The 141,758-nt window shown below is 51.7% G+C and overlaps 1 protein-coding gene across 2 annotated transcripts; it reads left to right on the top strand.

Annotated features, from left to right (window-relative positions):
- The first annotated feature begins 31,975 nt into the window (after window positions 1-31,975).
- On the top strand, window positions 31,976-118,255 carry NKD1 (NKD inhibitor of WNT signaling pathway 1). 2 transcript variants are annotated; one of them, XM_082606389.1, is made up of 10 exons: window positions 31,976-32,152; window positions 32,275-32,307; window positions 32,989-33,122; window positions 88,589-88,655; window positions 103,481-103,587; window positions 107,292-107,387; window positions 113,459-113,606; window positions 114,121-114,205; window positions 115,539-115,666; window positions 116,696-118,255. In XM_082606389.1, the coding sequence occupies exons 1-10, from the start codon at window positions 32,128-32,130 to the stop codon at window positions 117,286-117,288; spliced, it is 1,416 nt and encodes a 471-aa protein (XP_082462515.1). In that variant the 5' UTR covers window positions 31,976-32,127; the 3' UTR covers window positions 117,289-118,255. The 2 variants fall into 2 exon arrangements, with proteins under 2 accessions (XP_082462515.1, XP_082462516.1); XM_082606390.1 differs by lacking the exon at window positions 32,275-32,307.
- The last annotated feature ends 23,503 nt before the right edge of the window (window positions 118,256-141,758 follow it).

The following is a 141,758-nucleotide window of genomic DNA, read 5'->3' as shown; positions in this document are numbered from 1 at the left end:
GGGTGCTAGAGTGCTGAAGGAGAGGAGGAGGGTGCTGGAGGGACAAGCAGGTGCTGGAGCCTTCCTTCTTCCCATCATGCTCTCCTAACGGGACCCCAGCCCTGGAGGAGCACCCCCCTCAGCTGGGGACTTTCAGAGCACACGTCCCAAGGAATTCTGGAAGAAGCAGTGGTGCTGGGAAGGCAGGGCAAGCTGGAGGGTCTGTTCCCTTCTTCCGTCCCTCCATCCGGGGCTCCTAGGGGGACTCCTGCTGTGAACTAACCCCACTGACCGCCAGAACATGGCTTTTATGCTCAGGAAGACCATCTAGAAAACGACTCTACCTCTGGAAATGTTCTCATGGCCCCGTCTACCTCACGCCCCTTTCTAGAACACCGCAGAGACCCTCACCCCCAGTGGTTCCGCCTTTTCCTTGCTTGTCACCTTCTCTCTTACTCCCTGCCCCTTCTCGCCCGGCCTCAGCGCCCTTCTGCTGCTCCCAGGTTGTCACTCTGCTGGTCTGCCTTGGTTTTGGCACTTTCAAACAACCTGCTATGTATGGGATGTTAGAAGATGACCACTGGGACAAAGCTGTTTGTCACTGAAAAAAAAAAGAGAGAGAAAGAGAGAGAAATGATGGGGATGGGGTGGGGTTAAGGGGACTCAGAATCTTTGAGCAAGAAGAATGCTAGACAAATGGGAAAACCGAGGTCCACAGAGAGGACAGAACCCGTGTCTCCTAGTCTGGCTCTGAACTGCAGGCCTTCATCTAGGGTTTGAATTCCCCACAGCCAAATAAGGCCAGTGAGGGCAGTATACTGAATTCTTCATAAAGCCTTTTATTCTGAGTCTGTCCTTCCTATTTTTGGTGTTTCAATGTCCCTTCTTTTATGAAATCCTGGTGATAATGAATAACTGCCGATTTCCCTTTTCAATGGACTTGCTTGGCATAAGATTTAAATGAAAAAATTGGCAAGATCAAATTGATAAGCCAAATTTGGGGGAAATCTGACCGTTGCCCAACAGCCAATGTCTGCGAACATATGCCTCCCAGCACTCTGAGGAAACGCAGACCAGCATTTGCTGAATTCCTCTCCTGACGGGGAGCTCCCTATCTCCCCTGCAATGTGGTTCCGAGGAGCCCAGGCTTAGGGAAGCCCAGGATCACAGCTCTCACTGGCCCAGACCCGGGCCTGCGGGGGCACCCAGAGCCCCACTGTGGGAGGGACTTCACAGTTGAGCCCCAGTCACTCTGATTCCCAAGGCCTTACATCACTGTGGGTCAGAAAAAGAAAGGCTGGATTTTTCCAGCTCATTCAGTGATTAGGAAGGATGTTTCACTTTCTTTGCTGTGTTTTACTATTGTCTGAATTTTACAAGGAGCGGAATATCTTTTACCGCCACCTCCGATAAATCATCTCTATATTGATAAAACGTAAGCCCGTAAACCTTTGCTCTCCAATTTTAAAAGTAATAATTGCTCGTGGCACTGAGCTGGAACACCCAGGGAAGGATGATGAGAATGACTCCCCCCGCCCTCCTCCCACAGGAGAAAATGGCCAGGAGTTTGGGTCTCCCCTTTCCATCCTTAGGACCACTTAGAAATGGAGGACACAATTGGCTGTTCTGTGGATGGTCGTGCAGGGCAGGTAGCAAACACCTTTGCTCTGGGAGGACCCTGGTGCCGAGATTAAATTTGCTCCCTCTGGGGGCTCCCCTCTCTCTTCTGCTCGTCCACCGACCTCCCCAGACACCGATGTCAATGCGGCAGGGAGCTCTCCTGCTAAATATTTGTGGAACTGAATAAAGAAGCAGCAGAGAAGAGTGAGCCCCGTGAGGTGCGCAGCCACTCCCGGCCCCCAGGAGGACTCTGAAGGACTTTGACAGACAGGGGTTTGTTTCTTCACGTTGTTTAGCTCAAAACAGAGCTAAGACTCCTAATCGTCTCAAATGACCTGAAATGGTTTCCCAAGCAACCTGGGCAGACCCTGGGGGGTCCAGAGGGCATTCAGGGGCCCTGGGCCTCTGGGGCTGGAGGCCTGCCTGCCCCTGCTCGGCCTGACACAGATTCCAGAAGGGCGGCAGATGCCTGGTGCTGAAGGGCTGGGGGAGGCGGGGTGAGACTGTGTGCTCCTTGGTGTGGGGAAGGGCTAGGCGGGGAGCAGGGGCTCCAGCCTGGGCCCAGGGCATTGTCTGCAGGGGCAGGCAGGAGGAAGTGGCCTGGGGTAGCTGGGGACAGCGATGAGCCAGAAGAATGGGGTCATTCTTCCAGAAAGCTGAATGCTCAGAGCTGGGGTAACTCCCAGGGGTGGGGGGTCCCGGCTACCATTTGCACCGGGCAGGGCAGGCTGGGGGTCAGCGCCAAAGCATGGCTGGGGGTGTCCTGCTGGAGCGGCCGGTCCCGGAGTGGAGGGGGAGCTGGTGCTGGCACCCCACATTGCTCTGGGACCTGGGAGGCCTTGCAGTGGTCAACAGGGTGGGGAAGCTGAGCCCCAGGGAGGAGCAAGGACTCTCCTCATCTCCCTTATGAGTTACTGGCAGAGCTGGGACGTTAAGCCTGGAGACGCTGGAGATCTGGGTTTGAATCCCAGGTTGGTGGCTTATGAGGTGTGTGTGTGAGCCATGGGGCCTCAACTTTTCTTTCTGCAAAACGGAGATAATTACAGTCCCCCAAGGAGCCGATGCAGGACGCAGGGCTAAGGTGTGCAAGAGAACTTCCTTGCGTGCTCTTTATAACTGACTCCGAAGCCTAGTCTCCACACTCCTGCTTGTCCTCAACGGCCCCTCACAAACACTCTTTCCTCCTCCCATCTCCTCCGTTCAGCTTTTCTTGGGGACACTGGTTCTTCCCCTGTTCTCAGTGGAGGACTGGCTTTTCTCACCTCCCTACTCACCTCCTTTCAAATTGTATGGCTGGGACAGAAGCCCTTCTTCCAGTTCTGGGCAGGGCTGATCAGCTAGGGTGAGAAGCAGAGTGACTTCCCAGGGACCGAGGTGACTTGTCACCTGGGTTAATGGCTGCTGAGAGTGGGGGAGTCTCGCAAGGAAATCAGCATCTCTGTGCACCAACCATGTGCCTGCCACAATAGGGTCATTTAAGCCTCACAAAAGCCCTGTGATGTTCATGGTATGTATCCCCATTTTACAGATGAGGAAACTGAGGTCTGATTTGCCAGAATCACTTTCCTTTGGATGTTTTGCATCTATTTAGCCTGAGTCCTCCAGGCCTGGTACTGGCACTCTGTCCTGTTTCTCACTTTGACTGGGCAGGGCCTGAGTGCCCTCTTACTGGCCAGAACTGACACTAGGCCGGTTCAACACCAGTTATTGGTGAGAGAGACAGAATTGGCATGATGGATTTAGACTGGTCAAGATTCGTCCTGAAGATAAAGTCCAGACACCCTCTAAAATCCATTACCTTAGACCTCTACCTTGAGGAAGAAGAGGGAATTCTAGTAACAAGCAATCAAATGTGTCTCCCTCATATATGTATCTATCTATCTCAGACAGACAGACAGACACACACACATTTGTTTGTTTGATTCATTTTTCTTTTTTTTTTTTTTTTGCTGTACGCGGGCCTCTCACTGCTGTGGCCTCTCCCGTTGCGGAGCACAGGCTCCGGACACACAGGCTCCGCGGCCATGGCTCGCGGGCCCAGCCGCTCCGCGGCATGTGGGATCTTCCGGGATCGGGGCACGAACCCGTGTCCCCTGCATCGGCAGGCGGACTCTCAACCACTGCGCCACCAGGGAAGCCCTGTTTGATTCATTTTTAAAGCACCTATTTAAAAATTCTGATTCTGGTGCCCCCCCGCCCCCCCTGAGATTCTACTTAATTGGCTGGGTCTCACCTGGGCTTCAGGTTGACTAGCAGCTGCCCAGAGATTCCAACATGCAGCTGGGTTGAGGATAGAACATAAGACACCTGGGCTGGTTCGCATCCCCACTATTATGACAGCCAATACTCAGTATTATTTTCACCTTTGCCAATGCAGTGGATGAAAAACAGTACCTCCCTGCTGTTTTAATGGGCATTTCTCTGGTTACTTCTGAGGATGGGCATCCTGGTGTCTCCCCCACCCCATGATTTTCTCCCCACACCCTTGCCCATCTCATCCCTCCCAGAGCCAGAGCCCTTCCATATTCCTGTCTCACTGGGTCTCCTGGGGTCCCTGGGGGACAGGCAGCAAGGGGTGTGGGTCCATTTCCCATTTTAGAGAGGTGGACCTAAAACCCCAAGAAGGACCAAAGGTCACACAGGGGATAAGAGGCAGAGGTGCGTTCACACCAGCGTCTTCACACTTAGGTCCACCTCTGTTTTCAAGACGCTGATAGTTTCCAAAAATTTTTACGTAAGGAAGGAATTCTTTTTTGACATCTTACGTGTAACCCTAAGTAAAAACCAGAGAAAAGGGCCGTCACTGGGGAGCATGGTTTAAAGTCTTGCCTCTCTGTCACTCTGCTCCTTGAGGGCAGGGGCTGGGTCTTCCATGGCCCTCCTTCTGTTCTCCATGACGCCCAGGACAGGCCATGGGCTGGATGTTACTCGTGGTGCTGCTTTGTTTGGCCCACAGAGTGATTTTTATTTTATTTGTCATGTTTTATTAAGGTATATTGTCTTATAAGGTATAATTTTATTATACAATTTACATATAGTAAAATTCATATGGTATATAGTTCTGTGAATTTTGATAAACTACCACCATAAGCAACACATAGATCATCTCCATCACTCCCCAAAATCCCCCGCATGCCCATTTTAGTCTATTCCTGCCCCATTCCCAACCCCTGGCTACCACTGATATGTTTTCTGTCCCTATACAGTTTTGTCTTTTCCAAAATGTCATGGAAATGGAATCCTACATTAGGAATCTGTTGAGTCAGAGCTCTTTCACTTGGCAGAATGCGTATGAGATTCAGCAATTTTGTTGCACGTGTAGGTGGGTCATTCCTTTTATTGCTGATTAGTATACCACAGTTTGTTTATCCATTACCCAGTTGAGGGAACATTTGGATCGTTTCCAGTTTGGGCGATTACAAATAAAGCTGTTATAAACATACACTTACAGAGTTTTGTATGAACATAAATTTTTATATCTCCTGGGCAATACCTAGGAGTGGGATGTCTGGGTTGCATAGTAAGAATATGTTTAACTTTATAAAAAACTGCCAAATTGTTTCCAGTGTAGTGGCACCACTTTGCATTCCCATCAGCAATGTTAAGATTTCTAGTTGCTCCACATATTTGTCAGCACTTGGTATTGTCAGTTTTTTTATTTAGCCATTATAGTGGGTGCATAGAGTTATCTTATTGTGGTTTTAATTTGTATTTCCCAAATGACTAATGATGTAGAACATCTTTTCACATGCTTATTTACCATCTGTATATCTTCTTTGGTGAAGTGTTCAGATCTTTTGTTTAATTTATTTTTAATTAGATTTTGAGAGTAATTTATATACTTGGGTATGATATAAAGTGTTTTTAAAAATCAAAATTTGTTTATAATATTTAAAAAGATTTCAAGAGATTTCATGTAAAAGTTGGATTTCCGGTTTAATAAAAAATTGGAAGATCTGGCAAGGTTGAGCCCTGTATTCCATGAGACAATAGTGGCTGAGGCTGGGTAGTGCCTGCACCTTTACATGGGCTGCATCCTTCAGTCTCCTGCCTCTTTTACTTGCCAGCCTGGTTTCTCTAGGTATTTGAGTTTGAGACCCTCTGAATAACATGGTCTTTTGTTTGACCTGTGATGTGTTGGCCACATAGACAGCGCCCCCTAGGGCTGAGTTCAGGTTTTGCACTGTTTTTCTTCTCATCTTCCCAATCACCCCTTGCCTGGGACAGAATCCCCCAAACCCACTTATTCAGATGACCACAAGACCCCTCCTCTTGCCCCCTGGCTCCCTGATGTTCCCCACTTGGTCACCATGTTTTGCCATTCAGGTGGTAGTTTATGTGCATGGCGCCCTCTGGAGTTGTGCAGTGCATGACCCACACTGCCATACATGATAGCCAAGTCCTTTGTGCCCACCTAGCCCAAGACTCAGGTGTTTATTGTTTGCTCACCAGGTGGGAGGATGCTATGCAGCTGAGACTAGAGCCTGAAGTTGTCTCAAGACAGTCCCACTTTCTTGGGTTTTGGTTTTAAACTTATTAATTCACTGTAACGATTGTACTGGACCAGTGGTTCTCAAACTTTAGCATCCATTAGCATCACTGGGAAGCCTTGCCGAAATGCAAATTGCTGATCTCCACTCCCAGAGAGTCTGATTCAGCAGGACTTGGAGGGGCCCAAGAATTTGCATTTCTATCAAATTTGCAGGTGATGTAGATGCTGCTGGCCTAGGACCACACTTTGAGAACAATTGTCCTAGATCATTCCAGAGTGAAGGAGTGGGAGGACAGTGATTCTGAGTGGGGGAGGTTGATTTGGGGAGAGGAGGTGATAAGAGGAAACTTAAATTCCCTGAGGGAGGAAAGGGCTGTGTGGAATTCTCAGATCCTTAAAGTAACAGGACAGAACCTGGGGCCAGGGGTATGGTAGCCCCTCCGAAGGAAATGGCCACAGCTTGGGCTGCTGGACTGAGAGACTCCAGATCTTAGCCAAGATCCCATGCCCAGGTGTGGCTGGAGGCATCCGAGCTGCAGCCTCTGAGGGAGTCTTTGGGGTTGTCCAGCTCTGCCTTGGGATGGGGACTGATCAATAGTGACCAGGGACAATTTCTAGTCAGGCTGCTGGGAGGGTGCTTGGATTCATGTTTAATTTGATTTTAGAAGAATAAAATAAGAACTTTTTTTTACACATCTAAGATCATGGAGTAAAATTCACACCTGCTTTAGATGATTTAGTTGTAAGCACCTCTGTCTCCACGATTGTAGGGTTTTGCTACCGATAAATAATTCTGTCTTTCCTGAGCATATGCAGAAACTGATGATGGAAAGACATCAGCGGACAATAAAAATTAATTTGTGGATACTCTGCAAAGTGGAATAGTCAATAGTTGGTTGAAATTACTGCTTGTTCTCCTCGTCACTAAAGATTTCTAATGTAATATAACAATGATGATAAAAGCTCTGGCCAGGTGCTGGGGCTCTGCTGCACAGGTCCTATGTACAAGGATCTCCAATTACATTATTTATTTTGAATCTCCGAAAAGCCCCATGAGGTAGGAATTTATTTCTCCCGCCTTATAAATAGGAGAAACTAAGGTTAATAACCTGTCTAAAAGCACACGGCCAGGGGCAAAGGCAGGATTAAAACCCAGCTCTGTCTTACTCTGTTTACCTGGGGGATTATATGGCTGTAAGGACAGATAATCTCTCAAATCACCTTAAATATAAAGTGATGCTCCGCAGGAAGGATACAGGGTGATGTCAAAGGGCAAGGGGCGGGTGAGGCTGCAAGACCTGTACACAGAAACTAGAGGATCCTCCCTCGGCTCTCTGGGGCCATCTGGGCTCAGCATCTGTTTCTTTCTGCACATCAGCTTCATCCTTCTTTCCTTTCGGACATTTCATCATCTTGCTTGCCTGTGGTCCAGTTTTGGTCACCTCAGCACAGCTTTTCACAGCTGGACTCCACTCTCCTTTCCCCAGGAGGAAGGAACTGATTGGTCCAGCGTGGGTCAGGTGTCCACTTCTGGCCCAATTGGCTGTTGCAAGGGAGGGCATAGTTGGGGGGAGATAAGCAAGGCTGTGGGTGCCTTGGGGGTAGGGAGGTCCAGTCCTGGGTGGAAAGGCTGTCCTCTGAGCAGGCAGCCCCCATGTTTTATAGGAGAACCAGAGGCTCTGAGAAGTAACCACGCAGCTCATGGTGAACCCAGAACAGAACCACCCAGACAGGCTGACCTGGGTCTAACCCTTGTACCCACTGGGTAACCTTGGGCATGTCCTTGAGTCTCCAAATACTCAGTTTTCTCAGTTGTGAAATGTAGAAACTATAACTCAGCTCATACGATTGTCGTGAAGAGTAGATGATGTCTACTCAGCTCCTTGCACAATAATACACCCCAAGTGCTAACCTCAAGCTTCCCTACATTACAGGAAGACACTTTCATTGTGCTTTTCTCTTCCAAAATAGTTATATTGGCCATAATATCAAAATAAGAGAGGACAAATAAGTGTTAATTCCCTTTGTCTTGTAATTTCTACTTCTCAACTCTATCACTACCCTCTGTGTGACCTCAGGCCAGTTATGTGAATGTCACGGGGCCTCAGTTTTCCCATCTGTAAAATGGGCACAACCATTTCCCCACTACACCCTACCACCTCCACAGACAGGGCTTAGGTTCTGCTGGGCCCAGGGATACAAAAGCAGTAACTTCAGGGGAAACAGTAGTTTAAAGCAACAGTTTTAAATTAAAAAGTCACCTGAAATGCCCCATGGATGTCGCTAGGATGAGGGAAAAACCTTTAGAAAGCTGGTTAGCTCACTCCCTCTTCAGAGGCCCAGTATTGCCAGGTATTCTGATCTTTAAAAGAAAGGAAATAGAAGGGAACTACTCTATTTCTTTAAGAAATATTTAAGCATCTGCTATATTAAAATTTAAAAACATATCTGAATTAAATATTTAAATAAAAAAATCACCATGGGGGTCAAATAAGACCTTCCCGGGGGGCTGCCAGTTGGAAAGCCCTCCTCGGAGGCAGGCAGGGAGGTTTGGGGTCTTATTCTGAAGGCCGTCCCCCACTCAAGCTCTGGTCCAAGCCTCTGGCCAGGCTACAGCAACCCCTCCCCAGACCCCCTCCCCGCCTGGTGCCAGGGGTGACTTCAGCTGGAAGACAAAGGGGCCTTCATGTTCAAAGGCCGGCAAGACGGTTCATCCGTCCTCCACAAACAAACAGGGCGGCTTTGATCTGGGCGGGGGTGGAAGCAGCAGCTCCAATTAGGAGATCAGCCCGTGACTGGGCTAAAGAACGTTTGTAATAAAGTAAAAGAGCTAAGTGGCGGCAATGCAGGGTAAGAGAACAATGGTGTCACTCGGGGTTCTCCCTGAGCCGTCCCATTTGAAGTGGATTAACCGACTGGTACAGGACAGGACAAGGGGCCAGTGCCCAGAGCCCGGCCCGGGACTCCGCCTCACCCCCAGTCAGGGTGGGGTGGACCCTCCTGGGTGCATACGGAAGGGCACCCAGAGGAATCTATTTTCTGAAGCATGTCCCTCCTCTCCTTTGCAGACACTGCCCCTTCCACCCAAGTGACTGCCTTCCTTCCGTCAAAGCGTGGGAGTCCAGACCTTCCCTGGTGACCTTCCTGTAGGGAAGACACCTCTGCTGTCCCAGCCTTGTCCCCCTCACCTGCTGTGGGTTGCTTCGCTCTGTGGGGCCTGACCCATGGAGTTTGGTTCTGCGTTACAGCAGGACTCGGGCTATTTCCTGCTAGAAACGTTTGTTCCTTGAGGGCAGGAACCCTCACAAACTGGAGATAGCCATTCTTCCTCAGCATTGGCATCCACCGTACTCATTACGGAGGAAGGTGCACAGGAACGGCTTTGAGTTCAGGCTGATGGGTTGGTAGGTAAGCTTACACAGACGGAGGCACATGGGTGGTATCTCCAACGTGGCAACTGTTTTACATTCATCATCAGGGCTGCTGCAGACGGTTGTTCAGATTGTGCACTGCACAATCCTAGGGATGTCATTTACAATCTAGGGATTGCCTGTTCCCATCATTCCATTTTTCTTCATGATAATGCTGCAAAGCAGTCATTTTGATTCTCAAATGAGGGAGCTGAGGCTTAGAGGGGTTGAATGGTATCCCCCAAGCAGGATGACTGAGTTGGGAATGTGGGTCCTCCAGACCCTTGAAGTCCTTATGTTACCACATCAGGATACGACACTGAAGATGACAGCCTGGAATAGGTATTTATTTAGTAGACACTATTCTAGGGCTCTATGCATAAGAACCCACTGAATCCTTACACATCCTGATGAAATGGTTACGATGATTATCATCTTCATTTTATATATAAATGAGGAAGCTGAGGCAGGGGGTGGACTTGAAATAACTTGGACATTTAGCAAACAGAGTTGCAGGTATTTGAACTCAAGGAGCTGGACCGTCAAAGTCTTTTTTTTTTTTTTTTTTTTTTTTTTTTTTTGCGGTACGCGGTCCTCTCACTGTTGTGGCCTCTCGCGTTGCAGAGCACAGGCTCCGGACACGCAGGCTCAGCGGCCATGGCTCACGGTCCCAGCCGCTCTGCGGCATGTGGGATCTTCCCAGACCGGGGCACGAACCCATGTCCCCTGCATCGGCAGGCAGACTCTCAACCACTGGGCCACCAGGGAAGCCCCGTCAAAGCCTTTGATGTTACCCACTCCACCATCTTGTCATCATTACTACCTTGCGTCTGGCTACTTGGTCTGATTTTCTGGTCTTGGTTTTTTCCCCCTTTTAAATTGGTAATTCCATTCACCTGAGAAAGCCTTAGGGAGACTATTTCTTCTTTCCTAGACCAGGTTTCTCCCCTCCATGTGGGCAGGGACCCCTGGGCAGGAACTTCCTGGGGTGAGGGATCTTCCTCCTTCTTGGCACCCAAGCCATGCAGCGTGCCTCTCCCTGCTCTGTCCTCTCCCCCTCCCTCCCTGAAAGAAGGTCCTACTTCTGGGGAAAATGCCCAAGAACAGCCTGGATTTATCTAGAGTATACAAAATAGAAGGCGTTCCTTTCCTTGACACGGAATTCCTTTAGCTTTTATTTTATTGTTTCAGTTTCTAATTATTAACTTCAACTAATTTGGTATGACTTGATATCCACTGCATAACCAGTGAGTAGATGTCATGGGGATATTAACCTTGTTCCTGTTTCCTCCGTGACATGGAAAACAACTCTTTAAGAGTTTAAGGCAGTTGTCTCCCATCCTCCTGGTGGTGGAGGAGGGAGAGGGCTCCAGGGAGGCAGTTCTGGAGTTGTGACTCTAATCTAGCTCTTGAAACAGAGATTTTTGAGCCTGTGTGGTCAAGCCAGTTTCTCTCTGAGCAAGCATAAGCAAATCCAGGAGGTCACTCTGGAGGCAGCTTCCGAAAGACACACATGTGTGTTTTTCTTCACATTGGTCACAGACTTTTAAAATCCATGAAATTTTGAGTTAGGTTCACAAAGTCATACCTCTGCCTACTTGCACGCTGGCCACGTTGCTGAGCGTAAATCCAAGCAGACTCAAAGCACAGTGAAGAGGGTCTCTGCCCTTTCCAGGATTCTGGGTGCATAAGGCTCCTTTGCTGGCAAATTCCACCTGGCATTCCCACCCACATTAGGGAGGGCAATCTGCCTTACTCAGTCCCCCCTGATTCAGATGTTAATCTCATGCAGAAAGTTCCACACAGACACACCCAAGCTAGTGTGTAACCAAATGTCTGCACACCCTGGAGCCCCATCAAGTTGACACATACAGTTCACCATCACCACTGCCCAGAGAAGCCAACTCTTTAGAAAAGAGATGGACATTTGTCCCTGTGCTCGCTGCCTTGACATTGCTGACGGAAAGGTTTGTGCACAGGGAAAGACTTGAGCCACTCTGTGTGCCACTGTGGGGACTTTTGAGGGTCAATCCAATTTCACCATCCACTCATGAGACCTTAGCACCCCCTAAACTGTACCCCCGCCCCCCTGGTTGTTGTGCTTTCCCCATCCCACCCCTCAGGCCTGCAAGTGTTCCCCCTTACCCTCACATCCAATCCCAGAGCCTCGATGCTGGGTGGTCCCAGCCGCCTCTACCTCCTGGTTGACACCCCACTCCCCTCTTGCCTCCCAGAGGCCTCCTTCTCCCTAAACCTCCCCGGGCTGCTTGGGCGGCCTTCAAAATGCCCTTCATCCACTCGTAGACCAGTGTGGTTATTGGAACTGGCAGGGCCTTTAGGGATGGTGTATCTTCTCCGATCCTTCTCTCCTTCCTTACAGCTGGGAAGCTGAGGCCCGGGGAGGGGAAAAGACTTGCTTAGGGTGGCTGCCCTGATCCCTGGGCCATGGTCTTCCTGTGTGTTCCCAGGAGGCCAATGGGGGAGCAGTGAGGAGAGGGCTGTGGGCCTGATGGGGAGAGAGGATGTAAGTAACGTGATTAGGGGTGGAGGTGGTGGAGGACTGGGGAGTATGTGAGTGTGAGGTGGAGGTACGTGACACATACATGTGCCGTGTGCACGAGTCGGTATGTGAGTCCGTGCAACTAATACAAAGTGACAGTGGATGCTGGATGGTGGGGTGGGGGTGGGGAAGGGAGATGGGCAAGGGCCAAGCAGTGTCAGCTAGTTAACAACTTAAACTGATTCTCTAGGAGGCTCATGATGGGATTGAGATCTTCACCCCCTCCAGATACAACCCACTTCCACACATGCCTCACTGGGGGCTTCCAGGGGGGCTATTCTGCTCCCAGATCTCCCGGGAGGGATGGGGTGGGTGTAAAAGCTTACCTGGGGTCCTCCTGCCAGTTGGTGCCTGTCTGGAGGCCACCCCAGGGTCCAGCCCCATTGAACCATGCTTAGCTCTGCCCCTGCTAGCACTCAGCCCTCTGGGGTGTAATTTCTCTCATCTGTACAAGAAGGGGTGTGTCAGGCTGGAGGCGGTTTCTAAACACCCGTCTTCTAGGCCAACATCTGCCCCCTGGCCTTGGCACAACCAGAAAAGTAAGGACAGTGCAGTGAGCTGTTCAGAAATCTAAATGCATGGAGTTGAATGGGCTATCCTTTCTTCTGAGATGACGTCCTTCTTCTTTCTGATATTCAAATGCCCTTTTAAAAATCAAATGATAGAAGCTATGAGTGTGTGTGTGTGTGTGTGTGTGTGTGTGTGAGCGCAGGCATGCACATGTGTATGCTTACGGAAAAAGCCAGTGAAAGTGAATGGTGAAAGTCAGTGCGTATCAAAGTGTGGTCTCAGAATGCCTGGGTCCCTGTCAGGGAGTCTACAAGGTCAGAACTATTTTCATAATAAGACTGAGATGCTATTTGCCCTTTTAACTGGGTGGACATTTGCACCGACTGTGCAAGAGCAAGGGTGGGTAAGCCTCCTGGCGCTGGAGCATGAATCAGGCTGTGATGCAGTCCTGGTAAAACAAACACACAAACAGAAGAAACCAGAAAAAGAGACAGTCATCATGTTAGACTGTCCTTGAAGCAGGAGAATTGATTGATTTGTTAATTTCTTGACCTTTGAGTACAAGCTATTTTCATGTTCTGTGTGACCAAATGCATAAAGCATTTCTCCTGCTGAAGTACAGTAGTTGTCTTGAAAAGAAGTACTTGGGCAATGGTTTGAATTGTGAGCTGATCTAACTGAACACCATTTTTACTTGGGAAAAAACGACTAAGAGAGAAATTATGGTTATTTGGACTTGAGTATTGGAGACATTTTCCCAAAAAGGGATGAAACGTGCCTGTCACTTCAAGGGAAAAAATGGACAGTGTTTGTTGTCAGCGACGTAATTCAAGCTTTCAAGATAACGGATGCCTGGACCAGAGTGGGTAGGCAATACATGCTAGCCTTCCCTCTTCCCTGCCCCCAGTTCTCTCCTTCTTTTCCTCTCTTTTTGGTGGGGAGTAGCTCCTGGGCCATGTCTGGCAAAGTGTCTGAGGATTTGGTATGAACTGGAAGAGGAGCTGTCAGTTAGGGCACAGGTACGCGGCTGTAAGAACAGCGCCCCCATATATGGCAACTTAAACTAGGTAGAAGGTTATTTCTCTCAGGTAAAACTCAAGTTAGGAGGTGGTCTGGGAGTGGAGGACAATTGCTCTCCATGAAGTGGGTCAGGGGCCTAAGCAACTTCCATCTTGTTCTCTGCTCATCCCCATGGCTGAAGCCGGATCTCTACCCCATGTCTATGTTCCAACCTGCAAAAAGAGGGAAGGACAAGGGCAAACACACATCCCCTCTGCTAGTGTGCTGCTCACACAGGGCCATGCTTAGCTGCAAGGGAGGTGGGAAAATGGTGTCTGGAGCTGTGCGGCCACTCTCTTACTAAAGCAAGTAAGGGAGAGTGGATACTGGAGTAGAGATAACTCTTTCGGCTACAATGGGAGTGGTGTAGGATCAAGAGAGAAGAATGTGGGAAGAGCAAGAATGTGGCACGTATAGGCTCTCGGACACAAAGAGATTCTGAGGTGAAAGCCCAGAGAGGCCCATGTAGACTCAGCACACTGGCATTCCTAAGTCTCCTTACCTTGTCAGGCCCTTCACATGATCTAGGCCAGGTGCATTCATGTTTGCCCCAAACATCTGAACCTGTTGGATTTAGAAGAGACCTCAGAGATACCCCCCATCCTATAAAAGGGGAGCTGAGCCCCAGAGGGGGAAGACTCTTGCCCAGTGACTCACAGCAAGTCCAGGGTGTCACTAGAACCAACTGTCCTCCTCCTGGCCCATGGCTTTCCTGCTGAGCCACTCAGTTCTCTCTGCTCCCTCCTGGACACATCAGGTGACTCCCTACCTGAGCTGACCACCTGATTCCTTGTTCTGTGTTACCTTGCAAAGCACTGACATACTTTAAATAGGAAAGGAATAAAGCAAACCTGTAGCACACAATCAAAAAGAACAAGCAGAGAGATGTAGCTGAAGAAAGGTCATCCACGGAAGGGGTTTTCCCATCCTGTTTCTCACATCTCTCAAGATCTGCTTGGCTGCAAAAATTTCACTCATACTTGCTTACATAACGAAGGGGCATTTATTGGCTTGTATACTTACCAATTCCATATATATATATATATATATATTTTTTTTTTTTTTCAGTATGCGGGCCTCTCACTGCTGAGGCCTCTCCCGTTGCGGAGCACAGGCTCTGGACGCGCAGGCTCAGTGGCCATGGCTCACGGGCCCAGCCGCTCTGCGGCATGTGGGATCCTCCCGGATCGGGGCACGAACCCGTGTCCCCTGCATTGGCAGGCGGACTCTCAACCACTGCACCACCAGGGAAGCCCCCAATTCCATATTTTAATGGAAATTAAATTAGGTCACTTTCAACACCCCACTCCTGGTACCAACTTCTATGTCACTCCATGTGTCTTGTTGACAAAATGGAACAATGGGCTCTGGCTAACCTGAGCCTTTTGGGGACTTTTATCGGAATAATCTTGGGGTATTCTCAGAGGATTGAACATGGGGCTGAACAGCTGGATCTGGAAGTTCTATCTCAGAGAATGTCAGCAACAGGAGTGTCTGTCACCTGATGTTTCTTCTGCAGCCAACTTCCACCCCTGAGTTCAAGGGCCAGGTCTGGGGAAAGGAATTCTGATTGTATGCCCAACTCTATCTGATTCCAGAAAAAGATGGGGTGAAGAGGGGGAGCTATGCCTGACAGACAAAAGCAATCACCATCACAGCTTCCATCTCCCATAGATGTGCCCTGTTATCCATGTTTGTTTAATGGATTGGTTATGGCTTTTTTTCTCAAGTTTAACTTATAGATATGTGTCTAGACCCTACTGATGGCATCTTTCTAATGGAAGGCAGTACATATAGCAGTTAGAAAACCTTGCTCAACACTTATTAACTATACAACCTTGGGCAAGTTACTTAACTTCTCTGAGACTCAATTTCTTCATCTTTAAAATGGGGACAAAGATTCCTTGCAAGGTAGTTGAGATAGTTAAAAGATAATTCATGAGATCTTGAAGTAGAGTGAGCATTCAATAAATGACAGCTGCTTTTCATTGTTTTAATCTCCCTCTCTCTCTTCTCTCTTAGGTCGGGTTCCCAGAAGCAGATTTCAAAAGAAGGAAATGTGTAGGGGGTTAGGCAGGTGAGGCCAGGAAGGGAGGGTATCAGGGCACAGATACCCAAGCCAGGACGTATTATCTAGCAAAGATGTGGTATCAAACAAAGTCCTCCAGAAGGTAATTTGGGCCCACTCCCACAGAGGAGATCTGTAGTCATATGAGCTGCGTGAGCTGGGGTAGTGATACTCCCAGACTGATGGACATTGGCTGAGGTCTCTGGTTGCCTCTGGGTCAGAACTCGCCCACCCTGTGGCTCCAGGACTCTCCTCTTGGAGCTGCCGATTTGCAAAGCCCTTCCAAGTAGGAGGCTCCCTGTGCTCAGCTCAAAAGCTAGCAGTACTCGTTTGAAATCCCAGCCTGAGGAATTAAGGATTTAGACCCAGAGGTCTATTGCACTGTGGCATTTCACTAGCAAGCCCTGGGCTGGGCCAGGCTGCATACGTATATTAGCCCAAGCTCAAATCGTTCCTGCTTGCTCACATGTTGAGGGTTTAGAGGCAGTTGGGGCTTTCACAGTTGGCAAAAGGCTCCCTTGCTCAGGCATTCTCCCAGTACTTCCTCAGCACCCACCAGGCACCAGGCACCGGCCTCAGTGCCCGGGAAGACCTCAGGCCTCACAAGGTCACAGATGACTTCAGGTCCTGCCCAACATCAGAACAGAAGGACAGATCAAGCGGGTTGGGATGCTGAGGAAAGATGCCACTTCCCACCTGGGGCTTAGGGAAGGCCTCAGGCAAGGGTGGCTTCTGAGATAGGCTTGAAAGTATCTGAACTTACTGAACTGGGAAAAGGCAATCAAAAATGCCTGATTTGGGCTTCCCTGGTGGCGCAGTGGTTGAGAGTCCGCCTGCTGATGCAGGGGACACGGGTTCGTGCCCCGGTCCGGGAAGATCCCACATGCCGTAGAGTGGCTGGGCCCGTGAGCCATGGCCACTGAGCCTGCGCGTCCAGAGCCTGTGCTCTGCAACGGGAGAGGCCACAGCAGTGAGAGGCCTGCATACCACAAAAAAACAAAAAAAAAACCTTATTTAGCCCATGGCCTAGAAGTTATATCTTTCAATATTTATTTGAGAAACATTCATATGGCACTTACTGTATGCTAGAAAAATTCAAGAGCTTTGCAAATGTGAATTCATATCTTATTTGCAGGGAGTGTGGAGGTTCAGGGGATGTTTGTGTGGATTTGGATGCCTAGAACCTGACCTTGTCCTCTTTAGGAGTCCCACCTGTTCTTTCTCTAGTAGCATCTAGGGTGTGGCTGCACCAGTGGGGTGCTTCCCTCTCCAAAGAAGCAGGAGAGTCAAACATTCCCCCCCTGCAAGCAGTGGCTTAAAGAACTAGTGCCCAGAGTCCAGGTAACCAGTGGTGCTCCCATTTTGACTATGCCTCTTCTGGCCTTGGCCCAAGCTGCCTGATTTTCTTGCTTTCTGCCCATTTTCTCAATCTGATTTTACAGGTACCTCTGAGTCCCTTTACTGTTAGGGTTCATCAGGGTTGGATTCCGTTTTGGCACCCAGAGTCTTGACTGGTTCAGAAGAGGAAGCGGGGAGATGAGACCAGAGAGATAACTGGGAGTCAGACCAAGGAAGGTCTTGAATACCAGGCTAAACATTTGTGACTTTATCCTTCTGGCCAGTGGTTCTTAACCAGGGGTGTACTTCAGAATCACCTGATGTATTAGTTAGCTATTACTGCAATAATGCTGTGTAACAAGTGACCCCTGAGGCATACAACAACAAAGATTTATTTTTCTCACTACAGGTCGGCAAATCAGCTGGGGTGACTCTGATGAACTTGACTAGAATTCGCTGAGCTTGAGTCCACACTGGGGGTTGGATTCAGCTCTGTTCCGTATGTCTCTCATTTGGGGACCCAGGCGGAAAGGGTAGCAGCTATCTGGGGCATACTCTTTCATGGGGAATGGCAGGAGTGCAAGAGGGAGGAGTGGAAGTATGCAGTGCCTCTCAAGGCCTTGTCTTGGAACTGGCACAGTGTTGCTTCTGTCCATATTCAATTGGGCAAAATAAAAAACATGGTCAAGTCCACTGGTGTGGGAGCATTCCCTCTGCTCACTGGGACTCATGGTACAGGTAGGCAAGGAAGAATCATTGGCAAATAATTTAATCTACCGCACCAGGGGTGTTTTTTCACCATCTGATACCCTGATTCCAAGCCTGTGAATGAAATATCTGTATTTTGATAAAGATGCCCTGGTAATTCTGACGTGCACTCCCAAGGGCTAAGTACTATTGTTATGGCCGGTGAAAAGCCGTTGAAGGCTTCTGAGCATAAGAATGACACCCTCAGTCCTGGGTCTGGAAAATAGCCTTGGGAAATAGATGGGTGTGGAGGCTGGGAGATCAGGTAGTTAGCAAATAATTCCAACAGGAAAGATGAAAGCTTGATGCTGTTATTCAGGTACTTATTGCTGTGAAACAAACCACCAGAAAACTCAGTGACTTAAAACAACCATTTTATTACCTCTTGTGGTTTTGAGGGTTGAACGGGCTCAGTGGGGTAGCTCTTCTGCTCATGTGACGTCGACGGGCACTGCTGCCGTCTGGGGACTCTTTCATGCTAGACGTCCAAGATGGCACCCTCCCATGGCTGGCAGTTGTTGCTGGCTGTCCGCTCGAAGCTGAGCTGGTGCTGCTGACTTGCAGAGATACATGACCTCTCCATATGGCTTGGGCTTCCAGCGTTGCAAATGGGTTCTGAGAGGGAATGTTCCAGAAGTGAGCATTCCAAGTGGGAGAAAACAAAAGCTGCCTGTCCTCTTAAAGTCTAGGCCCAGCACTTGCAAGCCTCACTTCTCCCACACTCCATTGGTTCAAGAGTCACAGGGTCAGCCCAGACTCAAGGAGGAAAATAAACACCTCTGTTCCATAGGGAGAGCGACAAATCATGTGTGGCCATCTTTAGTCAGTCACACCCGGACAGTGGCAGTGTGGAGGGAGGGGATGCAGATCTAAGGGAGATTTCAAAAGAATGGACAACAGGAGCTAGCACCCCATTGGTCATGGAAGGAAGACTTGGGATGCCCAGAAATCCTGGCAATGGGGATTTATTGGGGTCGCCACTTCAAACCCTAGGGCCAGCCTAGGGAACAATCCCTTTCTCGTGTATTAAGTGTGTCCCCTGGGAAGGAAAGGTGATTGGCACTTTTACCCAGGCCAATTACAATCATTCCAGTGGCATCAGATAGATTAGCCAGGCTCCTCATAGAGCAGTAAATGAAGAGGCCCCAGGAGAGGTAAGTTTGGATAACAAAAACGTAGGAAAGGAAAAATACTGGATGCTCCTGGGAGAAGAGGGTTGCAGAAACCAGACTAAGATGTAGTGTGAGCAGGTCAGGAAGAGGGACAGAGACTGGCCTCTGATTATTCTGAAAAATAAATTTCTTGCCTATATCATCAGAGACTGAATTATTTGCCCTCAAGGGTGGCACCTGGCTTCCTCCCAGTGGTGTCAGTTGACCCAGGTGATCAGTCTTGATGGCAACGTCCACTTCATCATTTTCCTCCATCTTTGGAGGCCCATGCTCATCTGGAGAGGGAGGGCTCATGGTTCTACTCCACAGGAGAGAATCCAAAAATCCTCTTTCTCAACATCAAGACCAGGTCTCAGAGGGCAGCCCTGGGTCATGTATGATATATATTTTTCTATCCCTTTTTCACTAAAGTATTTTTTTCCCCTCTGGTTCCCTCACCAAACCATCTTTCCTTTAGACCTGAGGATTCTGGTCTCCAAGTCACCTGTTTCAAGGTCAAGGACAGCTGCTAACCTGCTCCTCAATTTGCTCGGTCTCTCATTCCTGTGTCTCTACTGTCTTCCCTCTTGCTTTCCCAGGGGTCAATTTCAAGAGGTTGAGTTCACCCATTTAAAAACATTTCCAAAGATCAAGCTTGGCTCTGGATGCAGCTGGACTAGCCCAGACAGGCAGCCAACTAAGTTGGGGAAACGTGAGTGCCTGTGCATGGTCAATCTTTCTCTTCTTTCTGAAGAAAGAAAGGGATTAGATGTGAGGAAAACTATGGAGGCAGAAGTTCCTAGACTGAGTCCCTGGGCCACCACTTACAGATCATGTGACCTTGGGCAAGTTATTTCATAGATTTGAGACTCACCTTCCCCATCCATAAAGTGAGGATAATACCTCTTTGACAGGCCCTGAGTTCATGTATTGGAAGGGTGGAGTTCTGAGGACATTCTGACTTCCTCAGGTAAGATAATGTCCCCTTTTCCCCCTTCCTTTAGGGGACTTGCTCCTTCTCATCCACTATTGTCATTGAGATGGGGCTGCCTATCAACTCCATCTGGCCAAGAAGTTGGCCATCGGACGCAAGTTGGACCCACCAAACTCCTCTAGTGATTGGTCCAGGAACATGTACATGACCCAAGCTAGACCAATCAGGGTCCTTCCCCAGGATTTTTCTCATCTGAGCGGGGGGAGAATCATTCTTTTTTTTACTCTCAACCCAAGGTTGTCAGGTTCTAAATTGAAGCTGCCCATGATCTGTCCTCCCAGAACCTGGGTTATGTGAACCCATAAAGTTCCTTTTTGCTTGGATTAGTTTTAGTGCGTTTCTGTCCCTGTCACTTACAACCAAAAAGTCCTAAAGAAAACATTATTTTTTGGTGTTCTTATAATAATAATGATGAGATCCCTTTTACCGCATGTCTGCTATTTACCAGGCTCTGTGCTAAGCCTTCCCATACCTTAGCTCATGATTCATCTCCATCGATGCTATTGTGTGCTCATCTCCCAAGGTTGGGTTTGTCTCAGCACTGCCTAGAGCACCCAGCATGGTGCCTGTCCTGCACTGGGTGTAGGGCAGCCTAATGACAGCCCCCTCAGTGGATCACCTTGAACTTAGCATCCAGTGTATGGTGGATGGGGTGGTCAGTGCAGACAGTCTGTCACCCCACGGGTTCCACAGGCTACATGGAGTTGGTCCTCTGGCCAGGGGTTGGTTTGGGACTTATCTTCAGAGGGTAGCCACTTAAACATGGGATGGATCCCCATTCTTGCTCATCCTGTGAGCCCCAGCCTCGGCACTTCCTTTCTGATTAGTATGTTAACAGCTGGCCCCAGAATTCCATCTGGGGGCTGTGAGAGTTGGGGATAAGTAAGTGTGTTATTAAGTCACTTGGGTTGAAGGAACAAACTCCCCAGGGCTCCAGCTGGGGACTAAGACAGGAGAAGGACTGCTGGTTTATAGAGGAAGAGGTGACATCCAGGCTGGGCCGGAGTGGGGAGAGCAGTGAGTGGAGCAGCAGCGAGAGGACAGAGGCAGGAGGCCACCTGTGTGTCTGAGGATCTGGCCAGAGGCTGGAGCTCGAGGAGGCCTGGGCCGATGAGAGGGAGAATGGGCATCCCAACACTTGCTTCCGACATGCCGGCACATACTGCTAATTTTTAAGAACACAAAAGCTGGCATTTTTCTTGGCATTTAAAATTTTTTGAAATCTGAATGATTTTCATCTGAAGTTAGAGATATTCAGAATATTACATGTGCATTAAAATGTTGACTTGTATAAAGGGGGCACTGGGTTTGAGAAGGACTACAGCTCTCCTCTGTTCAAATCTCTTTCAAGATATTTTATTGTGGGCTTCCCTGGTGATGCAGTGGTTGAGAGTCCGTCTGCCGATGCAGGGGACACAGGTTCGTGCCCCAGTCCGGGAAGATCCCACATGCCGCGGAGCGGCTGGGCCCGTGAGCCATGGCCGCTGAGCCTGTGCGTCCAGAGCCTGTGCTCCGCAATGGGAGAGGACACAACAGTGAGAGGCCCGCGTACCGCAAAAAAAAAAAAGAGATTTTATTGCTGTTTAGCTCCCATTCTCCGGGATTTTAGTGAGGCCGAGGAGCTTTTTAAAGGTTTACTAGTCCTCTGCATGTTCCCTGAACCATTTGGGCCCCTGAGAGCATCTCCTACAAAGAGGGAGGTTAAGGGTTTAGGGGAGGAACAGGGAGCAGAGGGTGAGGGGTTTCTGGGCCCAATTTTCAGCCTTTCCCTCCTCTCTCCTTTTCTTTCTGAGGCCAGTGGCCTGACCTGCCAACCTTGGATAATGGGTTTTGGCCAGCCCTCCTCCCTAGCGTCCTCCCTGGAGAAATCCAAGGCAATGGATGGAGGAGCCTCAGCCGTCGCCCCAGCCCCCCTGCTCAGGGGAAGAGCACCTCAGGATGGAGGGCAGCTGACACGGCGGGCCCACTCCCACTCCACCCTGTCTGGGGGCTCCGTCACATGACTCCTCTGTTGCAAACGTGAAAGGTCAGCTGTGCTGTGCAGCCCAGTGAATTCCTTGGAAAGAGTTGGTCTGATGCCTGATGGGAGCAGGAACCATGGGATGCTTTTATGGAGGAGGGGGGCATGGCCCCTCCGGAGCATGGTCCCGGTGGTGGAAGGTCACAGAGGTGATGATGATGACAACAGTTAGGCAACATTAATGATGGCTGATGCTTACCGAGAACCCACCCTGAGCCAGGTGCCGTCTGCCATTTTTTTTTTTTTTTTTTTTTTTTTTTTTTTTTTTTTTGCTGTACGCGGGCCTCTCACTGCTGTGGCCTCTCCCGTTGCGGAGCACAGGCTCCGGACACACAGGCTCCGCGGCCATGGCTCGCGGGCCCAGCCGCTCCGCGGCATGTGGGATCTTCCGGGATCGGGGCACGAACCCGTGTCCCCTGCATCGGCAGGCGGACTCTCAATCACTGCGCCACCAGGGAAGCCCCCCGTCTGCCATTTTATAGATGGAGGAAGTAAGGGTAAGTAGCAGGTCACGGTTACCCACCTGGCAGGTGAAGAAGGCAGAGTTACCTTGTTTAGCCTAGAATCCCTCTCCAGTTGTTTCAGGGATGTTAGAATTACTTCCTAGCTATAACCTCCATTTACAGATGAGAAAACTGAGGGCAAATATTGGAGCCAGGAAGTGCTAATGTTCTGCTTTGCTTCTTTCAGGTACCCATGGAAGGTGGAAAGTCTGGGCAAAGGAGGACATTTTTTCTTCTCCAGGAGCAAGATTTGTGCTGGGAAGAGGTTCTCAGGGGAGGCCCCAGCCTCAGCATTCTTGAGCTTTATATATACTTTGATGAACACTTAATTTGTTGTAATTTGTCTGTTCTACCACAGGCTTGGCATGTACAGTTGCACAGGTTACACACTGCACAACACCAAGAGTTATGTGGCATAAACCTGGGTCATCCATCTTGCAGGTCAGTGTATAGTAGTGGCCACAGGCAAGGGCTCAGCTGGCAGGCAGTGGGGAACCTAGTCTCTGTCACTTTGTTGAGAAGTTCTGTTATTCTTCTTGAGCTCATTTCCTCATCTATAAAGCAGGGATGGTAATCATAGGTCCCTCCTCCCCAGGGGGTTGTAAGGATTCTGTGAGGTAACAAAATGCATACAACCCTTCACACAGAGCCTGGCAATAGTGAGCCCTCAGCACAGCCTAGCTTGCCATACTTCTGTCTGCTTGCCTGGACTTATAGAGTCCTTTCTGATTCGTTCCTGTATCCCCTGCACCCAGCCCAGTCCTGGCACATTGGAGGGACTTGGTACCCATTTGATGAGAGATTGGAGGAATAATGCTGATGGCAGAGAGGATGTTTGGGGGACACTGGGGCAGGAGGTACCACTCTGCCATCATCTCCCCTCTTTTCCCCTTTTGGAGAGAGCCTGGGCCTGGTCTGAATTATTGCCTTCCCCCCATCTTGCCCGTCTCCAATGTACATTTTCTCTGGATGAATTTACCTAAGCAGAAGGTGAAACTGGTGCCCAGGGGCTGGATCCTAGGAGGAACACATGTTTCATGTGTTCCTACACTATGACTTAAAAAATTTTAAGTTAGCTGCCAATATTTTAAAATTTGGAGATTTCACTTAGAAACCTGGATTTGCAGCTACTCCTGAAAAATCAAAAGATCCAGCAACTATGGGCCCTTGGGCTGGCGTTGAGCTGCAGCTGGCCCTTTAAACTAGGCAGATGCCACCAGCTCTACCTGTCCAAACCCCTCTTTTGTGTTTCCTGACCTTCCCCTGGTGTACCCGTGGCCGCTAGCTCTGTGGAGCTCCTGGGCAGTCCCGGTGACCTCTCAGGTCTGCGTTTGGCAAATCATGGCCATGCCAGGGCTTTTGTCCGCGTAACAAGTGTACCTCACCAGACAGACTCAGCAGAGGTTCTCTCCAGATGTGCCAGCCAGCGTGCTGATGCTCACGGCCAAGCCTCCACTGTAACCATCCTGCTGACTTTCTCTTCCTCAGCTCCCTGCGCCCCCCCACCACCCCGCCCCGGCTCCATCCATCCAGCGAGGCTGCTGCATTGTTTTGGGACACAAACATACACACGTTATTAGAACCCCAGATCAAAGGCGGCGTCCCATGGCCTGCCTCTCAATGGTCCCTTTGTGCAGACGGAAGCCAGTGAGAAAGAATCAGAACCCAGGGAGAGAGGGAGGGGCCGAGGAGGGGGGCTCAGTACAAAGATACTTGTCACCCAGAGAGGTCCCCAGACAATGATGTTAAAAGAGACGCCAGGTGGAGGATGTACCCCTGCTCTCTGTTGCAAGATGCAAATGGAGAATTCTCCGTTCTGTGGAGAAGAAAACACTCATCCCAGTGGTTTCAGAGAGATGGGATGATGGTGGCGGGGTGTCTGAGCACCTCTGTCTGCCTTCCTGCCTTGGCTGGGGGTTGGTGTGATGCGGGTAAAAGCTGCTTGGAGCAATAGGAAGGCAGCGACCTTCTCTTGGGCACCGAGTCCGAAGAAACAAAAGTGACGTGGGAGGGGGTTTTGGAGAACTCCGGGAGATGCCGTGGGAGACAGCGTCACCCCTGGCCAGACGGGCCCATTTGCTCAGTCATTCCTGCCTTCGGCGAACATTTCTAAAGCCCCAACTGTGGGCCAGGCCCGCGGTGGTGTGAGGCAGGCGCAGGCATGGCTAACTTGGGGAGGGCAGGGTTCTCTGCTCTAAGCGCCTCATCAGAGACAGCTGGCATCCACCGGTCCCGAGCTGGACTCCCGGAGCGCTTCATGCACGTTGTCTCGTTTATCTCTAGGGCTGGTTTGAACAAAGAACTGCTTTGAGACTTGAGATGCTGAGCCAGGAATCCTGCCTGCTCTGGGGAGTGGGGGTGGGGGTAGGGTGGGGGGGATGGGTTAGGGCTTCAGGGGTGGGGTGAGCAGGTGTGAGAAGGATTTACTGAGCAGGGGGTTCTCTAGGAGGGCAGCCCGTGTACACTGGATGGGGGTCATGAGGTCGCGGAGCCACTGAGATTCCGAGGAGATGGGCAGATTCTTGCCAGTCCGTAAATTTGCTCTGTCCTTGGCCCTCTTCTGTTCTCTGTCTGCACTCATTCTCCTCACTGGATCTCATCCAATGTCAGGCTTTAAATTCCCTCTCGAGGTTTAGGACACCCAGGTGTAGCTCTCCGGCCTGCGGCTTCTGAACTCCAGGCGCACGGATCCAACTGCCTACTTGATCTGGCTGCTTGGATACCCAAAAGGCCTCTCAAAATGACGTGTTCCAACTGAGCCCTGAGCTTCCCTGCTCTGCAGACAGCTCCTCGCACAGGCTTCATCATCTCAGTTAATGGCAGCTTCTTTCTCCCAGTGGCTCAGGCCAATGATTTTGGCAACTTCCTGAACTCTGCTCTTTCTCTCCCACCCCATGCCAGTGTATTAGCTACTTGTTGCCACTAACTTCCAAATGCATTCGACCTCCAACCTCTCACCTCCTCCACTGCCATCACCCTGGTCTAAGCCACCATCATGTCTTGCCGAGGCTGCTGCCATCTCCTCTTGGCTGGTCTCTTGTTTCTACCTGGTCTCCTGCCACCAGCCTCGCATCCACACTCTGCTCTCAACCCAGCAGCCCCTTCACTCCCGGTCACAATCCTCTAATGGCGCCTATCTCACTCCAGTAAAGCTGAAGCCCTTGCCAAGGCCCACAGGGTTCTTATGATCTACGCTTGTCACCTCCCAACCTCATCATCCCCTCCCCCCCACTTTCTCTGCTTCAGAGCCACTGGCCTCCTTGTTCCCAAAATATTCATGGCATGTCCCCACCTCAGGACCTTTGCACTTGCTGCTCCTCCTGCCTGGACCTGCTTTCCCCAGGCGTCCTTATGGTTCCTTTCCTCATTTTCACATTTTTGCTCAGAGGCTACCCTCTGACCCCTACCTAAAATTGCAACCCCTCCCCTGGTGTTTCATTTCCCTCTTTCTTATGTGATGTTTCCCATAGACACACCGTATATTTCACTAACTTATTTTTGTCTGTTTTGTTAACATAACAGCCTAGTGTAAATTAGGCCCTCAACAAATCTTTGTTGAATGACTTAATTAATAAAAGAGAACACCTTTATTTCTCAGGTCCCTCCTCCCTGACGTCTGTCACTCCTTCTCCTGCCCAGTACTGCTACTTACTCAATGAAGAATCAAGTTCTATAACCCTAGTAGCTGCTGAGAAGCCTTCACTTTCTAGAGCCTCGAATGCAGTCTACAGACCAGGAGCTTCATTCTAATCTGGGAAGTTGTTAGAAATGCAGAATCTCAGGTCCCACCCCAGACTGCATTTTAACAGGATCCCAGGGGATTCATATGCATATTAAATTCCAGGAAACCTTCATCTTGGTTCTTTGACCCCAGCCTAAAACAGAGGGACCAAGGGTCTCTCAGGGACCCAAGGTCAGAACAGAACATACAGGCAGAACTAACAAGGCTAGGAGCTGGGAACAGATAGTATCAGGGACCAAGACAGTCTGTGTGTCTGTCTGTCTGTGCATCTCTCTCCACCTGGTTTACTGTCTCTGCCTGTCTCTGACTGCTTCTACTCCTGCTTCTTTCTGTTTGTTCATCAGCCCACATGGACTCCCAAGCAGCTGCTCCAGCCTCTGGGATTATGGAGCCCTTCAGCTTCAGAGACCACCAGCAAACAGACCCCAGGCCCTGGGTCTTGCTCTTCAAATTCTGCAAAAAGATCCTGATTGGTCAGGCTCATGGGTCAGGCATCCAATCAGCCGTGGCCAGGGAATGAAGAGGTCATGTGGTACCAACATGGCAGCAGGGCCACCCTGAAGCTGTGCTCTGGGGGCTGGAAGGAGACGGTCGTGGTGGTGGGGACCGGGGTGGGGGAGGGGAGGCTAAGCTTGAAGGGAAAGCAGGTGAGGCAGGCAAACTGACCATGAGCTTTGTAACAGTGATGCTTTTCCTTCTTGCCTTGAGCTTTGGCCTTAAGAAGCCCCACATGGAGCCTCGTGCATGGGAGGTGTCTGATTGCTCAGAGGCCTGGAGCTGGATGTACGCGTTCTGAGACATGTTAAATGCACATCATAAACACGTGGGTGTACTCCTTCAGGGAGCCTCCCCGCACTGGCTTTGTCCCCAGTGAACTTTCCTTCCTGTCACCCTCTAGGCTAGGTCCCTGGATTTAGTACTTGGAATTTCAGATTAGAAGGCGTCTTAGAAGCCACCTAGTCCAGCATTTTCCAAAGTATGTTCCATGAACATTTGTTTTCACTTGCACCTCTTATAAAGGATTCCCCAGTCCAGTGAGTTTGAAAAACACTCCTTAGGATGCCCTCCTCTTGGAGAATCACAAAGCTTCGCTACTCACTGAAGATTCTGACAAGTCCTGCAGAAAAGGAACCTGTCTCCCTTTGCTAGGCCAGGGCTGCCCAAAGTTTCCTGCGGAGCCCTTTCTTTCACACAATAAGAGCATCTCACAATTCTGGTGTTCACTGGAACCCGTTTCAGCAAATAGTGAATAGTGCTGGACGCTTCCTTCTATTTTGTGGATGTGCAGACTGTGTGCATCTGGGTGATTAGGCCCAGATGGTAACTGAAAAACAAAGCCTTAAAAAGATGGGAGTTTCTTTCTTCCTTTTGTGAAAGAAGTTGGGAAGTAGACAGAGTGGTGCTGTGACTGGAAGGGCTTCTCAGAGGAGCCTGGAGAGGAGCAGAGGGGCAGGGACTGGAGGAGAGCAGGGGCAGGATAAGGCCAGGCTCGCTGTCTCCCTCCTCAGAGGTCACCTGGGAAGCCTGCATTCTGAACTTGCTGAGACACCCTTGACCTGGGACGTGTCGGCGGCACAAAAATTCAATTCACTGAGGCTCAAGTAGTTGTCTCTGGGGAGTCTTTCCTCTAACACCTGAACAGAGTGGCTTGAGGACCCTACCCCTTGTCCTTGGGGAAGCCCAGCCTCCCCCCACCTCATCTCCAAGGACTGATGCTGGGGCTGGCGTTCCTCCCGGCTGCCTCTTGCTCCCATCTTTTCCTGCTGATGAACATGTCCGCTCGGAAGACTGTCTGTGACCCGTTGCCCTATGAAGGGTCTGTGCTGGGCTGACTTTCTGGTTCCTTCCTTCTGTCCTCCGCCACTACCCCAAAGACGTGGTTAGGATTTTGCCAAGGTTTGGAGGGATGAACAAAGCAGAGCAAGTGACAACTGTCAACCACATTTTAGACTTCACTGTCCTGAAAATGAATGGGCTGCCCCTACCTCACTGGATTGCCCCTTCTTAGGCACTTAGATTCGTCACTCGCTTCTCATATTCTTTCCCTTGCTACTCTTTTCTTCCCTTTCCTGATTGCCATCTTGAAAGTTCCTGTGACTTTTTCATGCAGGATAGTTTAACTCTCCTCTTCTCACCCAAACCCGGTTTGGCACTTAGCAATGCCAAAACTCACCAGGGACCTGTGGAATGAAGCAACGCCCGGGACCTAGGGGGAACCGGCAAAACTGGGGCATTCATTATTTCTTCAGTATACCCCAGATCATATTCTTGGGAGCCCTCCCACCCTCTTACCGATCACAACGCGTCACTGGGTAGAGATGGGACTGGGCCGGTTCCTCTCGTTTCATATAGAGCACCTCCTATGGGCAATGCTGGGTACTGCATCTAGAGATGTGAGTCAGACAAGAGCCCACCTCAAGGAGCCCAAACTCTAGGAGGGAAATTTAGCTCCATCCTTAAAAATTAAGGAGCGCCAAGTGGAGAGAGAGAGGAGGGGACCTTGGCTCTTTCAGAGTGGTCAGAGTTCTTCAGATGGGAAGGTCAAGGAGCGCTTCCTCTAGGAAGTGGCATTTGAAGGGGGCCAGAGCAGATGGCTTATCTTGGGGACAAGCGTGGGGCAGCCAACCAGGGTGATTTTTTTTTTTTAAACCTCCCAACTCCACGTCTAACAGATTTCACCTAAACCAGCCTTGCTAAATCTCAAGCCCCATGAAACCCGTTTCTGTTATAATCTCTCTCTTATCTCTTCCTTGCCTTCCTTCCCCATTCTCCTCCCCTACAGGATGGGAAATCTTCAAAGAAAAAGATGTGTCACTGTAAGTATACAGCCCAAGAAGTGGGCCAGATAAATTATTAAAACACATAAAAAGACAGTGAGTTGTGCGGCAGGAAACCAGCAAAGGCCGAATAGCCACCCCAGGTGGACAGTGGGCTGGTGGCCCCTGGGGAGCCCCTCCTCCGAGGCCTGGACAGGCTGAGGTTTTACCACCAGGCCCACCTCTCCTGCGTCTCCCCCCAGGGCCAGGTTGGTGGGGGTGGGCGTGTCACTATTCCAATAGCAGTGAAGTCCCAGGCGCCTGCTGGGCTGGGAAGGGTCAGGCTGAAGGTGGAGGGTGGCCTTTGCATCTGGGCTGGACATTTGGGATTTACTTCCCCCAAGACTTAAAATGGTAACTGCAGAGTTTTAGTTCTTGCTTTTATCTCTTTTTGAACTGTAAAAAGAAATTCCCAAGGGGAAGAGGGGTTACTTTTTTCTCATGCAAGAAGAAAGCCATGACCGGTTTAAGGAAGTAACCAACTTTCTGAGCACTGTGAGAAAGACCGCTCAGAGTTTTGCTTTGATTTAGATGCACCCTGGCGCTGGCGGGGGGTGGGGGTGAGAGAGACAGAGAGCACCCCCCAACCGAATTCCATTTCCTTTGGAGGGGTCTGCAGGAAAGCTCCTACTGGAACTCAGACACACAGAGCCCCCCACCTCCCTCCTACTTCTGATTCCTACCATCCTGCTCTGCTTTTCCATTTTCCTGCAGCTCAGGGGTTCTCACTTTGGCACTATTGACACTTGGGGCTGGATCACTCTTTGTTTTGGGTGGCTGTCCTGTGCATTGTAGGATGTTTAGCAGCAACCCTAGCCTCTACTTGCTAGATGCCTTCAGACATTGCCAAATGTCCCCCAAAGTGCAAAACTGCCCACAGTTGAGAACCACTGGTATAGCTGGTGATGCCTTCTAACTTACCATACTGTTTGCCCGTTCAGTTATGTTTATTGTTTCTTCTCTGTCTTCCTCCCAGTAGAGTGCAAGATCCATGAGAGTGGGGATTGTTTGTTTTGTTCACTGATATATCTTAAGTGCCTAAAACAGTGCTTGGCACACAGCTGGCACTGAATCAGCATTTGTTTCCAGATGGGTGAGTCTCTCTCTAATGGTGGAATGTTAAGTTTGGACAGTGTTGGGACAGCCTGGTGTAGTAAAAACAACATGGGCAATGGAATCAAGGGGCTTGGGTTCAGTTCCTAACCAGGTCATTGCCTAGCTGTGTGACCTTGGGCACGTGACTTCACCTCTCTGAGCCTAGTAGTTCCCTCCTTTGTAGAATAAGTACGAGCCTGCATCAAACAGTGGTTGTAAGAGTTATACATGACTTAGGACAATGGCTGACACACAGTAGGTACTGAATAGAGAACTGCAATATAAAATGGACAATAATAATGTTTTGGGGGGTCCCAGCACTCCTCAAATGAAACCAGCCTGCTATGAGCGTTAATGTACCTGCTTATAAGATTAGCCTTCATTTCCACACAAATGGGTGTGTAGAAAGCAAGTTTGGAGAATGGAAGTAAGACACTGTTGGTTGAAGGGATTTATGACTCTGGAGGCCCACGCAGTTCCCAATATACTTTTGAGACACATAGATGCTCCGGAGTTATGATGTCCAATACAGTAGCCACCAATCACCCATAGCTATTGGTCACTTGCAATGTGGCTCGTCTGTGTTGAGATGTGCTCTAAATGTAAAATACACACCAAATTTCAAACAGTGCAAAACAAAGAATGTACAATATTTCATTATAAGTTGAAATTAAAGCATTTTTGATATATCAAGTTAAAGAAAATATATTAAAATAAGTTTAATGTTTCCTTTTGACTTTTTAAAAAAATGTGGCTACTAGGAAATTTGGAAATTACATATGCTGCTCACATTATCTTCCTTTTCGGCAGTGCCCCTCTAAGGAGTTGGCAAGAAGCGCAGAATTGAGCCTCCATTTTACAGACCATAAAACTGAGGCTCACACAGAGAATTCAGTCCTAGCACAGAGTTTTCTTTTCCCACGCCTAGGCTACCGAGTACCAGGACGAACTTAACAGGCCCGCAGCGTCCCTAGAAGAGCAGGCGTTCTCTCTGAGAACCACAAAGGTGGAGTGGAACCCCTTGATGTCGCCCTCCCCTCCGCAGAGACCTCCCCAGACAAAACAAACAAGCCCTTGGTCTGGCGAACTGCAGCGGGGAGCGGAAACCAAGGAAGATCAAAGACCCAGCGGTTACCCCCTTCCGGGCTGCACAGCTGGCAGCGCGCCCCGACCCCCGGCGGGCACCCACGGGCCCCGGGATGCGGGGACAGCGATTGGCTGGCAACTCGTGGCTTTCGGACACTTGTAGCCGCCGGGAGTTGGCTGGGTCCACAGCTGGCCGGAGGCGCAGTGGGGGCTTCTCCTGCACAACCAAAATCAAAACGTCGAGAGTCGGAGGAGAAGGTGGGCGGGCACGGGGCGGATAATAAGCGAACACTTTCTGCAAAAGTCCGATCGTGCAACGGAAGGGGCAACGCTGTGGGCGCTCCAAGCAGCGTCTCTTCTCCGACCTCAGTTTCATCACCTGTAAAGTGGAGCCGCTGAGTCCTCCTGTCCGCTGCCAGGAAAAATAGAGCGGAGGGAACGCACAGCCCCGTGAGCCAGAGGAGCGGTTATTGTAGAGCGGGCAGGACCCAACAGGGTGTCTGTTCCAATACTCCTCCTGGCCAGAGCTCCTCTGCCTCCCATCACCGTCCCCAGCCCCCGGCCCGGGTCAGAGACCGCAGCCTGGAGCGGGGGCGCTGTGTCCAGCCCTGCAGCGCCTCTCCACGCCCCGCCCCCAGCCTGCCGGCTCCGCCCCCAGCCTTCTCCCTCCGCGGCCCGCCTCGCCTTTGATGCGCCGCGCCCGGCCAATGGGCGCGCGGGGAGGCGCAGGCTGCGGCGGCGGGCTAGGGGTTCGGCGCGCCCGGGCGTCAGTCCGGCCGCGGCGACGGCGGCAGGATCGTGTCGCGGCGACTCTTCACGATCCGCTCGGCTTCGGGGCTGTTTCAGGAGGAGGAGAGCGAGGCGCGGCGCGGCGAGCCGCAGGGCCCGCGGGCCGGGCGCATGGCTTAGGGACGCCCCCTCCCGCAGCGCCCCCAGCATGGGGAAACTTCACTCCAAGCCGGGTCAGTGTCCCCGCCCGCGTGCCGGCCCCCTGGTCCCCGCCGCCCTCGCCTCCGCGATTGCTAACTCTCTGCCTCTCCTTTCTTTCCGGCTCCCGCCGCCGCCGCGCGCGATGTGCCTGCAGCCGCCGTGTGCAAGCGCAGGGAGAGCCCGGAAGGTAGGGGCGCGCGGGGCACGGACCGGGGCGGATAGACTGGGAAGCACCGCGGACGGCGGCGGAATGGCCTAGCCCGCGGATCTTATTACCAGGGCCACCCCCACCCGCTACTCCAGTCACCAGTCCCACAAACCCTCTCCTTGGAGCAGACTTTGTGTCCCCTCCTCTGTCCATCCTACCCGCTCCCCGCTATCCTGTGCTCTCTCTTCTGACTCTCAACCCCTCCTGTTGCGGTACCCCGACCCCGCACTCACTGCACCCCTTTTTCAGGCTCCTAAGCCCCTTCTCCAAGAGCCTGCGCCCTCTCTTTCTGGCCCTCAGCCCCCCCTCCCGAGATCTTGGCTCCTGCGCCCCCTCTCCCGACGCTCAGTTCCCCTCTTCCCCTCACCCCGTGTTCATCCCTCCCCTCCTCAGTCCTGGCCTCTGGCGCTCGCTCTTCTGATCCCCAGACGCGTCTTCCTGGGGTCCTGCTTCCCCCTTGGCTCCGCTCTCGATCCCCGCTCTTGGGGCTTCGCTGAACTCCCTTCTCCTGACTACCTGCGTCCTTCTCTCGGATTGTGCGCGGCTCCCAACACCCTCCGGGTCCCTGCTGCCCCTGCCTCGCCCACTCTCTCTCTCCTCTCTCGGGTAACTTTCAGCCTAGGGGCCAGACTCAGGGGCTTCGTGTCGTCCCCGCCTCAGGTGACAGCTTCGCTGCGAGCGCCGCCTGGGCTCGGAAAGGCATTGAGGAGTGGATCGGGAGGCAGCGCTGCCCGGGTGGCAGCTCCGGATCCCGACAGCTGCGGGCGGCTGGCACCGTTGGCAGAGGAACGCGGGTACGATCCCCACCTACGTCCCTTTCAACCTCAGAGATGCGTCTCCATACCTACCCCCCGACCCCCAACTTTTAGCACCCTCTCGGTGCAGCTTCTAAGTCCAGAAATCCCTTCTCAGCTGCCCCTGACCCACCAATATGACCCTGTACACCCCCTGCCTTGGGGAACCTTATTGGTGACACAGGTGGCAGTCTCCTGTTCGGTTGGGGGCAGAGGGCTGCCGGGGCGGAAATGTCCTAGGTGATGTGGTGGTGCAGGTCCAGTTGATGGGGAAGCTTGTCTGCGCTGGAAGGATCCGGGGGCCTGCTCTGACTTCTACCTTGTTTCTCTGGCCAGCATTCAAAGGTGGATTTGGAGTTGGGGCTAGGGAAGTGGGAAGGCATCTGGGGGTGTCTGGGTGGAAGGCAGGACTGTGCTGGCCTCCGAATGTGTTCCAAGTGTGTGACATTCATCAGTACCATCTGCCCTTCAGCCCCAGTAGAGCCGGCTGTGATCTGCTGGCGGGCAGAACTTGGGGGGTACTGAGATCTGGGAGACCCCTTGGCTTGGCCCACAAGGAGAGAGAGAGGGCCTCATTCTGCTGTAGCCTAGGCCTACCCATAGCCTTCCCCCAGTGGGTCCCTGAGGTTAGAGTTTTTCCTAGGGGAGCAGTAGATGTGACAGGGGAGTGAGTGAGTCCAGCCTCAGCTCCTGGCCTGGCACTGGTGTTCACAGATGTCCTATGGGCTCCAGAACTCTGCACAGGGCTTTCAGATGGTCTGCGTGGAACTCGAGCAAGCCAAGGATCAAAGGATGAATCAACTTTTTGATGTGACATTTAATTTTTTTTTTTTAACTTAGAGGAGAACAGACTGAGTCTAAGGTCTGGTTAGTTCTTTGGTCTTGTCCACGGGCTGGGGAGGGGCCAGTGGACTTTTCAGATGTGTGTGTGTGTGTGTGTGTGTGTGTGTGTGTGTGTGTATTTGGTGGTGGGACCTGGACTGGGTGCAGCCAGTTGGAGGAGGTGAGCCTGTGGATAAAGTTGACTCTTGTGCACGTATGAAATAACCCCTGCATCTGGAAGAAGCTCCCATCTCCTCCTCCACTGCCACTGCTGAGCTGGGGGCCTTCTCTTCATCTGTTGGCTGGGTTAGAATTGGAGCTGCTGTCCCCTGGGAAAGGCCGAAACTGGGTGGGCGGGGGCACTGCAGTTGGGGCCCTTTAAAAACAGAACTACAAACTTCCCTTTCTTCCCCCACCATTTCTAGTTTTTGATCTCCTTATTTATTTAAAGCCCAATGAAAATGATCCGATTTAGCCATATGAACAAATGCATTTGCAGCTGAAGACAGAGGCCAACTGAGTGGATTTCCATTAATCAAGTTTTGGGTTTTTTCAGCCTGTTTATTTTTACAAAGTATTCCTGCAGAATGACATTTATTTGCAGTCCCCCCTGCTTTTTTTTTTTTTTCTTTCCTAAACTGCCAGGCCGCTTGCTCCATGCTTTAGGGGAAACTTGAAATACAGCGAGGGCTTACTTCAATTGACTTTTATCTTCAAAGCCATAACAAATGTTACCCGCATGTTTTTGGTAGGTCTCCTTGGCATCCAGTCCTGGAGGATGGGAGGGAGGAGGAAGGAAGGAGAGGAAAACAAAAGTCTGTCGTTTTTAATTAAATAGTAGTGTTCCCAGCAAGAGGAATGTGAGCCAGTAAAAGTTGCCATTGGGGGAAATGAGGGAGGGTAGGGAGGGGGCCCCAGCTTAAGACTGTGGCTTTGGTAAAGTCACGGAATTTTGTTGCCTGGTTTCTTCCCCCAGCTGAGGACAGCATGGGATGGTGTTTGCCCCCTCCTTTCCCAGCCCCCTCTCTCAGAGAAATGCTGAGGGGTCATTAGTGTTTGTTCAAAGCACTTTTGAAGATGTGAGACACAGAGTCATCAGCATGACATATGTTGGGCGGTGGAGCGTGGGACCTGCCATCCAAGATATTAAGGGAAGGGAATCTCTGCTGCCTTGAGAGTTGTGCTTGGTGACTGGGACCTGGATGCCTGGGTTCCCACCACCACTGGCCTCGCTCCTGAGCCTGCAGAGGTGGCGATGGCCCAGGGAGAAGTGAGGGTGAGCCCAGGGTGTGGGGCTGCACTGTGGAGGCCTGTGAGGTGATTTCATGTGGTACCTGGAGGAATATTTCTTATCTTAATAGTTACTTTTTTTTTACCAGAAAAAAATAAATAACTGGGACATAAAACCCTTGAATTCGCACATATTATTGCTTAGGAGGAAGCTAAGTGGAAAGAGATAGTCTAAAGTCAATTCTGAGAAAAATATTAAGTACAACTGGTCAAAACTGTGAATGAGAACGGAATGCCCCAAATTTGGGAAATGTTGAGATATTAAACAGGATAGCAGTAGGCAACCCTCGGTTCTGTTTAATTTCTGTGATTTCCAGTGGCACGGAAAGGGTGGCTCCAGGTTCTTCCATTATCTCATCAGGATGTAGGAGGGCGTGGGCTCCAAAGTGTGCTGAGTTCTAAGGGCTGGCAGAGGTCCCCTCACCAGCCCCAGACCTGTCCTGGGGTTGGCCTCTGTGTCCACTTGGTCACCCGGCCTTTCACCAAAATGGCGGGGAGCACATTCGTGGCTCATCCAACCAGCATTTTCACTGCAACAATAACTACTATTTATTAAGCGCCTGTGTGTGTCAAGCACTTTGCTTACATTATCTTAATCCTCCTCATAACCCTGTAAAGTTGCCAGCCGGCTGGTGTGGACTCTGGTTTTCTCCCATTCTGGAGTACTTTCTAGGACAGTGGAAGCCATGTGTGGTAAAGTTCCACACCAGAACATCTGCCTGGAGGGGGTCGCACTTATTCATTCCTGAGAGGTGGCACCCTGGCCGGCTGCCGAGTACTTTGGGATGAGGCAGGTTGTGGGGCAGGCAGAAGCATGAGGGGCCCCTGCTTGCCCTCTTCCTCTCTGAGGGAGCCTGAGTAGCTTAGTAAATGTTTAAGTTGGGTCTGAGTTTCATGCAAGATCCTGGGATATGAGAGGGTGACCTCACCGGCAATTAACCCATGCCTGCCCTCCCAAATACAAAACTAAATGAGGTCAGTCTCGGCCACAATAGCTTGTCACCTTGTATAAGCCACTTTACCTTTGTCTACCTTACTTAGCTCATCTGCAAAATGGGTGTAATAACATGCTCATCCCTGGCAGGGTTCTGGCAGATAACTCTTCACTGAAAGTAGAACGTGGGGAGAAAGGTACTGGCAGGGTCCTGAGGCCCTGGGAGAGGTGGAGATGGGGGCCCATATTATGAAACCAGAGGCTCCCCCTCCCCCATACTCTGTAGCCTCACTTGGAGGGACACAGGCTAGGGCTTTTGCCCTTTCAGTGGGTACATGCTGAACTTCAAGGGAATATGAGCTTGGAAGAGAAAAATAATGAGAAATGTGAGCTGTACAAGTACTGCAGAAGATGACTGATATGTGAACAATTTGTATGCCAGACAACAATGTGCTAAACAATTAGAAATTAAAATAAGCATAATAATCGCAGAGATAAAGGGTGATATTAGAAACATGAAGCAGCAACAGGCAGTTACAAGAGAAAACCAACTGGAAATGTTGGCTCTGGAAAATATAATGGATGAAATTAACAAGTTTAGTAGATGGATGGAGTAGCGTAATGGACGCAGACATGTTGAGAGGAGAACACTCAGAGAAGCAGAATCTGCGTGTCTGTGTACGCTCTCCTGCAGCGTGTGCACACGTGTGCATATATGAATGTGTACAACTGGATTTAAGGCCATCCCCTCCCCCACCCCCCAGTTTGGTCCTTTTGTTCTTTTATGGCAGAGCCGCCTGAAGAAACAGGCTGAGAGCTTCGGTGCAGGCAAGTCTGCCTCTGGATCAAAGGTGGCTGCCAGGCAGTTTGGTAATTTGATTAGGGGGCACCTAGTGCATTTTGATGTTTGGGGAAGATTGGGAGGGTGCAGGCCCTGTTGGAGCCCGTGGGGATGTATGGAGCTGGGTGATGAGATTGGAGGCTGGCCCAGCTGCTGCCTGAGTGCCGGATTCCAGGGGAATTACCCTTGAATGATACCAGTTGGCACAATTAAAAGGCCCCATGTCTTCACCATATGGAAAGTGTTAGGCCTCCTTACGTGGTTTCAAAGCTATGTGCCGGGAGGTGGACTTGACATTTGAGGTAAAGCATAAATTAAATATTTGGTGTTTCAGAATTAAAAGATGATTTGCTTTGAGGCTAGTGGAGGCGTTTGGACCTCCTCTCACTGGCTTCTTTGAGTTCTCCGCGGAGGGTGCCCTCTGCTCCTGGCACCCAGGCCAGCTTCATAGCCCCACCTGGCATCTTTCTGGACCCCTGGGGAATGGGAAGGAGAGCTGGGGCAAGCTGGAGCTGGGCAGAGTGCCAGGTGGGGCTTCTGGTTTCTGGTAGGTCTGGATCCCTCAGGAAGGTGGGAGGTGGGCAAGGGTGTCATTCTGGGTACGTTAATGCCTCTCTGTGATGGGGTCTCTGGTAGAGGTTTCGAGGAGTGCCTTATCCTCCCTTCGAAGCTTTTCTTCTTTGAGAAGGACACTGGTCCCCCGAGTCAGGCTGTGTGTGTGTTGTGTCCCTCAAACTCAGGAACAGACCCTCTACATTCATATCTTGTACAAACTGTCACAAACTCAGGGGGAAGCTAAACCAGGAGACAACCTCGGCATGTCCCACAAGCTCCTAGCCTTGGGGAATGTTCCATCCCCTCACCCAGTGGGAGTGTCAGAAGTGAGGAGAGAAGGTGGGTGATACACAGACAGAGTGAATTCCTCCTCATAACAGGAAGCTTGGGCTCCTGGGCTCAGGGACCATATTGTCCCTTTGAGGGCTTAAAGCAGCAAGGCTGAGCTGTCAGCAATGGAAGAATCACTTTCTGAGGAGTCCGTCTTCCTTGTGGCAGCCCTGGGGCACATGGTGGGCTCTCATGATATATTTGCTGGATGAATGAATGAATGAATGAATGGAGATAGATTAAGTCACCATCCCTGCCTCTTCCTCCCCCAGGTTCTCTTCCCCAGCCAGGTGGAGCTGGAAGTAGGACTAAAGGGAAGAGTGAAATTAGGCCTTTTCTTTCAGACACTCAGCTATTAATTAATTATGATCAATAATGAATTGTTATTAATTATGGATTCCCTAGCTGTGCCGGGTGTTGGGGCTACAGTGGCAAATCACAGAGCTGTGGTGCCTGTCCTCCTGTAGCTTCCAGTCTAATAAAGGAGACAAAGAATAAGCATGGCCACAGGCACACTGGCAGACAGTAACACTCATGAGAAGCTGAGGCAGTGAGGAAGAAAGTGTGGGAAGAGGGGATGGGTCTGTGCAGTGGGAGCTGGGGGAGACGCCTTGCTCGCTAGTGTCCATGGACAATGCGTGGTGCTTGGGTTGGGCCCTTGAGAAGGGACTGTGGGCTCCAAGTGGCTCTGCAGCCTGTAGGGTCTGGAACTCTCTCTGGTGCTCATTCTTTCTGCAAAGCCCCCCATGTTAGTGGCTCTTGGCACGTCGTGTGAGCTACCTTCCCCTCTGGACAGGTGGGTGGGGCGGAGCCAGGCGGGCAGCCACCAGCGCACTCTGTAGAGCTGATTCGCATGCAGCATCCTGCACAGGGACTTGGGGCATTACTCCAGCTGTTTGGGTGGAGGGGCGGCCCCTGCTGCCCTGCGGGGGAGGAGGGTCAGAAGCCCAGCCATGGTGGGATTGGCAGAGGGAGGCACCCCAAGAGCCAGGGGGCAAGAGGCAGTGACAAGCCAATCCCAGAGAGAGCCCATCCTGCCCCAGAACTGCTGTGAGCCTGTGCCTGAGGGAGGAGGGTCTCCTGCCTCAGTTTACCAGATGTGTCTGAGGAAGGGGCATGCAGCCTGACTCTCTGGGCAAGAGGCGGGGGCCCACGAAGAGATCTGCAGGCACGGGGGAGTCAGGGACCCCTCAGTCCTCCTTGCTCGGGGGGTTCTCGCAGCCTCACTCACTGGCTGTAGGTTCACAACTTTGGAATTTTTAGGTCGCTCGTTGGATTCCAAAGCAGGCACTTCCGGCTGCCTCCCTGACTTACCGCTCTCTTTTCTACTCACGCATGTTCTTTTTGTGGCTTTTGTCTCTCACAGACATTCTTTCTCTTCCTCTCGCTCTCTCTCCCCCCTCCCTTCCCCACCCCCTCCCAGAGGAAGGAAAAAATTCAGACTCTCACAAACAAAATATCTGCCATTCCATCCGAGGGAGAACTGAGGCAGAAGCCCAGAATATCCTGGAAGAAACGCCAGAGAGAGCTGAAGGCCTCAGTTGTTTAATCTGGAAGGCAGTCTTTGATGTCACCGTGCTCCGTTTATCCTGGGAAGCTGCCTGCTTCTTTATGGCTGGCTTCAGACTCTGTGCATGAAAAATGGCCGAGTCCCTTCACGAGCCGGAGGGAAAGCCTGATCCCTCCCCAGAGGGCAGGCCTGGTGTTGCTGCCGCTCCTGCCAAGCCCAGGTGGGCTGGAGAACCTTTTCCAAACAAGCATTTCCAGAGACATAAGTAATTCTTTGATAACTTCCCGGGAAAGCAGAGGAGGCTCTTTATCCATGTGGGTACCCGTCACGGGGCTTCGCGAGGGAAGCCTCAGGTCCCTCCACTGAAGTCATCCTTAACCCCAGAAGGGCGGCACACAGGAGCTCTCACCAGACGGCTCTGCCCTCCGGGGTGCGTCCTGGATGTGTGTTTGTTTAGAGGGCTCCGAGGAATTGCTCTGGGCTTCACTTTCCTTACTTGTTGAGCCATATGGGCTGCGGTTTGTGTGTGGCTGACGCCTTTCAGAGGATCCCAGGGTAGTGGGTGGGCTTCACAGTGGTGTGGCATCAGCTGAAGGATCCCCCCACCCCTTCTCTGGGCCTCGGATCTTCTGGCTGAGAAGTAGGATAAAATCATTTATTATAACTTAGGAACTATGTATTAAATGCATTCTATTCAAGTCATTCATGCATCTGTGCAATAGAAATTGAGTACTTACTTTAGGCCAGGTATACATTTGCTCTGTCAGTAGAGCATGGTCCTGGTTTTCATGGACCTTACGCTCTAGTAGGAAAAGATAAGTATTTTTAAAAACACATTACACAACCTAAGCTGTGATTTATGCCTCAAAGGAGAAGTGCTGGGTGCTTTGAGAACATTTAATAGGAATCAGACCTAATCTGGGTGGCTGTTCATTCTGCAGATATTTGAGCATGGGTAGGATGTTGTAGAAACTACGAGGAATAGAACATAGTTCCTGCCTCATAGAACTTGGAGTTGAGTGGAACTAAACTTTCATCTTTGCCTCTCATCTATTTTTCTTATCTTATTGCATTGGTTAGAATCTCCTCAACTGATTAATAACTATTAAGTATGATGTTCATTGTTTATCTAGTTAAGAAAGCTTTCTTCATCTCCTGGATTGCTAGGATTTTTAAAACCAGGAATAGTGATTGAATTTTATCAAATGCTGTTGGGGTGTTGATGGAGCTGGTGATTCTTTGCTAATATAATGTATGATTTGTATGCATGATTTACATAACTAGATTTCCTAGTGTTCAACTTTCTTTGCACTCCTAAATTAAATCCCTCTTTGCCATGATAGACTGCTGCTTTAAATGTTGCTGTATTTGATTGGCTAATATTTTACTTTGCATTGATATTCGTGTTTGATTGACTCATGGTTTGGGAAGGTAGCTCTTGAATAATGAAGACAATGTTCAGGGAATGTTAAGAGGATGCTCTGGAGGCTCTAGAGCAGGAAGTACCAACTGGTCCAGGGTCAGAGGTAGTCTCAGAGGAGCTGTGATTTAAGGCCAAAGGTGCATGGGGGGAGGGGTGATGGTGAGCAAGGCAAGGGGAGAGGACATGTAACAGCCATGAGTGTTTGCCGGACCGACGGGCCACATGTGAGAAAGCCCTATAGAGAGGAGGGTGGTTCATTTGAGATGCTGGTTGAAGTTCAGTTGGCTGAAGAGAGGTCACAGCCTGGACCCGTGGCCTTCTCAGCCATGTTATGGAGAGTGGTCTTTGTCCAGAGGGGAGACAAGTGTGTGAAGAGCCTGTGTGAGGGGCCAGCAGGAAAGAGGTGAGCCCTGTGATCTGGGGGGAGAAGGAATGTGGGGATGGGCTCTCCCTTGTAAAAATACTTTGGAGGATAAAGTGGAATCAAGTGACTGTATTCTGTGGGCTCAGTGAGAGATTCTGGAAGGTCTGCATTGGTCCAGGCACAGTGCTTGGTTCTCGAGCGTCACCCAGGGGACTCTTGAGGAGGCCATAAGCAGGTGAAGGACCAGGAGAAGTAGATTACGACATCAGGCGGTGTAGGGTGGTGCTTAAAGAACGAGAACTTTGGAGCCCAGTGTCTTGGGTTCAGATCCTGCTGCACCACTTTCTAACTGTGTGACCTTGGGCATTGTGTCAAACCTCTGTCAGCCAGGGGTCTAGTGGGAAACAGATGCACTCCAGAGAGTTTATATGAAAGTAGCTTCCAGAGGTATGGGCAGGGTTCAGGGATACTTTATGGGGCGTTGAGGTACCCAGGGACTGATGGTCCCTGGCAACAGTGGGAAGCTGTTACCACCCCTAGGGCAGAAAGGGCCAGGGGAGGAAATGTTGGATATTTTGGATTGGATCCCTGTAGGAACCACAGCTGACGATGGGTGGAGACCGGGCAGAGGCTATAAAGATGGAGGATTAACCACAGTCAGAGACATGGTACAGAAGTAGTGAGGGAGTGGAGAAGAAATACCCTAACTCTCATCTCCTCGCATCCTCCCGTTTCCTGCCGGGGCTTCGCATTGGCTGAATTCAGAAGCCAGAGGCCAGAAAGCTCCAGTGAATTGGTCCACAGGGTCAGCTTCCTGGAGGCACAGGGCAGTACAGAGAGGGTGGGGAATGGATGGGGGTGGGGATGGCAATAGAATAATAAACTCTGCTTGTGTTTCCTCATCTGTAAAGCAGGGATGATAATAGTACCTGCATCACAGGGCAATTGTGAGGACTCAAACTGTAAAACAGTTGTAATGTCAGGCACACCGTAAGTGCTCAACACAAGTTCGTTCTTACAGTTATAAGACCAGGAAGAGACACAGGGTTATGGAGATTCAGGGAGGTGTTTTTGAAGGAGGTGGCATGTCAGTATGGCTCCAAGGACGGTAAGACTGGGACCAGGGGTCAGAATCTAAAGGCCAGAGAAGTCATATTCATGAACGCAGCAGGCTGGGAGGGAGACACCTGGGAGGTGAGGGGACTAGGGTGCCCTGGGGAGCACATGTCCTGAGCCAAGAGAACAGTGTCCCTCAGCCCCAGCCAATTGTTGTCATGTGGGAATGTGGCCCTGGTATTGCCACATCTTCTGATCGTTAAGAGAATCCAGCCATCTGGATTTTTATGTGAAATTTTTCTAATTTAAAAAATTATCATCAACTACATAAAAATTTTCAAAAACACTTTTTTGGGTGGACCCAGATAGCTGGATTTGGCCTGGCTTGTGATTGTTGATTTAGACCTACAAGGTTTTGGTGGGGTATGAATATGTTAGTGATAATAGTACATACAAGGGATTATTAAAAGTGCCTAATGCTTTACATGCATTCTTTACATGTATTATTCCCCTGTGTACAGGTGAGGAGACCAGCTCAGCAAGTTAAGTCCTGAGCCCAGCCAAGGGAGAGCGGATTCAGGCTGCCTCCAAGGCAGAGGGTAGAGACCAAGCCAAGGCTGGGTGCTGGGGAGTCATGGATAATATGTTTCAGTTGCCGGGGAACAGGATGGGAGGGCAGGTGGGGTAAGTACAGTATAGATGTGGTTTGGGCCACTTTATACTGAGGCCCAGCGTGTGCATGTAGTAGGCGTCAGGAGTGTGTTTAGAGCTTTCAGAATCAGACTTCTTGGGTCCAATTTCCAGCTGCACCTCTCCCCAGCCGAGTGGCCTTGGGCCATGTGACGGCTCATTGCTGATCCTCAGCTTTCACATCTGGTGGAATGGGTAGTCATGGTTCCTTCCTCATGGAGTTGTTCAAGGATTGAAATGAGTTCACGCTGGAAACCAGGGAGAATAAAGCAAACGTCACCCCTCCTCTTGCAGCTTTCTCGTGTGGTTAACTGATGATCACCCAGATGTGCGCTAAATGTGATGAAGGGAAAGAACAGGACGTGGTGAGAGAGAATGAGGAGAGTTCTACTTTGCACTGGGGAGTTAAGTTGTTGAGACCCAAAGGATAAATAGCCAGGTGATGGAAGGTTTAGTAAAAACATCTCAAAGGGTTTGGGAAGTGCAAAGGCCAGGAGGCACGACTGGCAAATAGAGAGTCTTCAACCCACTTCTGGGTGTCTGGCTTAGGACAGAATCCAGTCCCTGAGATGTTCAGGCAGAAATACGCGGTCCAGCACCGGGGGTGGGTAGCTCTTGGGGGTTGCGGGACGTGATGCTATATATTGCAACCTGTTTTGGTTCTTTGTCCACCTGCTGCAAATCTTCTTCCACAGTTTTATTTTTATCGATGTCCGATCACTCCAGCGTCTCTCCTTTCTGGCTGGATGGGAGGTTGGGGAGAACCTCCTGGTCCCACGAAGTAGTGTCAGCCGGGAGCTGATTGGCTGGTCTGCCACGTGCTGCCCAAGCCCCTGGACTTGAGCTTGAGTACAGAGCTGGGGCCCTGGAGAGGGTAGGGCAGAGCATAAAAGTCCCTGTCAGCAGGATGGGCCTGGCCACCCTCAGGCTACAGGTGAGGCTGGGGAAGACCAGGACCTCCCTAATGGGCTCAGGCCCAGGGTGTATCTCTAACTGCAGAAGTCTGCCCAGGCTGGTGGGCCCCTCTCATGGAGGCTTTGGCTGACGGCGGCTCCACAGTGTAGGTTTGGGGGTGCTACCTTGGGGTACTGAGGCCACTCCAGGCCTGGCTTCCAGAGGTAACCTTGTTACAGGGCAGTTTTTGACCTTGACCTTGTTTTACCCTTCTTTCCCCTAGGGATCTAGATAGACTTCAAAAGCAAAAAGATGATGTCAGAAAACTACTACAAACCAGGAACGAGGTTGCCTTTTCAGTGCATGGTGGGAGCACTTATCTTGCTCCCCTGCCCTGGAAATCCCAAGGAGCCCACTGCCCCGGTCAGTCTTGGGTATGTGCCTCCTTTCTCAGTGTTCTGTGGTGGCAGCCTCAGTGTGACTATTAAGTGCTTGTGTATGCTGAGCCCTGTGCTGAACCATAGGTGCAGCATTAAGTATCTGCTATATGTCAGGCCCTGGGCCAAGAGCTGTCCCTACCACTCAGTTCTCACAACACCATTATGAGGCAGGTACTATTATTATCCCCATTTTACTGCTGGGGAAACCGAGGCTTTTAAAAAATTATTTATTTATTTATTTATTTATTTTTGGCTGCGTTGGGTCTTCGTTGTGGTGCACGGGCTTTCTCTAGTTGTGGCGAGCAGGGGCTACTCTTCATTGAGGTGCGTGGGCTTCTCATTGCGGTGGCTCCTCATTGCAGAGCATGGGCTCTCGGCGCATGGACTTCAGTAGTTGTGGCTCGCGGGCTCAGTAGTTATGGCTTGTGAGCTCTAGAGCGCAGGCTCAGTAGTTGTGGCACATGGGCTTAGTTGCTCCGCGGCATGTGGGATCTTCCCAGACCAGGGATCGAACCCATGTCCCCTGCACTGGCAGATGGATTCTTAATCACTGGGCCACCAGGGAAGTCCTGGAAACTGAGGTTTTAAAGAAATCTACCGTCTTGCCCAAAGTCACTTGACTTGGAAGTGGAATCTTGCTCTAGGAAGATTCAAATTCAGATCAGTCTGATTTTAGAGCTATCTTAAATCATTATAGGTGAGTTTTTTTTTCCTTAAACTGTACGTTATAACCCCATTCACGGCTCATGAAATCCATGTAGTGACCAGCATTAAAAAAAAATGAAATAGACAAAAATAAAAATGTAAGAGAATAACCTATATAGTAATAATAAATATTGCTTTGTGTAACTTTCGGTTTAGTTTATAGGTGTGGATAGCCATGTCTATAGATAATTTGATAGATAGATACGGACATATAGACATAGGTATCCATACCGATAAATAGATAGATGTATTTATAGATAGATATGTGTATATCTAAATGCACATCTATACCCAAACCCATATATACAGAGGCCCATTATAAAACATAATTCTTATTGTGGGTCACTATCAAAGTGTTAGAAAACACTGGTGTTTGGTCACTGGTCTAGACTCTGAGTCTGAATACCTGGTTTCAGGATCTAGCTCTGCTTCTCACTAGCTGTGTGACCTTGGGTAAGTTCCCTAACCTCTCTGTGCCAAAGTTTTCTTTCTTGGCTTCAGAGCCTTTTGATTTGTTGACTTTTTGGCCAGAACAGATTCTCCCAGGATTGCCATGGTTGCTGTCTTGTTCATCAACTCCATTTGCTTAGGGCATGAAGAGGGCTCTTGGGGACCCCCATGTCCTCTCACTTTAGAAAGCAGCCTCTGAACATGACAAGCAGCAGCTGCACCCTGGCAACTAAATCTTTCTGGACAGAACATTGTTTTGGGAATCCTGAGCCTGGGGGTGGCTGCAGCTTAGCTATTAGGTATCTATTGTGATCTCTCCTGGCCTTTGCTTCCTCCTCTCAGAATGTAGTAAAGAAAAGGTGGATGTCTAGGTTATCTTTTGCTGTGTGACAAATTATTCCAAAACTCACTGACTTGATATTTTATGATCTGCTTAAGATTATGCAATTTGAGCAGGGCTTGGCTGGGGCAACTTATCTCCAGCTCCATGTGCATAGTTGGGTTGGCTCAAACACCGAGGAGGGGCCACCTGCCACAGATCCTCTTGGCTTACATGTCTGGGGCCTCAGTTCTCTTCCAGGTGTCCTCATCACTGGTTAGCTTGGGCTTCCTCATAGTATGGCGATCTCAGGGTAATCAGACTTCTTACACTGTGGCTGGCTTCCCAAGAGTGCAAAAGTGAAAACTGCCAGGTTCTTTAGGTTTAGGCCTGGAATTGGCAGTGCCACATTCTCTTTGTTAAAGCAAGTCACAGGTCCAGCCCCGGTTTAGGGGAAGAGATTACACAGGGGCATACATACTGGGAGGTGTGATTGACTGGGGGCCATCAAAGTAGTGTACCAGAGAGGATGTGGTCTCCCTGAGAGAAGCGGCTGAGAGACTGAGTAAGGAAAAGGACTGAAAGGTGTCCACTGGATTTAGGGTCCTGGTGGTCACAGTCCAGTTTGACAGGAGCTGTCGTGGTGGAATGGCAGCCGAGGTGAGATTGGCATGGGTCCTGAAGGGACTGGGGAACACTAACATGGGAGCAGATGCACATACTTGTAAGAACATCCATGGCTACATTATTTGGAAGAAGGAAAATTCGTAACAACTCAAATATTCATCACCAGGAGACAGGCTAATAAACAGTGGTGTAGCCATTCCATGGATCTCCCTGCAACTGGTAAAACCAGGTTAAGTGAGGGCCACAGGCTGATAGGAAGGAGGCCCTGAGATGCTGTTGAATGAGCAAAGCAAGAGCAGAACATCAGTATAATGTGGCCCCGTTTTCTGCACTATACAAAGGTCTGTTCAGGCCTATGTCTCTATATATTTGCAGGTGCACATGGAAAGATCTGGAAAAATACACTGTCAAAGTCTGTTTCCCTGAGGAGTGAAGTGGTGGGAGGTGGTAAGGAGAGAAGGAATTTCACTTTTCACATTATATGTTTCTACATTGTTTGACTTTTTTTTTCTCAGAGAGCGTGTACTACTTTTGTATTTTTCAAAGAGCCAATACATTTTATTTTTATTTTTATTTTTTTAACATCTTTGTTGGAGTATAATTGCTTCACATTGTTGTGTTCGTTGCTGCTGTATAACAAAGTGAATCAGCTATACGTCTCGGGACAAGCTTTTGTGGAAGGGGTGGAGAGAGAAGCCGGTAGCTGGAAGGGGACGTGGGGCTGGGATGGACTCAGGGTACGGCCGGAGGACCACCTACATCTGAAGTTCTGAGTGCTGTTTAAAATGCTGAGACCTAGAGGCCCCTCCCGCCGCAAGCCCTCTGAATCAGAGCCTCTCTGTGTTGGGCGACTGGACCCTGTAGGAAAGGTGTTGGTGGGAGGGAGCTGGAGGGGTTAGGGCGGAGGGAGGGAGGGTGCTCCCCATCTGTAGAAGGGTGGGGGTCGAGTGTGTGGCCCAGAGGAGAAGCCGGCACAGTTCCTGACTCATGACATGCTTTCAGTCAGTGATTCCGTCTCCTGTGCAGTTCCCTATGGCTGTGGATCCTTACCCCCTATAAGTGGATTCAGAACTTTGCTGACATTTATTGATACCTGGCCTCTTTTTCAAGACCGGCCAGGCCCCTCCTTTTATAACTGGAAGGGGGGAGATGTTAAAGGGATATCTAGTTTAGTGATAGAACTTTCTGTGATGATGGAAATGCTCTATGTCTGCACTGTCCAATATGGGAACCATTAACCACCTGTGGCTACTGAGTGCTCTGAATGTAGCTACTGGGACTGAGGAGTTGAATTTTAAGTACATTGTATTTGAGTTAATTTAAATGTAAATTTAAATAGCCACGTGGGGCTAGTGGCTTCTGCCTGGACAGCACAGCTCTGGACCAGTGGAGGAGATGCAGCACTGCCGTGCATCATCAGGCTAACCCCCATCCCGAGGCGGGTGGGAGGGGCTATTTGCAGCAGGTGGTGGTGGAAGGCGAGCTCTGCCCCCAGGAGGCACTGGTGAAACCCTCCCTGGGGCCTCTCCAGACCCTGCTCCTGGGAGGCACAGCTTCCCTTGAGCTTGGAGGGAGGAGGCCCAGGCTGGCCACTGCTGTGGTCAGTGATGGGAAGGATGGTGGGTCTCCCAGGTAGGTGGATTGGTGCACCTTCTCCTGGTGTCATAAATTGGGGCCTTCTTAGCCTTCTCAACCTTGGAGGGCCTGCTTGGCATCTGCTTCTGGGGTTCGTGGGTGAGGACTTGTCCCCTTGGCTCTGGTCTGAGGAGCTGGAAGGCAGAACCCGTTCATGGGGCTGGGGCTCAGCATTGAGTGGGACCAGCTTTTCCCCAGGAGTCAGAGGCAGCATTCATCTCAAGCTTTATGGTTGGCAAAGCCTTACTCGCAGTGATTTGTCAGGCATTTACTATTTGCAGAAACCTGGCCAGGGTCAGTATTAATACTATGGGGAAACTGAGACCAGACTGCAGAGTCCATGGGGCAGGCTCTGTGTGTCTCACTGCTGCGTCCTCAGGGCCTTTTGCACTGCTTGGCACGTGGTGGGTGCTCAAGGAACATTTGCCTGGTGGATGAGGCTCAGGGAGGCCTAGCAGCTTGGCCAGAGGGCACATAGCCTCTGGAGGTCCTGTCCCTCCAAATTCCACCTCCTTTTGGCCTTTGATGAGAGCCTCCACTTGCATCTCCCCTGCCTTTCAGAAAGGGGCCTCGCCAGTTTTCTTCTGGTAAATGAAATCATGCACACGGTGAAAAACAAAAGGAAAAGAAAATTCAAAACAGTACTAAAGGGTATGTGATAAAAAGGAAGCCTTCTTCCCACCTCTGCCAATACCATTGGTCTCCCAGCACCCCTCTCCCAAGGCATCTGCTTCTTCTGGTCCCTGGAGGTGCTTCTAGCCGTGCTCTGTGAGTATGGGCCCTTATCTCTGCACAGACAGTAAGCAGTCCTCTTGGCCAATAAGACTGGGAAGCATTGGTATTTGTAGGTTAATTGAAAAATTCATTTAAGGTGGGGATGCATAAAAAAGTGATAGAGACTTTCTTTCCTTTTAACCGAAGTTGCCTGTTATAATCTCGTTCTGTACCTTGCCTTTTTAACTTAACAGTGTATCTTGGAAATCATTCCATATCAGTGCATATAATCTAATTGCCCGTCAATCTTATTGCTCTTCATGGCTCTCAAGGCCTTCCGTTGTAGGGATGGACCATACTTCATTGCACTGATTCCCTGTTGTTGGGCATCTAGGTTGTTTGTGGGCTTGTGCCTATAGTCTAAAGTAGACTGTTAGATCAATGCGGTGCATTTCTGCAGCTGTGCTTCTGCACACACCCCTGCTGCCCCAGCACACACACTGCACACCCGATGTGAGCTCCAGGCATGGTTCTACTTCTTTTCTGGCGAAGCCAGAGTTTCTCCCGCAGGCCAGGGTCTTCAGAATCCAGGAGGGCAGCAGCTTCACGGGGGTTTGTGGTTAAGTACGTGCGACCTTTCTCTGTGTGGATGAGTCAGAATCCTTTGGTTTTTAAGCCCATCTCAGCTGTTTCGTACAGCCGCACATTACTGGCCTGTGTAAAGGGGAAGTTGGGAGGGTGAATTGAATTTAGGGACAGCTGGGTCCCAGCTCCAACTCTGCCCTCAGCTCTGGTTTCTTTTGGGTCGGCTTCATTCTTGGGCAGACTCTCCCCAGGTAGTGGCAGTTCGGCTCCCAGCGGTCTGGGCTTCCATCTCCAACTAGAAGAGAGAGTTTCAGCCAAAGCTTAGTCTGGCTCCCATTGTTTTGACTTGAGTCACATGTCCATCCCAGAACCAAACCCTCTGCCTCTGCCGGTTTTGGGTCATGTGGCTACCCTCGAGTGGGGGCTGGGATCGACTCCCCCAAACCTCAAGGGCTGGGAGTGCGGGGGTGGTTCCCTAAAGAAAAACCACCTGTGAGGAAAAGGCTGCAGAATGCACACTGGGTGGACAGAAGCAACATCTGTGCATTGTATAAGACTCACCGACCGCAGCTCCAGTCAGCAGCTGGCAAGCGTGGGTGGGAACGAGGCAGTCTGACAATTAGCTGACTGTCCGGGGAGGACCACTCCTCGCCATTGGATCTTGGAAGAGCCTGGGTGATTTGCTGTCACCTCCGTGCAGCCCACATGGGTCACAGCTTTCCTTTCAAGCTCCTAGCCTCTCCATTATGATCATAGGTGATTCTTAACCCTTAGGGGGTAGGTAATAAGACCCTTTTGGGAATCTGCTATATTGGATAGTGTCTTTCTCCTCACGTAAGTGCTCTTACACCTTTACCCCCAATTTCAGGGCCCCCAGGTTAAGAACCTCTGCCTCAGTTTGTATGGATATTTTTAAAACCTCATTATTTAACTTTTTTTTTCCTATATGGGTCTTATCTACTCCAGGGGGCACAGAGCTTTGGACCTGGTCTTCAGATCGGGGTTTGTACTGAACTGTATTCACTGTGGGCTTTAATTTTTTTACCTGTAAAATGAAGGAAAAAAGTATCCATCTCTTGGAGTCATTTCAAGGATTAAGTGAAACAACTTATGTTGTGATTTAAGGCTTAGCATGCAGTAAGCACTCAGTAAACATACTCAGTAGTCCGATAAGGCCTCTGGAGCTGCTGATATGTTCTGGAAGATTCCCAGTGAACCTACGCCATCTCTCTGAGGCCCATGACAGTCTCTGGAAGGGGCTTGGTTGCTGTTTGATGGATGAAGAGGTTCAGAGAGATCATCTTTGTTCACTCAAGAGTTCCCTGGAGTGATTGTTCACCACTTCCAGGTGAGCAAACTAAGGCCAAGGAGGTTTCAGTGACTTATCCAGGCGTCTTGGGGTTAGTTTGGGTTAGTAGTGAGCACTTTTACATCCTGATCTTAGGACACCCCTCACTTATTTTATAAACTGTGCCTCCTGCATGGCCATGGACAGGCCACAGGTGACAGCTCACCTGTGCATGATGCCTGCCTGCAGGAGTTCCCTGATCTCAGCAGCATCCTTTCCGGCCCCTGAGCCCCAGCCAGTGGCTCCTCTGCCCGCCTGGCTGGACACCAGGTCTCGGGTGGTGGGTATTGTTCTGTAGAAATGCAGACTGGTGCTTTGAGAGTATGAAGACACAAAGTCCCTGTGGTTAACAGCAAATCAATCACAGCGTTAAGGAGGGAATGTCTGGGTAGACGTGACTTCATGAGCCTGTCATAAAGTCTGTCCCTGCCGTGTTTCACTCTCCAAGATTTTTGACTTTCAGAAAAGGAACCACAGATAGAGTTACCAAGTTTTACAGAAATATTTTTACTGGGCAGAAGATTGCTTTCTGGTGAGAGCCAGTTATTTCAGGAGACAAGCAAAGAGCCCTTTATTCTCACGTTCTGTGGGAGGAAAATATTATGCTAGGAAGCCCGCTTCTTGGATGGGCTGTTTGAGAGGCCGGGCTGCATTTCTGCAGTTGGGAGTGGGTGACATGAATGGTGTGGGTGCCTGGGGGGCTGCTGGGTGTGCCTCCCTGGGGATTGATTTGGGGCTCGTTGTATGGGCATAAGGGAGCCTAAGCTACAGAGCAGGGAAGGGAGGTGATCAGAACTGGGCTTTGACCTGGGAATGCATGGCAGAGAAAGGAAGAAACAGGGTTGTATGCCAGTGTGGGAGCCCCCCAGCTGGAGGGCAAGCCTGGGGTCAGCTGGCTATGCCATTTACCGGCTGTGTGACTCTGGGTCCTCACCCCTCTGAGCCTCCATTTCCATATGTAAATTGGGGATAACGAAGTTATCCACCACATGGGCTTGTGTGAGTGTTAAATGAGATCATCTATGTCAAGCACTTTCTCATTTACTCAATCTGTGATATCCAGTGGTGACTGTTAGAGGGAGGGGGATGGGCCTTCCTCCTCCACATTTTGGACCAACTCATCCTGCAGTGCGTCCTTTGCTGGTGCCTTGGAGTGCAGCAGGCATATTTCCTGGTCCCAAATGTGACTTCCGGTTGGATACTGTGGTGGGGGATTGGAAATCTGGGTCCCTCCAGCAAACTGGAGATTTATGAGCCTCATTCCTTGAGCTCTAGTCTGTACTTCAGCTCACGGAAGGGACTGTTTTCTCCTGGAAATTAGGGGAAAACAATATGGGCTTGATTGTATTCAAGGAGGATGGGTTTGACCTTTGTGGATTAAGAGTTTTTTCCCGGGCTTCCCTGGTGGCGCAGTGGTTGAGAGTCCGCCTGCCGATGCAGGGGACACGGGTTCGTGCCCCGGTCCGGGAAGATCCCACATGCCGCGGAGTGGCTGGGCCCGTGAGCCATGGCTGCTGAGCCTGTGCGTCCGGAGCCTGTGCCCCGCAACGGCAGAGCACACAACAGGGAGAGGCCCGCGTACCTCAAAAAAAACCCCAAAAAGCAAAAAAAAAGACTTTGTTTCCCCCTCCCCCCCATGACGTGGAAGAAGGATGCCTGCCAAGAGTTTTGTTTGTGTCTGGAGCAGCCATGTGTCTGATAAGGAGACGGCATCCTTGCCCTCTTCTTGCTTCTGAGCATAATCCCTTTTAAGTTGGGCAGTTGGAGAGGGTTGATTTATTTCGTTCTCTTCCTCACCTCCCTGTCGTTATTTAGAATGTGAGGGAGAGTTTATCTTGTTCTCCAGGAGATCTATCGTTTCAGCTTTGGGATGGTACCCAAGTTTATAGAATGGAGTCTGGTGCCCAGAGCCTTCTGGTAAATATTTTGGGAAGTGGGATTCCTCTGGCATTATAGCCCGTGAGTTGGGCAATGGGTGCTTTTCCACGACTCGAAGATTGAACTTGACCTCTTCTCATACAATGCCCTGCACATGGGCTACTTGGGGCTACTTGCTAAGGCATCTCAGCGCCCAGAATTCCTGCCTCTTAGGGGTTCTCTTGTGCTGTGCCTTCCGCCAGGAATCCACGCATCGTTTCTTCATTCCTTGCAAGTGCACATGCCCCTTCTTTATCCTCAGAACCTGGCTACCTTCTTCCTTCTCATGTAGCCTCCATCGTTCATTCATACCCCCGCCAAAGCCTTCCCTCAAGGCTGCCCTCCTTGTTGCTAAAAGCCTTTCCATTGCTTTGCTGATACCTCCTGTGTTCTGCCCTGGGTTGGCCAAGTCAGATAGGATGGCCCTGGACAAGATCCATGTTCTTTCAATCTGTTTCCTCATCAATAAAATGGGATGGTAATATCGACCCCCCCCCCACCAGGATGAGTGGAAGGATGAAAAGATAATGAGTGGGAAGACTCAGGGCCTGGTGTGCAGTAGGGTTTGGAAACTATTTCGCTCCCCCTCTTAAATTATAAGCTGCTCGAAGGCAAATGCCAGTTCTTAGTCATCTTCATATCTCCTTGAGAGCATCTTAGCCTGGTGTCTTGTTCATAGTGGGCCTAAGAACACAGTAAGTAGGACCCACTGGTTAGGAGTGGTGGTGACTCTCCAAAGGGTTCCTTGGTTGAGAAAGTCTCTCAGAGCATCATTTTCAAGGCTTTGGGGAAGATAAACAATATTGCTTTAGCTGAGGGGTTAGGGCATGGGGGTCACTGTCCGCTATGTGGCCACTAGCCTCACATGGCTGTTGAGCATTTGAAATAGGGCCGGGCTGGGTTGTAAATAGCCAGCAGATTTCAAAGGCTTCGTGTTAAATCAGAGAATGTAAATTTCTCCTTAATAATTTTTACATTGATAACAAAGAATGATGATATTTTGAAATGGCAAGATTTTTGATATTTTGGCTTAAATAACATTATTAAAATTAATTTCACCTGTTTCTTTCTCTCTTTTTTTTTAAAATGTGGCTACTAGGAAATTTAAAATTACACATAGGGCTTGCATTCTATTCCTATTGGGCAGCACTGGTCTAGATTCTAGTTCATTCTCAATGGTGATGATATTGCCCCCAATATGTGTGTGTGTGTGTGTGTGTGTGTACACACACACATACATACACGCAAATAGACAAAACAGTATACCTATGGTATACCCAAATTTCATGTTGGGGTGATTAGGAAAAAAAAGTGTAAATAGGCTCAATATGGGGTAGGGGCAGATAATAAAGAATGAGAAGTGCTCCAGAGACAGCCAGACCTGATGCAGTTGCTGACTTTGCCACTTACTAGCTGTGTGACCTTGAGCAAGTTCCTTAACCTCTCTGTGCCCCGTTTCCTCATCCGTAAAATGGGAGGAGAAATGATACGTACCCCACAGAGCTGTTGTGTAGATTGAGAATGCCCGTGAAACACTTAGGACCTGACACACACAGAGCAGGCCATCAATAGGGCATTTATTACCGTGGTTCATATTGATATGTAGTAAGCGAGCCCTCTGGAGGCAGAACGCAGTAGGACTTCCACTTTCAGAATTTATAGTGACCGTAATGTTTGTTAGCCTCGGTTTTTCCATCTGGAAAATGTGTCGCTGCTGGGGGGACTGTAACATCTGTGCAGCACTTCGTGCTGAGCGAGGAACATGGCTGCAGAGTATTTGAATGATGTGTTCCCCCTACTCCCAACCGTACCAGCACCGTGCCAGGCACTGAGGGATTTCACACCGAGGGCTGGTCACCGGTGGTCTTCTCCGGGCTCCCGGCAGACCCTTCTGGCTGTGAGGGTGTGCAGCTGTCAGGGCTGGGCCACGGCTATGCTGGGCAGCTCCTCCCTGGGGCTGCCTTCAAAGGGAGAGCTGGAAGGAAGGTGGAGGGGGGAGGAGGGGCTGCCCATTGACTACCTGACACAGACAATTGGATTAAAGGTCCCTTTCAAGGCCTTGGAAATTGTCAGTGACACGGGCCCTGGCTTGGGGACTGCAGATGGCAGCTTTCCAATAACTAAACCAAGTTCCCTCTTCTGAGATCATGATTTGAGAGACACAGTTGCTGAGGCTCTGCCTTCTGTGGGAGGAGGTGATGGAGAGAGGCCAGTCAGCAAGGCAGCTAGGATGAGGATGACCAGCTGGCTGCACGGCTGGGAGGACCCAGGCTGTATGTACATGGCGGCTTTGGGGGTTGCACGGGGGCCTTGGGAGTTTCAGGTGGACTGAGACCTGGGTACCACTGCTTGGTACCTCCTCTCAATGTCACTCACACATCCAGACATAAGCTGTCTGAAACTACCCTCTTCATCTTCCTAGGGAACCTGTGAAGGTTCCTAGGGACCTCCCTGGCCCAGTGACTGGCCCTCTGTTCACCTGTTGTTCAGGTCAGAACCTGGAGGTCATTCCCAACTCCTCCTCCCCTCCCTCAACTGAATAGCCAACAAGTGGACAACTTTTGTCAATTAGCCAGTGCTTTTTCTTCCACCGTCCATGTTATTTGGGGGTTGGAGGTTGGGTGTTGCAGGGTCATGTGCCCCACCCCCTTCCTTAGTGCTCTAGCAGGGTAGGGGCTCAGGGAGTCTGCAGTGGGGCCGTGGAAACAAAGAAATCCTCTGTGCACAGCTAGCCCATCCCTAAAAATGGGTGCTCACCAGCCCCCCAGTTCCTCTTAACCAGCTTAGCGTCAGCATGGTGTGGGGGCCCAAGTGTGCCTCTGAGTCAGGCAGAGCTGGATCCAAAGCCAGTCTCTGCTGAGCCCAGAGGATGTGGAGGTTAGAAGGGGTGCTGACATGCCCATGCAGAAGAGGGTAGGAGAGTGGGCTCTGGAATTGCATGAGTTTGATTCTGGGACCTGTTACCTACTAGTTGTGTGACCTTAGGCAACTTTCCTAATCTTTCCTAATCCTCAGTTTCCCCACCTGTAAAATGGGACTACCAGTTCACCCTCCTTCTTGTGATTGGTGTATGAATTCAGCAAGGTCGTGAACCCCCAGGGTCTGGCATAGATGGTGCTCAGTAAAGCTGCTCTTATTATAACTACTAACTATTCCCTTCAAGATTTCTTATGAGGGAGAAAGAGATAGAAGAAGGAAAAGTCTTTCTGGAAGTTTTTTTCCCCTCTGGACAAATGTTTGTTATTTCCGTCCTTTCTGGAAAAGCCCCAGCCCTATCCTTCAGTACCACCCTATCCCTGTCCTGCCACTATCCCCCTGCACCCTGTCTGGTCACCAGGTAACTCAGTTTCTCCAGCTGGAGGGTTGCTATGGAGACTTCTTTATGCTGAAATTGCCCTGTGGCAGGGTGGATGTCCCCAGTTTCCCCTCTCAGGCCTAGGGGCTATGGTCAAAGGTTAAGGGGACAAGGGAAGGCTCAGTTTGGAGACTCTGGACATCCATCCTCCCCTTGATCTGCTCTGCGGGGTGAAGGCGGATCATGAGGGGAAGAGCCAGCAAGTACTTTCTCGGGTCAGATCAGAATTCTGCCTGGTCTCTGCCCCGCCGGAGCTCCCCTCGGGGACTCTCATCTTGGCTCAGGTCTGGGAGAGGGTCCCGTCCTGACAGCCCTTTGGAATCTGAGACCCTTTGCAGATGTGCGGCTTCCTGGGGGGATTAACACCCTCTATGAGCACAGCCTCTGGGCCGTCTTGAGTTTTTCTGGCAGCTGTTCCTAAGACTGCCTCTTGCGCACCTGGGGAAATGAAACAAATAAGTCACTTCTGGGTTCAACCCCTGGCAATTCTGATTCAGTAGGTGTCTGAGAACCCTTGTGGAAACAGGTCAGGCCCACAGCCACAGGGATTGAGAGAGAGGAGGCGGCAGCCCAAGGCGTGTCAGGGTGCTGTTACCCCAGATGGGGGAGGGGTATCTGGCCATGGGCAGGACAGCTGTCTTCTATATCTGTCTTCTGTATCTATATAGACATCCTCTATATCCGGGGTGCGGCGCAGGAGTCACTTTTTAACACATATGTACATAGATGTGTATGTATATACATATACCTCTCCACATTTTATTTGTGCCTTATCACAACTTTTTGAGGGAAACATTCTCACTCCCATTTTACAGATGGTAAAACTGAGGCTCTGAGTGACAAGGTGCCTTCTTCCAGGTCACATGGGTCCAGTGTGCTGGGACTGTGTGTTGGATCCAGCCTCAGGGCTGCCCATGTTCATTCTGCCTCACCACTGCCTCTCTTGGGACTCAGTGTTCCTGCCTGTCAAATGGGTATCCTACACTGACCTTGACCACCTCCTGGGCAGGCAGCGCTTGGAGAGTGGGGCTGGGGATTGGAAACTGGCGTGTGTGAGTCAGCCCTCCCGGCTGAGGGTGAGCCTCTTGAAGTCAGGGCTTGGGGCTGAGGTGTCCAGGGAGGGCCTGTTTGGTTTGGTTGACATTTCTGAGGGATGCTGGGCCTCACTGGTGCTCTGGCTGAGCAGACACAGCCGTCTCCCTCCAGGGACTAAAATTAGGATTCCTCGGCACTTGGCTGGGCCTCCTCTTGTTTTTGGAAAGACTCCATTTTGTTCCTTCTGCTGCCGGCGGCCGAAGCCCAGCCATGGCCAAATGACTGTCCTGCCTGGTCTCCACTCACACGCTCTGGGCTGCATTGATCTTGTTGGAGTTAATTAGCAGCTGGCCCCGCAGGCCTGGCCTCCAGCGGGCAGGAGGAGGCGGCAGGGGTATGCCAGGACCAGGGGGTCCCCTCCCCACACCCCTGCCTCGCGGCCGCCTCAGGCAGAGGCCCTCTGAGGGAGGCTCCGGGGTTTTCTTTGGCACTCAGGGAGCTAATGGCTCCCTCTCCCTTTTCTTTGGAGCCCTGTAAAAATAAAAAGTTAAAAGACCCTCAAGTTTGAACAGGAAAACCAAATACATGAAACCAAGCTGTTTCCACGTGGGGGCCACGGACTGTGAACACCCAAGTTTGAAACTTCCTCTCGTCGGAATTTATGGAAGCCTTGGAAGCCTTGGAAACTTTTCCTTTTCCCTTTAAACATCAGAATTGGCTCAGGGCATTCTTTAAAAGCATAACCCCGGTGCTGCTCACAGCTTGATTTAATACAGCTTGAATACAATAGTAACTTCTGAACCCGCTCTCTTCAGAGAGAGCTGGAAAGTTGTTTCATGACACCAGTAAGTAGGGTTTTTTTTTTTTTTCTTTTAGCCAAAAAGTATATTCTAAGATTTATTAGATTCTCCACTTCCCTCCCCCTAGTAACCCAGATTTTCACTCGAAGTAAAGGAAACTTGCTTAGAACAAGTTCTTTAACTAGGGGCTACAGAGCCCAGTCCTCTGGGGGAATGTTGGCACTAAAAGATTCACCAGTGCCCAGAGGCTGGTTGTTGTTATAGGTGGGTGGTTCACAAGTATCTGCTTCATAGACCAGAACCACACAGGGCCTGGGCTCTAGAAACATCAGCAGGAGCGTAATTGTGTTTTGGGGAGGGGGGGCTAAGTCGGGGTAGGGATGTGCATGAGGAAATTCTCTCAGTTTTTCTGCAAAGGGAAACTGTTCTTCTGGGGATGGTTTGTCAGTCTGTGTTCCTGGGAGAGGGTGTTTGCAAAGTGGGTGAGGTGGTGACATTATTCCCCCAGAAATAACTCGATTCCTTGTCCGTCTCCACCTTTGGAGGAGGAGGAGGGCTCTTCCAGGCTGTGGGGTCTGAGCTTGGCTTGTCGGGAGCTCAGGGCCTCCAGTGTTGGGAAGTGGGTTATGTCCTTTCTCGCTGTCCTTCTAGACTTAGCAGAGGCTCGGCCGGTGACCTGCACACACGTTTTTTGGCTCTGGCAGCGTAAGCAGATTCTTTTTAATTAGTTAGTTGCCAAAATTTAAACACTGGGACATTTCACGTAAGAATCCAGGTATGAGCAGATGGAAGATCTGAAAGCATGAGGCTTACATTTAGGCCTGGCCACCACTGGTCACAGCCTAATTTAGAGCAGCATTTCTCAATGGGATCGCGGACATTGGCAATGTGTGGAGGCGTTCTTGATTGTCACAGCTTGGGTGGGTGTTGCTACTGGCCTCTGGTACGTAGAGGCCAGGGGTGCTGCTCGACCTGCTACAGTGCGCAGGATGGCCCCACAGCAAAGAATGATCTGGCCTCCATAGTGCCATCCTGCTGTAGGGGGCATGTGGGCTCCACTTGGCTGCAGAGTTTCCACCAAACCCACCTCTGGCTTCTAGACAATTCTGAGTTCCTGAGATTGGTCACTAGCTTCTGGGCTTATTCCTGCCTTTTGTTCAAAGTTGGAACTGTGTGATAATTTGCCCTCACCCCCCCCACAGGGCCCTGCTCCGGCCCTGGATAAATGGCTGCTTGGTAGCTGGCAGATGTGTGTACTGCTAAGCATGCCCCAGAACTGCTGGGAGAAGCAGCTTTCCCTACCCCCCACATCAGATCACATGAAGAAAGCTGGCCACTCACCCCTCCTCCCCTCCCCCAGGCTGCAGAGAAGATGCAGACCCCCCACCCCAGTGATAATAATGCCTGGTTTAAATATTGATAACTAGTGACTAATAAGATTGTTGGGAGAGCTGGGTTAGAGAGCTAGATTTGGATGTGAGCCTCCCAGGTCGGCTCAGGAGACACCAGAATTTGGCCCGAGAGACTGTGGGTTGGCACATGACTCCCAGCAGTGACTATTGAGGGCCCCCCTGAGCACAATGAGGCTGCATGAGGCACGGCCTCAGCATCCCCTTTAGGAGGTACCAAGTGTGGTGGGAGGTGCACAGAGTGATTTGTGGGAAAAGGTGTGGAATACAGGAGGGCTGGATGGAAGGAACAGGGGCTGAGGTCAAGCCCAGCTCTACCTCTCCCAGCTGCTTGACCTTAGACCTGTCATTGCATCTCTTGACCCCATGGCCCTCACTTGTCGATGGAGATGGTGGGAATACCCTTCCAGCAGGTCACTGGGTGGGTGGGCTGAATACACTCGGAAAATAGCTATTGTTTTTTTCCAAAATAAGTTTTCATAAGGCATTCTTGATCAAGGTAGTAGGTGTAATTAAGCACCCAGGGGTCTTAAAGTTGACCTTTATTTGGGGGCTTTCAGGAGGGCTGCATGTAGGAGGAGGTGGCTGATCTGACTTAGCAAGGTGAGGTTTTTCTGTATTGCTGTATTTGTATTGTATTTGGCCTTGAGCTGCTCACCCTGGTGAGGATCTCTTTTCTTAATCCATGGCATTTTCCTTTCTTTCTTCCTCCTGGTTTAGATGGGGTAACCTTTGTTGTAGCCAAAATGTAAACCTTGATATTGCAGTGGCTTAACACATAAGAATTTTATTTAACACTCATGTACCAGTCAAAAACAGGTATCTTAGTTAGAAGTTGACTGTCACCCATGTGGTGATTCAGTGGCCCAGGCTCCTTCCATCTTCTGGCTCATTCATCTGCTTCTCTGGTCCTCTGCCTCCAGCTAGTGACAGGGAATGAGAAAGTGCAAAACTGTACGCACTACTTGAGATCCCTGGCTGTGAGATGGCGTGTCATCACGTGGCCCCATGATGCAAGGGGTGCTGGGAAATGTAGTCCTGTCTGGGCAGCCACCTCCCACTGACAACCCCACACTGTGGAAGGGGGAGCATGACTCTTTGGGCACAGGTGTCCATCTCTGCCACCACCCCAGCTTGAGTCCTGTGCCCTTTGCTGGGGCTCTTGGTGCCTGGGCCTCCTTTTCTGCCGATTTCCTCACCTGGCTGTGTCTAGCTCTGTGCTCCAGAATTGTCTGCCTCTTTTCCCACGTGGAGTGGTGTTGCCCCTGGAGGGCTGCTAGCGCTTTGCTGAGAGACTCATACTCAGGTTCCAATTGGATGCCCACTCTGCATGCATTTCTTTCACTGCTGTGGTTGTCCGTCTGATTCTGAGAAATGTATGAGACAAATATACCTTCCCTCGTGGTTCAGAAAATGCCCAGGAGGCCTCCTGCAGGCCTGGGTCCTCCTGGGCAACTTGGGGAACCAGCCTAATTGCAGTACTGGCTGTGTCTGGTCACTGCTTTCGTGACGCCTCCACCCGTTGGGAACGCAAGAGTTGCCATGTCCCTAGGGAAAGGTCATTTTACATCCATGGGCCTCATCTGTGAAAATAACTAAATAAGCATTCAAAGAAAGCCCTGACTGTGTTATCACATGGGCCGTTCTGAGGATCCAGCAAGCTCATGGCTGTGCACGTACCCCTGTAGTCTGACCTGTTACACCCAGGTTTTCTGTCTGTCCCCTGAGCTCAGCCTTCCTTTGTTAAGCATCTCCAGGTGGGCTTTTTGTTTTTATTTTTGGTTTGAGGATAGATCCCATTTCTGGAAGGGACCTTGGCGTTATGATGCCATGAAGGGTCCTCTTGATGGCCCGGCCACTCTGGGCTCCCACTGTGTGCTGGGCTCATAGCTCACCCTTGCCGCATATGCCAGGGTGAGCCCAGGCAGAGGAGAGGGCCCAGGGCTTGGGGTGGAGCCTTCGCAAAGGCAAAGCCCACATCTTTGGGAGGCCTTCACTGCATCTGGCATAAGAGCAGGTACACATAGGGAATTCAGTACACGTGCTGCATGCAAGGGACAGCACCCAAGATGGCAAGGACACTCAAACCCTACCGCTCTGCTTCCCAAGTGTGCCTTAGCCAGAGAAGCTTGGGAAACAGGTGATAGCACCAGGTTAATGAACATTTTACTCTCTTCCTTTTGGCAGAGATTGCAAATCCGTGGCCCAAATCTAGCCCCCAGGAATGTTGTATTTGACCCACTCAATTAAAAAAAGAAAAAATAGAACCAACATCTAAAAATGGGGGATTTCACTCAGAAGTCCAGATTTCTGACTTTTGTTATTTTTTTCACTTCTTAAAGGTTGAAGCATAGTTGATGGACAGTATTACATAAGTTACAGGTGTACAGCACTGTGATGTGGTGACACTAGCATAAGCTTCTTAGCCTGGCGACATTCAGCTGGAGCCGAGAGTGGCCGGGGCTCTGCGGGGCGCACGCCAGAGCCCAGTAGCGCCCACCAATCCTGTTTCTCTCTCTCTTGCCCTTTGTCGCTGCTCTTGTGTATGTTTTCCTGTAGAGATGCGTTTCTTTTCAATAAATATTTCTATTTCTCTCATAGAAAACACATTTCTATCAGAGATGGGAGGAAAAGATGAACCAAGTTGGTACTTTGTTTTAAGAAAAATGAGAGAGGACATATTTCACCTTTTCATGGAGGTGAAAGTTTCTGTATGTCTCCCAGGCAAATATTAAACCTGGCCCACTTCACTTATTTGGATAACTGAATTCCTATAGGAATTGAGACTAAGACATCTGCCCTATGCTGATGCCCTATGCTTCCTGTAGGACAGTATTTCCCAAATCCAGTATCCCACTAGGGTTTCTGGGGGTAAAAAGATCCTGTGCTAAATAGGTTTGGGAAACAATCGATACAACAACCAGTTAAATGAGTTTCTTTACTGCAGGACTTTTCAGAGCCTTTGTTGTGCTAAGGTGCATTGTGAATCTGGAGTATGGGGTTTTAGTATAACTCAGTGCTCCTTCCATTTGGGGACCAGTTTCCCAAGCTCCCCGCTGAGATTTCGAGTCCTCCTTGCTATGTGCGTCCCCAGCCACTTGCTCAGAAGCAACTTGGATTGAGCAAGTTGGCTGAACAGCCAGGGCCCGCTCTCTGTGGTGGGTCTGTGGCTCTGTGTACTTTGTGGGCTTCCACAGAGCTGGTGACTTGTTTTTCTGATCCACGATGATGTTGGGCAATTTTGCAACAGCTCTCGGTCTCTGTGAGCCTACAGGGCTGGAGGAGTGCTTTCTGGGGAGGGTGGAATCGTGGGGGTAGGGAGATTGCCTGGTTGACCTCCCTGAGCTATGCATGCTGTAAGGTGTATTTTTCGCCCAGTAATGCATTTGTCTCTTTGCCCAGCCATAGTAGGGCAGCTCATGGACCAGATGCCAGCCTTGATCTTCTGAGTTCCCTGGGATGTTTCCGAGAAGGCCAGAGTGCGTTGCCCGCCCAAGGATGTCTCAACTAATTAGTCCATTTGTGCCGATGGGCCTCAGATCATGAAATTGGAGCTGTCTGCTAATTATGCCTCAAATGTGATTTTAGTTAAACGATTAAGGACTCTCCCGGGGCGGCCCTCCCTACAGCAGTCCCTCAGGCCTCTGCCTAGAGCTCTTGCCAAGATGAGATTCTTTTCTGTCCCAGGGCTCGAGGGAGGCTAGGTCTTGCAGGTACCCATTTCCAGACTGAGGTCTTTGCAAAGAACGTGGTGGCCTCACGCCTTCCAGATGTCCCTGTGTGTATGCAGGGATGGGAACAGCCCCATTCACGGGTCATCTCACTCATTCATTCTGGACAGGACCTCAGGGGCCTCCGGTGACCCAGCAGGGATTCTGGGGTCCAAAGCCCGCTGCCTTTGCCTTGGTGTTCTTTCCAGACCTGCCTGTGGTTCTGGTGGGAATGCCCATTTGCTTATTCAGTGTGTATGCTGCAGACCCATCCCAGGCTTGCTGCCTCATGTGGATGAAGGTGTAAGACCTGTGACCGCTGCACTTCAGGATGTGGACTGCTGCTGACCTGGGTGTGGGGTTGAGTGGGCTGCGTGTAGGAGGTTGTGATGGATGAAAGTGGCTGCAACTTCTTTGTTACCTGCCCCCCGCACCCCGACAGTTTATTCTCCTACCTGAATCTGCACAGGCCCTGTAACTGCTTTACTCTGTAGAAGGCACTGGAAGGAACACCTAAGAAGGCCTGGCAGCTTCTGCTCTTGTGCTTTAGAGAGCTCCAGGCTGCCCTGTGAGAAGTCCAGCAGCCTGGCTGGAGAAACCACGTGCAGAGGTCACACAGAGTGAGGCTCGGAGGCAGAATGGAGCAAGAGAGAAGGCCGGCTCTCCCAGTGTCTCAGCTGAGCCTGGCCCTGCAGCCATGCCTGCCAAGGGGCCAGACACGGACTCACAGACTGAACCCTTTTACGTGCTCCAGCCCAGTTGATCTCCCAGTGACGGCAGCCGCAGCCTCCATCTGCCAGCAGCCACGTGAGAGGCGTAGATACAATCAGCAGAGCCGCCTGGCTGAGGGCTGTCAACCTACAGCATCATGAGAGATAAGGAACTGGCAGTTTTAAGCTGCTACGTTTTCGGCAGTTTGTTACACAACAGAGAACCAAAACAGAGTTGTAGCTTAACATCAGCTTGCATGGGAGAAAGCTGATGTGTCCCCTGGCACGTGCTAGCGCATTGCCTCATGAGTGTGGAAGAGAGCAGGGGCGGGGTAATAAATGGTTCCACCTAGGGGACATGGTGCACAGGTGTGATGGAGTGACGAGGGTCACGGCTGCAGATGTGGCCTGATCCCTTCATGGGTGTTGTCCAGAGTTCTAGACTCATCTAAGAACAGAAACTCATTGACAGTCCCTCATTTAGCATCAGCCCCTTGATTTAAACGGGTTTCTCATTCACAATAGCGTCACTATTCACTTTGTTAATCTCAGGAGGTTTTTTCCCTTTGTCAACGAGAATAAGCAGTAAGAGAGAATATGTATGTGTGCATATATATATATATATATAGTGAGCTATTGCTGTGTAACAAATCACCCTAAGACTTAGTGACTTAAAACAACCATTAGTTATTCCTCACACATCTGTGGATTGGTTGGAGCAGTTTTATTGATCTGGGCTGGGCTGGGCTGATCTGGATTGGGCTTACTTGTGCTTCTGAGGGCAGTTGGCCGGTTGACTGGCAGCTGCCTGGTCTAGAAAAGAACTGTATGGGACAAGTTGACTCTCCTTCACGTGCATGTCACATTCCTCCAGCAGGTAAGCCCAGGCATTTCTCATTATAGTGACCGGCATCTAAGAAAGGAAGTGGAAACCCCAAGGGCCTAATCAAGTCTTTGCTTTCATCATGTTTGCTACAGTCCGCTTGGCCAGAGCAAGTCACATGGCTAAACTTAGAGTCAGTGTGGAGGACACTGCCAGAGGGGGTGCATGCAGGGGGCTGTGAACAAATCGGGCCATTAATGCAATCAGCCTGCCACAGCTGGGCTGAGGGGTCTTTTCCCTGCCTACGGGCCCTGGAGTTGCCACTTTCTAAATGTATGTGTAACGTTCATCATTATTCAGCCCGTGTCTCAGTTTTTTCATCTATAAAATGGGCATAATAACAGAAGGGATGTTGCAAGGGTTTAAAAAGAAGGTAAGTAGAAAGCATGTAGCACAATGCCTGGCACACAGAGTAAGCACTTAGTGAATGTCAGCAATTATCATAATTATCAGGCAACTTAGAAGTAACCCTAGGTCACAGGCACATTGTAATTGGTAGCGACTGGGGCTGGTCGGTTTCTCATCTTTGACGTCCATGAATGAACGAGTGGTCTGTTCCACCTAGGGTGGCCCCCGCTGAGCCCATCTGTCCCTGACTGTGGGTGGCAGGGGCCTTGTGACACCCTAGCCCCCATCCTGCAGCACCTGTATCCCTGAGGGCTCTGGATTGTCATCTGTAGATGGTAACAAGTCCCAGACACCCAGACTGAGCTCCCAGACATGGGCCTGGGTGTACACGGGCTGGCCGCACAGAGCCTCCTGATGAATGGACCTGCGGTGGGACCAGGTGGTGGCAGTTTCTTTGGCTCCCTTGAAGAATCACGGACAGTGGTAGATTCAGGCTCCTGCTCTGGATAACAGAGAGGGTTCTTTTTTGTTTCTTTTTCCTTAAAACTTGGCCTTTCATGGGATTTTATTCCAGGGTGGGGATACCTGTCTTTAGATACCGATTTTGACCACATGGTGTCTGCCACTGTAAAGGCACTGAGGGCTCAGGAGGGGTGGCCAAAGCCCCTCGCTGGCATTTGTACCAAATATGTGGCTGAAGCGGGGCCTGGGGACACTGGCGGTTCCAGTTCGTCCACTCAGCAGCTGGCAGGACCTTGGTGGGAGTGCAGGAGAAGGCGCCCTAGCAGCTGGGCTATGTCAGCCTCGTGGAGACGAGGTCCCTGCCGGCCAAAGAATTCTGGGCCTAAGTCTGAGATGAGGCTGCTTTGGAAGCACATCCCGGGCCCTGGAAGAATCTGAGCGCCCTGGGCAGTGGGCCTGACTGGGGACTTAGGGCCGGAATGCCGGGAACTGAAAGCTGGCCTGACTTCTGAGGCCTGAGGAGCTGGCTCTGTGGACGCCTCACTGCCTCCAAGATGCAACCGCTCAGCTCTTACCCAGGCAGGGCCTTCCCCTCCTCCCCGCGCTGCCCTCCTCAGCTGTCAGGGTCTCCCATCCTTCCTCTCTGTAACCCAGCCCCCTGGGCTGGGCACCGTGATCTGTGTCGATTTTTTTCTCTTCTCTCCTTCGAATCTGGTAATAGTAATAAAAATGACAGCTGCAGGATCTGCAGTGATAACAGCCACCGTTTACGCAGAGACTTCTGTGTGCCCTGACATGCCAAGTGTTTTTGTTCGTATTTCACTGAGTGCACTATTTCATGCACATACCCAGTAAAGCTCACCCTTCCTTTGTGTTACAGGGATGTTTTGGTCCACTTTTTTGTGTTTGTGTTTCAACGCAGTGCTTACTGTGTGCCTGGCACTGTTCTAAGTGTGTTTCATGTGATAGACGCTGTTACTATCCTCACGTCCCAGACAAGAATCTGAGGCCCAGAGGGGTCCATTCACACGGGGAACTGTGACTTCAGCTCCAGCAGTCAGGCTCTGAGCCTCGGCCGTGCTGCCTCCAGGCCAGGGCTGCGTCCCTCTGAAAGATTTCCATGGTCTGACATTTTTAGAAGATGAGTTCCCATCAGGGTTTAACATTTTCACCATGTTCTGTGAGCAAAGTCCAAATTGCAGTTACTTGAAGATGCCAGCGAGTGGGGTCTGCTTACCTATGGCCCTGGCCCAAGGGTGAGGGAATGGGGTCTTCTTTCCCAGGGTGAAAGCTCGAATCACTGAGCCACAGAGGTATCGCCTTGCTTCAGAGTAGGGGTAGGGTGTCTCCCCACGCCCCCTGCCATCCCCAGCCAGGGGTCAGTTAGCTCTACCTGCTCTCTGAGGACAACCAGTGCCACATGTCTGGGATCCAGGATGAGGAAGGTGCTTGGGCCAGAGGGGTAACAATAGGTCCCATCATCTGTTCGGACTCCTAAGGCCACAGAGACTTCCTAGGTTCCCACGGATCATTATCCACAGCCAGCTGTTAGTGGGGAAGGAGGGCATTCTCACCTTCCAGTCCTCCAGCAAATTTAGGAAACATCTTCCTGGACTTGGGATTAAAGAGGAAAGTCCAAGCCAACAAACTTGACTCCTTCATGAAGTAGGAATCCTCTCCATTACACTTTGGACAGAAGGCCGCCCAGCCTCTGCTTGAATGCCCCCCTGTGATGGGGAGCTCACCACCTCAAGTGGCCTCTTTCTTTGTTGGATGGCACCAGCTCCTGGAGGGATAGAATGTTTGAGTCCTTTCTGCCATGAGTTCTGCTTTGCCTTTAAGAGGCACCCAGAATTGACCTTCTCCCTCTACTGAAGGGAGGAAGCCAGGCTCTCCCACCCTCTCCTGCAGGTCAGCTTGAGTTTCCACCTCTTCACCATTGTGCTGCCAGCTCTATCACTCTGAAGCTGTGTGCTCTGGAGTAGGTTACTTAGCCTCTCTGAACCTTAGTTTCTTTATCTATAAAATGGGGATTGTGATTGTTCCTACGTCAGTTGCTTGTGAGGATTACTTGAGTTAATATTGTAAAATACTTAAAACAGGGCTTGGTACCTGCTAAGTAAATAAATATCAGCTCTAACTATGCAGTCATCTTTCCAGTTATCATTAGACTAGGGCTTCCTGAACTTGAAGGTGCATATGAATTGCATAAAGATCATGAAAAAAAATGCAGATTCTGATTTAGTAGGTGAGGTGGGGCCTGAGTCTCTGCATGTCTAACAACTTCCCAAACTATGTGGAGACTGCTGGTGCTCAGGCCACCCTTTGACTAGCAAGGCTAGTGTACCCATTTCTTCACATATGAAATTTCATTTTCCAGGCAGGGCCTATACTATTCTAGTGATAGTAGAATCATCACCTCCAATGATCCAGAGGTAATACTTTTATTAATGCAACCTAACATTGTATTATGTAGGGGGGGAAAAGTATTATCTTGAATATCAAGATAGCTTTAGTCCTCTGGCTTCTGAATCTGAACTAGTGATTTATGGAAAAATTGTCCTGCAGTTTGCATGTATCTTGATGGATCTGAAAGAACCTGAGGATCTCTGAGAGACATGACTTGCTTCTGGACATCCTTCTGCTCCTGGGATGTGTCATGTGACTAAGCCCAAAGGGAGTCCCAGAGGGTCCAATAGAGCAGATTTCCTCAGGTCAGGGTTGGCCAACTCAGGCAGGTAGTGAGTGAAGCGGGCCCGGTGTGGGTGATGGGGCAGCACCCTGGTGCTGATGGGATTCCCTAACGTGTCCATGACTTGCGTGCATGGAGAGGCGGCACCTACACCCATTCATACTTTTACTGCTCAGTTCATTCAACCTACACGTCTAAGCAAAGAGCCAATTTTTCTTAAAGACTTAAATGCTAATTTCAAGTTGAATTCCCATAAACAAGTGGGGCTGAGAGTAGACAGTAGAATGACAGATCAGATACCCTAAGAGTGGATATCATAGTTACCAAATTTTCTCTGCACTTAAAATGAAATCCGTTCCAAAGCTATGGTGATGCCACAACTTTAACCCATTGTTGTTTCTATATCTGACCTTGCTGGACCATGATCTGCTCTGGGCTGACATGGAACAGCAGTTCAGTATGGTGGTTAGAGCACAGCCTCGTGCACCACGTGGCCTGGGCTGACACTTCTTAGCCACTTGCTCAAGTTTCTTAACCACTTCAGGCCTCAGTTTCCTCACCAGTAGAAAGGGGGAAGTAGCAATGTCTACCTCACGGTTGTTGTGATGGTTAAATGAGTTAGTAGTGTGAAGCTCTTAGGTTGGTGGCTGGCTCACAGTCAGTGCCTCACAACATCTAGCCCCTCCTGTTTTGCTGTGATCTCGCTGTGCCTAAAAGAAATCTAGCATCTTCTCAGAACCCAGCATCACAGGACCTTGGTTGTTGACTCACTGTTGCCTGGTGAGCCTTGGGCCTGGCTTCTTCTCCCAAGAGGATTCAAAGTCATGCTCTTAGTCTTCAGGCTAAGCTGCCCTTCCTCCCAACCTCTCAAAAAGTGTTCATTACAGGGCTTCCCTGGTGGCGCAGTGGTTGAGAGTCCGCCTGCCGATGCAGGGGACACAGGTTCATGCCCCGGTCCGGGAAGATACCACATGCCGCGGAGCGGCTGGGCCCGTGAGCCATGGCTGCTGAGCCTGCGCGTCCGGAGCCTGTGCTCCAAAACGGGAGAGGCCACAACAGTGAGAGGCCCGTGTACTGCAAAAAAAAAAAAAAAAAAAAAGTATTCATTACAGAAAACTTCAATACACAAAGTAGAGAGAATATGGAAATGAGTCTCCTTGAACCAGTCACCCAGGTATACCAAACAGTTAACTTTATTGACTTCCTTTTTAAATGTTAAACTTTACCTGTGGCTTAATAAGGCTTTTAAAGGGGTTATTTATTTATTTATTTATTTACACCTTAGACAAATTTTTAAATTTTTATTTTATTTTGGTAAGAACACAACATGAGATCTACCCTCTTAACACATTTTCAAGTGTCCAATCATACATTTCTGTTGACCGTAGGTACAGTGTTGTACAGCAAATCTCTAGAGCTTATTCATCTTGCTTTACCAAAACCTTATGGCCATTGATTAGCAGCTCCCCCTTTCCCCCTGCCCCAGCCCCTGGCAATACCATTCCACTCTTTGATTCTATGAATTTGCCTGCTTTAAGTACCTCATATAAATGGAAGCATGCAATATGTGTCCTTCTGTGACTGACATTTGACTTATCATAATGTTCCTATGTGCAGCTCATCTGTGTTGTTGCATATTGCAGAATATCCTTCTTTTTAAAGGTTGAATAATATTCAGTTGTATGTATATACTACATTTTCTTTATCCAGTCATCTACTGAAGGAAATTTAGGTTGTTTCTGCATCTTGACTACTGTGAATAGTCCTGTGATGAACATGGGTTTGCTAATATATCTTTGAGATCTTGATATATTTAAAGTGCTGAAGGAAAAAAAACCCTGTCAACCAAGAATGCTATATCCAGCAAAACTGTTCATCAGAAATGATGGAGAGATAAAGTCCTTCCCAGACAAACAGTAGCTGAGGGAGGCCAGTAGACTTGCCTTATAAGAAATGCTAAAAGGAGTCCTTCAACAGTGACACCATAGTATAAGAAAGTATAAAACTCGTTGGGAAAGATAAATATATAGCCAAATACAGAATACTGTAATGACAGTGGGTAAGTCACTTTAAATTCCAGTACAGAGGGCTTCCCTGGTGGCGCAGTGGTTGAGAGTCCACCTGCCGATGCAGGGGATGCGGGTTTGTGCCCCGGTCCGGGAAGATCCCACATGCCGCGGAGTGGCTGGGCCTGTGAGCCATGGCCGCTGAGCCTGCGCGTCCGGAGCCTGTGCTCCGCAATGGGAGAGGCCACAACAGTGAGAAGCCCGCGTACCGCAAAAAAAAAAAAAAAAAAAAAAAAGTTCCAGTACAGAAGTTATAAGACAAAATATTAAAAATACCTATCACTAGAAAATATATTAATAGATACACAATATAAATAGATGTAAATTGTGACAACCACAATGTTAAATGTGGTGGTGGTGGGGGGGAAGTGTTGAGTTTTTGTATGCTTGAGTTTTCAGCAACTTAAAATAAACTGTTATAACCGAGATATTCTGTGTAAGCCCTCTGGTAACCACAAAGAAAATACCCAGAGGAGCTACACAAAAGGAAAAGACAAAGGAGTACAAGCATAACAATACAAAGATTCACACAAAAATTCACCAAAACAGGAAAGAGGACAGCAAGAGGGGAAAAGATGGGCAAAAGAACTGTAAGACTAACAGAAAACAGGGAAGAAAATGGCAATAGTGAATCCTTCCCTTTTGATAGTTACTTTAAATGTAACTGGCTTAAACTCCTCAGTTGAAAGACTCAGAGCAGCTGAATGGATTAAACAAACAAACAAAACAAAGGAACTATGTGCTGGAAACTCCTGGGGTTTTGTTTGCTTTTGCGTGTCTGCAGTCCAGTGTGCGCGGTAGTGCTGTGTGGCAGAAGCCCCTTGTGACCGGGGCTTGCAGGCTCCTCCCCTGGTCAGGGGCGCTATGAAGGCAGGGCTCTGCCTTGCTAGCGCCATCCTGTAATTAGTGAAGCTACCTTGAGGGTTCATCTGGGAGGTGGTGGCTGCAGTCCGGGCCATCCCTGCTCCCCTGTAAAGGGACTGTGCAGACGGCCCACGTGGGATCTCTCTTTTGACCCTGGCGTTATGAGTAACCTCTCCTGCCAGTCTAGTCTTCCTCTTTCTGGAAGAGGCCCAACCTTTTCCAGGACTGTTGGGCCCAACCTCATCACCCCATATTGATCCTTTTGTGCTTGTACAGATAATACAAGAACATATCAGTACCTCATGTAAGACTGGCATACACCCAATGGAACAAGCAAAATTATCCACGGAAATTTATACCTTCCTATACGTCAAAGCCAACCAATGCTAAAGATATTCACAAACAGTCATCCTTTTTGGTGGGGAGGGGAATCATCCTTCTTTTCTATGACGAGTACCTCTTTATATATTTTATTGTAATCTTTGGTTTTATTTATTGAACAGACCTTTATATAAGAGCTTCTGATGAGCCAGGCATGGTTTTAAGTACTTTACAAATATTCCTGAATTTAATCACCACAATGACTGCATGAGGTAGGTGTTATTATTTCCCTATAATTCAAAGGTGATAACGGAGGCACAGAGAAGGTAACAACTTGCCCAGCATCACACAGCTGGTAGGTGACAGAGCCAAGACCCAAACCTGGGGAAGACTGGGCCAGAATCTGAGCCCCACCCCACTCGGCGATGCTGCTGGTACCTGTGGCACCATCCAAGCTCGTGGCCATTAGGACTCAACCTATTGTGAGATTAACCTTGATAAGTATTATTTTTTGAGGTGCACGTAGGCTGAGCTGCTGGGGTCCTGCCTTGAGTGTTTCATGTGTTTGCTGTTTCTCAGTCTGTGAGCTGTCCATTTCTCACTCCTGGGGCAGGATATGTGGGGCTGGGGGAGCTACGTGCTGGGCCGATCCAGAATCTGATTGAGGGAAGCATTCAGATCTCACAGATCTCCTTCCTTCTCCTCAAGGCACTTTTGCTCCTGAGAGAGGCGGTCCTGAGAGCTGACCAGTGGCTTTGCAAGTGGACAGTAGCCCTTCATGGTGGCCTGAAGAGCAGAGGAAGGACGGAGGTCAGGGCCTGGCTGGTTGGGCCCTATCGTGAGCCCATGGAACCATGGATTGTTGGAGCCCCCTTTGTACAAATGGGGAAACTGAGGCAGAATGCGCAGCTCCCAGGCTAGTATCCCCCCACGCCCATAACCACTTGTCTCCCAGTGAGCAGGACTGGGAAGGTAGGGCAAGACTACAGCAGGATTTGGGTTGGTCAGGAATAGGGAGCCATTGAGGGCTGTAGAGCAGGGAGAGGGAACCTGTGAAAATAAAGCAGTGGTGTGCCATCTGAACGGGCTGTGAGTCAAGGAGCTAGTGTGGCAGTGTTCTCCAGGTAGCTGACCTCAGGCTGGGAGCCTGGCTGGACCAGGAAATCAAGTGAGGAGGCTGCCCCAGGGTAGGTCAGGATTGCTGTGTGGGAAGGGGCTGAGCAACCCAAGGGGACGCTGTCTGCTCATGAGTGGAACAGTGCGGGCTGTGTGTGGGATGTCACGGCCTTGGTCTCTGATTGGAGAGGCCCTTTGCACCTGCCCAGTTTGCATTCTGGGCAGTGACTTGGCTGCCGCTGCTGAGGACAGAGCTGGCCGGGGCTGCGGGGAGATGCCGGGCCTGTGTTTTGAACAGGAGCCAGGGCTGGATTTCTGGAATAGGCAACCGGCCTAGGTCCAGTCCATGTTGGCCCCAGATCAGTGAAAGCTGTCGCAGGGCCAGTGAGCTGCCGCCGCCACCGCCTAGGGGCTGCCGAGCTGGGTGGGGCCTTCTGGGACTGCTGTCCCCAGAGTCCCTGGCTCTGAGATCATTATTAGCACGTTCTGGCCGGCCGGGGGCAGGCCGTGCCCCTACCCCACACCCTCCCTACTCCGTCATCCTAGTCCCATTTGGCCCTGCTTGACATCTCACCCAGGATGGTTTTATCAACGCGGAGAAAATACAGGATCCGCAGAGAGGAGGAAAAGGAGGGGGTTAGCTGTTTACCTTTTTGGCTGTCGTTTTATGTGTTCCAGGCACTGTGCCAGGTCCGTAGGGCCTTCAGTAATGAGGAAGAAATGTACAGTCCCTGTCCTTGATGGGTTTAGCCACGAGGGGAGACTGGCCATCCACAAGTAGTAGTCATACAGACCACTAAGGACAACGAGGGTGTCCCAGGCGGCCGGGGGACACAGAGTGGGGGACCATACTGAGTCTGGAGGCCTCAGGGTGGCTTCTCCAAGAGGGGACGTTAAAGATGAGGCAGAAGTAGCTAGAAGGAGAGAGTGGGGGGAGTGTCCTGGGCAGAGGGGAGGGTGGACAGGATGGAAGGCATTGACCGTGGGTCAGGTGGAGGTGGGTAAGGTCAGCTGTAGGTCAGGCTACCACTGGCCTGTTTACCCAAGACATTTCCAACCACTCCTATCGTCCTGGCCTGGTTCTTAAAATTGCCCCCTTTCACTCTCAAAAGTGTCCTGGTTTGAGCAGTGAAATTATATGGACATGGCAGGTATAGGTACTAGTATCTTTGCTTTACAGATGAGGAAACTGAGGCTCACGAGACTTGCGTTATTTGTGCAGGGTCCTGGAATGAGGATGGGACAGAGCTGGGATGGGAAGTGAGCCTGCCTGACTTGAAAGCCCAGGCTTTCCCATAATCCCACACGACCTTGCACAGTAAGGTGTAACGTTACAGACATATGCAACTGAAATACTCTCTGATCATGGGCTCTGTGCCCAGTGTTGTGCCAGGGGTGGGTAGGGTGAGAGGAGGCTGAATTGAGCAGGACTCGTTCATGACAGAAAACAAGCTCAAACTGGCTTAAGCAAAAAGGGGACATTTAGTGGCTCATGTAACTGAAAGTCTAGGGGAAGCACTAGCTTCAGGCATAGTTTGATCCAGGTGCTCAGACAACGTTGTCAGGACACGTTTTCTTTTGTTTCACCTCCTGGTTCTCTTTTCCTCTGTGACGACTTTTTTCTTAGACAGACTCTCCCTGTGAGGAGGTAAAATGTTTTCCTCAGTGTCAGATCCCTACCCTCACATCTCATTAATGTCACCAGAAAGAGAGCAGATGTTCTGGGCAATCCCAGAACATCTCTCTGGCCTTCTTGGGTCATGTGCCCAGCCTTGGCCAATCCCTGTGGCCAGGGATGTGCAGAGTTCTCATTGGTCAGGCCTGGGACATGTGTCCATCCTTGTTGGGTTAGGGGGAGAAATCAGCCCTGTCCACACCTCTTGGATGAAAATGGTGGAGGGGTAGGGTTTCCAGATAACATATAGGGTGCCCAGTTCAAGTTGAATTTCAGATAAATAACACATTTTAAAAAATATAAGTATATCCCAAATACTACATGATACATACTTATACGAAACAATTATTGAATCTGACATTCGAGTTTCACTGAGTGTCATGTGTTTTTATTTGTGAAATCTGGCGAGCCTATGGAGGCGTGCCTCTCCAAGGAAAATCAGAGTGTTGCCAGGAGAAAGAGGAGTGGATGCTGAGGGGAGCGGGAGAGGTGGTTCAAGTCACAGGTGCCCAGTGCAGAGGTGATGAAAGGGACGAAGAGCTTTCCTTCAGCCTTGGACTCCCCCTGAAGGCACCGTCTGTGAAGGCTGCCCTGAGAGCTGTGGGTAGTCAGCAAGAGAAGTCCTGGGGGGGTGAGGTGCTCAGAGAGGGCTTCCTGTACTTGAATTAGGCCTCAAAGAAGGGGAGGCTTTCTTGAAGTGGGGGTGGGGTGGGTGGTGGGTGCGAAAAAATGTCTTTCCTCACCTGCCTGCCACTCAAGCCTGAACCCTGACATTAGGGCCCCTGGTACTTGACCTTGCTGGCCATGGGATGATGCCTTTATCCGAGACTAACGGGCCTGTCTGCTCTGTGTGAATTCGCCAAATGTGTCAGGATTCCTCCAACTACCCAGGTAGTTCAGTGGAGAGATGGCTCAGGTCCACAGGTACCACGGAGGCAGAGCCTGAGACGAGGATTGTGTGCCAGTGATTCATGGAGGTCTGTTCTCTGTCTCTCCCAGGACAGACCAGTACGGGAGAGGAGGAGACAGGACAGAGAAGGGGAGGAAGGCAAGCAAGGTGCAATTGCAGGCAAAGTCTTGGTTTTAGCCTGACCCTGTGGGGAGCCCTGGACTATAAACTGTGGCTCAGAGTCAGCCCCCACTGGAGGTGTGGAAGCTGGGCTTTCATTCTGCTCCAGGCGGTCACTGGCGCAGGGCTACCTGGTGGGGGCGGGCTGTGGGGTTTGGGCTTCTTTGACTCCACAGACAAAGTCCTAAGGCTGTTCTCTGAAGAAACCTCCCAGGTGTGGGCTGACTGCACACTGGAGGAGAGGGTTGGGGGGTAAAAGAGACTGAGAGGTGAGCCTACATCAAAGGATCTAGAGGAGTCAGGGAAATCCCGCATGTGGTGGACACCTTGAGGGGGTTCCTAATGCAAATAGTCTATAAAGGCTTGAGAAGTTCCCCAGCAGATCCCAGGATCTTCCCCAAACTACGTGGACCACGGAACCCGGCTCACAGAAATGCTCACTCCCTGGCCTCCGGTGGAGTTGAGGGGCTCTGGTCTTTATTTCCGGCCCCTGTGGGGGCTGATCTTTTGCTGCTGGTTTTGGATGCTCTGGATCTGATCACGGCTCTGCCACTCTTCAGCTCTGTGACTCTGGGCAAATCCTGTCACTTTTTGAGGCCTCAGTTTCTCCATCTGTACTCTGAGAGTCCTTAACCTAAAGTTCGCAAAAAGGTTCAATGTGCAATTTTATCTGTATGGAGTTTTTCTGGGGGGACATTCTTAGAGGGGTTTGGACCTTTCTGAATGAGGGTTCCAGTCTGGCTCCAACACCTGTGGTCCAGGAGGCTGTGTGTGTGTGTGTGTTGCAGGCTTCTCTCCTGCTATGCACAGGCACACACCAGGTGTCCTGTCCCGAGAGCCTTCCTCCCAGGAGGTCCTGTACCTCCCAACTGCTCACGTTCTCACCTCCTCTCTCAGAGCCTGTCTCCTCATCTGCAAAAGGGGGTGATAACTCCCTTACTGACCTCCCAGGGTTGTTGGGTGAGTCAGATGACCCAAAGGCTGCAGAGGAACAAGGTACAGGTGTGATGGATGAAGTCACTGCCATGGATGCCTTCTTGCTCCCAGACCCAAAAGCATCCTCAGACCTTGGATGCTGGCCACACAGCATCTTCCAGACCTCCATGGACTTCCCAGAAGACCACTCTGTAGCAACAGTAGTCCTAGACGTGGGTTGCTGACCAGACCAGCAGGGGCTGCCTTCCTGATCTCCCAAACCTACATTTTCCCCTCCCTCCCTGCCTTCCTTGCCTGAGAATGGAAACGCAGAATTTGGTGTGCGGTGGTTGGGTTGAGAGGAGGGAGCTGCCATCCTCCCCCACTCCCAGTGACAGCCCAGTTTGACATGCTCAGCTGGCCTCATGCCATTTCTGGAATCAAGGCCTTGTCTGCATTACATGACCACAAAGAGGGGTCTTGCCAGCCCCTCGGCTTCCTATGCGTGTGCAGCCTAAGGCAGTGGGAAGTGGCGGTTTTCTGGCAATGGTCTCTTCATGGTCGATGAGCATGGCGTGGCTGGGGGAGGGAGCAGTGGGGTCTGGGGTGCAGAGAAGCCCAGCGCCTCCACCTTCCCTCCCAGCGAGGACCAGGAAACCACCCAGTTCACTGGAGAGTTGCAAACCTCACCATCTGCTGGGGCCAGGACGCTGCTGGCACACTTCCATGTGCCAGTCCTTCTAGAACTGGCTCGTGGGCCCATTTTTGTTTGCTTTCATGTGCTTTCTTCCAAATGCCTGCTATTACTTATGATCATAGAAGTCCTCATGCACGTTGATGGCAAACAACTGACGACCTTGAATCCGGCGCCCAGGAACAAACCTCTGGGAACCTCCTGGTGCCAGTCTCTCCAGATGGGTCTCTCTGACTGCACTGCATGGAACACATGCAGATAATTTTAGCAGATGCAGTCGGATTCTCTCTGCTCTTTGGCAACTGCTTTTCTCTTTCAAGAAAATGCGGGGAATGTCTTTCTGACTCAGTAAATATAGAGCCGCGTTCAGTCGTCAACACGTATTCGTTGCCTGCCTCCTCTGTCAGGCACTGATGTGTGTGTCAGATGGTGGTAAGTGCCCCAGAGAAAACCGAGGCAGAGAAGAGGGTGAGGGGGTGGAGGGGGCGCTGCAATTTTAAATAGGGGGGTTTGGGACTTCCCTGGTGGCGTAGCGGTTAAGAATCCGCCTGCCAGTGCAGGGGACACGGGTTTGAGCCCTGGTCCAGGAAGATCCCTCATGCTGCGGAGCAACTAAGCCCATGCGCCACAGCTACTGAGCCTGCGTGCCACAACCACTGAAGCCCGTGTGCCTAGAGCCCGTGCTCTGCAACAAAGAGAAGCCACAGTCATGAGAAGCCCGCACACTGCAATGAAGAGTAGCCCCTGCTCGCCACAATTAGAGGAAGCCCATGCGCAGCAACAAAGACCCAATGCAGCCAAAAACAAAAAAACAAACAAATAAATAAATAGGGGGATTTGGAAGGCCTCACCCAGGTGATGAGGTGATGGTGACGAAAACGTGAAGGAGGGGTGGGAGGAGGGGATATTTGGCAAAAGAATTCCGGGCAGAGGGAACAGCAAGTACAAAGGCCCTGAGGTAGTGCCAGGCATGTCTGAGCAACAGCAAGGGGGCCTGGGTGGCTGGGGCAGAGTGACAGGAGAAGTAACAGACGAGGCTCGGGAGGTGATGCAACAGGTTAGGTGGGGCTTTGCGGGGCGTTAGGAGGACTTGGAGAATGGGGTGGGAGGTGGGTGCAGAGAATAGAAAATGATCGTCATCATCCTGGCGAGGGAGGACGGCCTGTCTGCATGGCCTGGAGCACAGGGTGGATGTGGAGGAGGTGAGGACCTGGTGTCAGGGTACCTTTTTTTTCGGGGGGGTTACGCGAGTCTCTCACTGTCGTGGCCTCTCCCGTTGCGGAGCACAGGCTCCGGACACGCAGGCTCAGCGGCCATGGCTCACGGACCCAGCTGCTCCGCGGCATGTGGGATCTTCCCGGACTGGGGCACGAACCCGTGTCCCCTGAATCGGCAGGCGGACTCTCAACCACTGCGCCACCAGGGAAGCCCCAGGGTACCTTTTGAAGGCAGAGCCAACAGGATGTGTGGTGGATTGAACAGAAGGGTTGGAAGAGACGTGGCAGGATGACTCCCGGGTTTCTGGCCTGAGCAACAGGAAGGAGGAAGCTGCCCCAGTTGGACACAGGGAAGAAATCGGGAGCAGGGCTGGGACACGTGAGGTCTGAGATTCCAGCCCAGTGGCTTGATGGAGCCGTCAGGTAGGCAGGGGAGCTGCGTCATTCTTCTGCATGGATCAAGTTTAATTTCAAAATTTAATTTCTTTCTAATAGAAAAACGTTGCATTAGGGAATTCCCTGGCGGTTCAGTGGTTAGGACTCTGAGCTTCCTCCGTAGGGGGCAGGGGTTTGATCCCTCGTCAGGGAACTAAGATCCCACAAGCCGTGTAGCGTGGCCAAAAAACGGGAAAAAACCCCAAAACAAAAGCAACAGCAAAAAAACATTGCCTGTTCTCGGTTTAAGAAAGAAAGAAGAGAGACAATACAAAATCCAAACAGTCTAGAAAGCTGGACAGCTGGAGGGACAGCTCCTCAGCTCCCCAAGAGTAGGACACTACTATTGCGTGTCCTTCCGGAAACATTCCGGAGAATATGCCTCTTTTCTTTATAAAGACAATGGGATCAGACTCTAGGCTGTTCCTCACCTGCCCACCCACCTGACAGCACTATGGACCCTGGGACCCCTCGCTCCCAGTGTCTTTAACTCTTCTGTTCTTTCATGGCAACCTCTTGTGTGACCCTCAGGACACTCCTGGGTCACAGGCCCATTTTACAGATGTGGACACTGAGGCACAGATTGGGCGACACATCATCAACTAAGATCCTGAATGAACTGAGTCCTCTGGGAGTCCAGAGGGGTGACCCTTGATTCTGCCCCAGTTCGGTGGAGTGGGGATGTTGGGAAGCAGCAGTCACACCAGAGCGGGGCAGGGGTAAGATTTCACCCGGCAGTCAAAGGAAGAGGGCTCTCCCTGCAGAGGAAAGAGCACAGGCAAGGTTTGGTGGCCCTGAGGCAGGCGGTCCAGCCTGTGAGAGTGATGGTGAGGGGTCGTCACAGCTGGGGTATGGGGGTGTGGTGAGGGACCAGGAGAGAGGAAGGCAGGCCTGGTGTCAGCTAGGATCAGAGGGGCAGGAAGATGACTCCTGCAAGAACTTCAGGGCCAGATGGGGTGGGCTCTGTGTGTGTGTGTGTGTGTGTGTGTGTGAGAGAGAGAGAGAGAGAGAGAGAGAGAGAGAGAGACAGCCTGTGTGTGTGTAGCAGGATGGTCCCAGAGTCTGGCCCAAACCATTGTTCCCTGGTTCTCTCATGAAAATGACGAGGACTCTGGATATTCGAAACAGGAGGATCTTATTCCATCTATTTAAATTAGCAGAAGCTAGAGCCTAAGCGTCTCACTCTCAAGGCTGAGACAAATACCACACTTCCCTGGGTACCCTGGCCGCACGGGGCCCCCGACTGGGCTGGCCCTGGCCCCGGGCAAGGGCACACGACCTTTCCCCACAACAAGTGGCCCGGGGTCTGGGGAGGCCCCATTTTCTGCTCAACAGACGACAGCGCTGTCTGTCATAAGCAGCCTGGCTCACGGCCACCCTGCTCAGCAGGGCACACGCGCTGGACCCTGGCAGCAGACCTGGGGCCTGTCCCAAGGCCAGGAGCTGCTGGCAGAGGCAGGCCCAGCTGCTCCATCAGAGGCGCACCCCAGCCCCTTTGGCCTCTCCCGTTATCAGCACTCGGCTGCGGGGCACGGCAGGCCAGCGGTGTGGCAGGCCAGTGGTGTGATGACCAGTGGCATGGCAGACCAGTCGCGTGGCAGGGTCAGCTGGCGGTGGCACGGCTGGCCAGTGGCCAGGCAGGAGGCAGAGACTCTGAGAGGTGCTGAGTGCAGGCAGCCTGCCGGGGATGCTGCTTGAGGCCTCGTAAGATGATTGAGGCCCTGCTGGGTCCGGCTTTGATCAGCTGTACGGCGTCCCGAAGACAGCGGGGGTGGAAGAGGATGGGAGGGCAGAGAATGAAAGAGGGGGCCCAGAGAGAGAAGGAACAGCTGTGTTGACGACGTGCTGACTGCCTGGCGTGTGCTGCACGCTTCCGTCAGTGCTCCCATTTCCCCTCTGCAGCTGCCCTGCCAGGCGGGGGGCCGTCATTTCCATGTTCAGATGGGGGAAACTGAGGCACAGACAGGTGAAATCATTTGTACACAGTCACTCAGTACACAGCAGAGGAGCCAGGGTCCAAAGCAGACCGTCCAGTGAGCCACTTAACCTCTCTAAGCCTCAGTTTCCTCGTGGCTGAAGTCGGGCGACCACGGCACCCAGCTCGTGGGGCAGTTTGGAGCGTTTAGCAGCGCACCTAACGTGCTGAGCAGAGCGCTGGCACATGCCGGGCCCGAACCAAAGAAACGCTGGTTATGATTATCACGGAGCCCTTTATATTCGTGACCTCAGTTACTCCCACGCCCCGACAAGCCCGTTGGATCCTGGTTTCCATTGTAGAAGCTCCTTTGAACGCTGACTTGTAGGAAAATTCCAGTCGCGCAGCAGCAAGCCCCGTTCTCCGCCCAGCCTGGACACTCTGCCTTGCGTTGGGTCATCTCCTCCGAAGAGCTCTGAAATCCCGGGGGCTGGAGCTTAGGGCGCGTTCTGGGTCATGCTAAACTTTGCCATTTTCTGCTGGCATCAGCCATTTTCTGCATGTCCAGAAATCACATTCCAAAAGCATGAGCTCTAGAAGGAGGGCCTGTGGTTGCTGGGGGGTGGGGAGGTGGGTGGAGGAGCATCTGTTGGGCCGTGAGAACCTTCTTTCATCCAACCTCACCAGCTGCTTGCCTTGCCCGCCCGGTGCCTCCCCTCTTCCCACCTGTCAGAAAGAGCCTGATCGCTCAGAGTGGAGGTGGGCAGACACTTCAGCTTTGGGCTCCTTAAACCTTGTGGTTCCCGGAGCATGTTCCACGTTCTGCTGGAGGGATGGCACTTGAGGTCAGTGGTGGACATCTTGTACTTCGATGGTCCTCTATTTGTTTCATATGCATGATATTTTTTAAAACCCCAACTCTAACTAGGACATCACACCCACGATTTATTGATCTTCTTGCTTATGGCAAGACTAGTTTTTAAAAAAAAAGAGAGCGAGCCAATTTAAAGAAACATATGAAGTCCTCGTGGTAGCCCAAGTGGGACCCAGTTCCGGGGGAAGTTGGGACGATGGCTGATGGATGCTGACAGATCACGGGGGTGACAGCCCAGGGAGTGGACTTTGCTGGCTCTTTGCTGCCTGGGGCCGGCCGTGTCGCCAGGACGGGACAAACCCATCTTTGGGGATTATTTGTACCCTGTAGGGTCTAGGACCTGGGGCTCAGAGGAAGGGGATGTGGTGGCTCCAGAGTCTGGCACCAAGGGTCAGAAACCCTCCCTGCCATCCCACTCCCTGCCCACTGTCCACCTTCCTGAGAAGCAATCCTTCAAGTCCAGGAAGCAAGCTCAGGCTGGAGTCCCTGGGATGTGGGCCCAGGGATTACACCTCGAGCAGATTAAAAGCAGCCAGGGAGAAATCTGAGGAATTTTAATTACTGCCACACATCCCTGGAGTCCTGCAGTCCTGGTCCTGGCAGACCAAACACGCCAGCCAGCTCTGTGGGCCCGCCTTGCCCTCCTCCACACAGCTCGCTGGGCTCCCACAGTGCGGCTGGGCTTGGGGACACTCATGGAGGTGCTGCAGCAAAGCAGGCGGTGGCAGCTTCCTCCCTCTGGCTTCCAAGCTTGGCTGGGGATCTTGGGCTCGGGTTTTAGGAGACTGTGGCTTCGTGCTGGGGGTTTTGGGGGTCGGAGCTTCCGGCTGTAAGTAACCTGAATTGGTGTGAACAAGGAGGGCAGTTTAGTGGCTTCTGTAACTGTCCTTCCCCAGGAAAGGCCGGTGAGGGTGGGCCTGACTCAGGATTCATCCAACAGATATTTATTGTCTACTATGCATCAGGCGCTGTCCTAGAGCAAAACAGACCCGGATCCCTGCCCTTGAGGAGCCTACTTGTTACAGAAGGCTGGGCCTGAGGCCATAAGCGAGCGCCGTCTCCCAGCCTTGGCCTCTCTCTGTCCCTGTGGGAGCTCTCTCCTGGGGTGGGCCTTCTCCCGCAGCTGGAGAGGAGATTAGATGCAGCCTCGGCACCAGAGAAGACGTCTTTCCCGCCAGCTCCCGTGAGAAAGATCCCGGGGGTGACTCCACTTGGCTTAGCGGATGCTGGGGGACAGGTGCTGGGCCTCTAGTGCCCACGGGTGACCTGCGACCGCGGGAGGCTGTGGTGTCCTCAGGGGAGTGGCTGAGGGCTCTGCCCCATTTTGCTCATTTGGGAGGAGGTACCATTTCTCTTTGGAAGCTGCCCCTTGAGATCTGGGTTCTGCTGAAATCAGGTCCAGGAAGAGTGAGTCTGTTTCCCTTCCATCCCTGGGGAGGAGGGAATCCCCAGCCCCTGACACTGGAGCCAGGGCCCCCAGAAGCCCCCCCTAATGCTGCTGCCAGCACCCTTTATCCCTTCCCCCCGCCCTGTGGGTAGAGCAGACTTGGGAGGCCAGAGAAGGCTCTCAGGGGCAGCAGTGTGAAAGGTCCACAAGTTAGAGGCATATGTTGGAGTTGGGGACATTGAAGCCCAGAAAGTGGACGGCCCTGGTTTTCCTCTCACTCTTGATTCCTGAGTGTAGCCCAAGAGAAGGAGCCAGCTCCCTGCTGGGGGAGGGGGCTGGAGCCCCAGAAGGTCTGTGCTCGAGGGGACCACGAGCATCATCGTGGCCTGTTGCCCCATTCTCAAGACAAGGAGCCCGGGGCCTGGGGGCCCTAACCCAGCCCTGCCATTTTCTCTCTTTAAGTGACCTTGGGCCAGCCACTTAATCTCCTGGCTGATCCTCAGTCCCCTTTTTTGTCAGGTGGGTTATTGTGTGCGGTTTTGTTAAAGTAGGTTTTAATGACCCAGGTGACACATGAATATACTTACCTTAAACATTAGAACAATTCTGATAAAGTTGAAGTTTGTGACTTCTGTTTCCCTCCATCTTGTCTCCTTCCCCTCCTTGGGGGTAGCCATGGATGTTGGGGTACCATGGGATATTGGGATGTGGGCGATCTCATGGTACATGTGTGTGTTTGGTGTTTTCTTGGGTATGCAAATAGCATCATACCCTGTGTGTCTTCCATGTGGTGCGGGCTCTGTGTGTCAGTGTGTACAGGTCTGCCTGGCTCTTTTGAGCCACTACGTGGTTTTCCACTGCGTAGATCTAGCACACTTTCCTCTGATGGGTGTTCAGCATGTTTCTGACTGTGGGTTAATAGGAACAACGTTGCCCTCAACATGACTGAACTTGAACATGCCTCCCTGGTGCACACGCGTGAGTGTTGTCCCAGGGTGGACACTGAGGCATTGAATCACTGGGTATTAGGGTTTGGCAAAGATAAGATATGAGACTCTTCTGAGCACGTGGCAGGAGTAGGGTGCTACAGAAGGAGGAGAGAAGTTCATGCTTGTGTTCCCACCTTTGCATCAGACACCGTCCTAGATATTTTGTCTGCATTTTCTTACGGAGTTCTCTTTGACGTCGAAATCCCCATTTTACAGAAGAGCAAAATGGGGCCCAGAGGGGTTAAGTAAAGCATCTGCTATCACTCAAGCTCCCAAGGGCGGGCAGGCAGGCGCCTGCCTCCCAGGTCCGGCTGGGTTCTGGGAATGGAGCATCCCTGCCCTGACCGGCCAGAGCTTGCTCTCCAAGGGGCCTGCCCACAGCAGCGCCAGTTCCCCAGGAACGCTGCCTCTATGCAGTGTGCTGGGAAGAGGGAGCTCGCCAGGAATTTCCTGGATCAGGTCCAGGGCAGACTGCTTGGATCTAAGGGTTACAGGGTGGCTGGGTCCTGCCTCCCACCCTTCTCTTCCCCCGGCATGTCCCAGCCCTGTGCATTCTTGGAATCTATAAGTTGTGCCGTGTTCTGTGGGCACCAGGAGTTTCCTTTGAAACCCCGTGGCACCAACATCTGTTAGTTCTTAGAGAACAGAAAGATTGACAAAGAACTGCTGGGGCAGGCGATGGGGAGAGATATTAAGCTCAGGGGTATGAAGTCTCAAAGACAAAGAGAAAAAACCCCAACCGAACTCCAGCCCGCTCCCCAAGGCCCTGTTTTGATGTGGGTTCCCGTCTCCGGACGCCTTATAAGGCATTGTGCCTGCAGTTCTGGGCTCTGGGCTGGTGCTGGCTGCACTCTCGGCACCCAGAGGAGCTGCCCTCTCTTCCTGGGGCCCAGCGTGGGGCAGAGGAGGGCAGTGCTGGGACTTGGGAGGGAGGCAGGTCCAGATCCTGTGGCCTGAGAAGCCACCAAGCCCGGCCACTAGGCAGGAGGCAGCCTGGCCCCAGGCTGGGCGGGGCAGAAGGTCTGGGGATCCAGGAAAGTCTTTGATGAGAACTTGGAGCAGAGGCTGAGTCTGACTGTCCTGGAGGCCAGAGCAGAGGGGGCTGGCACCAGGGGGCCAGAGTGATGGCTGAGTGGACAAAGGAAACAGTAAGGGAGATCGCTGCATACCATGCCCTGAGTGTGGGCTTCCTGTAGGGCAGTGGCGAAGGGTAAGGGTTTTGGAGCCAGGCAGCCTGCCTTCAATCCTGGCTCTGACACTTACTAGCTGTGTGACCTTGGGCAAGTCACTTAACCTCTATGTGCCTCAGTTTTGTCATCTGTAAAGTGGGGATAATAGTGGTTCAACCTCAAAGGACTGCCCTGGGGATTAAATGCAAAGCACTAGAAATGTGCACCAGGCAGGAGAAGAGCGTGTTTCTTGGTGTCTGCAGGGGCACTTTGGGTCTGGTGAGCTTTGCCCAGCAATGTTCTGGTAGCCATTTGACAATAAGAGTCTGAGTAATAAACAGTAAATACTGTCTGTTGAGCCCCCATCGTGGTATCAGCTGTAATGCTAAGTACTTTTCGTGCAATGGCTTGCTCGATCTTTACACACAGCCTGAGACAGTGTGACTGCTCTCATCCCTGTGCACAGCTGGGGAGACTGAGGCACACTGGAGATAAAGCTCCTTCCCCCAGATGACCAGCTTGTGTGATGCAGAGCTGGAATTTGAACCAAGGTCTGAGCAACGCCAGTTCCATGCCCTGCACCCTCCGTGCTAGGGTTCGTCGAGGGGTACAAGTGCCTTCCTGCAGGATGGTCCTGAGGGCCTGGCCCCAAACCTTGCATGCAGGGCTCCCGGCTGACTCTTGGCCCTGTCCCAAATCTAGTGGGGAAGAACCGTGGGGCTTTTGAGTCCTGCAGGACAGATGGGAGTACTTGGCCCCTGACCCACTGGAGCTGCTGGCTGGGCTGTTTTCTTGCACTTCTTTAAGCGTGATTCTTGGTCCCTGGCAAGTGCCAGGACTCTTGGCCACCTCTGTCCCCATGCCCACAGGAGCCCCGATTCCACTGTACAAGCTCAGGCCAGGCACTGGAAGGAGGTGGCTCAAGTCTTGGCTCTGCTGATGATCCAGAGCCAGTCTCCTGGCCTCTTGGAGGCTCCTGCTCATTTAAAGCCAGGGCTATTGGGAACCCTGTTCTCCGGAGGTTCTGGTGAAGATTCCAGTTGGTCGGTGCCTCATACACCATGAGTGCTTGGTGATGTAAGTGACTGTCATTGGCATCATTTTCCTGTCTCATTCCTTGCGGGTTGGGGCACTTTCTTTGTAGAAAAAAACAATAGCAATTATACCTCTCACTTTACAATTTGCAAATCATTTTTTTGAGCATCTGTTCCTTGAGAGATGGAAAGAGCAGGGCTGCTGTGATGATAAAGGGAGATAATATAAAGCACCCGGCACATAGGAAATGCACAGTAAGTGTCAGCTGTCTTCTTCTTCTTGTGGTTTATCAACATGCCCATTTTACAGGTAAGTAGACTGAGGTTCGCAGAAGGCAGTGGCTGGCGCCACATCCAGGGCGAGGGCGGCCATGGACCCAGGATGTGATCCTGTGTCTGGCTCAACATTTTACGTTGCCTCTGGTGCAGTGATTCAAAGCTTGAGGACCACAGACATGGCACTCCTCAGGCCCCGGGCTGTCTGGGTCAGTGGAGGAAATGAATTGTTGCCAGAGTTGGGCACCTGCACTGCACTGTGTGTCAGTGGACCACGGTGCTGAGGAGCCTTCGATCTGTTATACAGAGCAGGGTAAGGTTTACCGGGAAGACACCAACCCCAGAACTTGCCAGAACTCTGCTTTAATATGCAGAGACATATCTTTAATATGTCAGAGAGCTGAGTCCTCTCAGCAGACAGTTCTTCTCAGAGAGCATTGAAGCCGTCATCAGAGTGATGACTGTGGCTGTGTTATACATACTGCGAGGTATCGTTATAGGGCTTCTAGACGGCTGCTTTGCTGCTGGTGACATTTGGAGTCTTTAAACTCCTCTGAGTGTGCCAGTAAAAAGATGCAGGTGCCCAAAAGTTTCCATCTCACGGGTCCTGTCGGCCTTGCCAGGGGTGGTCAGGGTGGCACAGAAGTCAGCGCCGGCTCCCAGCCTCCACAAGGCCCCAGCACAAGCAGGTGTGTCGTTTCCCTTGAAGATGGTCGTCCGCTCCTGTGAGGAAGTGCTGCCTGCCAGCCTTTCCAGGGAAGCGGCATCCGTCTTCCTCTGGCATGAAAGATCGGCTTTAATTGGCTGCTGGGGCATCCCAGCCATCTAATGATGCCAGCCGAGTGCGGCCCTTTCCTGTCACCGTCTCCCAGTTCCCCTGTCAACTCCAGCTCTGTTAACACAAACAGCCAGTTTACAAGCCCGGGAAGTGTTCGGTGATTATAATAATTGGCAGAGGAGGAGAGAGAAGACATCCTGACTCGAGGAATAAAGTAGCCTGGTTTTGAAGTCCATGGGACACCAGGAGTCTGAATGACCACATTTGAACAACCTCTAAGAAAGCGTGTGTAATGCCCTAGAACGATTTGAAAGGAGAAAGAGAACAGAGAAAACCATCTCTAATCCATAAAACGTTAGCTGTTCATCTTTAAAAAACATGCATGCAAGAGACTTATCTCCAGCTGTGTCCAATTGATAAGATCAGCTATACAAAGCATTGTTTTTCTTTTGTTAATCAAGGTGAGCTCTGGTTCTTCTTTCAAGCATCTCCAGTGCAGGATTTTTTTTCTTCTGATTTTTCAAGAAGAGGGTGTTTTTTCTTTTTCTTTATACTTTTTTTCTCTTTTTTTCAAAAGGAGAAGTTGGTGAGAGCTGCTGAATTTGGGCTTTTTTATTGCTTGCCTTTTTGTGGTTCAAGAAGCATTGCCATAGCATCCTGCGGGCATTAAAAAAGATAAAGCAGTGTGACACCACCGCCCCCCAACCTCATCTCTCCTCCCCCAAAGAGGAGCATTTCCCAACGTGGGTTCCTCAGAACACAAATCCCATGCGATGCTTTTGAAAAACAAAACTTCATGGTCTAAATAGGTTTGAGGGATGCAGCATAAGCTACTACTTAGATATCCACAGCATCCGTTACCATAGGAAGTCCTGCAGTAAGGGGTCTCGTTCACCTTTGTTTAAAACAGTCTTTTTTGATCACTTTACTCCTCCTGGCAGAATACCAATAAATACAGAAGACGGTTTGACAAGCGCTAGTCTGTTCTCCTCTGTACCTAGAGTTGTCCTACTGGGGTGGGGTCAGATAGATGGGACCTTTATTGCCATCCCAGAAAATTTCCCAGCCTCCCAGCCTGTGGACCAAACAAACTTCCCTTGCCAGCCTGACAACACCTGAGTGGCAGCCTCACCACTGATTGCGAGCAGCTCTGCTACGTGGGATGAGATACTGGACATTTTAAACTCATGCTTGGGGACCAAGGCAAGGCGTGTGCAGGCCAGTAGCTGGAAGGTGTGTGTGTTGGGGGAGATGCAGGAGGCGTGACTGAAGGTCAGTTGAAGGCAGAGCCTATAGCTTTCTAGATATTGTGCTGAAGAGTTCGGGTTTGTGTTAAGGGAGCCCGCCCTATAGCACACCAGGTCCTCTTTATAAACCCACCAAGACAGCCCACCTGGGACCCTCTGGTAGAGGAAGGATCCAAACTGAGGTCTCTTCTTGGGACCCACAGGGGTGGCTATGGTCCCGAGTCCATCAAGTTGGCTCAGAGGGATAGAGGAGGGACATTTTCTGATCTCATCTTTCTCTTTTTCCAGGGTGGAGGGTGGAACTCCCTTTCCGGGGGAGAAGTGTGGTCCTGTGTAATGTTTTGTGGCGGGCTATACGCTGAGAATAACTTAGTTCCTAAAAAGCAGTGCAGTAATTAACTTTCCAAGTGTGATAGGATCTACATAGTTGACCTAAATTCCAATCAGAACAGGGTCCCTGCTTCTTTGCGACCAGCCACACACACGTTCACAATGCCACCTTGACTGTAATGATGCCAGGTTCCTACCTGCCCCCAATACCCCTTTAATATCCCTGCTTTTTCTTCCTATAGGAGCTCGTGGGCGAAGTTTTCAGAGAAACGCTCAGCGAGGAGGAAGAGGAAGACTTTCGGTTAGAAGGTATTGGAGTCCATTGCTTTCTTCCCAAAGGCAGTGAGGTGGGCAAGGGCCATCTGGTCTACCTCATGCCCCAAGTACCCTCCAGAAAACCTGCAGGCCAGGTGGAGGAGGACAGAACTCTGACTCTCGGTGGGGGTGGGCTGGGAGTAGGTGGGGTGAGAAGCAAGAGGGAAATGTAGCATCTCGTAGGTCCACTCCGGGAGTGGATTCAGACCACCCAGGCTCACATCCTGGCCCTGCTCCGTGTTAGCCGTGGGGTCTTGAACAGGTTGTTTGACCTCAGCTTCCCCGTTGGGTGTGATCATAGTGACCACGCATAGGCCCCTCAAGCAGAGTTAGGTATGTAGTAACCACTGCATGAAGTAGCCCTTGTGTTTCTCTGTTTGTGTCACTCACCTGGAGCACGGGTATGCGCGCACACACGGACACCCCCAGCCCCTCCCCGCTCTCCTCGGTAGCTCTCACTCCTTTCTTTCTTCAAGGAGAAGCACTGCATTGCAGAAAGAATTAGGACACTCGAGTAGAGGGCCGGCCAGCCACTGGCATGGTGATTTGACTTTGGGAAGCCACGTACCCTTTCGGAGCCCAAGTTTCCATGTTTGTAGAATGGGAACGAGGGCCTTTTCCTGCTTGATTCCCTGAGTTGGTGAAAGGACTGGATGGGATCGGAAAGCATTTGCTGAAAGGGACAGCGTTTCCCTTTTTTACTCTGAATCATCACCGAACTGGGGCAGCCTTATGACAGTAAAGCCTTCTCTGCTGGGACCAGGACAGGCCGCTGTTAGGAGAGCTGGGTGCCCAGGGGTCTCTGGGGGGAATCTAGACCTTGGAGGGCTTGTAGGGCCTTGAGAGGAGAGGAGACTGTGCCAGGAGGTTCTGGAGTGGAGCCTGGGCCAGACCCGAGGACTGTGGCCACGTGGGGCCTGAGAGCTGTGATAAATGTAGAATCCCTGGCTCCACCCAGGCTACTGGATCCAGTCTGCCCTGCAGTAGGCTCCCCAGATAACTTGTATGCTCATTGTACTTTGAGAAGCGCTATTCTGAGAGATTCATTCAGTAGCCCGGGAGTTGGAGGCTGGCTGGAGACCCAGATATCTCTCAGACTTTGCTCAAATTCGAGCAGGTCCTGAATAGAAGGGTGTCAGACAGCTCTGTCCAGGCTCTGGGGTGTTTCCCTTGAGCATGTTTGCCTGTGGATCTGGTGGCTACACTCAGGGATTCGGTGGCTTTGATTCTCATTGTTCCCTGGGCTCCCCCGAGCCTCAGCTGTTATCCTCAGCTCCATGGAAAGATGCTGGGGCTTGGTACCTAGAGTAGATCTGGGGAGTCAGGTAAAGGTCTGCAGGATGTAGGGTCTGGAGGCTGAGGTGACCCCAGACATTGATTACATGGGCTTCAGCACTCATTCCATTTTCTATTCATTTGCTCATTCACCTGATAACTTAGCAAGGTCATCCTCTTGTTCATCCATCCTTCTGTCTATTCCATCCACCACCTATTCACTATCCATCCAAGCACCCACCTGTCCACCCATCTATCTATCCATTCATCTATGCATCACTCACTCATCACCCACCCAATAATCCATGACCCACCCTATCCAGCACTCATCCATCCGTTTGTTGCTCCCCCATCACCCAGCCGTCACTGCCTATTCATTCATCTACATACTCTTTTGTCACCCATCCATCAGCTGGCCAGCCTTTATCTATCACCTAGCCACCCATAATCCATCCTCTGCCCATCTCTTCATCATCCATCACTTATTCCTTAACTTGTTTAACCATCCTCCAGTTACCATCCATCTATCTCACCATCTGTCTATCTAGTCATCATTTATTGGGTCCCTGGTCATTACCCCAAATGAGGAACTTCTCTGGCCATTGAGGCTCAGTCTGAAATCATGTAATTGATTTCACATGAGGCATCTTTCCCTACAGACATGAAATGGCCTGCCCACAGAATCCACCTCTCTCTGCTTTGTTTGATCTCTCTGTGCAGAGCATGCGCCCCATTGTAATGAAGTAGGAAAAGCACTTGGCCTAGGAGCCCATAGACCTGGCTCCCCTGCCACCTCCTCCCGTGACTTGCTGTGGCTCTTGCCCAGGCCCCTCCATCATGGGGCCCCTTCGCCCTCTGTAACGTGATGCCTGGGGATGTGGACTCTGTGGATGCTCAGAGGACGTGGGCACCTTGTAAGGAGGATGAACTGCTGTGGGGTGGTACTTACAAACATTGGTTGAAGGATGGGGGATAAATAGGAGGTGCCCGAGGGTCCCAGCTCCTGTTGGGGAAAAGTGTGGAGATTGGTGGCACTTGGTCTATCCCTATGGCCCACCAGCTGCAGGTCGAGCTTTGAGGGCAGCCTGGGCACCTTGCCAGTCACTCATGGTGACCAGGCACATCAGTGCCACCACTGACGAGGGGAGGGGTTGGGAGTCACTAGCCTGACTCAGTTTCCCAACTGAGGGGTTAGATCAGGTTGCTGGTGGTCAAGTTTCCAGCCCTTTTCTTCAAACAAAAGCTTACACAGAAGCACAAAAGGTAAGATAGACCAGGTTGCAGAGAGATGCGGTGTGTTATATTCAGTATGTTATCTTTTATGTAAAGAAGGGTACCAGACAATACTCTGTATTTCCTTGTGTATATGAATGTATACCACATATGTATGTATACTATTGTGTAGCTAGAGGTCTAGATGGACAGAAACAGTGGTTCCTTCTGGACAGGGGAGGAAGAGACTAAAATTGGAAAGCGTGGTCAGAGGATTGTAGTATTAACTGTAATTCATGTTGTAAGTTTTACGAGAAGAATGTGATCATATATTCCTTTGAAATGAAAGACTAATAACAGAATTAAAAAGTGAAAATCATAAGTAAATAAAGCAGTAGGGTGGGACTGCTCTGGGCCTGCCTGTGTGGCCCCTGAGACTCCTTGGAGCGGGTGCTGGCCCCAGTGACCGTCTGTGGTTCTCCGGCCACCGTTGGCACCAGGTCCGAGGCGCCCCCTCCCGCCCCAGGATGAAGGACATGGCTGTGGACGGCAGGCCACCCCACGGCTAGGCCTGGTGAGAGTAGCTCTGCCGAGTCTGGCCACGGAGAAGCGTCCACCTGGCCTGGAGCTGGGGCTGCGGGCATCCCTCAGTGCCTCGGGCCAAGGGAGAATGAGCTGAATCCTGAATCTCTTCTTTGTCTTCCTGTCGGCCAAGTTCATTGCCTCTTGGCTGGCTGGAGGGCTGTTAAGGGGGAAAAAAGGCCATCTGAGGCGTGAAGATAAAAAGAAGTCTTTTAGCCATCCCAGGAGAGGATGGCTTTAGCTCCTGCGTTGTTATGTAAAGCCGGCCCTAATCCAGCGTCTTAACTGCCTTAACTGGCCAGCTGGGAGCTCACGGGATGCGAGATTAAGGCTGGGCTTGGAGCTAGGGCTGGGGCTGTTAGCTCCTTTTGAACTGTGCAGAGAACAAAGTAAGCATGAAAAGTCCCGCGCTCCAGAGCTGGCCGGGTGTGGAGGGCGGGACCCGCGGCTTGGGGGCTGGGGGGGTGGCGGGGTGGCCAGAGGGACCTTCCTCTGCTGAGCCAGCAGGGCGCTGAGGACTGGGGAGGGTCATCCCACACTTCACTCCAGTGCCCACCCGACGTCCCCACCTCCCCAGTTGGGCGGGACGACAGGTGGTGGCAGCCTGTAGCTTGTGGCCCGAGGTGGGTATTGGTGTCAGGCCTCCGGGAAGCACTGTGTCTGGGGGTGCCCTCCCGACCCAGCAAAGACTGAAGTACTGTTCCCGTCAGGAGGGAGAGACCTGTAAATGGTCGCAGGTCCCTTCTCTCCAGGTCCCCTTTGTCTCCCACTTCATGCTGTCCTCACCCCTGCCCAGCGTCTTAGCTCCCTCCCGCCTCTCACCCTCAGCCTCTGCCCTCTGAGTCTGAGTATCGTGGCTGTTTCTTGTCTTTTGACCTCTTTGCTTGGAGGTGACAGCGGGCAGAGTGCAACCAGCTTGGCATCTTCCATAGAAAGTTGACTCCACAGAACCCAGTCCTGCCTTCATTAAGGACCAAAAGCCCCTGAGTCAGGCGGCCCTTCCCACTGGGGCCAGGCCCTCCCTCCAGGCTCCCAGGGCTGCTGCCAGGCAGGCCTCCATTTGGCCCAAGGCGGGTTTCGCCTGGCAGAGTCCGTGGGGTCTCTGCTTCCCTGGCCCTGGTCCTGCCGAGCAGAGCAGTGGTGTTGGAACTGAGACCCGGACGGCTGAGCAGCCCCACTGTGAGTTCAGGGCCTGTCCCAGTCTGCGTGGCTCGAACTTTGTCTTCCTGCACCCCCGTCGGATTGCATGAGAGGCACCCTTCTCCCTTTATTCTGAAGTCAGACCCCAGATCCAGCCTGGCTTTACCACCACTCACTGTGTGACCTTGGGAGAGTCACTTGACTTCTCTGTGCTTCAGTTTCTTGTTGGGGCCCGTCATAGTATTCCTTCCTCAGAGTTCCTGTGCAGATGGCGAGGTTATATAAGCCCCGAGAACAGCCCTGGTTCAGAGTATGCCCGTGTCTGTGAGCTGTCCTGACTCTTTTCTCGTGGATTCCTCTTGCTTGAGGAGGAGCCAACTGGTGTTTGTAATTATTTACTCGTCCAGATCAAAGAAGGCCTATTTTCAAAGCTTCTTTAATCCTATTAGACTCTCTGAGTGTCTCCTATCACTCTCAGTGCGCAGCATAGCCTGGCATGCCATAAGTGCTCAATAAATACAGATCTTCCTTGACTTATGATGGGATTACGCCCCAATAAACCCACTGTAAGTTGAAAATATCGTTAGTCAAAAATGCACTGCGTACAGCTGATCTACTGAACATCATAGCTTAGCCTTGCCCACTTTACATTAGCCTACACTTGGGCAAAATCATCTAACACAAAACCTATTTGTAATCAAGTCTTGAATAGCTCCTGTCCCTTATTGAATGCTGTACTGGAAGTGAAAAACAGAATGTCTGTCTGGGTACAGAATGGTTGTACGTGTATGGATTGTTGACCCTCGTGCTCGTGTGGCTGACTGGGAGCTGGGACCCACTGCTGCTGCCCAGCCTCACAAGAGGGGTCGTACCGCGCGTATCGCCGGCGCGGGAAAAGATTCAGATTTGAAATTCGGAGCACAGTTTCTACTGATTGTGTATCATTTTTGCACCATTGTAAAGTTGAAAAATTGTCAGTGGAGGGGACTGACGGTGCTCACAAGAAGAGTGAAGCCAACACCCTGAAGTCACTGGAGTCAGGCCCCCAGGCAGGCCCCATGTGCCCCGCTCCAGTCCATCCAGGCTCCCAGGTACGAGATGTCAACCATTCACAGAGCAGAGGAGCCCTTGGGAGGCCGTTAGTCCCCTTCCTTTGCGGTAAGAAATCTGAGGCCCAGAGAGGGTATGTGACCTGTCCAAGGTCACACAGCAGACTGAGGACAGTCTCTTCCTCGCTCAGCAAGTATTTACTGAGTACCTGCTGCAGGTGTGGGGCCTTGCTGGGCTCTGGGTTCGAGCCACCCATGAGGTTGGCAGACATTGCTGTCAGGGTGTCAACAGGGGGGAGGCAGGGTAGTGGATAAATAAGCCAGGGAGTGAGCACACAAGGCTCTGGGAGTGACGCTCTGTGAAGAGGTGACACCCAGGGAAGGGTGGAGTGTGACAGGCCTCTCTGAGGAGATGACATTTCAGCGGACATGCAGGTACCAGGAACGAGCCGCCACAGGAGGATGTGAAGGGTGAGCCGAACCCCAGATGGGAGGAACGTGGGGTTTAGGGGAGCACAGAGGGGAGGCCCACGTGGCAGCAGGAGACCTGGGGGATGAGCGTGGGGCCATGGGCTTGGGTTTCATGCTGCTTTTGGAGAGAAACTGGTGGAAAGTTTGAGGTAGGAGAGTGCCAGATTCTGACTTCCATTTTCACCAGTTAATTATGGCTCCTGGGAAGGATGGGTCATTCCGAGGAAGGAAGGAAGCAATGAAAACAGGAGGTGATTGCGATAGTGCAGGGGAGAGGTGATGGCCTTGGCCTAGCCTGGGGCTGAGGGACTGGAGAGAAGTGGATGGGTCTGGGGGAGAGGGGGGAGGGCTGGGAGACAGGAGGTGGGCGGTCAGGGGTGGGAGGGAAAGAAAGGGATACCGGGCACACCTTAGATTTTTGCCTTAAGGAACTAAGGAAATGGTGCTGGCACTTCTGCGGTGGAGGTATTGGCAGGTGACAGGCAAGGCTTTTGTTTTTGGATATGTCCGTTTCAAGATGCCTGTTTGACATGCAGGTAGAGATGCTGAGTAGACAGTTGGACACCGAGTCTAGAGTTCAGGGATCATTTGGAGAAAAGAGAGAGAGACAGAGAGACAGAGAGAGAGAGGGAGAGAGTGAGGACTTCTCCGGAAGTGGCCACAGATAGCTCCATGGGAGTCCTGGGTGAGGCTTGTCAATCGGTGGGGCTGGCCGGTGGTTCCCATAAGTCTGGGAGGAAGGGGAGTTCACTGCAGAGCAGCAGGGACCCCCAGACAGAGGGGGCAGGCAGGCCACACCCCGCTGGCTTCTCTCCCTCAGTTCAGAGCCTGTCCTGCCTGTGAGTGTCAGTCGCCCAGACTCCACTCCAGTGCAGTCCCCCCAGAAGCCCGGGCTTCAGCCGTAACAGCAGTTTCTCTCAAGTCTGTTCTTCATAAAAGCTCAGCTTGAACAGTGGAAATTCTGACTGGTGTCAGATACCGAGGAGGCTTTCATAGTTTCAAGTAGCTCGGGGTTAGATTTTAAAAGTTGAATTTCATCACATGTTTTAACTTGGGCGGGGATGGGGGAGAGTGGAAGGGACATGATATTTTTAGCCCAAAGAAGGCTTTTTTCCCTTTCCCTCTCCCTCTCCCGGCGTTTCCCCCTCCTTCCCCCAACAGATGTTTCGTCTCAATCCTATTCAAACCTCAAAGCAGAGTGGCCATCAACCTTATGCTCTGATGAGAAAAAAAGGCCAGAAGGCTATTTGTTGGGAAGGGTTTTTTTTTTTCCCCCTTTCTTCTTTCCCCTCAGTCACAACTGGCCCTTAAATAAAATCTACTTACAGAAAAATGTAACCTGGGGAAGCAGGAGTGAGGAGAAAAAAACCCAGGAAGGGGTAGACACCTGCTGGTGGAAACTGCCAGAAACCAGCTTCGGGAGTATCGCACTGGGTCAATTAGATGTTGCTGTTGGTTTTGTTTTTTCCTGAAAAGCAAGGGCTCCAAGTGATGGATAGTTAAGTCAGGATTCTTTGGGTTCTTTTGGATATGCAACCCTAACTCGCTTAAGATCTGGCTCATGAAATTGAAAAACTCTGGGGTAGATCTTGCCTAAGAAGGGCTGGTTGGATCCAGGAGCTCAAACCATGTCATCAAAACACACACACACACACACACACACAGTTCATCCTGTCTCTCTCCATCATCTCTCCCTCTGCCCTCTGTTAGTCTCTCCCACTAAGGTGGCCAAGATGACTACCCTGCTCTGGGTGCTCACTTCCTACAAGCTAAGCTATCGCAGGTGAAAGAGAGCTCCCAAGTCCATTATTTCTTGCAAAAGTTTGATTCTTACTTTACTGGACAAAGTAGGTATAGATTTTGTGGGACCCAAGCTTATCCAGTTTGGTGGGGTCTTCTTTAAGAAGAAGAAGACATGCTTCTCTTTCATAACTATGAACCAGTTATATACAAATATATGTATTTATATATTACTATTTACAATATATTTCCCACTAAACCTAAATAAATATATCCCCAACTCACCCTCCCCTTAGCGTGATTCCAGAAATGCTCGTGTTCACTCCAGTACCATGTGACACAAGGGGACGTGTGGGAAGTCAGAATGGGAAGAGAGCGTTCTTAACCGATTGAGGATAAAATCTCTAATTTTGAAAATGCCACAAAAACAACCAAACAACCAATGCCAACACATTCCAACTTGGAAGAGGCCCGTGCAAGCGAGAGGCCCAGAAGCTTTAGCTTCGTTAGCTTCACGATGAACTGCCCTTTGCCACTGAGCTAAGTAAGTCACAGGGCCATCAGGATGAAATAAGCTGGTCGGGTCTGGGTGCTGGGCGCGTCCCGGAAGCTTGGAGTGGGATCAGCCCCTGGGAAACCACATGGATCGAGGTGGGGGAGGGGTGGCCCCCTAGAGAAAACCCAGATGCTATTATCAGAAGGGGAGAATGGTTGTGGGACAGGCAGGAACAGGTGTTAACTATTGTTGTGTGACAGAATGGAGAGAACAGTGGCTGGGGAGGCAGGAAACTGGGATTTTAGTTGTGTTCCTACACCGTCTGCGTTCACATCCTGATTTTGTGCTGCTTCCTGTTGTTTCATTTTGATGATGGTGATGATGAGACACTTCTATGTAGGGTGGCAGGCACTGTGCTGTATGTTGGAGCTGCAGCAGGAGTGTTCAGTCAAATGAATAATGGTAATAACGGTGTAATCGGGGATCACTGAGCAGGGAAATCTAACCTAGCCCCTGAGGGCATGAGGGCATTTCTTCTCAGAGGTAGGGACGTTTACAGTGAAGACCTGAAAAATGAACAGGAGTTGGAGAGACAGAAAGAGTGCTCCTGGTGGGGAAAAGCAGCTCTGTGGAGAGATGGGACTGAGAGAAAGCAGCAGGGAAATGGCTCAATCAAGTTTGCTTTTTACACTTAGTTCCCTCTTGTAAAATGCAAACGGTAACGCACCCTGCATGATGCTATTAAGAGGACTTAATGGAATAATGTGTGCACCCACTAACTTTACCAGCTTCCATGTACAGCCCGCTGCTGTGTGCAGGGACAAACAGATTTGTATATCTCTGGACCCTCGTTCCCCGAGGAGAGCCTCATGCAGATAATGCAAGAAACCATTTGGCCTGGAATGCACATATGATATCCTTCTCTTTTTACTGGCAGCAGATTTACCCTCCTAATTATATTTGGCATAAGCTAATATTAAAATTCATCTGCATTCCCTCTAACAGCTGCTTTTGGAGGGTTGGGGAGTCAGAAACATCCTGGCAAGCCACCCTGAGCCTAAAATATTTGTGGCAGATAATCTGGATGTGGACAATTGAGAAAGGCCTGTGGCTACATTAAGGCCAGGGTCCGAACTCCAGCCAGGAAGCTCTGGCTTGTGTTAAATCTTACTTACATTGTATCAACTGAGAAGAACTTGCCAGGTAACCAGACTAAGAGAGGTGTGCACCTGGCATTTCAGCATTAGTAATTTCTGGTCTTTGGTGGGGCTGATTTAATCATACATGTTTCAAATTTGTCTCTTCTTCCAAAGTTTAATATCAACCAGGCCTTTCTGGATTATGTTCAAATAAGCTGGCATTTGCTGATATCATCCAGGGTTTGGATTTTAGCCGACGTCTGGCATTCAGGAAGACCTACCCCTTTTAAACCACCCCCTTTCCCATGCCAGTTCGCAGCCTCAATCACGCCAGAATTCATAGTGTTTGTTATGCAGCCTGCCTTCCGTCCACCTGTGGGGTTTGGTGCAGTGGACCTCGCTGGGATGGAGTATCTGCTCTGTGCACGTACGGTACGTGCTAGGCACTGTGGGCAGCCCAGGAGGCAGCAGCTAGCAGAGCCAGCTCTCTCGAGAAACTTGCATTCTGGCTGCGTGGATGTGACCTGCTCCCGTGAAGCCATCAGGAGATCCCAGATAGGACTGCAGACTGAATGGGTTTAGACAGCCCTCTGCTAGCAACAAATGCATTTGTACAAATTGGCAAAAGGGGCCCCTCCTCCAGGCATCTTTCTGCCATCTGTCCGAAAACTGTCACAAGCAATACACAAATCTAGGATGTCCGGCATGTGAACAGCGCCCCCTAGAGTTCTACCGTGCACAGCCGGCTTCTCAGAGCCGGTCTCCCAATGACCCCAAATGACCCTGACCCCAAGGCCAGTGGGGGAAGAACCCTGGGGCGCTCCTCCTGCTCAGGAGGGTGGGGCCTCAGGAGGCTGGATCTGTTTCATTTCACAGCCCTTCTTCTTCTCATGCTTGGGCGGCGCCAGCTGTCAACAGCTCAGGCTGGGTGGGCTATGCCATCCTGCTCCCTGGGTCACTGCTAAACAGTCCCGAGAAAGTGACCGTGGCTCTCCCAGCGTGAGGTCCCAAATAAGCCTCAGATGCCTCCCATCAGGTCCCTGGGTGGGTGTCGGGAACCCATGATCAGAGTTGCGCCCATTCCGGCATTTCCTACTCTCCGCGGTGCTCAAGCACTCTCCTCTCTCTCTCTCTCTTCCGCCCCACCCCCACCCCCTTTTTTTAAACTGGGGGAGGGGAGAGGGAAGAGACTGTCTTTGATCTCAGCGGAGGAAAAAAGTCTGTTCTGTTCAGGCTTTTGGCTAACACAACAAACAGTGTTTAAATTTTAACTTTGCTTAATTAATTAGTAATTCTGTTTAATGCTGTCTGATCTCCCTCCAAAAGGTATTTTGAAGCTTGAGAAGGGAACATCAAAGGGAGCCGGGTGAAGATGGTCAAGTAATGCATTTAATCTGGCAGTTGCTAGGGGTGGAGGGATGCCAGGTTGGGAGCTAATGTGGGACAGAGCCATCATCTGGTAAACACAGACGGCCGGCTGGCTCCTCGGGGCCGTGGCCGCGGTGAGAGGAGGGATAGGGAACAGCTTCCAGAGAGAAGGAGCTCCACACGCTGCCCCAGACTTGTCTGAGCTGAGACCTGGTTTTAAGAAAGCAGAGTTGACGCTTTCTTTCTTCCATGGCCACTGTGTATGGTTGGGCAGGTTGTGGACTGCACAAGGATTTCCAGTCAAGCAGGTGAGCAGCAGGTGAAGCCTGCACCCTGCCTGTCAAGGCTGTATCCTCGTAGGTGTGCAGAGCTGCACTTACCTAAGGCACAGTCCACATGCTTTGCTGTAAAGGGCTGGGAAAGTCCATGTTTTAGGCTTTGTGGGCACTAGAGTCTCTGTTGCAGCCACTCAACTCTGCTTCACCATAGACAATGGATGTGAGTGTCTCTGTGTCCCAGTAAAACTTTATTTACAAAAACGGGCGGTGGGTTGGCTTGCCTCTCGGGCTGTAGTTTGCCAACCCCTGCTGTAGGTCACCAGGGGTGCTTCACAGGCAAGTGAAAGGCTCTGCTTCCTCCCCTCTGTTCCTTCCCTTCCCTTTTCTCCTACCCCTTGCACGGCTTTCCTTTCTGCTTTCAAATTACCAGTGTTGTCATTGTCGCAACTGAAGAGTGATCAGAGTCCCCCTGAAACTGTGCCCCGCAAGAGATCACCTCTGGGGTGGGTGAGGGGGGAAACTGCTGGGCTGAACAGGAGTAAGAGACAGGGAATGCGCTTGGACTCTGGTGCTAAAACCCATCTTGACAAAAACATCTCCAGTTGATTGGACCCAGGCACCCTTGGCGAGCCCCATTCCCCCTTCTCCCACCTGCCCATGTGCCCGAGGACAGATGCACGGAGGGAGGGCAATTTGTTCCGCACAGGGGTGGCTGGGACAGGTGGCGGTTTTTCATTGTTTGGTTTCAGTGGGTTATGTGGATGGAGGAGCAGGGCCCCTGAGTCCCAGCCCAGGCCTCTGGCATTGGGGTCTGCATGGCTTGCTGATTGGTTATCTGCCACCTCTTCTGGCCGCTGGGCAGGGGAGAGTGAAAGGGAGAAAGACTTTCTTTGGTGGGGACAAAGGGACGCTGACTGTTCCTGGCCCCCAGACTCCAGGGCAGATGGCTCCCAGTCCTACGACCCGCCTGTACTTGGCCCCATGCTGGGAAGCGGCCCCGGGTGGGTGTCCAGGTGGTTTTCTGAGCTAGGGTGGGATGAGGGATCGGGCCCCCTGGTGAAGAAAGGACAAAGCCCTGGTCCTTGGAGAAGACATACGATGAGGATAAGGGATGGAGGGGGATGTCCCCCTCCTCCCTGGGAGAGGAGAAAGGAAGGCAGGAGGGGAGGACCTGAGGAAGGACCGGGCTGTTTGGGTGTCGGGGCGGGGGTGCCCCGGAGAAGGAGAGAGCAGGGACAGAGGTTTCTTTTCTTTGGGTTTTATCGAGTGGAACTTGAAAGGCAACACTGAACCTGAAGGTGGTTTTCTGATAACTTCCCTTTGAACTTGAAGTTTGGTTTGGATAAGCCTGGCCGGCTTGCATCTCCAGCCAGGACCTCGGCAGAGGAAGGCAGCAGCTGTGAGGATGGAGCTGGCCTTCGTTTTTCTTTCTTGTTTTTCTTTTTCTTCTTCCCATGATGGTGGCAGCTCTGGCCCAGCAGTGCACCGATAGATTTGAGATGGAGGGGTCAGGGTGGCGCAGGCTGTATGCTTGGCTGTCCTTGGGTCACTGGCCTATCTCCCACCTGACTTCCCTGGGGCTTGGAGTCACACCAGAGCGGGACACCTCCTGGCCCTGGAGGTGTTTGCTTTGGAGGAGCAGGGAGGGCTGGACTTGGTTTCATCCACTACCCCAGGAGCGGTCAGCACCAGTGACCTTCCCCTTACAACCACCCCAGTGATGAGGATGCCGAGTGCCCCCACACCGGAGGAGCCAGATCTTTTAGGTTTATTCTCATCGGCCTCATTCTGTGAAATGACCAGGGAGGAGCCAGGGTCTGTGACTGAGACGAGATCTCTAGCCAGAGCCCCTGACAGCTCTAGGGAGCTGTTGCCTTGCTGCGGGGACGTGCAGAGCTGGGGGCTCCCTGCATCCCACTGGGTGTGAAGAGAGGACGGGGACACCCGGCAGTGGCTGCCTCAGCCCCCAGGCCCAGCCACCAGGGGAGCTGTGATGGAGCCGGGTCAGTCACTGGCCGCCATGGCCTTCCTGTCCCCGCCTGTCTGGCCTGTGACTGGAGCATCCTTATCTTTACCTCCTTCCTCCCTGTCCTGCTCCCCACCCAGGCTGATATGACGCTTTGTGTCTGTTTGTATCCAAAAGCCTCAGTTTTAAAAAAAACTTAGCTGCCCACTTCATGATTCCTAAAAGATTAAATGTGTCGGGACATCATTCCCCAGACTATGACTGCTAATGCCTGGACCCCGTGTGCTGGCCCTGGCTGGGTCTTAGCCCTTTCAGTCATAGCTCCTTGAATCCACACAGGAATCCTCTGGGGAGGGGACTGTTATCATCCCCATTTTACAGTTGGGGAAACTGAGATGTCTAGAGAAGTATGTGACCTGCCCAGGGCCACACACAGTGTCGGGAGGATCAGGACCCAAGCAGAGACTAACCTCTCCCTGGGCTGGCACCAAGTCTCCTGAACCAAGCCAGGAATGGCATGGAGTGGTCGAGAGCATGAGCCAGGTCGCCTGGGTTCAAATCCCAGGCCCGTCAATTAGTAGCAAAGCACTTAACCTCTCTGTGCCTCAGTTTTCCCATCTGCAAAGTGGAGCTGATAGTAGTAACTGCCTCACAGGGTTGCTGTGAGGACCGAGCGAGTCGCTGAGCGGTGTGGTCAGCCCTGTGTGAGGTCACTGCCTCACCTTTATGCACGGAGGCCACCAAGCCGTGCGGGGCCCCACGGGAAGTGCTTTGGATAACTGCTGGGCCCACGGGGCAGAAGCGAAGCAGGAGAGCTGGGGAACTTCCCCAGCAGCCACTCCTGGGTCCTGGTGTGCAAGGGAGAGTGAGAGCGGTGTGAGGACAGGGGTGGGGGGGAGGCGAAGCCCCCCACCTAGTTTCCTGGCCTGGTGGCTGCATTTCTCCAGGCTCCTGACTTCCCAAGAAAGTCCACCCATGGTTGGGGTCACTGCCCAGTCATCTCAGCCCCTTACATGGTCCTCCTGGGCCACCCTGAGTCAGGCATAAGGGGACAGTTCCTCACGTGGGAGCCAGGCTCCATTTGCTCCCCTGTAAAACAGGACAACAGAATCACTGCCCCAGGGCAGCTGAGGGAATCTAAAGAGAGGAGCTGTGAGGCTGTTTTGGAAAGCACATTTCTGAGCAAACTTGAGTCCCCTTTATCAGGCAGAGACAAAAGGGGCTGAAGGGGTCTTGTGGGACTTTCAAGATTTGAGGGAACCTCGTGGGCTGGGTCCTAGCTCCGAGATGATGGCTGCCCCCCTGCACTGTTCTCCTGGCACCTCTTAGGGGTATTCACGGGAAAATGGTGTCCACAGGCCCCGGGCTTTCGTGCCCACCTTCCCACTGCTCCTGGGAGGATGCACAGGACCATATAACCCTCTGCTTAATACCTTTGGCAGAGGGAAGACCCTCTAGGTGAGCAGAGGCAGGATGAAAGGCCCAGGGTGAGCGGGCTCCTGAAGATACCATGGTGTGCGTGCCTGCGTGTCTGTGTGTGCGCGTGTGCTCGTGTATATGCCCTTCACCTACCCCAGTGAACTCCATTTCTATCCCTCTTCCTGACCACCCACCAGTGTGCCACATGCAGGTAGCATGCAGTGTGCCCAGGCAGGTGGCATCTTCGAGGACACCACAACGTCCTCCTGGAAGGCAGAGACTGCAGAAAGTGGCTGTGGTCCAGAGCTCCCCCTGGGGGCTCCAAAAGCACCTCTCTGCCTTCATTCACTTGCCCTTTGGCCCAGCACTGCCCTGGGTGGCCTCAGGCTGCTTATCTGGGCTGCAGAGAACAGAGGCCTGAGAGGCCCACTGGGGTGACCTGAGCAGCGGGCAGAGAGGCACCCTGGGAAGAGGGTCTCCCAGGGTCAGCCCTGGGCATTAACGGGGCCAGAGGACAGAGCAGTTGGACTCCAGCAAACCGGCAGGGCAGAATGGGCCCCGCGCCATGGTGAGGACATCCTCGGGACAAAGCCACAGGGAGCTGGTGGCCCCGCAGCCCGGCACCTGGGCTTGGGAGGCTCGGGACCCACCTCCTCACGCTGTCTCCCTCGCCTCTGCCTGCAGTGGCCCTGCCTCCCGAGAAGACGGACGGGCTGGCCAGTGGAGATGAGGAGAGGATGGAGAAGACAGGCGCATCCTGCCCCGGCTCCAAGAAGCAGCTGAAATTCGAAGTAAGTTTCCTTTCCTGGTGCTGGGCCCTGGATGGAAGGGTTTTCTCTTCTCGGTGCTGCTTTTTGAGGAGGGAAGCTGAGGCCCATCCAGGTGTGAAGGCCCCTCCCCTCCTGGGTGAAGAGCCGCCCTCTGGGAGAGGTTTCTCCTGCCACCACTGGGGCTGCCCCAGCTCAGCTCAGCCCTGGGGACTCACCTCTGCCCTCCCCTCTCAGCTTGGGGCCCCTCTCAACATGGAGGGGTGGCCAGAGGATGCCCCTGGGCTGTGGCCTGGTGGCCTGTGGGAAGGACAAGAGAGTGAACGGGGGAGAACGGCACCCTGGCCCTGGTGCTGCTGTTACTGCCTGGGTGACCACCCTCTTCTCTGGGCCTCAGTTTCCTCATTGGTGAAAGAAATCTTTGCTTCTAGCTCCCAAGGCTGTTCTGGGGAGCATGTGGGGACTCTCAGGTGGGGTGTGGACGACCAGGAGACCTGGGGCAGGTCCCTGACTCTGTCTGGGACTCAGGTGGTCAACACCACAGGGGACATGCCCGCCCAGAGCCCACAGTCTGTCTGTCCTGCCTCCCCGAATGGAATATTAAGCTCCTTCTGTGTACCAAGCACAGGGCCAGGTGCTGAGAGCGAGACCTAGACCTGCCCTCAGGGAGCTTACCGGCTTCTCCCCGCCCTCCTTTTACCCTCCCTCCTTCCTCCTCTGTCTCCTTCATGAGATCACTAGGGCATAGCTCTGGGGCCAGCAGATGGGGGACAGTCCCCAGCTCTGCCGCTGCCTCACTTGCCCACCCCCCCACCGCGAAATGGCGATATCTGTCTTATTGGGATGTCGGAAGCATGCTGAGTTAAGGCATCTCAAGTGCTTAAAAGGGGGTTCAATTCAGAATGAGTACTTTCCTCCTTCCAACCAGTGTTGAGTGACAACTGCGGGTACCAGGGAACCCGGCAGTGAACTGGACATGGTTCCTGCCCTCATGCAGCACAGCATGGCAAGGGGGACAGATGAGTGACCCAGGCCCAGTAACTGCACAGTTGGTGATGTGATGGGGATCTGGGAGCATGGAGGGGGACAGGGAGGTCACCTAAGTGAGGCCGGAGGGCTGCGGGGTGATGGGCATTTTGGCAGTCCAGACACTCGGTGCAGTGCCCGGAGGAGGGAGCCGTGGCTGTAGGAAGAGGTTGGAGGGGGCGAGTGTCTATGCTGAGCCTCTGGGCATAGGAGCACGAGTTGGGAGAGGTGATGCACGGGGGTAGCCTTTGGGCTCAGGAGGACACTTCTGGTGGAGGGAAGAGCAGGGCAGAGTCCTGCAGGCGTGGCAGTGCCGGCGGGCTGTGCGGGACAGCAGGCTGCACTGTGCAGGGAGTCAGGGGGGATGACGCAGGAGTGTGGCTAAGACAGGTCGCCGAGGGCCCTGGATGCAGGAGCTGAGGGGTCAGCAGCATCTAGTCGAGGAGCTGTGGGTGCTAAGCTTCTTCCTGAGCTCCCCGACCCTGGGTCCCTGCAGGTCTTCTGGGGGTGCTTGGCAAAGCCAATGCCAAGCCCAGTGGCAGAGGGAAGGCCCAGACCCAGACGTCTTCCCAGGAGGCCCAAGTGGGTCCACTTCCGGAGTGGGGCCGGCTGTTGCCTGTGACTCATCCATGGTCCCAGAGGAAGACTCACCTGAGAGGTCCGGGGCTGGGGAGACAGGAAGGTGCACGTGATAGAGGTCACAGGAGGTGGGGGTAGTTACTTAACCCGTGTTTCTGAACTTCTAACCCGAGCTGTCTTTGGAGCCAAGTGGAGGGGCTGGGAGAGGGAAGCAGGTAAACACTGTGTGTGTGTGTGTATGCGTGTAGGTGTGTGTATGTGCGTGCATGTGTGTAAGAATGTGTATGCACGTGTATATGTATGTATGTGTATGTGTATGCATGTGTGGGAGTGTATATGCATACGTATGTGTGTCCGTGTGTGTGTGCTCGCAAGCGTGCACCCGTGTACAGGCATGTGTGGGGGCCGATTGCTGTGCTGCACGGCGCGGTGCCTCAGAGAGCAGAGTGGGCACTTGGCAGGTATCAGACAGGCATGTCACAACTGAGGGAAGGCCGACTTTGAACTCAGCGTGGGCCGCCCAAGAACTGCTGGAGGAAGCCGGCTTGAGCTGTGGAAGCCAGGGGCAGGGATGCCGTGCTGGGGCTCACTCCCACCAGCCTCGGGAGGCCGGGCACCTCTGCTCTCTGGCGGCTGAGCCTGTCCTCATGCAGAAGGAGAGGTGGGCCGAGGCAAGACGTGGAACAGGATGGTCTGGGGGTGTCATTGCTTGTTTTCATAGAACTGTGGCTCTCAAAGGCCGTTTGTGGATTCTCTTTCCCCAAATGGCCATCCTTTCTGGATCTCTTTGTCTGGGGTTCCGCCAGCCCCCCATATGTGCCGCCTGTGATGGAACCCCCGCGTCCCAGCTCCAAGTCCCTGTGGTTGGACACCTCAGGTTGTGGGAGTGATGATGATGACGTCATCGCTATATTAATCATTCCAGCAAACACAATAGCTACTACCATCAATTAGGCTTTTCTCTGTGCCAAGAGGCATACGCACTTGTTTCCAGTTCTCCTAAAGCCGACCCTGAGACAGGACTTAGGAGGTGATCCCAGGGAGTAGCAGGGAAGCAGGGGCGCCCGTGACGGGGGGTTGATGGGCGGGTCACGGGCAGCTGGGCTCTGTCCGCTGGGGCCCCTCGGAGAGCCACTCCGAATGCTCTCAGGTGTGTCCCCCGGCCTGGCCCCTCCCTTGTTCAGGTTGTCGCTGGGCATTCAATCCTTGACTCCTTGGGGCTGCCTTCGGACAGGGAGCCGGGCACCTGAGGTGGGAGGTCAGGGACTGCCCACCGCAGCTACAGGGGAATGTGGAGGGGGCCGAGGGGACGTGGGACAGGGCAGTTAATGCTCCCAACAGCCTTCTGAGGTCGATACCATCATTTTCCATAATTTATGTGAGGGGAAACTGAGGCACAGAGAAGAGCAGGGCCACGTCCAAGGTCACGCAGCTGCGGAGGGCCAAGCCCGGGCTGGCACCTGGGGCAGACTCTTTAACTCTTAACGCCCCTCCTGTCCTACCTTCCAGGTCAGGTGGCCACCCTGGGTGTCCCGTCACGGCTCCCTGAGTCAGCCCTGCATCTTTTAGTAGCATCTAGCCCTGGGTCCAAGTGCATTCTTCCTGAGGCCCCACAGCCCCCCTTGTGTGTCCTTGGCCTTTGAAGACCCAGAGACTCTCTGCACCCGGCAGGCACCTCTCCCCAGACCCATGCTACCCTGCCCGGCTTGGCCTCTCTCCTGGGCCCGTCACGTCCTCGTCATCACGCTCTTCTTTTTTTTTTTTTTTTTTTTTTTTTAACACATGTATTTATTTATTTAATAAATTTATTAACTTAAAAAAAATTTTGGGCTGCATTGGGTCTTCGTTGCTGTGCGCGGGCTTTTCTCTGGTTGCGGTGAGCGGGGGCTACTCTTCGTTGCGGTGCGCGGGCTTCTCATTGTGGTGGCTTCTCTCGTTGCGGAGCACGGGCTCTAGGCGTGCAGGCTTCAGTAGTTGTGGCGTGTGGGCTCAGTAGTCATCACGCTCTTCTTCACACAGAGCCTGGGGAGGACAGGGGGAGGTGGCAGCCCCATGACGTGGCCTACGGGTGTTCCAGCCTCCGCGTGAGCAACCACGTTCGTCTGTTGTCTGTTTGTGTCCAGGAGCTGCAGTGTGACGTGTCTGTGGAGGAGGACAGCCGGCAGGAGTGGACCTTCACTCTGTATGACTTTGACAACAATGGCAAGGTCACCCGTGAGGTGAGTGCACCCGCCTGGCCTCCCGCCAGGCCACGCCCTCGGGCGCAGGCCCGGTCACATGAGCCCGCCGCCGCTGCCCCTTCCCCTTCTCCTAAGGGTAGGTGGGGAGGGCAGGAGCGAGGCTGCTGGGAGCTTCACGGAGACCCGTGAATGGGGAGAGGAAGGGCTGCCGGGCTGCTCTTGGCCAAGGCACCATTCCTGCTGCAGAAGGGGCAAGAGGCAGGCGCTGAGCCCAGGCCTCCCTAGAGGAGGACCCTGGGCCCCAACAGAGTCCTGTCCTGCCTCCTTCTCTCTCTGGTCCTGGAGCTCTGAGATCACCCCAGGCCACGTCCCACCTCGGCCAGTCTGCCCAGGAGCTGGGGTGGGCTGGGCAGACAGAGGCCGGGCAGTGCCTACCCCCACTGATGCAGGAATGAGCAGCCCCAAGGGCCCGGCCAGCGGCTCTGTTCACAAGCCCGTTCCTCCTCCCCCACTCCTCCGCCTACATGCCTGTGTCTCTCTATGCCCTCAAATCTCCACACATCTCTTTCCTCTGTGGGTTCCTTGTGCCCTCTCTACATACCTGAGTCTGCATATGGCGCACCTGCTGTGTGCATCTCCCATGTACTGGGTGCACAGTGGGCAACAGCACAGACGTGGTTTCTAGCTGTGTAGCTCTGACAGTCTGCTGAGGGAAGCAGGGCTCAAACAGTCACAGGGTCATCGTAAGCTGTGACGTGTTCAGTGACGGAAATAAACAGAGCAGTATGAGCGAGATGGGCAGGAGCGTCCAGGGAAGCCTCTTGGAGGAGGTGACGTGGGCGCTGAGCTGGGCAGAGCCCTGGGCCAGGGAGAGTGAGAGCGCTCAGGGCATTTAAGGAACCAGAGGAGACTGGTGCGGTGGCTGCTTATCCAGAGAGACAGGGCTGCCGCCGGGAGCCGGCAGGACAGCTCACGCAGGGCTTCGCAGGCTCCAGCCAGCATCCTGACTTTGATTCCAGGTGTTAAGGGAAGCCAGGGAAGGGCTGGTTTAAGCTGGCGAGTGAGCTGATCTGGGTTATTGCTGACTGTTGCTGCCTCTCTTTTGCCTGGGTCTTGGTATCATCCCCTCTGCCTCCTTACTGCCTTTTCTGTCCTGTTTCTCTCTGACATCCTCACCCTCCCCAGGAGGCCCTGGTGTTCAGGTGCGCTACGTGTAACAGATCTGCATAGAGAGAGGTCTGAGATGAGCATGGCTGGCTCCACGCCCACCTCTCGCCCAGCACGTGAAGGCCTCGGGGTGTTCCCAGGGAGAATTGAAGCTTTGCTCACTTATCTCCCTGTCCCGGTTCAGGGCTCAGTATTTTCTTCTCTGTAGATAGTGCAGGAAAAGCTGCCAGAGGGGAGACCTGGGTGAAAAAAGCCCACCTCTTCCTCAGGCTGCGGTTTAGGGGATGTTAGAACAGGTCAGAGGAAGAAGCTGTGAGTGAATTTTAATCATTCAGGACTCTTTGGGGCATCAGAGACAGAATCCCAGCACAAACTACAGTAAGAAAAAAAAAAAGAGGACTATATTGGCTCATGTAACTGAAACTTCAGTTCACAGGCACTGACTTCAGGCATGGCTGGATCCAGAGGCTCAATGCCTCCAGGACTAGCTGTTCCTCATGGTTCTCTTTCCTCTGTGTTCCTTTATTATCAGGCCGGCTCTCCCCTTGGCAGTAGCGAGATAACGGCTGATAGTTTCAGTCTGTATCCCATGCTGTTTGCAACCCTCCCAAATTCAGAACGTCAACTGGAGTTCCGGAACCGAATCTGACCGGCTTTGATTGAGTCACATGTCTGCTCCTGACCCAGTCATTTTTGCCATAAGTTTGTGATGCTTTTAATGGCCAACTCTGGGTCCATGTGCTCATTCTGGAGTCAGGGGAAAGTTATTTGACCCGTGAGTCACATAGACTGAAAATGGGAGGGGGGATGGATTTGGCTTACAAAATAAAATCAAGGTGCTGTTATTAGGGGAAGAGAGAATGGATTCTAGGGAGGCAAAGCCCCCAGAGGGACCTGGGTGTTTGGGAAGCAGCGGAGACCCTTCCTGGTTTGGGACCCTGGGGAGATGAGGGATGGTTTAGGTGACACTCCCAAGTGCCCTCCAGCTGTGATGCTTTTTGTTGGGGGTCATTGTTTTTCCATAGCGAGGAGCCCCTGTTTCCCACCCCCCTGCCGCCGCCTGTTAGGGAATGGAGTCATTATCTTCACAGGGGAACACATTACAGGCTTGAAGCCTGCGTAACAGAACTGAACTGGGGTGGCAATAGGGGGCAGCCAGGCTGGGCTTCTCAGAGGTGTGGTGGCCTCTCCCCTCTTCTAACACGTGCGGTGGCCCAGACGACTCAGCCTCTGGTAGCCGTCGTCTTCCTTTCTAGCTCAGAAAGGCCGAGGGAGCCTCAGGAGCTGACTGTAAAAGGGTTTGCCCTCCACCTCGGAGACCTTACAGACACCTTGCAGGCACACACTGCTTTCTGATTCTTCATTCTGCTTTCCTTTACCCCTTGCTAACAAGACGAATAGCAAGGAAGTGAGGCTTTCCAAGGAGGGTGCCCCAGCTCGGCCCCTGGGGAGAGCCTTCACTGGTTTCTTTCTCCTGCCCAGCAGCAAGGAGGTTGGCTTCCAGTCCAGGGAAGACCCAGCCTGGTGTTTCCCCTGATCTATTTTTAGCCCCAAAGCCACTCCTCAAATCTGGCTATAAATACAGTTCGCCTCCACACCCTCTGGCCATCAGCATGCATGTTCCTGTGTGCTGGGGAGGACGTGCTCCCGCCTCCCTGCAACCACAGCCTACAGCTTCCCAACTCAGAAGAAAGGACCTGTCCATCCTTCAGGTGTTCACTTGTACAGTATTTACAGGCACCCACTCCTCTCCGTTCCGGACCCTGTGCGGTCAACAGGGCTGATTTTCCAGCTGGGATAGACAAAGCACACATGTTCCTAGACCCTGAATCAGCTGGAACCCTTGGGGATCACACACCAGGGCCCCAGGCCTCGTATATGTTGCTTAGGTGATGACGTTGGTAGACCTCACTTTCCTCACCTGTAAAATAATGACACCTCCTTACAGGCTTCCTAAGATGATGAGAAAGAGTGGGCAATCGCGGTGCAGAGCAGCTCAAGGGAAAGAGAAGGGGGAAGAGGGGTCCTCCGTGGGCCTTGCCAGAAGAGCTGGGATCCCCAGGGAGCCAGCAAGTGAGTAGCTGGAGCCCAAGTCTCAAACTGGCAGCCCCACCATCCCAGGATAGCCCTCAGATGTTCTGGCCCAGCACAGGCAACAAAAGCAAAAATAGATGAATTGGACTACATCAAAATTAAAAACTTTTGTGCATTGAAGGACACAATCAGCAGAGTGAAAGGCAACCTATGGAATAGGAGAAAATATCTGCAAATCATGTGTCTGGGAAGGGATTAATGTCTAGAATATATAAAGAGCTCCTACAACTCAACAACAAAACAAACAACTCGATTAAAAAATGGGCAAAGACTAACTAGATATTTCTCCAAAGAAGATACACAGATAGGCAATAAGCACATGAAAAGATGCTCAACATCACTAATCATCAGGGAAATGCAGATCAAAACCACAATGAAAAAACAAAACAAAACAAACCATAATGAGATAGTACCTCACACTGTCAGAATGGCTGTTATCAAAAGGACAAAAAAATAATGAGTGCTGGTGAGGATGTGGAGAAAACAGAACCCTTGCACACTGTTGATGGGATTATAAATTTGTTCAACCACTTTGGAAAATAGTATGGAGGTTCCTCAAAAAATTAAATATAGAATTACCATCTGACCCAAAAATTCCACTTCTGGGAGTATACCCCAAGGAAGTGAAAGCAGATTCTTTAAGAGATACTTATACAGCCATGTTCATAGCAGCATTATTCACAATAGCCAAAAGGTGGAAGCAACCCAAGTGTCCACTGATGGGTGAATGGATAGGCAAAATGTGACATATCCATACAATGGAATATTATTTAGCCTTAAAGAGGAAGGAAATTCTGACACATGCTACAACATGGATGAACCTTGAGGACATTACGCTACGTGAAAGAAGCCAGTTACAAAAATACAAATGCTGTATGATTCCTAGAGGTTATCTATGAGGTTCCTAGAGGTAGTCAAATTCATAGAGACAGAAATAAAATGGGGGCTGCCTGGCTGGGGGCAGAGGGGAATGAGTTGAAAAAAATTCATTAGTTGCCAGTATCAAAGATTCTGAAGATTTAACAAGAGATTCTGGGTTTCTGGCTTCTCTGGAATGACCCTCAGCCTGCACTGCCACATTACAAGTCAGTTGAGCCGGGTGGCTGCCACCTCCTGTAGGTGGGAACAGTACCCCAGTTGGCCCCAGCATTCCTGGTCATCCATCCACCTACCTGCATGGCCATGGCAGTGCTTGGTGTCACCTCTGCCTAAGGCCTTATGGGTGAGGGGGCAAAAGGGGGCTGAGACTGTCTGTGTTCATGAAGAGTCTCTGGGCAGATAATCGACCATCTGTGAGCCTGACCTACAGAGGGCAAATACCCTTTCCAGAGGTTTCCAACATCATTCAAAGCAGGAAGCTTCCCCTCAGGCCAAGGACCTTAGCAGATGCCCGGAACAAAGGGAGACCTAGTGAGGGGAACCTGCTTCCCCCTCCGTCACCCAATCAGGATTGGAGAGTGCTGTTCTGGTTAAGGCGGTAACTGAGGCCCAGAGAGAAGATGAGATTTGGTCAAGTTCTCACAGAATAGTTTATCTTTGTGGACACATCCACTTTTCCATTTCTCATGCAGGAGGTGCTCATCAGACCAGAAGTAGATGCTGTTGACGCCCACGCCCACAGTATCTGAGGCCCTCCTCCAAGTTTACCTGTTAGTGCCCAGCATAAGAGCTTTCTCTGGTGCCTGGGAGATGGCTCAGGCTTCTCAGTCTGGAAGTCTGGGGGGATGTAGCGTCCCTGGTGCAACTCTCCACCCATAGCATCCCTGGGGCAATTCTCTACCCGTGAGGGATGATAGTATTTTTTTTTAACATCTTTATTGGACTATAATTGCTTTACAGCGTTGTGTTAGTTTCTGCTGTATAACAAAGTGAATCAGCTGTATGCCTACGTATATCCCCATATCCCCTCCCTCTTGCGTCTCCCTCCCACCTTCCTTATCCCAACCTTCTAGGTGGTCACAAAGCACCGAGCTGATCTCCCTGTGCTATGCAGCTGCTTCCCGCTAGCTATCTACCTTACGTTTGGTACTGTATATATGTCCATGCCACTCTCTCACTTTGTCCCAGCTTACCCTTCCCCCTCCCCATGTCCTCAAGTCCATTCTCTACGTCTGCGTCTTTATTCCTATCCTGCCCCTAGGTTCTTCAGAACCTTTTTTTTTTTTTTAGATTCCTTATATATGTGTTAGCATACCGTATTTGTTTTTCTCTTTCTGACTTACTTCACTCTGTATGACAGACTCTAGGTCCATCCACCTCACTACAAATAACTCAATTTCATTTCTTTTTATGGCTGAGTAATATTCCACTGTATATATGTGCCACATCTTCTTTATCCATTCATCTGTCAATGGACACTTAGGTTGCTTCCATGTCCTGGCTATTGTAAATAGAGCTGCAATGAACATTTTGGTACATGACTCTTTTTGAATTATGGTTTTCTCTGGGTATATGCCCAGTAGTGGGATTGCTGGGTCATATGGTAGTTCTATTTTTAGTATTTTAAGGAACCTCCATACTGTTCTCCATAGTGGCTGCATCAATTTACATTCCCACCAACAGTGCAGGCGGCTTCCCTCTGGGATGAGAGTATTCTGAAGCAGCTTCCACACAGTCCCTCCGAGGTCCCCGGTGTCCCTGAAGCCCGCTGTCCACGGCCCTTCCTGTGCACTCAGGTCATTCACTCTCCCTCACTCTTGCTTCCCCTTCCTGTGAACCCCTGACATCCTAGTGTTTGCCTGAGGCTGGGCTTTGGGGGAACCAGGGAGGTGTCGGCCTTTCAGATTCCGGAGGCCCTCCGATTCCTTTGTTTTAAATGCACGTGGGTCTCTGCTTCCCTTGCCATCCAGGACATCACCAGCCTGCTGCACACCATCTACGAGGTGGTTGATTCCTCCGTCAACCACTCCCCGACGTCGAGCAAGACGCTGCGGGTGAAGCTCACCGTGGCCCCCGACGGGAGCCAGAGCAAGAAGAGCATCCTTCTCAATCACCCCGGTGAGGGCTGGAGGGCCATGCTGGCCACGGGAGTCGGTCCACTCCTAGCTCTCAGGGAGGGTCCGAGCCCCACCTGGGAGGAGTGGGAGGGAGTCCTGGGGCCTTTCCTGCGAGCTGCTCCGTGGACAGGTGGGATTTGAGCGGGTCCTTGAAGGTTGGATAGGGAAGGAATTCCAGATGGAAGGCCCTGCATAAGCAAAGCGCTGGAGGTGGGCCTGGGCATGGCAGGCAGCCGCAGTAAAGGCTTCTGTGTTGGGGAGTGTAGGTGGGCGGGGCCTCGAAGGCAGCTAAGGAGTCCGGGGAGGAGGTGAGTCTGGGGGAGGCATCAGGCAGGGCAGGTAGCTGCGAGACCCCTCTATTTAGTCCTGGCTGGGAGAACCCTCCCCGCAGAACCATTGCGAAGCTGCTGTGGGCCAGCTTCAAGGGCTGTGTGCTAGGCAGTCTGGGCAGGGCCGGGAGGCCGATGGGTGCAGGAACAGGCTGCTCACCAGGCTATTTCTCTGGTGGGACTCAGACCTGCAGAGCACCAGACCCAGAGCGGAGACCAAGCCCGCCGAGGAGCTGCGAAGCTGGGAGAAGAAGCAGCGGGCCCTCCTCAGGTAGGGCGAGCGCGGGCAGAGCCGGCCCAGTGCCTCTGAGCACGGATTGAGCATTAGCAGTGGACCTGCCTCTAAAGGATTCCAGGCAGGAGGCTGCAGTCTACATTCTCCTCCGGGGCAGGGCGTAGGGTGGTGGGCAGTGATTTCAGAGGGCAGGTTCGCAAATCAAACTCAGTTGTCCAAAGAGCTAAATGTAGGTCCACGTTGCTTCATCCAAAATGCTTTGGGCCAGATTTGTTTTGGAATTTGGCATTTGTTGAGTTTTAGAAAGGTGCTCCCAGTGTATTTCTATCTGGGATCTGCACAGCACCCCAGGATTTAGCACATAGATATTTCTTCAGGGACACATAAATATTCATGCTAAGTGAGAGAAAGACTATAGCTACCTTCACATCTGTTTAGAGCAAGCTTGGCTGCCAAATGGGTTATGGAAAAATCTTTGTTTTCAGGTGTTTTGGATTTCAGAATTGTGGCTAAGGGGTTGTAAAGCTGCAATTATCTTTCACCTGTTGTTATTTAACTGCAAGGACGGAAGTGAAGAGAGGGAGGGAAGAAAGGAGAGAGACTGGGTAAAGAAAAGTGCTGAGTAAACAGTAATATAAAGTAACAGTAATGTGGGACAGTATCTACTGTGAACATGGAGAGGTAATGACTGGGATTTGAGAAGCAGTAGCATAGGAGAAAGAGAGAAGGTGGTCCAAACAGGGACACAGCATGGTGTGGGGAGAGGGCTAGGAATTGGGGGTGCCCAGGCTGGCTACAGATGTGGGGGGCTGCCCCGGGGGAGCAGGCAAGCTAGTGTGGGCAGATCACAGAGGCCCTTGAAGGGGAGGGGCAGGGGGAGCCCAGAATCCCACAGTGGGAGAAAGGTCACCTCTCTCCCCCGCCCACCCCTCCCTGCATCTCACACCACACTGGGAAGGCCCATTCTGAGCTTTGGGCAGGTTGTGGAGTCTTCCAGCCTCAACTCCAATGGCTTGGGGGCTTCTGTTCTCCCCACCCCGTGGGGAGCCAGGTAGACATTTGGAACACATGGTTTGAAGCCTGGCTCTGGAGCATCCTTAAGTTTTGACCAGTTACCTTCTCCTTTGCTTTGGGCCTGTTCAAAGCATAGTCCCTATCCAGTCCTCCCGGAAGGCCCAGGGAGGCCAGGCAGGGGAGGAGAAGGAGGGAGAGTGCTGACGTGGTCACTCCCTCCCTCCCCTGCTCCCAAGACCCAGACAGAAATTAACAGAGGGTCCAGAAGGGTTTGTCCTGGTGGCTTCCCAGGAGCTCGTGGGACCGCTCCCACCGCGAGGCCAGGGCCCACCCTCTCGCTTGCCTTCCCTGATAGGTTCCAGGGTGACAGCCGTCTGGAGCAGTCCGGCTGCTACCACCATTGCGTGGATGAGAACATTGAGAGGAGAAACCACTACTTAGATCTCGCTGGGATAGAAAACTACACATCCCAGTTTGGGCCTGGTAAGGGAGCTCCTTCACTGGTGAGGGCGGCCAGGGCAGGGCATGGCAGGGCGGGCAGGTGGGCTGGTGGGGGAATGTGTGTTCGCTGGCCCCCTTGGGCTGGGGGAAGGCCTAGCTTTTACTGGACAGAGTATAGAGTCTTCTTGGAGGAGATGGCATGCAAAACATTTAAAACATTAAAGTAAAACATGCACAAAGTTGAACAAAATCAAGTAGCATCCGAGGGCTTATAATTCAATGAAAACAACAGTTCGGTGCTGCACCCCGACCCACCCCTCTCTCCCAGTGACGACCTTGGGCTTCGTTAAGCAAAACAGTGCTCTGTTTTTTTTTTGTTTTTTTTTTTTTGCTGTACGCGGGCCTCTCACGTTGTGGAGCACAGGCTCCAGACGCACAGGCTCAGCGACCATGGCTCACGGGCCCAGCCGCTCCGCGGCATGTGGGATCTTCCCGGACCGGGGCACGAACCCGTGTCCCCTGCATCGCCAGGCGGACTCTCAACCACTGCGCCACCAGGGAAGCCCAGTGCTCTGTCTTTACCAGCCCTTGACATCTCAGCTCTTGCTAAGATAGATGAAGACACAGTCCACTTAATTTCACTCCCCACAACGCCCTTCTCCCCTTCCCGCCCCCCCACCCCGTGTTTAATTCCTCTCTGAGTTACCTCTATAAGTTAAGGAACATGCTTGCAGATTTCCTTTGTGCTCCAGTGACCTTAGACAGTTTTAACAATGTCCCTGTCTCCTCTCTTTCCAAGCTCTCAGAAGGAGAATTAATTATTTTTAAAGACCTAACACAGAAACACTTTTTCCCACTTAGCAGATGGCAAAGTTCCATTCCAGAAAAGTTTCCTCCAAGGCAGAGGGAGGAGCCGTCAGTGGGCGGGGAGTCGAGGTGTCGGGTTAGCTCTGATAAGGACCAGCTGCCTCTATCAGCCTGGGAGAACTGGGGGCGGAATGGTTTCCAGGGCACCGTGTGACACCAGCACACAGTAGGTGCTCATTAAACATTTGTTGAATTGGTTCCTAGGCTCCCCGTCAGTGGCCCAGAAGTCAGAACTGCCACCCCGCACCTCCAACCCCGCTCGATCTCGCTCCCACGAGCCAGAAGCCATCCACGTCCCACACCGAAAGCCCCCAGGCGTGGACCCCGGCTCCTTCCAGTTTCTTGATGCCCCATTCGCCAAGGTCTCGGAGGTCCAGCAGCGGCTCCGGGGTGGTACCCAGGACGGGAGCAAGCACTTTGTGAGGTCCCCCAAGGCCCAGGGCAAGAGCGTGGGTGTGGGCCACGTGGCCAGAGGGGCAAGAAGCAAACCCCCCATGGGACCTGCTGTCCCTGCGGTGTCCCCATCCGCCCACCTGGCCACCAGCCCGGCCCTCCTCCCCACTCTGGCGCCCCTCGGGCACAAGAAGCACAAGCACCGTGCCAAGGAGAGCCATCAGGGGTGCCGGGGCCTGCAGGCGCCCCTAGCCGTGGGCGGCACCGTCGTGGGGCGGGACCACGTCAGGGAGCTGCCCGCGGTGGTGGTGTACGAGAGCCAGGCCGGCCAGGCGGTCCAGAGACACGAGCATCACCACCACCACGAACACCACCACCATTACCACCACTTCTACCAGACCTAGAGCCCCGCCCCTGCCCTTGCCCCACCATATGAAGGACCCCCCTCCCCCTGCCCCCAAGGCATTATTATTCTATTAATTATTGTTATTATGACGATTATTGTTTATTAATAATTATTGTTACTCCACTAATATTCAGCTAGCCTCCATGTAGAAGATATATGGAAACACAGAACTAAACTTTTATTTATATGTCGTGGGGACTGCATAACTTACCCAAGAAATGACTCTGGGTTTGGAAGTGGCCTGTAGTGGCAGAGGCTCCCTGGGGCTCCGGAGCTGCGGTGTCCACGCAGGCCATTCCACACGCTTCCCAGCCCCGGGCAAGCCCTTGGCCAGAGCTCTGCCCCATCCCAGTCTCTTCCAGGAGAACACCCTTCCCTGGCCCGGCTTCCAGAGACCCTTGAAATCTCCGAGAAGATAAACAGCTGCTACCTCTTAGTATGATTCTGATTTTATTTTGCCCTTAACTGATTGTAATGTGCTACAAGGGATTTCAGTGGACTGCGCGACCTTCCCAGCTGTTGTGTTTTTATGTCCCAGCCTAGGAAGCTTAGCTGTCCTTTCTGGAGTTATCTTTCACACCTTTCCAGTGGGATCACGCCCCTGCCCCAAACCAGTCCCATCTTTTCTGTCATGCGCAACATGAAAATACATTTCTCTTTTTTCTCCTCCTCCTCTCTTCTTTAGAAAGATACACACCCATATTTAAAGACTGCCCCTGAAACCAGCCTTCTCATTTTGGAAACCTCCGGAGAGGGAACCAACCACACAAACAAGTGTGGTTTTCCAAGATCGGGCAATTGTGTGTTGTTGGTTGTGACCGAAGATGTGGAAACCTGGTGTCCTACCATTGGCAAATATATACATACCTACGTGGTTCTCTAACAGAGCTTTCTGTATCTGTAGATAGATGCCATCTGTCCATTTCTATGTATCTTTCTATAAATATACACTCTCAGGTACCTTTTCTGGTGTGCAGAAGTCCGTGCTTTGCTTCTCAAGACACATCCAGAGCCCAGACGTGACCCTGTGTGCCTCCTGTTGGGGCGCTGTTCATTAGATGCCAATGGCCACTTGCCTCTCATCAGGGATCCTGTCTCGAGGTTTGGGATCTGGCTGATTTTGGAGAGGACTGTTGGAGTACAGAAGCGTGGAGGGAAACGGGGACAGTGGCCAGAGTTGGGACCCTGGAGCAATGTCCTCTGTAGAGCAGAATTTTGTTTGATTGAGATCCGGGGAGGCCAGGAAAAGGACACCCGTCAACTGGTCAGGGACCCCGTGAAAAACTGATGACACTGATGACACATACACACGCTAACTGGGCAATGGGTGAGGTTAATAAAGGGAATAGTTACATAGTGTGGGCAAAGCCTCCTAAAAGAGTAAATGATCCTGCACTGGCACTGTGGTGCCACGCCTGCCCCTGGAGTGGAGGGCGTGGGAGAGGGTCATCCTCAGCAGACACAGAGGGGTGGGGGCACCTGAAGAAGCCGTGACCTTCACTGGAAGGATGCAGCCAGCCTGTGGGGACCCTACAGGGAAATGACTTCCTGACCTCACTCTCTGCCCGCCTGTATCCTGCTGAGGCACAATTGGCTGAAGCCACCAGGAGCCAGAGAGTGAGGCAGCTATTGATGGGGGTCACACAGGCATTCTGCCGGGGAAGAGGAGAGTGGAGGGTGAATCTGGAGGGACACAGGAAGAAAAAGTGGCTCCAGGTGCCTGCCTTTCTGCTACTTGGTCTCCCAGCTGGCACCCCCTTTTCCAGAGCCTCTGGTGTTGGTTTACCGTGGTTGGTAAGGAGTTAGTTTTGAAGATAGTGTGCTGAGTTGTTGTCGCTGGGTTAATTGTATTAGTTACTGGTGTGCCTGGGGCTGGATTAGTACAGTTAATCCTTATGACAAGCCTGAGGCAGCCGGTGGAAGCTCAGGGAGCACAACAGGCTCAGGGAGGTTGAGTAACTCTCTTGAGACCACACAGCAGGTGGCAGAAGTGGAATTCTAGTCTTTCCCAGGATCCCTGAACCAGTGGATTTGGGCTTCCCTTGTTTAGGGCTATGGGCTTCTGTCAGTCAGGAACCAACTCAAACTGACAGGAATATAATTAACCCAGGGAAGGCAGGGAGGGAGCTGGCTTTGAGAGGACAGGATGTGAATGAAACTGAGACTCGCTGGTTCTTATGGCTCCCTTTCTGGATTTCTACTTCTCCCCGGACATGCTTTGCGGTGGTGTGGGGACTGCTGGCACTTTGGGCTGCACAACCAGATGGAAAAGGATTTTCCACTAGGGCAAGCCCAGGGAAGGATTCTAATTGGCTGGGCTTGGATCTGGTACCCATCCCTGGACCAATCACCGTGGCTCCTCTGGAGTCACACGTCCAGCCTGTGGAGAGGGGGAGGGGCCTGTGCCAGAAGAAGGAAGAGGAGGGGTGCTGAGCAGACCAGAGCAGATGGCACCCCAGGCCCAGAATTGCTGCAACCATGGAGACAAGCCAGGCATTGGGTCCACTCAGGGAGCCTCTCTGTGGCCTGTGGGCTGAGAGCGTTTCCTCAGCCTCTGAGAGGAGGTCCCTGCCATCTCTCCCAGCCCCACACCTGTCAGAGTTCTCTTATTTCTTGGTACCTGGAATTTACCTAACTTTAAAAAGTAGTAATGTGCACATGTAGAATATTCAAATAGTACACAAAGGTGTACAGGAAGAAGTATACATCCCTCTGACTTCCCTGACCCCAGCTTCCCGGGGCCTTATGGATGTGGTGTGGTGGTGTGAGCACAGATGTTGGCGCCCAGCTGCCTGGTTCAAATCCTGACTCCTTCCCTTAGTAGCGCTGTGTACTTCTCAAGCCTCAGCTTCCCCTTTATAAGGGGGGTCAGAAGAGACCTACCCCACAGGGTTGTTGTGAGAATTCAGTGAGTTAAAACGGTGCCTGGACCACAGGAGCACTATGAAAGTGTCACTGCCATTTTTTTTTTATAAGAATGAATACATTTAAATGAGATATCTCCCCATTTAAATTCTGTTGATTTTTTTTAAAGACTTTATTTTTTTCAGAGCAGGTTTAGATTTACAGCAGAATTGAGAGGAAGGTGCTGAGATTTCCCATATACCCTCTGACCTCTGCATGCATTGCCTACCCCACTGTCAACATCACTCAACAGATAGTACATTTTTTACCAAGGAAGGACCTATATCAACACATCATAATCACCCAAAGTCCACAGTTTACCTTGGGGCTCACACTTGCTGTCATACATTCAATGGGTTTGGACAAATGTCTAATGATGTGTATCCATAACTATAATATCGTACAGAGTATTTTCACTGCCCTAAAAATGCTCCATGCTCTGCTTAGTCACCTCTCCCCCACCCCCAATTTTATTTCAAAAAGTATTTCAAAGTTTGAAACAGAAAACCGTGTAACCGTGAAACTCACCATCCAGATTTCACAAATGCTGACATTTTGCAGTATTTATTTCAGATCTATTTTTAAGAAAGAAAACTCTGCAGTTCCTGCTTAATCCTCTTCCCACCACACCCTTTTATTTTTACCCAAGGAGTAGCATAGTATTCATACTTAGGCCCTTTTTCTCTGCGACCTAATGTACTTGAAGAGCTCCCCGCATCCATCACAGAGCTCTGACCCTTCCTCTCTAACAACGGCTCAGCCCTCTCTTGGTCCAAGGCGCTATCGCGGGCTTGCGCATCCTCTCCTGCAGGCAGGTGGGTCTCATCCTAGGCCATGGCACATCCTTGTGCCCGGCTTGTCTCAGTGCCCACAAGCCGGAGCACTGGCAACAGACTGCCAACGCGGAACAGCTGAGTTCAAGAGCATGTGTGATTTCAACGTTGATCGGTTGTAAATGCTCTAAAAGAAGTTGTACCAAGTAATTGGAAGTTGAAGGAAGAAGAGAGGAAAGGAAGGAAGGAGAGAGGGGGGCAAGAGGGAAGGAGGGAGGGAGGGAGGGAGGAGTGAACGAACGGTCAACCATGCTTCTTGGTGAGGTTTTGAGCACATTTTCCTGCGGGCTGGTGGGGGTGAGTATTGTCTTGTGTGCAAACCTGACACCCACTGCGCAGGAGCTGCCCCTGCTTCCCCAGGACCTGAGCTCTGAGCACCGGGGCTCCCTCACTTGCGGCTCTGCCGGCCTCACACACGCTTGCACAAAGCACTGGCTGGTCGCTAGGATGCCCAGTTCCGCTGATCTGTCACTGGCACTGTGGACGTCTGGTTAAGGCAGCCAGTGGGGCCGAGGCTCTCATCACCCAGGGCGCGCTGGGGATCGGGGAGCCCGGGGGGCCTGTGTGCTTCACACCCAGCCATGCCAATTACACTTCTTGGCGAAGGAAACAGCTGGGAGCAGTTTCTTTTACTCTCCCCCACCCCACCTCCACATTTTATTCTCAGTGTTTAGATGTCACATCATTACTGGGCCAGAAGGAAAGCAACCTTGCAGGTGACAGGAGGAGGGGAAGACTGCCTGCCCTAATAACCCGGCTTCTGTGAGACCTGTCAGCACTCCTGGGAATGAAAGGGGGCCCCGGAGCTGTGCTCGGTGCCAGCGGGCTGTGGCATCCCACCCCTACCGTCCTCACCTCCTCACTGAAGGTAGGGCTTCACCAGCACGTACAGGAGACTGCAGGCCCCAAAGACCCCAAGGCGGCCTCACCCCTGTTCCAGCCAGCCCCAGAATCTGCCCTCCCAGCCCCTGCCTTTGCTCCCCAAGGCCTGTGGGTGTAGCCCCAGCCTCACCCCCGCTCCCTATGTGTGCATGGCTGTGTTTTGCAGAACCAATACAGGCGGTTCAGCCAAATGCCTTAAAGCCCCTAAAAGCTGTGTATTGACTCCTAACTGCTGTACAAGGGCACCCTTCTCCACTCATTAAGGCTTCATCACTTTCTACAGTTACGCCTCTTATTTGGGGGCTCTGATCTGGCTCTTGGTCTTGTCACCTTCTCCCAAACCAGCAGACCTCTGAACCTGACCCCTCTTCTTGGGGGCTCACACCCTTGAATAATTGTACTGGTTTATGCACGTGCCTGCCAAGGGCTTTCTGCACCCAGCATCCTCCTTTAGCATGAGAAGGGGGCATGGGAGTGAGGTCCATCTCCTAGCAGCAGAAGGTGACCTCAGAAGGGGAGGAAATAGCAGAGGCTGGCCGAGACTCCCCATCTCCCACCGAGCAACCCCTGCCGCCGCAAGGGGTTTCCTCTCCCCTCCACGTTCTCTACATAAAGTAGAATTGTGATGCATCCAGTCCGTGAGCCTGACAGAGACAAGAGGATCTCCACCTCGACCGAGACCCTCCAGACTTGACTTTGGCATAGGACAGCCTGTGGGTGGGAGCTGGGGTGGGCAGGATGGAATGCGCACAACCAGTAATTCTCATCCTACAAGTGCTTCAGAATCACCCGGGGAGATTTTTTAATTACCGGTGCCCGGGTCTCACCTCTGATGGTGCTGATTCCCTGGCCTGGGCACCAAGATGTTCCAAGCTCCCGTGTGGCCAGGCTGAGAACCCAGATGACCTCAAAGGGCTCCTTTGAGGGCAATACCTAACTTCAGGGCCCATAAGAATCTCCCAGGGAGCATGTTAAATACAGAGACTCAGGCCCAGCCCCAGACACTGAGATTCCATGGGCCTGGGGGTGGGAGCAGGGATCAGTGCTTTGAACACGCTCTCACCCCAGGAAATGATGTTGCAGCTGGGCCCATAGAGCACAGTGTGAGAAACCCAGGGCCTTGTCACAAGCAGGGTGGGACCCCAGTGGCCCAGCCTTAGGGAGTATGTGCACTGAGGTATAAGCGAGACAGAGGGTGCTCCCCAGGCCCCTGTCCCAACCCCCGGAAACCTCCAAAAAGCCTCACACTGTTGGGGCAAGTGGCCATGACCATGCCAGAGGACAGGGTGGAGACTTCAGTAACAGCCGTCCCGGGGTGAGCCCAGTTCTTTTCCTAGCTGCCCTGCCCCCTGGGCCCTCAGTAATCTACCACCCTCCCCTCAAAGCTACAGGCGCCAAAGAGACGGATTTAGTGGGACTCAAGGCCTGTGCTCCAACGAGGGCGGGTCCATGGTGAGCCCTGGTGTGGGGATCACGTGCTGTCCTTCCTCCCTCGGCTCTTTAGGGAAACGCCAGTGGGCCCTTCCCAGTCTTCCTGCCTTGCTTGGAGGCCCTTGCTCCCTGGGGAGGTACTTGTGCAGCTGGTCAAAGCCAGCCTTGGGGAAGGGGGACTCCGTGCAACCCCCTAGCCGTGCTGCTTTGCTGAGCTACAGACCAGCGCTTGGTTCGCAAGCCTACAGGCGTCCTGCCGAGCCCCTACTCAGGCCTGCTTTGGCTTGGTGGATGGAATTTGAGGAGGTGACCGGATCTAGTAGCCAGACCGCAGAACGCAGGCTGGGGGCCTCGGCTCAGCAGGGCAGAACTGCCCATGGTTGAGAGTATGGACACTGGAATCAGGCAGACCTGAAGTGAGTCCTGGTCCTGCTACTTCCTAGCTGTGCCACCTTGGACAAATGACCCGGCCTCTCTGTGCCTCCGTTTCCTTCTCTGTAACATGGGACTAATCAGAGTATCCAGCTCACTGTCAGGCTGTTGTGAGGATGAGATTAAATGATCTCTTGGGCCTGAAGCGTTCAGCTCAGAGCCAGGCAGAGCAGGCCTTCAGGACGTGGCTGCTACTGTTATGAGAATCTGGCCCCACGGCACTTGTGGGGAAGGAGGTAGAGTCCTGATGGACAAAGGGTGCAAAGCCCCTGTGGATCAGCGGCTGCAGCGTGCCACCTCCCCACCTGCCTTGTTGCTTTTCCCTTCCACATTCCATGAGTTCACTCCATTCCTTCCAGCCCCAACCTGCAGTGTGAACTTGGGCAAGCCCCAGCCCACTCTGGGCCTTAAATCCCGAATTTGCATAATGAGATTGCCTTTGGCTCTGACAAGCTGGGCCTTGGGGTGGCAGCTCTGTGCCCTAAAAGGATGGGGCAGTGAGTGGTGGGACTGGCAACCTAAAAGCGGGGCCCAGCAGCTCCTTCCCCCGGGTGGGGTGGAGCCCCAGCAACAGTCCTTTGGCTGTCCTGCATCTGGGCCTCTCCTTGTCCTCCAGGAATCTGGCCCAGCCCCTGGGACCAGGCCCTGAGCCCTAGGACTGCAGAGAAATCTAAATCGCCATATCTAGCACTCACGGAGCCCTCATTGTACGTTCAGTCTGCATTTGCTGACATCCTTGGAATAGCCTTGTGAGGAAACGAAGGAGGAAACTGAGTTACAGTCCAGCTAAATGGCTTAGCAAGGTTACCGTTAATGTGTTAAACACAGTGTGACACCTGTCCCTGGGGACAAGCTGCTAGTCACTCAACCCTCCCTTGCCAGAAACCTGTGGGCGCTGACAAAGATTAGCAAAGACCAGTCCTACCCCTCCTCTGCCATCACCCCAGTCAAGTCCAGGGACATGTGAGTGCAAGGAAGGTCTGGGAGATAGGGCTGCTGGTCTGGCTCGAGGCCCCAGCTGCAGCCAAACGGTGCCCATGCTCTCAGGGTGCCCTGCCGGTCCCCTTCATTCACAGTGCTGATCCTGTTTGTAATTACAGCAGAGCCTCGTTACTCACGGTATTTACTCTCCATAAAGTTATTGCCAGCACTGATTTAGCCAGGTCTTAGGGGAAATATAGGGTTAGGTTCCTGTGAGCCTCTGGTCACAACGTCTCCATCAACTTTTTTTTTTTTTTTGCGGTACGCGGGCCTCTCACTGCTGTGGCCTCTCCCATTGCGGAGCACAGGCTCCGGACGCACAGGCTCTGTGGCCATGGCTCACGGGCCTAGCTGCTCTGTGGCATGTGGGATCTTCCTGGACCGGGGCACGAACCCGCGTCCCCCGCATCGGCAGGTGGACTCTCAACCACTGCGCCACCAGGGAAGCCCTCCATCAACTTTGTTTTGTGTTTTTGTTGAAAGACACCTGGTTTATTCTACAATGTTGATTGGTTAACACTGAACTCAAGGCCATCAGCCACAGTAACCCATGCCTGAATGAAGCTTGTCTAGCACACATATTCATATTTTCTCCGTAAGGCACACCACAGCCTTCTTGCTTGTAGGACCACTAGACAGCCCTTCAGCCATGGCTAACACAAAGCACAAAAAATGCAAAAAGCGCAGTGCTGAATAGGCCACGGTAAGAACATGTTTATAGTATGAGAGCCGAAACGGAAAGGCAGAGTGCTGCCTTGTTTGATGTCAGCTGAGAACGCACACGATTAGTGGCTCAAATTTTTCGGTGCTCTGCGCGTGACCACGAATGACCATGAAAGCGCCATGAGTATTGATTTTGAGGTTACAAATAAATTTTAGTGAGTAGGCGAATTCACAAATAGTCTGTGAGTAATCAGGATCGACTGTATAAGCTTGCTTGTGCCTCTGATTATTTGGTTAACATCTGTTTCCACTAAAGTACTATCTTGTTCACCAAAGATTATTTTGTAATCCCAAAGGCCCAGCAAAGATAGGTGCTTGTTAAATATATGCTGAGCTTCTGAACGATAGCACGTTCCTGGCCTGCCCACCCGGCCCCAAGCCAGATCTAGCATATGGCCGGCTCTCGGCACTCAGCACATCTCCGTTGATTGGATTCATGAGGACGACCAGGCAGGGGACACCCTCTCACAGGGTCCTGCTCAGGCTCCTTGACGTGCTGATTCAGCCTCCAGGAAGGGGTAGCAGCCTTTGGACAGACTGAAGCCCAGGGATGTGCCAGGGATGCTCTGGGTGGCACAGAGCTGAGGGGCAGCATCCCTGGGCTTAGCCAGTGGGCTCCCAGCACAGACCAGGGACATGGGTCTCAGGTGACTTTGAGTGGCCCTGTCCCCGGGCCAGATCCTCTCCTGATGGAGAGTGTACTTGGCCATCTTAACAGAGGTCACCCGATTCCATTTCCTCTGGCTCTAGTCTCAAAAAGCAGCATCTGATTGTGATTTGTTCAGAAATTCCTGGCCAGAATGCCAGACTATTCTAGTGTGGTCCATCTGACCTTTTTTTCCCTTCCTCTTGCCTCCCTCCCTCCCTCCTTCCTTCTTTTGTGGTGGAGAAAGGATCTGGCATTTGAGTACCCCACTCCGTCTTGCTTTGCAGTTTGGTGACTGCAAGTCAGTCTGGGGTCAGACCACCCCTGTGGTGACAAGGAGTGGCCAAAATCAAGACTGATCAGAGCAAAGGGTGACCTAAACTTGGTGCTCACGGCTCAGAGAGGTCCTTCTCAGGTCCAGGTGGCCTTTCCCTGGACCACACCTGTCTCAAGTTCATCACCAGACTCCCCTATCCATTCATACTCTCAGTTACTTACTGATCAACTGCTACGTGTCAAGACCATGCTCAGCACAAAATAAAACAGGTCTCCTTCCTCCCTCCCTTCAGAGCTTTCAGTCTCCTCAGGAGACAGCTGTCACACCCAAATTATATTGTTATCAACCGTGATAATTTTGGGGGAGACCTGTGAGGGAATAACAGAGGGGGCCTGATTGAGATTGGGGCTTGGAGAGGGCCTCTCCAGGAAGCCACATTTAGGTGGAGACCTCAACAATGAGGAGGAATTAGTCTGGTGAAAGCTAGAGGAAACAGCTTGTGCAAAGGCCCTGAGGTGCAAGAGAGGGTAGGCCATTGGACACATGGATGGAGACCAGAGAGGCTGAGCACAGACAAGAGGGAAGCCCAGGGTGGGCAGGGTCTGGGGGGGCCGCGGTGGAGAGTTTGCTCATGACCCTGAAGAAACATCAAGAAGTAGGAGGGTCCACAATAGGTTGGAAGGTGGGCACAGAATATGACCATCTGGCTGCTTAGTGGAGAAGGAACTGGAAACAGTAGCCTGGAGAGGAAGCCCTCATCACAGGACACAGGCCAGCCTGGTGCATACAAGTTGCTTATGACATTCTCACCCATAAAAGTGCTAGGGATCCACTTTTTTGTCTATACCTGGGTTCAGCAATACCTTGCCTGCTGTTGAACAACGTCGTAAGGGTGAGAAGGGACAAAAAGTAAAGTTGGGAAGAACAAGAAGGCAAAGACAGAGAGAGACAGAGGCCTCAAACTGCTGAATTGGCGCTTGTGAAGGCAGAAAAGGAATGGCTGACTTATGTCCCTCTGCCAGGAGAGGGGAAAGAAGGGAGGCATGATATTGACTTAAACATGGGGGATTTAAAAGGCCCCTATGTTCCCACTTTGTGCTTTGCTTCTAACAGACAGCCTGGGACCTTTGAAGTCGGTCTGGCCCAGTGGGGAGCAGGCTTCTGTGGAGACAAGATGCTAACAGGGGCGGGGGAAGGGGGCCAGGGGGCGGCCGAAACTCTATTAGGCATGCTCTAGCAAAAAGAAAGGCAAATCCAATGATAATGTACATCTGTTTCAGGGAATTTATAAGCTTTGAACATTTTTTATGGGCAGATAAGTGGGTCCTTTTCTTACCATAACTTAGAACTTCAAAGCTGAGTGTGTGGATAATGCAAATTGCTGAAATATGAGATTTTCCCTACAAAGAGGTTTCCAAAAAAGACGAGGAAGCAAAAAAAGAGACCGAGAGAGAGAGAACGAAGGCTAATTGATGCCACAGTCTTTTATGTAGATGGCAAAAACGGGACAGAAATTGATTTTTATGAAAAAAGAAATTGATGGGAAAGATAGGGCGAGGAGGAGGAGGCCACGAGGCAGGTATGGGGGCTGAGACGGGGACCAGGCAGTCTGGTCTAGGCTGTGGCTTGGCCCAGGCGACACACGTCCCCTCCCTCTAGGAGTCCTCACTCTTAATGGGGAAGACAAGACAAACGGACACAAGGACACTTCAGAGCCATCCAAGGCAGTGTCAGCCCAGGGCCTGATCCATCCCAAGTCCAAGGGGGCTTCGGTGCAGGGTAGCGCCTGGGGGCCTGGGGAAGTCAGGAAAGGCTTCCTGGAGGAGGCAGGCATGATGGGGCTGTGGGGGGGTTTGGGGGTGTGATTCTAGATGGCGAAGCAGCTGAATCAGGGGACCACTGGGTTATGCCTCGGCCACCCAGCCCCCATCACACTCAGCCCTCTGTGCCTTTCTTGTCTCCACACCTCTGCCCCCAGCAAGTAGCCTGTGCACTCCTTGAGGGCAGGGACGTAGTAAATAATACACGCTGGTTGAATGAACGAATCAGTGAATGAATGGCATTCCGAGTCAACCAACTCCATCTTTTCAGTACTTCACGTCTATGGTGGAAGACTCAGACTGGAAGGGAAGATGGGGGCGTGCTTTGGTCCTTGTGATTGACCCCAATATCCTTTCTGCCCCTAGGTGATTAGTCTAAGCCAGTCTTTTTGTTTTTGTTTTTTTTTTTGCGGTACGTGGGCCTCTCACTGTGTTACGGCCTCTCCTGTTGCGGAGCACAGGCTCCGGACACACAGGCTCAGCGGCCATGGCTCACGGGCCCAGCCACTCCACGGCATGTGGGATCTTCCTGGACCAGGGCACGAACCCGTGTCCCCTGCAACGGCAGGCGGACTCTCAACCACTGTGCCACCAGGGAAGCTCGCCAGTCTTTTTTTTAAAACTACATTTCGGTTCTAATAATTAGAACATAACCAAATATGAATTTTTGAGCTTGTAAAGTTGTTCTCTTGGCATTATACATTTGAGTTCTTTTTCTTCTCTTTTCTGATCTTTTCTTCTCTCTCTACTGCCCCCCTCCCATTCCTCCTCTTCCTCTTCCTCCTTCTTCTTCTTCAACAAATTCACAGAAGTAGGAGGCCTTTTCAATTAATCGTACTGTTGGTCTCGGCCAGTCTTGGTAAAGCCTTCATCCCCTTTGCCAGTGATGGGGTCAGGAGAGGTCACGTGACCCTGTTTTGGCCAATGAGACCTGAAGGAAAGTCTGTTGAGGGGCCTGTAAGGCGTCATGATGACCGCCGTCTGGCCACCAGCCTGAGGACCACAGAGCAGGCACGGGGAGAACCTGGGCCCGAGAGGATGTCATTGAGCTACCACTTGTACAGTAACTGGTGGCTACTGAGCATCTGCACTCCAGTCGTTTGGCTTTTCTCAGGAGAAGATGGTGAGATGAGGATTTGAGAGCAAGTTGTTTATTTTGAGGCAATCCTGGGAAGTGCTGGTAGGGAAGTGAGGAAGGAGACAGGGCAGGAAAGATACCTAGAGCTTGATTCTGCTGGGAACCCACGTGAAACGCCCATGAGAGTTACCTACCCTCAGAGCCAGGAAGCTGGGGTATCTATCCACCCATTCCCACCAGTCATTAGTTGAGGGCTGCTCCCACCACAGGCAGGGGGAGCTCCGGTGGCCAGACGGAGCCTTCCACAAAACGCCACAGGCGCTGGCAGTTGGGGAGCGGACTAGCAGACACAGAAATGCTTCACGCAGGGGACTCAGGGCCAGGCACTGGCATTGTATGTTCCTTGGGGTTTCTGTTGCTGACAGCATCTTAATCAATGCCAGGTGATCATGGAGGGCCTCAAAGGAAAAGGTGAGGGGTTTGAACATTTTCCTGGGAATCCAAGGGCAAACGTTCAAGGTTTGGGGCCATGTCATGATGACCATGAGAACGTTAAAGATTTGGAGGGGTGGTGTGGAAGGTGCCTGGGTCTTCTCTAAGGGAGCTCAGCATCTGCCTTTACCTGACATCCAGCCAGCATCTTAGGGGATTTCAGCCCTCACCTAGATCCAATCTCTAAATTTTGTAAACCAACCCCCTCCCGGAAACAACCTCCTTTTTTCTTGTCTTAAGCTACCCACTCCTGAGTCCCACTGTGGACCCAGAAGTACCCACCCTGGAAGCCAAAGAAACTGCTGCCTTCCTCTGTCCTCACGCCTGTCCTTCTCACAGTGGTTCCCTCTCGGTTCTTCCCAACTAGCTCCCTTTCACGCCCTCATCTTCACTTCCTGCTTCCTCTCCCATAGCCTGTGGTCTGGATTCCCACCCCTCTCTGTCTAATACCCTCAACTCCATCACCTCTGTCTTTCTGCCCCATCCATCTGACAAAAGCCAACTCTGGAAAAAGTAAAGCGCTCAGGATCAAGAGCTCTGGGGTCAGATGGACAATTATAATGATCCCCACCAAGTTGCCACTGATTTTTTTGTCCTAAATCCCATGGGACTTACAGTGGCTACCTTTCTTGACTTCTTGGCTGTGTTTCCTGATGGTGACCATACCCGTCATTTCAGAACATCCTCCACCCTTGGATTCTGTGCACAGGAGGCTAGTTGCTCCCCTGTATCCATTCTCCCTTTGTTCTTGGGAATAGGATCTCTGGTTTTGAGTTCAAGAATAACGATGACAGTTTTCAGACTATTTTGTCACTAAATTTTGTGACTAAATTCTGGTCAGTTTTATGTGGCAGTTCCTGGAAATCTGCCTTAAGAGCTGGCTTGTTTATTCCTATCATCCCTTTTATTCTCCATTCCTTCTTCCATTCTGCTGCCTGGAAAGCAGGTGTGATGACTGTAATTCTAGCCATGATTTCGGACCATGAGGACAAGAACAACACCCCAGAGATGGTGGAGTGGCTGGCAGAAGCCTGTGTCCTTAAGGGTTTAGAGGAACAGGGCTTTTATTCCAGACCTGGAATCTACATTTAGACTATTAAATGAGGAAGAAATCAACTTCTCACTTGTTTAAACCACTCTCCCTTGTAATCAAACTGAATCCTAAGTGAAATTGCTTCCCTGACATCAAGCCCTTTTGGATTTTCTCCAGCCTCTCTGAGCTGCTTTTAGCAGTCGGCTTTGCCTAATCCTCCTTTAAAAATTGCAGCATTGAAACTGGGTACATGGGACCTCTCTGTACTATCTTTGCATAATCTGTAAGTATTTCAAAATAAAAAGTTTTAAAAATAGTGGCATTGCTTCAATCTCAGTTTGGGCTTCCTTGTCTTCTCCATGGACTCACTTTCTGGGACCTCATCCACTGCCATGGCCTTGATGACCATCTCTAGGCTGTTGACAAGGAGTTCCAGCTACATGCCCCTGAAGGAACTCATCATCCTACCTCAAAACTTTACTGTGGAGGTGGTGGACCTCTGGGAGGTGTACGGAGCGCTCCCGGCATGTCCACCTGCAGGACGAAAGGCTGGAGCATGTGTTCCCTGGTCCCAGACTGTGTCTTGGGGTGATGCCTCCTCACTTCCAGGCTGTGTGCTTGCGAGCAGACTCCTGGGGGACTGGAGGGGGCCCCAGGAATTTGCAGGGAGGCAAGCCTGCCGGGGCAATGGGAGTCTGTGCTTGCTGGGCTGTCCCTCAGAGTTGCAGCTGAAGTTGTAGGTGGCCTTGGGTTTGTGGTGCATCTGCCCCACTCCCCCTTCGAGACCTAGCTCCTCTAGCAAGCCCCCCTTGACCCCCAAGGCTGAGGCATGTGCCCCTCCTGAGCCATCCATGCTCCCCCCACATCACAACTGCTTGTCTGTAAACTAAGGCATACATGAGATGTGGTGATAGGGTTTAAAAGCAGACTGTGGAAACAAAGTTGGAGCAGAGACAAGGAACTGTAGAGATCCTTTAAATTTATAGAACACTGTAATAGGGCTTTAACAGAATCTAGACAGGCTTGGGGACCCATGGAGTTGGGGTGAGGAAGCAGCCACTTCCTCTAGGCTCTCTGAGGTGCCATGGTATCCAAATCCCACTGGAGGTAAAGCACTGCCCATTTAATCCTCACTTTATACGGTAGGTTTTCTATCATGTCCATTTTACAGATGGAAAAGGTAAGGCTATGAGGTTATACAATTTCTCTAGGGCATTTGACCTAATCATGTTGCAAAGCTTGTGTTCTGTGATATTCTCTCTCTCTCTTCCTTGCCCTCCCGCCTCCCTTTTCCCCCCTGAGCATCTCCTGACCATCCAAGATGCAGGGGCTGTGGTGGGCATCACATCTGCTCCCATCCCATTGGCCAAAGCAGGTCACAGGGCCAAGCCAAAGGCAACGGGGTAGGAGAGCACCCTCCACGCTAAGGGGATGAGGGGGAGGGAAATCTGCTGGACAATAGCACCAGCTATCATGCCTGCAAATAGGGTGAGGCCACTCCTGGGGGGTTAGACAACTTGCGTCCGAGTCCCAGGCTGGCTGCCGACTTGCTCTGCAGTCTTGAGGAAATCATTTCCCTTTTGTGAGCCTTAGTTTTCTCACTCATGCAATGGGGTTAATAATACCATAAGTGGCTGGCTAGTGTGACCGGGAAGGGGGGCTCCACGGCTGCCATCAGTGAGGACGAGGACAACACACCGTGGTTCAGAAGGTGGTGACCCCAGTTTCCTCTCCACATCGCCTCCCACCCCGCCACCCCCCACACACTGATTTAAATCTGGTTCGATCTGACCTGGGGTCCAGCTTGACCAGGTGCCGGGGGGTGGCAGCCACCCCAGCCTCACTTCCACCACCATTCTCCTGACCCCACGCCTGCTCGGACAACCTGTAAGAATGCTCTGGAGGCCCACGGTAGCTTCCCATCTCATGGTGGAGGGCGGACCCGGGGCGGGGTCGAGATGGCCAGGGACAGGCAGGCAGGCTGTCCCATTAACAGTCGGCCAAGCGTCATGTGCCGCCGCCAACGGGTGGCTTCAGATGCGGGGATTATGAGAAGAGAGAATACAATTTCCTGATAAAATAGAAGAGGCAATTAAGTTAATGAAGGATCATTTTGCTGGTTTGAAAACTATAATTAATGGGCATTAATTGTATATTTAGAAGTTTAGTGTGGTGTGGGCTCGGGAGCCATCGTCAAACACAATGACACTGTAAGCGCTGCATAATGAAGATAGGGCCCAGATGGTCCTCAAAGCCCCTAACGAGAGCTTTGCGAGGGGCTGCTGTAATGATAAAAGATGCCACTTGCTGTTCTGCTCTTCCTTTAACGACATCCTTTCTGAGATGATGCTTATCATTTGTACTTTCATCTTCAGTTAAATAGCATATGGCCCCGGCTGATTAAAACCCCCTCCTGGTTTTAATCAGCAACTGGGGATCAGGTTTCTAATGGTGGCAGTGGTGGCCTTGCTGGTCCTGTGGTAAGCTTTTCAATCGTATCTAAGTCTGGAGAAAGAGCAGTGGGGGTGAGGGGCTTGGAGCTGACCTTGTCCATGGCCCGGTGGGTGGGAGAGCTGCTATGGCCCTGCTGGAGTGACCTGAGCCAGCAGCCGGTTTCAGGGATGCCTCGGAGGTCAGGCTGGGTTGCCTCAGGTTATCTTTGGGGAACCAAGTTGGCTCGAGGCCAGGCATGGCCAACCTTGGCTTTGGCCAGGAGGCTGGGCTGTCAAGTCCCCTCCTTATAGAAAGTTTAAAAGGTTGAGGGAAACTCTGCAGGGGCCATTCACTCAGGGAGGTCTGAAGAGACCAGAGCCACTGAAGAAGCTTGAACCATGGAATCAGACTGATGGTGTCTGAATCCCGGCTCCATGGCCCAGGGCTGTGAGGCTTCCCCAGTCTGTGACTTACTTTTCTCATGGTAATTGGATGACTTCTGTTACTCTCTTATTATCCCCATTATACAGATGAGAAAACCGAGGCTCAGTCAAGGGATGAAAGCCGACTAATGCCAGGAAGGAGGGTGATGCTGTAACAAAGGGGGCACAGAAATGGGGTCCTGGGAAACTTCGATGAGGGTCTGCTTGATCTTCCCACCCCACCCCCCGTGAGCTCCTTAAGGACTGGGACCAAGTCTGTCCCAGTCATGGTGGTGGACCCCATGCTGTGTACGGGGCAGGTTCTAAGTCATTCCTCAATAGGTGTTTGGTGAAGGAATGAGTGATTCCAGGGAGGTGGCAGAGTGGACCACAGCTGGGGGTGTCTGAGAGGTTCCCCCATGTGTCCCAGCCCCCTCGCAGCTACCTGGGGCCACAGGTTGGTCCTGATGGATGGACTGCCAGTGGAAGTGACCCGGCTGGAAGGATTTAAGAGCTTGTGCCCATCCCCCCAGTCCTCCCTGCCCCTAGAGTCTTGTATTGAGATGGCAGAACTGCAAGAGCAAAGCAGTCTGGTTTGCTAAGATGATGTTGCAGGAAGAAAACTATCCTTGAAAGTCACCTGACTTGCTCTGGACTTTGCAAGAGGAAGAAGGTAATATGCGATGTACAAAGCTACTGAGAGGTCAGGTTAGTGCGTTACTGCCAGGATAACCCAGGCTTATCTTAACTAATATGAGGTGGAGTTAGTGAAAAGGAGCTGGGGACAGAGGGAGGACTGTGGTCAGGGATCTGGCTGGCATCTACTCCTAGCTGGTCTGGCTATGTGTCATCGGGTCTGGCTTTGGGTCATCTGGTCAACCATGGCCCAGTGCTCACACCCTTTGGGCCGTGCCCTCCTCTCCATATGCTGGGCCTGGCAGGATGCTTCACAGGGTTTCTTCAGTGGAAGAGGGTCCCCAGGAGGAGGCTGGGGCAAATGGGCTTGGAGGGATTTGGAGGTGGTGGCCATCCCTTGCCTTGCCAGCTTGCTTGGTGCAAGCCTGTAGGAGAGGCATGGGGCCACTGTACTGGCATCTATAACTTCTAAGTGTCCCCGAGATGCTTGTGAACCGGAAAACTCAATAGCTGGGCTCTGGGCTCCCCGTATCTCTTCTCAGTAGTAACTAATTTACTCTCTTCACTGAGCACATTTAATTTATTGAAATGTCTAAACCAGTGGTGCTCAAGCTTTGTTCAGCATGAGAACCCATTGGAAGTCTTTTTGAAACACAGATTGCTGGCCTCAAACCCAGTTTCTGATTTAGTAGGTCTGAGGCGGGGCCTGAGAATTTGCATTTGTTATTCCCAGGTGATGATGATGCTGCTCGTCCGGAGACCACATTTTGAGAACCATTGGTCTGGGGCATCTATGGCCCCAGTTCTTGGAAGACCGGCCCCTCTCTCAGGGGCATCTTGCCCTGGCATTTGTGGTTTCCTATGCATCCTGGTCTCCATCATGTCCCCATACTGCCAGCCTTCCCTCCCACTGCTTCCAGGGGCTCTACCCGCCCCCCCCCCCAGATAACTAGGGAGGCCCATGAGAAGTGAGCTTCCTGTGACAGGTCTTCCTCCTGACCTCTGGGGCTGGCTGGATCTAGCTGTTCCCTTGGTCCCATGACACACAGCCCCTTAAATATTTGAAGGCAGCTATATAATCAGGACTCTTTTGGTTACAAGTGACCAAATCCCAACTTAACCTGCTTTAGCCTAAAAAGGATTTATTGGCCTTTGAAATATCCAAGAGGTAGATCTAGGGCCTTCAGGTATGGCTGAATCCAGGAGCACAATCAACGTCAGCGCTTATTCTCCCTTCCTCCTAGCTGCAAGGTGGAGGGTTAAGTGCTAAGTGTGTGTCAAGATGAAGAGATGAGGGTAGGAGTGTCCGATGTTCCTGGTCCTGGCTGCCTCAGTCCCTGAACCTGGAAAATGGGACTGTCATGTTCAAGGAGCGTGAGTTGCAGGAGTCTCTAGGCTTTGATCCATTCCTCTAGGCTGTCTCTTGGGTGGGAAGATACCCAGGCAGAGACAACCCCGGAGGTGTGACCCATCCCAGGAACTCTCCATGTGGTATCCTACCTGAGTGAGTCTCAGTTTCCACATCTGGACTTGTGCCCGCTAACTGAGAGTCTTCCAGTGTTGGTGTGTGATGAGCCTGGAAGGGGCTGAAATTGTGTCTGGAAATGTAGGGAATGGAAGAAACTGGATTTATATCCTTGGGCATAGGGATTTGTATCCTCACTGTAGGGAGTGAGGTGCTTGAAGACACAGGTTCAGATGATAAAAGATGATCATGAAATGGCCATCTGTTGTCAGAATGGAAGAAAAACGTCAACAACTTAAGCAAAAAGGGAGTTTATTGCCTTCGTATTCAGGTACAGTTTGATCCAGGAGATTAAAATCATCGGGATTCAGTGACTGTCCACTTCTCCCTCCACTTGGGGGCTCCATTTCCTTAGTCCCTCTTGGGCAAACTTCCTAGCAGCTCCAGGCTTACATCCCTACCCAACCAAGTCCAGCCGGAAAAGCTGTCCTCTCTCCCGGTAGTCAATCCAATTGGAGCCCCAAGATTGCTTCTGCACAGGTCTGATTGGCTGATATGCCCACCGCAATACCAATTGCCAGGGCCAGGAGAATACAGGGTCTAAGTCACGCACACAGCCCATGGCTGAGGCTGGAGCCAACATCTCCTGAAACAGTTGAGGGTGGAGTTATCCTTTAGTTATCCTAAAGCAAAATTGGGATGCTCTGTCCAGGAGAAGGGGAAATGCCTGCTGGGAGGCCCACCCAACCGATGTTGGGTGGAGCCAAATTATCAGCCTGCCCGAGGTCCCCTCCTCCATCCCTGCCTGTAGCCTCTACCCTTCTCTCTGCACTCACCCCCCAAATCCTAAAGGCCACCCAGCCCCAGACGCCCTGCGAGCCTTCTTCCCCCAGGAGAAAGGAAGGGGGCGGCCACCACATTCTCTCATTAGTCTCTCTGACATCTTTTGTCACCTATCAGGGGAACAAGCAAGTGCTTTGATCACAGCAAAAGGAGAAAGAGTATTTAAAACACCGCCTGTGAAGATTTGCTGAGCATAAGGTGGGAAAGGCAGTCGGTGGCAGTTTTCAAAGCACAAACGTGATTTCCAGTCTTGCTTGTCTGAGGATTGTTAAGGAGGATTCGCCCACAGCTTGGGTTATTAAATGGGCCAGGAACCCTGAGGTTGCGGGGATAGGGGGGTCCCCAAGGGACTTGGTGGGAGGGAGTTTCTGGGAGGAAAGCAGCAGCCCAGCCTTTGATTCATCATGAATCACAGACCTTTAGGGCTGACTGGTCAGCTGGAGGGGAGCACTGGGCAGGGAGTCCAGAGAACTGGCCTCACCACTAGCCCTGCGTGGGACTCCAGACACGTCCCGTCCCCAGTCCGAGCCTCCATGTCCATTCTGTATCAGGGCCTGGATCAGAATTCAGAACTCTCTCCTTCTTTTTCTCAGGACCCACTGCCATATGGCATTTGCCAAATATGCCAATTTCTGCCATATCCACCATCACCTGGCCATTATTCACAAAGATTCCCTTTTCCTAACTCAAATGCATTTTATTTAATAAGGAACATTTATGTCACCAACATAAATGGGGAAAAATTGAGACAGTATCAGGTCCATAACAAAAAAAAGAAAACATAAAAATAAATACAGTGAAAAACAACGTCAGTAAGTTCTAGCCAGACAGTCTTGTCCACCGGAAGCAACAAGAGGAGAGCAGCCACCTCTTTGGGGTTTTTTTTGCGGTACGCGGGCCTCTCACTGCTGTGGCCTCTCCCGCTGCGGAGCACAGGCTCCGGACTCGCAGGCTCAGCGGCCATGGCTCACGGGCCCAGCCGCTCCGCGGCATGTGGGATCTTCTCGGACCGGGGCACGAATCCGTGTCCCCTGCATCGGTAGGCGGACTCTCAACCACTGTGCCACCAGGGAAGCCCAGCCACCTCCTTGTTAAAAGCAGAGATGGGCAAGAGTTGGGGAAGTGTCAGGGAGGCTTTCTCCTGGCCATAATTAGAGGACGAGAAAGGCGATTGACGTCTGACTCTGGGGTGCAGGTGGTTTAAAGGAGGGGGTCACTGGGCTGGCCGCACCTCCACTCTGGGAGAGACTGGTCTGCATGAGCCAGAAGACCCTCCCCGGGCTTCAGGTGTGCACCTGGCCATCCAGGTGTGCCCCACAGAGTGAGTGAGTTCATTGTGTTAGCTCTTGAGAGGGGGACAGCGGGAAGTTTCCCGCAGCCTGTCTCTCCCTTCCCCCACCCCAGCTCCGCAGCCCTACAGCCCCTCCTGGCCCCAGCGCTCTGCTGCTGCTGTTTCTGAGGTGTCTTCAGGGACCCAGGGACAGAGGCAAGGGATTCAGGTTGGCCTTGCCTCCTTCCCCACTTCCTACCTCGCCCATCCCAGCAGTCTCCCCCTTTCTGCTTCTCTGCTTAAGCTTGGGTAGGGTCGTGGCCCAGCCTCTCAGAAGGAGATCTGCAGGGCATAGGGTCTGCCTCCCCCCAAGGGGTGCTGTGGCATCATTCGATAATTATTTATGGAGTGCTTTCTCTCTGCCGGACACCAGAACAGGTTGCATAATTTACCAGGCCAGTGCAAAATGAAAATGTGGGACCTTTTTTCAAAAAGTATTAAGATTTTCAGGTCCGTGACAGCAAAATGTTAAATCAAGCGTGTGGCCCTTGTAGGCGTGGGGTCCCATGGGACTTCAGAGGTCACACGCCCATGATGCTGGCCTAGCCAGACACTCTTCTAGGTACCAAGGGCAGGGGCCTGGTGAGCTGGGCCGCAAAGGGACTCATACTCAAGGGGAAGAGGGGCAATGAGCAGACCCCAAGAGGAGTTTTCCTGGGGATGTGAGCTCTTAAAGAGATAAATGGGAGGAGGCAAAAGAGCAGCGGGTCACCAGGGAGGGTGTCCTGAAGAGCCATGGGAAGAGCACCCCAAGCTGGTGGGCCAGCAGGAGCAAAGGCCTGATACAGGAAAGACGCTGGTGTTTCTGAGGTTCAAGGGGGGCCCACGCGGTGGAGGGGGAAGGGCAGAAATGGACGAGGAAAGTGGTCTGGGGCCAGATGGGCCAGGTGTGTAAAGGAGGGGAGAAGATGGATCTCGTAACACCTGGTACCTGCAAATGTGATCTTATTTGGAAATAGGGTCTTTGCGGATGTGATCAAATGAAGATGAGGCCATACTGGATTGGGATGAGCCCTAATCCAATGACTGGTGTCCTTGTAAGAAGAGGAAAATTTGGACACAGACACATACAGAGGAAGGTCATGTGAAGATGCAGGTGAAGACTGGAGCGATGTACCCACAAACCAAGGAATGGCAAGGATTGCCAGAAGCCACCAGAAGCCAGGAGGCATGAAGCGGGTTCTTCGCCAGAACCTCAGAGGGAGCATGGCCCTGCTGACACCTTGATTTCAGACTTCTGGCCTCCAGAACTGTGAGACAATTAATTTCTGTTGCTTTAAGCACCCAGTTTGTGGTGATTTGTTACAGAATCCCTAGGAAACTAATACAACTTACCAGCAGAAAAACTGAGGCCCAATAAAGGGAGGCGCTGGCCCAGGGGCAGGCAATGCTCCCCCCACAACTACATGGATGGGAATCAGCGAGGGATGGCTCCCAAAGGAGAATGACTAGATGCTGTTTCCAGAAAGAGCCAAGCAGGCAAAACCCAGAGACGCCCAATGCACGATGCCCAGCTCCTTCCCTGGCCTCTCTGGCTCCTCCTGGACCTGGGGGATGCTCTGGAGCATCTTCTCTGCATCTGCAGACACCTGCAGCCTGACCATCACCCCAGAAAGTAGAAGAGGTTGGAAAAGCAGCAGGGAAAAGCTGCTCTAGGGGTAGCTGCTCCCTAGGGAGCTGGCTAAACAAGGGCTGTGCAGTGAGATGAGGGGAGAATAATCAAGGCAGGTGATCCCAGGGAAAAGCGTCCAGGGTCCCAGTGGACCCCAAGCTAAATATGACAAAGCAATGAAAAAAAAAGTTTTCCTGAAATTTGTTGACTGAGCGATTCTATCCAATGGCTAAGGTGAGATGCCAAGTGCACCATTTTGAAAAATAGATGTTAAAAAAAATCAGGTGTATGCCTTCCTTTTGAATGAGTGTTTTTATTCCTGAACACTTGGAACAGAAGGGCAAGCCCAGGGGTGGGAGGCAGGAGGTCTGAGTTCAAGTCTTGGTTCTACTCTAGTGCTCTGTGACCTTGAGGACATTTCCCACCAGCAAAATGACCCGGCGGGGCCACCAAGTGGTTCTCAAATAGTGCTCCACGAAGAGCCAGGGGTACCACCGATGGGCCTAAGGTAGAGCTCCCAGACCTCACAGCCGGAAAAGCTTGGCTTTGGTCTTTTTTCTGTGTTCAGTTTCTATATCAAATTTCATTTGAAGAAGACTCTGTGGCTTTAAAAAATGTCTGAAACTTGGACTGGATTAGCTCTGGAATTCCCTCCAACCCCAATATTCCAAGATTACCCATCAGAATGACAAACTCTGTTCCAACACACTTCATCCTGTTTAGAAGTTGTTGCAAAGGATCCTTTCCATTGATTGTTTCCTGTAAACCGGCCTCTTGTTTATCTACAGGAACCATCTTCTGCTAGGACAGGATTTCTACTCAGCACAATCTTCATGCTGGGGACCTGGTGGCCCCGAGGGAGAGGAAAAGGCAAACGGGGTGGGGGGAGGGTGACTTTCTTTTGAGAGTCTAGGGGTTTGGCGTCCTGCAGTTGGGGAAGATGCTCCTGGGGGAGCTGGCTGGGATGGACAGGCAGGATGACACAGGTTCTGAGGTCAGATCCCAGCTCTAGTTCTTACAAGCCATGGCTCCTTGTGCTGCTCATCTAACCTCTTGTCCTCAGTCTCCTTATCTGTCAAATGGGGATGGTAATAGTGCCTACCTCATAGGGCTGTTGTAAGGGTTATGTGAGACAGGTGTGTAAAGTGCTGAACCAAGGGCCTGGTGTGATAGATTCTCTGTAGACGGGCATCAGTAGCCTCACAGGTAATGTTGACATGGAGGCTGCTCAGAGCCTCAAAGGGAATCCAGTGAAGGCAGGGGTGTTGGGCAGACTGGCATTGATCACCCCCCATCCTGGGCATCTCCTTTCTGGAACCTCTTCCAACAAGTTCCTGGACTCCACAGTTGTCTACAGACAATGTATCAGTTAGCTATTTCTACATAACCAACAGCCCCCAAAATTCATTAGCTTAAAACAATTTATTATTTGGGTTCACGAATCACATGGTTGAGAGGTGGCTGATCTTGATTGAGTTCTCCCTCATGTCTGGGAGTCGGCTCTCTATCAGCTACTCTTGGTTCTGCTCTATGAGTCTCTCATCCTCTGGTAGGAGACCATGGGCATGTTATTCTCATGCCGATGGCAGAAGCTCAAGAGTGCAAGCAAAACACAGAAGGTCTCTTCAGGCCAAGGCTTGGAACTGGTACACTGTCCCTTCTGCCACATCGTGTAGGCCAAAGCAAGTGTCCAGAACAACCAGGACTCAAAGAGCAGGGAAATTGACGCTGCCTCTGTAGTGGAGGAACTGCAGTGTCACAGGGCAAATGGCATGGTGACAGGGAGGGATAGAGAACTGGGGTCATCCCTGCAATTCACCACACACTTTATTTAAATGAGGCATCTGTAAGGATTATTCCTGAATGTCTACCTTTCATGATTTCTTCCTGGGGTTTAAGGAAAGTGTGGATTTGAAGTCTGAGCATCACAGGTGCTGGGTGGGTGTGAAGTATCTTGGTCTGCATCGTTCACTAGTATGAGGGCTGAAGTTCAGGTAATCACATCCCCTGACTCCCACCCCCTCCCCATTGGTTTAGTGCTACAAGGCAGCACAGGCTTGGGGCAGAAGCCTTGGGTTCAAATTCCAGCCTTGAGCGCTGCATTACTTGGTGCACAGTAAATATTGATCCTGTATTGGCTGCATCCATTCATACTCTCAGGAAGTGCATAAATGCAATGGTACATCTTAACAAAT

Source organism: Mesoplodon mirus, assembly GCF_964341445.2.
Source record: "Mesoplodon mirus genome assembly, chromosome: 19".
Taxonomy (NCBI): domain Eukaryota; kingdom Metazoa; phylum Chordata; class Mammalia; order Artiodactyla; family Ziphiidae; genus Mesoplodon; species Mesoplodon mirus.
Note: the sequence above shows the minus strand (reverse complement) of the source record. Positions and strands in the feature narration are given on the sequence as shown.

Excerpts from the sequence above, each read along its gene's own strand:
- NKD1 (XM_082606389.1), top strand. The coding sequence starts at position 32,128 with ATGGGGAAACTTCACTCCAAGCCGG. Across the intron at positions 33,123-88,588 it reads CCGTTGGCAGAGGAACGCGG|GAGCTCGTGGGCGAAGTTTT; the intron begins GTACGATCCCCA and ends TTCTTCCTATAG. Across the intron at positions 115,667-116,695 it reads CACATCCCAGTTTGGGCCTG|GCTCCCCGTCAGTGGCCCAG; the intron begins GTAAGGGAGCTC and ends ATTGGTTCCTAG.